Raw genomic sequence first — 144,179 nt, forward strand, 5'->3', positions numbered from 1 at the left:
GTGTGCATGGCATCTCCTGACAATTTGAACTTCCCTTCCCTAATACAGGATCTAGTGGCCCTTGTGTCAACTAGGAAGGAAAATGTTTTGTCACCTATCGCAACCTTTATGCGTGGTTCCTCCGCAGGGTTAGGTGTTACCGACAGGATGGGACACAACAAGGAAGTCTGTGGGCTGTCCTATTGGGGGTACAGTGATTGCTCGTTGCCTGTGTAGGGGTTATGTCCCATTATTGTTACCCCCCATTCGTGTCATTGGTACTGTCGTGTCCATGGGTTGTTGTAAGTTGTCTTGCACTTGTGTTAGTTGCTGCACTCTGTGGACGTGTTGTTGTTGTGTCAATGTCATTTGTTGTTGTGCTTGTTGTTGAGCGGGTTGGTGTTGCATCTATTGTGTAGTGGGCATCACGTTTGGTTGTTGTTGTAGCTGTGGTTATGGTATGCCCCCTTGCTGTTCCATCTGTACCTGACACACTTGTTGCGCTTCTTGTCGGTGCTAGTTGTTTGGTCCCCCTTGGTAGCCCTGTTGTCCTTGCCCGCCCCATCCTGGTTGTGCCAACCATGCCCTGCATGTGCGTGATATGTGTCCTACTAACATACATGTCCAGCACGTTGGTGGCTCCTGAGCTTGCCATGGGTAACCCCATGTGTTGTCCAAATAACCCTGTTGCCCATATTGAGAGTACCCTCGGAACCCACCCCCTGGCTGATGTGCCGATGGCCCAAAGCCTCTCCCCCTGTTGAATCCTCCTCTACCTGTGTAGTTGTTTATGTAACCGTTGCCCATTTGTATGTACCCCCCTCATGGGTTGTGCGTATTGTTGTTGTGCTGTGTATGGGGCGGGGGTGGCATTTGTTGTGTTATTGTGGGTACTTGTTGTTGTTGTTGTATTGTTGGTTGTTGTAATGTGAGAGCTGGTACCAGTGGGGCGGGGCTTGTTATGAGTGCCCCCTCTAGGGCATATTTCGATAGCTTTTTCTGAACCAATTTTGCCTCGTCTGCCTATCTTCCTCTTTCTGTTTCATCTTTTCTTGCCATAGTCTGCTGTGGTGCAGTATTGTTAATTGTATCTCGGGCCATGCTTTTGCTTCCATCCCCACCAATTATTTCAATTGCCTCTGCACGGTTTCTGGGAGTCCCTGTACCAATATGTAATAAAATATAGCAAGTGTTTTGTCCCATGGCTTTCGTGTTTCCAAGCGCCACTTCTCCTGAATTTCTTGGATGTAATTAACGGGTCCTCGTCCTCACGCATCTTGCATGAGTTAATCGCCCCAATGTCTGATGTGTCGGGATACTGTACCCTTAAGGCCTGCCACACTGCGTGTCTGCAGTTTGCAAATGGCGACCCGTCATGTGATGTGTCGCTGATGGGCCCCCCCGGAAATCCCGACCCTCTTCCAAATGTCATCAGCAGCATCACCCAAAATTGATATTAAGAGCCCCTTGACGTCCCCAACCGCTAGCCTGTGCCCCACAGTTCATTTTTACATTTCATATATCCACTTCCCTGCCCCTCCGCTTAGGGAGGGTAGCCTACACTTAATGTTTTCTTTGTCTGCATGTTTCCATGGTACATATTGTGGTCTTGTCCTGCCCCCCTCCAATAGCGGCATCTGTGTATATTGTGTTATTTCCTCTTGTGTGCGTCTATGCTGTGTAGTATGTATGTCTTGAGTTTCTTCCTCCATGTTGGATGAATCGTCAAAAAACTCAATATTATTATATGTGTGCTGTGCATTTCCCGTGTTCTTATTGTCTCTGCGTTGACATGTCTGGGCTTTGTTATGTGCTATTGCTGATCCTTCCTTCCTGCGCCCAGGGAGGTCTCTCAGTCTGTTGACATATGGTGTGTGCATGGGTCATGTTGCTGGTTGTAGTATCCTTTAGTTCTGTGTGCTTCTACCCTCCTGTCCAGCTGTGTCTTCCCCTAGTGTTCTGCATTCCCAAGATGATCCTGTGCCTGTGTGTGTGATGTAAAGTTTACTAAGCCCTTCTCCGCTTTCATCGCTCTGTCCCCCGCATGATTCTTCCTCCTACTCATCACTACAGAACCCTCCCGAAAATGTTAGCTTTGGCCGTGGGTGCGGGTATCGTAATGTCACTGTTTCTAAATCTATGTTTACTAACCTACCCGTATCCCCTGTATCTGCCCCTAATTGAGGTGTTTTGGTTGCTTCGCAACTGCGTGTGTTCAACTTACTCCTTGTTGTTCTGTTACTGTCTCTTAGCTCTTGGTCTCCTGGTCGTTGGCTCTCACTCTCCAATTCCGCTCTAGCTCTGCGTAGTTCTTTCATTATGGCGTCACTTACCTGGCCCAACACCTTTACATCTCTATCCTTGGTACCTGTTTATCCGCCCTCTCTTGCTAGTATACTTTCTATTATCCTTCCCTCCTCGTACTTACGTGTGCTGTCTGACATAATCCTTTTCTTCCAGAGCGTCATTTCCCGGTCACTCTCTTCCCTTTCTTCTTTTCTCCTACTCTCCCGTGGTTCCATATGCGCTGCTCTTTCTGCATTACTCCGTGTGCGAGCCTCCTCTCTTTTCCTTTCTTATTCCCTGCGCTTCACCAACTCCATTCTCATTCCCTTTTCTCTCTCCAGCTCTATCTGTCTCTCCAGCTCTTTTCGCTCAAGTTTTTTAGTGAGTAGGCTTTGCGTCTTCCTTAATTTGGCTATTTTCATCTCCAGCTCTGCTTCTTCTTCTTTAATTGTGTTCCCTTCTTCCCTGTTACTTACCTCACCCCCTCTGCGTTTGTCCTAACTCCGCTCTGTCTATTTCCTGCTTCACCTCCTCCTCCTTTCCTGTCATCGTCCCCTGCAGTTTCAATAGCACCTGCGCTGCTATCCATTCGTCTGGGCCCATACCCACTAAGTCGAGCTGTGCTTTCTTCACACCATCAACGTTCACCTGAGTCCCTTTCGTACCTACCGTGCCCCCTGTATGCAACTCTTTCTGGTAGCGATCCTCTGGAGCGTACGGTGGTGGGTTTATGTAGGGTTTGAGTATCCCTCTGCGGCTGTTAATTCTCGGGGCTTTGTTAGTTCATTTAGTTCATTTATTGGGAATAACCCCTCTGCCTCTTCCTCACTCTCCTTAGCGTTCTTCGCTATATTGCTGAGAGGGGTGAGCTGCACCCTTCCCCTTCTCTCACCTCTTCGTTCTTTACCTCCTGCATGCTCATCATCCCCCGGACATATCCCAGAAACATCCCCCAAAGGTCAAAAACTTCTAAATGGCCTGTCAATTTCTTCCCTTTGTATGTGTTGTGTAAATATGCTAGCAGTGAATGTTGTGCTTCCATTCTAAAGCTACAATTGGGCGGCCACGGTATCCTTATTTTTTCGTCTGTACCTTTAGTCCATTCAATACTGTATTTTACTAATTTGTCTCTGTGCGGTGGCAGTGTTGCACACGTGTTGGAGTGGTGTCGTTAATGAGTGGCACCCATTGTCTGTTACTAACCCATAGTATAATGACATTTTTAAAATTTGTATCACCGTTACCTGGCCCCAAGTTGGGGGCTTCCGACTCTCCGCTGTCACTAGGAGGAAAACATTTGTGTTAAAATATTCTCGAGCTATTCAATGTCAAAATGCCAAATTCTCTATCGTCCTGCACCAGGCTGTCGCCCTTTGACACATCCCCGTGTTTGACTAGGGTACCCTTCGACTGGTGGCGCACGAGGTCCCCTGCGACCTCGCACACAGCGTGCTGTGCGCCTGGGCCGCCCCGCCTTCTCGGGGTAGCCGCTGCTCGGCGTGCCTGTGTTAGTGTCCTGATCCCTCCTCCCCTCTGCTTCCTCACAGCCTGCGCTGCGTATGTCTGTACCTTACCACTCACACAGGTTGCACCTGTGCTCGGCACACCCCCTTCGATCAATGACGTGCTAACGTTTTCCGTGCCGGGCCGCCTGCTCACCTTTACCCTGCCCGAGTCGCTAGCCGCGGCTCCAATTCTTCGTAAAAAGAAATTGCGATGTCCTATGCAAGCCCTATGGGTGACATCACCAACTAACACACCGTATTACTTATACACAGTTTGAACATGCAATGCACACCAATTTCCACAATAGCAATCCCCACAATCCCCAGAGCTGTCTTCCCACTACACCCTTAGTGTAGTAACCATTAATCACCGTAATTATTATAATTGAGCTGCACTCGCTGCGTCGCCTCGCGTGTGATACGTTCCCTCACCAGGGGAACTTAACCAGCCAACTATCTTGCGCAATCTGAGACAAACTCTAGCTACCACCTGCGGGAATACGTCATCTATTCACTGAGCTAAAACACTCAATTTATAGGGATCCTCGTCTATTCATGGAACTATAATGTCGACTCATAGGAATACCACACTCCCATACATGTGTTCGCTATCCAGACCAATCAGCGCGGCACTTCGTTCAACACTTGGGGACTCGTTGCCCCACCCAATACGCTGAATAACACAAGAAGGGAATTCCTCCACTCCGTTCCCTAATACAGTCTCTCGTGCCACTTTAACACTGATATACCAAATTTTGCGACAATGTAAAAACTGCCCGCCACCCTATTTTACAATACCTCCATCCACCCACACAACATAATATTGCTGGTTGTGTGGACCATACTCACATTGGGCTTATGTCTGTTCGGCTGCGGAGTAGCCTCCCAATCAGCTTGCCGCCTCCCCTCGTCTGGACCGCGTCTGGGCACTCGCCAACCGAGGGTGGGATATTTCTGAAGTCGGCTCCCGATGGCCAATCTCTGGATTGCGCAGTCCGGTCGTCTTGCAGTTCCGCAATGGTCCTGCAGTCCTCCAAAGGGGGAAACGGCGGAGGGTGCCACGTTGCTGGGCCACCTTTTCGCAAAACAGTCTTGCTGTGATCTATCTCAGGATCTCAGCAGTGCCTCCAACATGTTAGGGCACTGGTCTTCAAACTTTTTTGGCCTGGGCCCCCCCTGAGCAAAATATGGGCAGGCTGGGCCCTCCCAAAAATGTCAAATGGACAGAATGTACAAATGGCTATGAAATATTGTGCGCCGTTACTGCACCCTACTTCCAGTATAGTTCCTGGGCTCCCCCAAATGCTCCGATCACGGTCGCTGGGCTCCCTCCTCCTACTCCTACCCAGTCCCTGGGCTCTTCCCACCCTGCTCCCACCACTATCCCAGTGCTCCCGCCCATCCTGCTCCCACAACAGTCCCTGAGCTCCCCCCGCCCCATTCCCAACACAGTCCTAGGGCCAGTGGGATCTGGTGAATTTTTTAAGTGGAGTGGCATAAATATTTCCCATAAAAATGCCACAGCTACCGAGAGCAACGAGGGAGCCCGAACCAATCAAGGGAGGTTCGGGGGGTTACCCCCGTGAATTATTTTAAAACAATGGGTTAAAATGTTGCATTTTAGAGCATAGTTTAAAAAAAATGGGTAAAATGCCAAACAGTTTGCAATTGGTGCTGGGGGGCCAAGGGGGAAAGCATGGTATTTTTTACTGGACATCTATGACAGATAGCCAGTAAAATAAATACCATCCCTGTCCCTTGGGCTCCGCAGCGCCTCAGAAAGAGAGCTGATTTTGGCAGGTGGGTAGGGGGATTGTGCAACAAAGGCATTTTTAAAATGCCTTTGTTGTACAACCCTCCTTGCCCCCAATCCCCAAAATCAGCTCAACGGACCAAAACACACACACACACACGCACGCACGCACGCACGCACACACACACACACACACACACACCCCCCCCAATCAATCTATCATTCATAGGCGCACCCATCACCATACACTCACTCATAACACAAGCATACACGCATTCATACGCATATTTAAAAACAACAAAATAAATTAACATAAACATACCATCTGCAGGGCCCTGCGTGTCAGTGCTGAAATGCCCCGCTCCAGGTTGCTATGTCCGTATGTGCGAGGGGGCGTAGGAGCTCCCCCTCGCACATGCAGTGCCCCAGCCATCATTTCCAATGAGCTATGCAAAGCTGGCGAAGCCAAACGCCCTCAGCCTTGCATGGTTCAGTGAGCATGTGCGGCTGGGGAACTGAACTGTCAAAGGGAAACAGAGTTTCCCTTTGAAAGTTTAGCCAGCCCAGGAGCACTCCCACAGCTGGAAAAGGCAGCTGAGGGAGTGCTCAGTGTTTCACTGGCTGGCTTCTCCATAATGGCTGAGGGGGCCACTGGGTGGATGCCCCCTTGGCCATTATGGATGAGCCGCTAGGCTCGGACTGGCCTATAGGACAATAGGACAATGCCCGTACTAAAAATGCAAAATGCTAGAGTAGGCCAGTCAAAATGGGACACTTTTTTGGCCAATGTGGGCCAGTTTGATGAATTACTTCACTATGCAGCTAGTTAGTTTTGACCATTGTTGCTGAATAAATATTCTTTAAATATCACCATTTGCTTACATTTTAACACAAAACACCTTGGTGGGTACTATTCAAACGGTCTGTGACTAAAGGAATGAATATCCATTTACATCTGAGGGCCACTTTTTCATTGGTGTCTGAGTCAGTTTTAAGTCAGTTTTATGTTGCAGCCCGACCATGTGAGATGCCCCTGGCCTTTTCCTCCAACCTAAAAAAAAAAATTATTTTTTTTCATGCTGGGCTCTCGCGCCCCCCCCCCCCTGCGATGTGGCTGCACCCACCTGGGAGGACACGCCCCACAATTTGAAGACCTCTGTGTTAGGGTAATGTTCTGGAGGTCGGCAGGGCCGCACTCGGAGTCCGCGGACCTCCAGCTGTGGGAAGGCCCTAACTCCTTCCGTGCCCCAAAGAAGTAGGAGGCCCACACAAGAGCAATAGGTTACTGCTGTTTATTGCACAAAACAGACAGGGACAAGTTCATGGAGCATAGGCTGCAAAAAAGCATCTCATCGCAAGTGGGCTCGCAGGTCCCTTTTGTAACTGAGTGACGTAACAATATGCATCATCTGCGATAGCTCATCTCCAAACCTACCGTGAATCCCGGTTGGCTCCCCGAGTAGTTGGGTCAGTATAGGACAGTATATTGCAAAGGGTTATGGGTAGAGAAGAGGTCAGGTGGTACACTTGGGTTGTGCCTAAAAATTGCTACTTGGAAATGGTTACAGCAAGAGAGTTAGTGATTGGTTGTGTTGTGGTGCTGTCAGTGGTTAGCCCCCCGTGCCCTAATTGGTCCATCCGCGAGCCCCCAAGCCTGGGACCATCGTCGTTCCCAGCTCGCGATGTACCTGGTGGTGGCAACAATGTGTGACTATGTGTCAGTGGAGGACAATGGACAGGTCCTGTTACTCGCCATTAGAGCGCTCCTTTCCCATTGCTACCGGGGTCTGGGTTGTTAACTTTTGTTGCAAGCTGGGTCCCAGACGTGGGACCCCAGTGCTTCTTTCGTTGTTGGATCTTGGCATCGTATCAGGCCGGCCTAGTCACGTGTTGAGAGACCGTGTTTGAGGCAGAATTACGGGGATTTGATTTGTATTTCTGCTTCTGATAGCTGCAGCAATGGCAGGTGTAGCCTTGGCTGAGGGAGCGTGGAATGTGGATTGCAACGTTGTGACCTTGGCTGCGTTGGCTCCAGTTGCGTGTGCTCAGCATCTTTTTGCTCCATGCAAGCTGATCCGGGCCTGGCGACTCTGGTTTTGAGGCCTACTTTGGCTCTGTCCTATGTAACAGTATAAGGTCCACAAGGGGTGGGGAGTGCGGTGCGGTTCTTTGTGCATTGGTCCATATGGTCTTGTCTTCAGGATTAGTTGCAAGAAGCGTCTGCAAGCATATACACAAACTCTTCTGGCATCTTGCGTTTCTGCGATGCGGTTGCTGCCCTATATGAAAAATAATAACGATGCATGTCTGTGAGTGTGTATGGTCCTCTAAGTCGTACCACTGTGCGTGTTCTTCGTGTGGTTTGGGTGTGTGTCTGATCCATGCGCACGGTTGCAGCCGTAGGTTTGTGACGTTTAGTCGAGCTGGTCCCTGTGATCGGTTTCAGCTCCATTGTGGTTCTCTCCTCGTGTTCTGGGTGGGAAGCGGCCAGGATTTGTAGGTGGAGCAGGGTCACGGTGGATGTTCACGTCCGGGGCAGTGGACAGAGGTGCAAACTCTTCCCGCCATGGGTGCTTGGGTCGTGACTTCATCGGCCATAGTTTGTATGTTGGTTGGGGGAAGGGACCGTCCCATTTTCCCTCTTCACTCTCCTGACTAAGAGGCCTTCCACTCAAATGGCCTGGGCTAAGCAATGCCTCCAAAAGATTGAGAAGGAAAACGTTTTCACAAAAAGCCGCAAAGTACAATACCGTGGGATAAACTGATTTTTCCGTATCACAGCATCGCCAGGTGATGTCACACTGGTTCTACAGACCTAAATGTGTCCACCTAATCACCTCTGCTGATTCATACTCTATGCACTTTATTGTCTCGTCTTCTTCTTCTTGCTGATAGATTTTTATCCATCAGCAGTGATTTTTGGATACCGAGGCTTGAGCCTCGTTACTCCATCTTCTCTGGTTGAGTATGTAGTCGTGGGTTAGGATTCTTCATGGTCTGTGTGGACTTGTCACAGTAGGGCTGGTTTCACTGGGTCTTCGCCGTGATGGGCCGAAGGAAGCGGCACTTCATTGTGGTGTCCGTCCACTTTTAATAACCCTTGTGTGGAGGGACCAAGCTCTAGCTCGGTGTCATACTTGGCGCCATGTTAATTTTTATAACTAGTTCTTTCTGATGCAGGTGTGTTGTTTTGTAGAAAACTAGAAGTTACTAGCACCGAAGTTGACAAACAAAAGTTACCAATCTTGCAGAGAAAAGACTGAGCTGGCCTTGCCATGTTTTGTTACTTGGATCTGGCACGTTAACACGGCTCTCTGCAACAAGTGCTTAACAAACTGAACTATCATGTGAACCATCTTGTCACTTAAACATATCAAGGTGCATTTTAACTTTGGCTATCGCTTGCAATCAATATATACCCCAAAGAAGTAATATTTCCACAGCCAGTGATGATATTGAGGCATAGTACATCCATGTGAGGATTACTTGTTTACAATGTAATAAATAGCGGTCCATTATGTCGGTCTGACAGCACAGCGAGCTAAGTGCTCCCCCCTAATGTTTGTGAGCAGCGTGCTGTGACAGGTTCGAATCCCGCCAGTGTCTTCTGGTATTTCAGCGCTCTGAGACCCATGGGTGTGTAGCGCTATAGAAGACATGCATTATTATTATTAGGGAGACACATGCCACAACAGGGAATAAAGTGTAATAAAAAATATCATAAAGCCCCTTTTGAAGTTTAAGTTATTTCCCATTTATTTTTACCCAGAAAGTTAGTTGTGTTGGGGCAAACATGTATAATGTACAAATGCCATTGGACCTATAAGGAACATAACTTGTCTGTTTGTTTAAGTGATTTATATAGCGCTCCGAACCGGAGGTATCTGGGCGCATTGCATAAGGTTACAAGTTTACATGATCATAAGGTTACAATTTTACATAATCATATTTGCAGACAGTACAGGTACAAATATTCAGCACAGGGCAAGAGTGTAATACAGTATAATACAGAGTCCAGTATGCAGCAGTAAGTCAGATGCCATCCTATAAATGTCATTGGTCCTTTGCAGAAAGCCAACAAATGGTGTTTCTCCTGAAGTTGGGGAAGGAGTGATCTGATCTCAGAGAGAGAGGCAGGGTGTTCCATAGCTGAGACGCCCTAACCGGGAAACTGCTCCAAGCAAGAGTGGTTGAGTTATTGTCCTCTGATATGATATTCACATGTGCAAGAAGTAACAGAGCTTCGGATCTCTTCTTCCCAAACAATGAAAGCCCATGATTGCCCTTGCAGCTTCCACTTTCCTAACACACTGATGGATGCTTTCAACACACTTCAATTACAACACACATTTTCAATATTTAGGAAACTGCAAGTTACCCCCGAAGAAACTGAAATAGATTTACTTGTAGGGCAGCTGCTTTTAAGATCCACCATTCCCCAGTGGCAGCAAACCCACCGCAGCGTTTACTCTTACAACCCAAGTGCACTCTTTAGAAAGAAAACGAGTCTGATTATTTCCATTTGGGATCTGTTAGGGCACATTAGTAGACGATGATTGCGTCATTAATGCTGGGCATGCCGGCACATATAGCTGCACCATGAGGCAGCTTTCCCAACTTAAAAGCTATCTGGGTGTCATCGGTGTAGGTCTGGAGGGAGGCAAAGTATGGGGCCATGGGGGAGCCAACGGTTCAACACAAACATTAAAGAGCCAGGAAGACTCGTGTTTTGGAGGGAGGAGAAACCCCTCTCGAGAGTCATATCTTGGCTGCCCATTTGGTGTTTCAAGTAATTGAGTATGGGTGTGATTAACGGTGTCAAAAGCAGCTGATAAGTCAAGGAGGACAAGAATTGCTGGGGCACCATTGTTCTCCACTGAGAGTAGCAACTCGGTCCTCATTAAGAGCAACGCAGGTTCTGTCCCTGTCCCTGTGATTGGCCAGAAGCCAGATTAACGGCCATGCAGCAGGTTGTTGGCCTCACTATATGTAGCACATCAGTTTTTGGGTGGACATTTTCCCCACAATTTCGGACAGGAAAAGAGTGTTGGCTTCTGGCCTATAGTTGGCCAGGATGGTGGGATCATCAGAGGGCTTATTCAGACGAGGAGTGATGTCAGTTTCTTGCAGGCTGTGGGGAGCGACTAGTAATGAAGGAAATGCGACAAGCAAAGCCAGCCAGGGAGGCAGCTGCGAATGTTTATGAAATTGACTATCCTGTCGACTGGCACAGGCAGCCAAGACAGAATGAGCGGAACGTAACATCTCCATGAATTGCAGGTTCAAATAATGATTCTCCTTTTGTTTTGGGAATAAAGAAAATACATTTGAGGAGAGGGTACTGTAGTCAAGTCTGGCCACCAAGGGGTCAGCTAACAGTTGTCCGCTGTATTGTAACCACAACCGCAGATTAGCAGGAAAGTGGTGAGAGGGGGAGGAAGCAACATCTTTGCTGTGAAATCTAGAAATGCGATCAAATAAAGGTGTCATCTTGAAGTGTGAATTTTGTTTTCAACACCGCAGCATGGGGATAATGACAGCAGTAGGTGCCATTTTGTGTGTTTTACACTGTTTGCGCTTCTGTGGTCAAGGTGTTACCATCACACTGTGGAGGCTCTCCTTAAAAGAAGATGCAGAGTGGAAGGGCGGCCACTCTGGTTTATCAGGAGAGGGCGCCCCGGTCATTCCAGATGCAGCGTGGTCTCTGAAACTTGCTGGAAGGGCAGGACACCCCAACTCCTGCCGAGCGGGACCGGCGCAGAAACATCAACTGGGAAGAAGGGAAAGCAGAGCGAGAAGAGGTATGTCTTAAAATCCATCCTTGCTGCATCTGTCAGTTTGATAAGAACTCTTCAGAGCATTTACCGAACTCTACTACTTTCAGACCCATTGCTAATTCAGTACACTAAATGGAGCTTAGCTTTTCTTCATAAACCGTCGCTGCAACTGTCATCTTCTCCTTTTAGTTTGTTCAGACCATTTTTCAATGAAAGGCCCTTTGCCCATTTCCTTGGTTCAAATTAGACAGTAAGACCCCAGCTAGCCAACACATCCCATGCCTAGAAGAAATAGTAATTGGTGTTTGTCTCGCCCTCTCTTTTCCAACTGGGAACACCTCACGAACTTAGCACTCACGATCCTGCTGTCACCAGGCCGGGATTCAACACGGCACATGCCTTACCCAAGCCACAGATCCTATTGGTATAGTTGTCCTCTGCCTGTAAATTGTCCAAAGCCCTGACTGACAGTGAATACGCATGTGTACGGCTGACCCATCATGCATGGCCAGCATACAGCATAGCTTAATCAAGCAGTTGCAAAGCCAACAGTTTGGACTTTTGTGTAGGTGAGGGATAACCCTTTGTCAGGCACCTCAGTGATTGTACTGCCTAGCCATAAAGCTGCAAAAGCTGGAAAATAGTTTAAGTAGGCGAACCTATAGTAGCAGTACGTGGATAATCCTGTAAACAGCCAAAACCTCTGGCTTTACCGCTGCTTGTTTTTAACAGGATTTCAGATGGAAAGACACAGATGCTGCTTATAAATCCCGTGGCCGAAGGCACACCTCGTTAAGACATTTGTATTACACTAGTAGCCCATTGAGAGCAGCAATTACACCATTACTAACAGAAGACTGCTAGTAGATAGCTCACGATTAATACTATTGAGGGTTTCAAAAAAGCAATACACTGCCACTTCTACCTGCATTGTGATAGTAAAATAGGCCATGTCAGCTGAAAAGCCAGACATTCACAGATCCACCTAGAACTCTTCACTGGAAGTTCACCTCAGATCGGAGCCACACAGGGATGCACCATGGGTATGCAAATTAGCTGAAAAGCTTGCTTTTTGTTTCATATGAGTAAATTGTGATTGTCCTATAGGACAGGAGCTATTTTATACATAACTTTGTGAACCCAGAATTGACAGCTCTCCAGGTTATAACAACCATCACATGTGTTATAACAACCATCTCATGCTAGGTGTCAGCAGGGGAGGCCAGTGGGCAGCCGTCAACCAGCAACGACCAACAAGGCAAGTGTAGCCGAGATGGTCCCCTCCTTACAAAATGTAGATTCCCGTTATACATTAGTCTACGTCAAACCTTAATGAACATTTCAGACCCTACTGTGTTAACATAGTATATATCATAAACTCCTAGACCTTGCCCCTTGCCTGTCCAACATCTAGATTGTGCAATCAAGGAATACTGTGTTGTATTCTTCCCTCTTAGGACTGTTTTACAGCTAGGTTGTGCTTTCAAAGAGTACTGTGTTGTATTACACCACCTTAAGACTGTCCTACATCTAGATTGTGCCTTCAAAGATTTCTGTGTTGTATTCCACCCTCTTAGCCGGTCTCACATCTAGATTGTGCGCTCAAGAGTACTGTATTTTACTCTGCCCTCTTAAGAATGCCACACATCTAGATTGTGCGATCAAAGAGTATTGTGTTGTATTCCGCCCTCTTAGCCTGTCTCACATCTAGATTGTGAACTCAAGGGTACTGTGTTGTGTTCTACCAGGTTTAAGTCTGCCTCATATCTAGATTCTGCCCTCAAAGATTACTATTTTGTATTCTACCCTCTTAGCCTGTCCCACATCTAGATTGTGCACTCAAACATACTGTGTTGTATTCTCCCCTCATAACGACTGCCTAACATCTAGATTGTGCGCTCAAAGAGTACTGTGTTGTATTCCGCCCTCTTAGACTGTAGTGCATCTAGATTGTGCATTCAAGAGTACTGTGTTGTGTTCTGCCAGGCTTAAGACTGCCTCACATCTAGATTCTGCCCTGAAAGATTTCTGTGTTGTATTCCAGTTCCACCCCCTTAGCCAGTCTCATATCTAGATTGAGCGCTCAAAGAGTACTGTGCTGTATTCTGCCCGCTTGAGACTGTCTTACATCTAGATTGTGCACTCAATAGTACTGTGTTGTGTTCTGTCAAGCTTAAGACTGCCTCACATCTAGATTCTGTGCTCAAAGATTACTGTGTTGTATTCTACCCTCTTAAGAATGTCCTGCATCTAGATAGTGCACTCAAGATTACTGTGTTGTATTCCGCTAGTCTACCCCCTTAGCCGGTTCCACACCCAGATAGTAAATCCAAGAGATTACTGTTTTGTTTTCTACCTCTCACTCACACTTAGAACTGTTGCCCCTTAGCTACTACTGTATTATATTCTGCCGGTCGAAAACACTCACAAACTGTTCCTGTAAGTGTTAGGCAGAATTATATGCAGTACTCTTTGGGAACACCACACACAATTAAGACTACAAGTGACAGTACAAATTCACCTTTGGTGCAAACCTGTACTACACAGTAAAGTGGGAGCAAGTGGGCAGTAGCAAATAGTTACAGCAATTACTATGATTCAAACAAACACCGACTCAAGGTTTCTGAGTAAAAGAATATACATTTATTTACACATCAGTTGTATAACATCTCCCTAAAGTAAAGCAGTTTAAAAATCACACTCTTAATACATCACACCACTCCCAATAAGTTCCAGACAAGTTAAGCTCACAAAATGAAGTGGGAGCAAAATGGCACTCCAGAAATTTAAAAGGGAGGGAAAGACAAAGTTAGGCAGAAATTGAACCACACCAACAGGTAAGTACTCAGGGTAATTGAGCAAGAGGAACTACAATTATAGAATCAGGGAAAAAAGGCTTACGGCCAAAGTCAATAGACTAAAAGTCTTTTGCTCAAGATCACACGGTTCAGGGTAGTTTGCGGTAAAGTTCGTGCCACGAGTTCCAGACGAAGTTGGTCGGCAGAAAAGTTAGTTCAAAGAGAAGAGAAGGACAAGCCCTCAGATTGGAGAAAGATTTCACACACTTTCACTGCAGCTGAACGAAATGAACAACCGGATTTGCACAGTACCTTAAAACAGAGAGGGAGCTGTAGCTGAGGCGGACGTTCCTGGTAGTTCCTGCAGGCTCATGGTTCCTGAAGCGACTGTCGGACTGACATGAAGTAGGAAGACTGGAGGGTCCTGCACTACCCAGGGAAGAAACCAGCAGCAGAGCGAAGCAACGCATAAAAGCTGCGCTCCTTAAAACCCAAGCAGGGTCCGACCTTCCTGGCTATCTGGCCCACTGTAGCTCTGTACAGCAAATTCGACCAGAGGAGGGGTCCTGGCTTGAAGTTTGGGCAAACTGGTTGGTCCCACCAGCTCAAGGGAAGAAGGTTCCTGGAGGATCCTCTCTGTCGTTGGAGTTTGGAGATTCGGACCTGCAGCAGGGCTTCACCGGGCAGTTCAGTCGATGTAGAGGTCCTCTTCTGTCAGCTCCTCAGCGGTTCTTTCGTTCCAGTGGCGACTATGCCTTTCCAGCCCCAGAGACCTGCTTTTTATGCAGTTTTCCCCCATTGACACAGCCTGGCTGTCAATCACGCAGCAGGGTGGCTGGCCTGGCAAGGACAGTCACCCAGCCAATCAAACAGGAGTGCGACGTGGGCTACCAAGGAAACCCATGGCAGGGGTCCTAAGACCCCTCCCTCACATCCTGCCTACCTAGACTTGCAGGCGCCTTAAGGAGGGCTTCTGTGCAGAAGCCTGCGAAAAGATGGCGAACAAAGGAACCAAACCTGGTTTGGCATGCAGAGTAAAACACTAAAAAGACTTTTACAAAAAGAAATGGCGCATAAACTAAGCCGGAGCCGAAATAAATTATATTTGGTCAAGCGGGTTTATGTTCGAGGCAAATAAAATAGCCTAAAACAATTCCATGGTTATTTAAGATAACCGCGGTATGAAAAATAGGGTAGTTACCACTGCCACCAGCCAAGTCTTGATGAAAAGGGAGCGAAACAGTGCTCCAAGAGAAACAGACAAAACGGGATACAAATGAACCCTTTCCAATACTCCATGTAAGATGGGGGGTACTGGGTCTGTGATTTAAAGAGACTAAATAAAGTTAATGGCAACTTTACATGTTTCTGGGAGACAGTAGTCAGTCCCAGAAAAATGGAGTCAGTGGGAAGTCTAAAAGACAACCCTGTGTCACTGCACTGAAGGTGCTGTGTAAAACACAACAAAATGATGCCCATGGAGTAGGTGAGGCTCCAGAGCCCAAGATCACACAATTGGTAAAATCACACACAGCAAAACACATATAAGAGTGGGAAAAGGGTTCACACTCTTACCAGGTGAAAAAAATAAACCCTAGAAATCCAGCAAAGCTGCTGAGGGATAAGGGAAATTAGCCATTTTGGAGAATTCTCCCTAACAGTAAGAATCTCCCGAATCTTGACAGCGTCCCCACGAGATCTATGTGTTGTATTTCGCCAGTCCAAAAAACCCTATCCATAAACTGTTCCTATTAGCCTATCACACTTCCTGATTAGTAGATTTAAGGCCCATCTACCACCCCTAGCTCAACAATCCCAGCTTCACAACAACAAATGGAGACTCCTGCTCATAAATGTCCCCCTATAAGACCGGCCCTGATTCCTAGAATCCCCCTCTCCCTCCCTCCCCTCCTCACCCATCCCCCTCAGCCCCAGATCCGCGCTCTAGCACCTACCTTCTCAAACCCCTGCACCATCCCCGCCCTGAGCACAACCCTTGAAACCCGCCCACGAACTTCACTGCAGCCTAATGCCACTGGCCCACTCTCCTACCACCACCCCACATCCAACTCTAAAATCAGAGGTGTTCTCTGGTGCGCCAAGCAACTCCCTCTGCTATTCCCTTCAACCCTTCCCTCCAAATCTCATCGTCCTCCATCCTCCCATTGACTACTATTGAGAACTCCCTAATACCCCTCCCCAAGACACCTTGCTCCCTATCAAACTCGCAAACCAGAGGAGCCCGATGGCACTCCAACCAGTTCAAACCCTCACCCTCTTCCACCCCTTCCTTATACCCCCACTAAACATCCCTCCCTCCCTTTCGCCCCCTTACCCCCAAGTTCATCTCCCCTCGCCCTGCTTCCTCTCCCCCTCTCTCGACTTCTCTCCCTGCACTCTGGACCCCCCAATCCCTTCAAGACTCTCTCCAATCCCTAACCACCGAATTTGCCTCACTCCCACAGACCATCTGTCCACTTGCCCGCCCCATCTCGACTCTACCCTCACCCCTCTCATATCCTCCTTCGCCTGCCTACTATTCCCAGCCTCCACCGATGTAACTGATTTAACCGATCTAACCCCATGGCCCACCACTCAAAATCTTTGGGCACCCCACCCCCTCATTACCCCTCCATTCCCAGTCTCAACAACCCAGAATGTCCCACTGCCCCCTCTCCTCCTCCACCCCCCCCCCAAGCTCCTCCTGTTCACCTCCCGATGACCTCCTCCATGACCACAACCCACGCAGTAGTCAACTGCATCCTTTTTAATGCCCGCTCTGTAGTGAAAAACAGACACAGCATCTTGGACCGCCTCTCCTCTGACAAAGCAGACCTAGTCTTTATAACCGAAACCTGGCTCTCCGATGACTTTGCCCCTGTTGCACATGAAACATCCCCCCCCCGGCTATTCGCTCATCCCGCTCAATAGACCTTCCAGAGGCGGCGGCATGGCAGACCTCTTCAAATCTCACTTCTCTGTCTCACTCGTTGAATCTCAGACATGCAATCCATCATGCAAATATCTTCTGGTTAAACTCTTGCTACCTTCGACTTTCTCCCGCAGCTTCCTACGCATCTACAGACCGCCTGGTTACGACAGACATTTCTCAAACAACCTCTGTGATTCTGTAGCTACCATTCAAGTAAATCACCCCTCTCTGACTCTCTTAGGTGACTTCAATATCTGGTTGGACGTTCCCACCAACCCCATGACCCATCAACTGGTCGATAGTCTTTATGCACTCAACCTCTCCCTTCATATGAACGGTCCAACCCACTCTAGGGGGCACACCGTAGATGCAATCTTCAGCTCCCACTACCTGATTCATCTATTCCCCCATACCCCTCATCTGGTCCGAACACTTTGTTATCCCTTTCTCCATCCTCAGTCCCTTCCCTCCCTCTACACCCCCCAGAGCTCCCCCCAAGACCTCAAATTCTGGAACAAAGTAAAGATCCCCGACCTAGCCGAAGCCCTACTTCTTAGATCCCCTACAACGCCCCGCACCCCAAACAGATCCCTAACCATCGACTCCTCCAACTCCTTGCTCAATGAATAACTAATTCCTCTCACCCCCTCATGCCCCACTTCCTCACGCAATGGACCATTTCCTAAATGGTTCACAACTGAACTGAGGAACACCAAAAAACAAAATAAACTTCTTGAACGCAAATGGCGAGCGTTAAAACAGATCTCAGCAGATCCGCTTTGCCCTTACACCATCGTAACTACAAAGCCAAAATCCGGAATGCCAGAAAAGCCTATTACAACAAACACATTCTCAACTGTGGAAACAGCAGCAAAAACTCCATAAAATAATTTCTGAATTTGTCAAACCCACTTGCACCTCTACGCAATCTGCCCCATTACAATCGCTCTGTGACTCACTACCGCTACACTACTACACCACTGTCCTTGATAGGACGTCCGCCCTTAACAGCAAACTGTCCCTCCTCCCCACCCAATGACCACGCAACCCTACAACCCCCCCTCCACCCCATCCCAGATCCACCCACCTTCAACTCGTTCAGACCCATCTCCAGAGACGAGTTTCTTGACCTACTATCTGCTAGAAAACTGTCTTGCTTCCCCCCTTGAGCACTGCCCCACCTGTGTCCTAAAAGAAATATTCTCGTCCACCTGCGCAGGCGAACACGAGAGATCCATACTGAATGACTCTCTCAGCTCTGGAATCTTCCCATATGCCTTCAAAATTGTGCATGTCAAGCCTCTTTGCAATAAACAATCCCTCGACCCCCTCGACCCCAAAAACTACAGACCCATCTTGAACACCAGATTCCTTGCAAAACTCATCGAACAAACAGCATACTCCCAGCTAAATGAGAACGGCCCATTATATCTGCAAGAAAAGCTAGAACCTTACCGCCCTCACGCGCACCCTAAGATCAAGCACTGCCCTCCTTTTAGTGATCCCTACCACTAACTCTGTAAAGGATCAGAGGGTCTGCTTTCTCAGTCTTGGGGTCGACTCTGTGGAACACGCTTCTCCCACATATTCAACACACCCAAGACTATATGACATTCCACAAAGTACTAAAAACGTGGCTCTTTCCATAACACCAACCTCAACCTTAAGAAGCGACTGAATTCCCAAGAAACAGAAAGACTTAATACCATGCGACCCATCCATGTCAGCAATTAACACAAACATTGATTCAGCCATAGACAACCCTATTGCTGAATACTGAACAATGGATCTCCTTGGATCATCCCTCTTCCCAAGTTGTGTCCCCCAGCCCATTTGGCCCGTATCGTCACTCTGTGCCACCACCCAGGATCCCTGTGATATCGCCCAGGATCACCGCGAGATCGCTGTGTACTCTCTGGCCCAGTTCCGGCACTGTATGCCCCATCGGCTCCATCCCACCATGTATCACTACGTGCCCCATACCCCCTGTTCCCTGTGTCTCACTGTCCCCCTCCCCTCTAGCCCTGTGTTGTCTCTGCGCATCCCACCGTGGCCCTGGTGATATCGCTATGTACCCTCATGCTGTCATAAGTGCTGTCACCATGTGTCTCTGTGTTCCACGGGTTATTTCGCTGTCTGCCTAATCCTCTAGTCCCCGTGATCTCTCGATATACCCTGACCCTTTGTCCCAGTACTGTCCCTGTATCCCCTACCCACTTACTACTCGTATATTCATTGTAACCCCCGACGCTGTGCTATCACTGTACACTCAACCCCTCTAGTCCCTCCGACAACACATCTAGTCCCCTTGATGTCGCTTTGTACTCTTTGTAGCTGTATACCCCTAACCCCACTCCCGTAATGTCGCTATGAATCCGTCTGTATTGCCCTCCCCTCTAGTCCCAGTAGGGTCGCTGTATGCCCACTGCGCCCGTGTGTCGCTGAGCTCCCTGCCCCCTACCCCATGTATCTCTCTAGCCCCTTTGCCCTGTCACTGTAGGTCCAGCCCTCTGTATTTGTGTACCCCTTTGTGCCCGTTTGTCAGTGTGTACCCTGACCTCCTGTTCCCGTGATACCGCTTTACATCCCTCTGCGTCTCCCACCCCTCTAGTCCCCAAAATCCTGCTGTGTGCCCCACTGTGCCTGTGTATTGCTGTGCACCCTACCTTCCTGTTCTGCAGGTTGTCGCTATGCGTCCCTCTGACCACCCGTCCTGTCGCTGTAAGCCCAGTTCTCCGCCGCCGTGTGCCCGTATGTCGCTGTGTTCCCCTGCCCTCCTGCTCCCATGATATCGCTATATTGCTGATGTGCCTGTGGGTCGCTGTGCACCCTGCCTTCCTGTTCCCCATGATCTCACTATGTATCCCTCTGACCCTCTGTCCTGTCGCTGTAAGCCCAGCCCTCTGCCTTTGTGCCCAGCCCTCAGGCCCTGCCCCGAAACCCTCTGCCCCCTGTGACTGTATGCCCAGTCCATGTGTTGCTGTGTTCCCCTGCCCTCCTGCTCCCGTGATATCCCCTGGAGTATCCCTCCGCCTCGAGTCCCTGCAATGTCGCTGTATGCCCCACAGCGCCCATGTGTTGCTTGTACCGTACCTCCTGGGCTCCATCCAGTTGCTGTAAACCCATCCTTCCAGTCGCTTTGTATCCCTCTGGCCACATGTCCTGTCACTAAAAGCCAAGCCCTCTGGTCCCTGCGATGCCCCTGAGCACGCCTACCCCTCCAGCTCCTGTATTTTCACTGTGTACGCCTGCCGCTCTGGCGCCTGTGACTGTATGCCCAGCCCGCTAGTCCCTGTGATGTCCCTTTTGTGCCCTACCACTCCAGCCCCTGTGCTGTCGATGCTCCCCCTAGTCCCGTAATGTTGTTGTCTACCCAGCCCCTCACCTCCGCTCGATGTCACTGTATATCCACTACCCTTAGGTCCCCATGCTCCACTGCTGCCCAGACCATTCTGTCACTGCGCCAAAAATGCCAGTACAATAGGACGCAACTATGTGCACAGCCCTTGCCCCACTGCGGTGATGCAATACGCCCATCCTCCTGGTCCCTTATGATATCTCTGTGTACCCATAACCCCCTCATGTCCCAGGTAGTGACTGCCTGCCCAACCCTCTAAAGTCCGCTTATGTTGCTGTATAGCCAGCCTCTCTGGTCCCGTAATGCCTCGGTAACCAGGCCCCTGCATGCCTGCTGTTTGTCCCTGCCACGGCTCTCCACGATCTGTACCCAGCCCTCCCGGTCCTCATGTACTGTTCCTGGCATGCCCGCACTGTCCGTACCACACCACTTAATTCAAAGCGCATTATCCTTAGGCGCTTCATGCAAGAACCATCATGTCATATCACTACGCTTAATCTCTACTCTACACCATCACTCAATTAGAGTACAGCTATATCCCTCGATAAATTCGGCCTAGCTGCTCACATACGAACACTACCCCACGAACACCCCATCACTCTAATAAAACACAGCTATAGCCCATTACATACCGGCCTAGCTGCTCACATAAGCATCCTACAGGCCTAACGCAGCCAGAACCCTGTCTGGGTGTCCACTCACCAGACTGCACAAATTCAACTGATATCTCCATCACCACACCTAATGCTAGGATGCAGCTACCATCGGGTAATTACACCATCTGCACACATAACTGGTGCACCCACGCACCCTACGTCACCAACTTTCTCTACTTGCTCTAATGACCTGCACTGCGGTCCCCGAGGTTCAACCTACCAGGGCTTTGAGCTCATACCAATGATGTATAGAGCGCTATATAAATGCCAAATAACATAACGTAACATAACACTTGCAGGCCCTTTACCAAACAGTGTCTGATATGACTGGTTTATAGAGCTAACTCAAAGTAATCTCACGTGTTTTGGGTGGGGCGAGGCAGGAAGTGGGAGGGAATGTCCATAAAGACTAGGGCGACCAGGGGCAGTCAATGGATGGGTAAATAACCCAACAGCACCCACAGGCTGTCACTCCCTCCAAACATTGCATCTCCCTATTATCTTCACTTCCTGTGAGAATAGTTTCAGTGCCACCTAATAGCCAAAACAAAAAAAAAGTCCAGTGTGGACTCGCTTCAAATCCCATTCAGAAGCTTCAGAATGGAGGTCCCAGAACCCCATGGATGTGAAAAAGTTCACTGGAAAAACTACACAGACACGCGTGGAATAACGGACACTCCCGACATCAACCAAAGAGGGCCGCTTAGGATCCTATTAATGGACTGCACGCTGCAAAGCAAAACACAAATCGAAATGCGTTTTGGGTTAATGGGAATAACCAATAAATGTGGCTTAATAAAATGATGCTCGTATATGACAAAGACAAGGCAAAACAATGTACCTTTTTTTCTAAACGATACCTCTGTTGGGGGCGGGTCGGAGCCCCCACGCGATCCCGTAAGCCCCCACCACATGAAGGATTCACTCCGGCACCAGTCCTTCGTGTTCGGGCTTCCCGGTCGCTCTAACGCGGCCGGGAACGCCCCCTTTATTTATACACAGCGCGGCGGCGTGACACGTCACGCCGCCGCGTAAGCCCGTCATCGGGCAGCGCCACACTCCTCCTTTTCCGGGAGGAACAACAACATAGATTAACAGTAACTTTATTAACCAGAAAACCACACATCTATCATAAACACTACTGCACACCCAAAAACCCCTTTAATGTCATCCACCCAGATCTTCTCACCCCAGTTCACTAACCAAGCGTCCCACAACATATTCGCTGAGGTAGGCAGGTTTCCCTCGCCCATCCCTCTGGGGGTACCTCCGGCCTACCTCCGGCACGTGACGTCCTTCCGCCGCGTCTCCCCGGACTGGGGATTCGGGTACTTCGTCCCAGAGACCTCCGTCAGCAGGCATGTCTGGTGGATCAGGTTCGGGTGGGGTTTCAGTTCGGGTATCACCCAGCTTCTTAAAGAAACTCACATTTCGGGTGACAGCAGATCGTCCATCCGAGGCCGTCACCATGGACCCTTTCACTGCCACTACATCCAATGGCTCCGGTTCATAGGGGAGCGAGAGCTTGCCGTGGGGGTGTCGGTTGCGGATAAGGACCTCATCTCCCGGTTCAAGTCTTTGAGGTCGGAGACCCCTGTGCAGGTTTTCTTGTTCCGTTCGGACTCGCCTTTCAGCCTCCACCCGCTGACTATCGATGACCCCTGGTTCTTTCTCCCCAACTTCCGCCAGCAGTCCCCTAGGGCACCTCTTGAATAACGCTTCTGCCGGCGCCACTCCCGTGGCGGCATGTGGGGTGGTGCGGTACACCCGCAGAAACTGATAGAGGGCGCGTTGTAAGGATTGCCCCTGCCCCTGAGCAATTCAGAAGGTTTTGTTCAGAGTCCGCATCAGTCTCTCAGCGTCCCCGTTTGCTCGGGGCCACAGTGGGGAGATCTTCCGGTGCTGTATTCCGCAGCTCTCCATCAACTCGGAGAACCGCTCACTTTGGAAGGGCGATCTGTTGTCAGAGCATAGAGTGTGGGGAAAGCCATGGGCCACAAATATTTTCTCCATCGCCACCACCACATGCTCAAAGGCCACAGATTCGACGAACTCAACCTCCGGGTATCTCGAGTGTTCATCGACTATTACCAGGAAGTGAGTGCCCACTGATGTTGAGCCAAAGTTGGCGTGGACGATCTCCCAGGGCCTCGTGCCTCGGGGCATTGCCTCAATTGCAGGTTCTCATTGCAGAGGAGAGGCCGCCTGACACCAAACGCATGCCGCCACGAAGTCGTCCACCCTTTTCTCCAACTCCGGAAACCAGACTTTCGAGCGGAGCCGCGCCTTGCTCTTGGCGGCGCCCTGATGTCCATGGTGGGCGAGACTGATCGCATCGCTCACCTTTGACCGTGGAATAACGATCCGGTCACCCCGGAGTAGCAGCCCTGAGTCGGAGAACGACAACTCCTCCTTCACCTTCCACAACTGTTCCAGAGCTGTTTTGGCTTCCTGCGTGCGCCCGGACACAGCTCCGAGGATGGACTTCCAAGACCCATTATGCATTGCGTCCTTCAAGATTCGAAAACACTCGTCCTCAGCCGCAGCAGCCTCCAACTGCTCTAGGGACATCGCATTTGGCGTTGCCGCCTCCACCACCATTCGTACATAACTGTCCGCTTCTTCTCTGCAGGTGTCATGTCCATCTCCCCCACCTACTCCCGGATGACGAGACAGGTAGTCTGTGGCATTGTTGGCCCCTGGCCTATACACCAGGGTGACGGAATACTCGAGGAGGGCGAGCATCCACCTCTCAATTCTAGCCGGGGTTTTGACGAGGAACCCACCAGTATCGGAAGCAGTGGTTTGTGGTCAGTTACCACCGTCACTGGACGTCCCAAGACATAGAGCCGGAAATGTTTGCAGCCCCACAGCACTGCCAAGGCCTCCCGCTCGATCTGGGAGTACCTCTGTTCTGTTTCGGTGAGCGCTTTGCTCGCATATGCCACAGGTCGAACAGTCCCGTTGTGATCTACTTGAGTCAGCACTGCTCCCAACCCGAAAGGACTTGCATCGACCACAATCTCCGATTCCAAGGCGGGGTCGAAAAACGCCATGGTGTCCCCCGTTGTGAGGGCACCCTTAATGTCCTCAAAGGCGGCCTGTTCGAGAGGGCCCCAGTGCCAAGGGTACTCCTTCTTGGTCAGCGCCCGGAGTGGTTCAGATCTCGAGGCTAAGTTCGGGATGAACCGCCCACAATAGGTTACCATCCCCAGGAAGCTCCTCACGTCCGCCACAGACTCGGCGGCGTTCGCCGCTTTAATGTCCTGAACCTTTTTCGGGTCTGGCGACACCCCCCCTCCTTGAATATGAAGCCAAAGAATTCAATAGAGGGGCGCATGAACTCACACTTCTCCCTGTGAAGGGTGAGGCCCAACGATTGAAGTCGTTTCAGAGTATTATCGAGCCTCTTCATGTGATCCACTTTGGTTTTGGCGAACACCAGAATATCATCGCTGATATTAAGGACGCCCTCCAGATCTGCTAGGGCGCCCCTGATGATGTTTTGGAACACTTCAGCGGCAGACGATACTCCAAAACTCAACCGCTTGTATCGATACAGTCCCCGATGGGTGGTAAACGTTGTTATGTACCGGGACTCTGGATGAAGGACGACCTGGTGATACCTGGCTCGGAGGTCCAGTTTCGAGAACACTCGAGCCCCCTGAACATCAGCAATGATATCATCGATCGTTGTTGTAAGATGGCGCTCCCTTTTGATCGCCTTGTTGGGGAGCCTCATGTCCACGCAAATGCGTACCGAGTCAGGTTGCTTGGGCTTTCTGGCCACCACGATCGGAGACACCCAGGGGGTTGGGCCCTCAAACTTCTCGATGATATCCAGGCTCACCAAGTTGTCCAGCTCCTTATCGACCTGCTCCCTTAAATGGAATGGTACTCGGCGGTGTTTCAATGCGATGGGCTGCACTGACTCATCGATGTGTAATCGAACTGGTTCCCCCGTCATCTTTCCGATCCCACTGAAGAGTGCAGCATATTTGTCAAGGAGATCATTAATGTCCTCCAGGTGGACGGAGTATGCAAAGCTGACGATACCTAAGGCCTCCGCAGCTGCGCAACTGAGCAAGGTATTACTGCTCACCGGGGTCACATAGAATCGAGCCTTGATTTGTGAGCCATCATGCTCCACACCTCCCACAGGTTTTTCCAACCGCCGGGCATTCTGCCATGTGAGGGAGGTCGTACCCGCACTTCTGGCACGACTCCCCGGCTCTTCCTGCCCTGTCTCGGGGTCCTCCTCCCGGGCGTCTCACTCCTCGGCCACCCTGCCACACGACACACACCTCCTCCGACCTCACTGACCGAGACCCTGCTTCCATCTTGTTGGCTCGTGCTTCTGCTACCTCGTGGCACCTGCCCATCTCCAGTATGCGGGGCAGCGTGATGCCCGGCTCTCTCAGGACTTGCCTCCTGAGCTTGCCGGAGGAGCATGCCTGGATTAGCATCGTGCGCATCATGTAGTCTGCATCCCCCCATGCACATCCAAGGGAGAGGCGGCGTAGGCGACCATAAAAAGTGTCCAGTGTCTCCTCTTCCTTCTGCTTAGCCGAGAGCATGACGAACCTCTCATAGTCCACGTTTGCAAGGGGAAGGAAATGTGCAAGGAGTGCCGCCTTGGCCGCATCATAAGAGTTGTTGATTGGTGTAAGCGATTCAAATATCTCCTGGACTGCCGGCCCTGCCGAGTACAGCATGGTGGCAATTCTGCTGTCATCATCCGTCACCTGAGCAGCCCTGAAATACATGTCGAGGCGACTCACCCATCTTCTCCATCGGGGCCCCATGCTCGAGGGTGGGCCCGACGCATCGAACTCCGGGATGGGCTGCAAGGCGGCATGGGCCGCGGGTGCTCGTGCTTGAGCCATGATGGGAAATCCTGGTTGTCCAGGTGGCGGTCCTGCAGGGGCTTGAATCACCGGAGGTAGGACGGCCTGTTGTTGAGCCGCTGCCTGGCCACGATCGCGGGGGAGCGACGCTGCTGCACCACCACTGTCTGAATCCTCAGAGTCACCCATGGGCTTGAGCGCACAGGCACCCCCACCTACTGTCCTGAGGGCCGCAACTCAAACTCCCACCATCAAAGTGCGACTCATCCCTCCTTTCCGGGCACACGAACAGTTCAAACAAGGGGAGGCTTCCGGACAAGGCACCAGTGGATGCACAAAAGACTCAGATACCCAGAGCAGCCAAGCTTGATGATGAAGAAGACAAAGAAAGAAGAAGAAAAAAAAACCCACGGCACTCTGATGATGAAGAGGACAAAGAGAACACCGTGGATCCACCTTGCCGCAATCCAAATGGACCTGGGAGTTCCAAAAATTGAGCCGAGGGGATGGATTGGCCTAGACAGGCCCTGTCATATAAGTCCTTCTCCTGGCTTTCACACGACGTAAGAGTCCCAAAATTGGGTTAAAACCCACAAATCAGACATGGGCGTGCAGGGTAGACTTCCTGCTATAAATGTGTCCAAAAATTAGGCCCGCGTTGACTTCACGCTCCAAACCGGAGTCTCGTGAAGTTTCACGGCCTCCAAGACAAAATGGCCGCCGGCCGCGTGTGCGTCCCGCGACCCGGCATGAAACGAAACGAAGGTCCGTTCCGCTTCGTTCAAAAATTATCTTCCAAAGATTACACCGCCGGGCCCGGGTCTCCCTCACCACTCATCGCCACTGTTGGGGGCGGGTCGGAGCCCCCACGCGATCCCGTAAGCCCCCACCACATGAAGGATTCACTCCGGCACCAGTCCTTCGTGTTCGGGCTTCCCGGTCGCTCTAACGCGGCCGGGAACGCCCCCTTTATTTATACACAGCGTCATCGGGCAGCGCCACAACCCCGTGGCATACGACTAATAAACAAGGGCAGGTGTATGAGCGCTCAGTGTGCCTGCTGTTACTTGAACGGCCCAAAATTAAAAAAGGCCACCTTTCAAGCAGGAAATAAATCACGTGATCGGAACTGAAGCAGGAAGTGGTTACATCGACACTGTGAACCGTTTAAACGAAAGGGGAACACGATACAAATGACTATTCAGTTGTTAAAGAACTCTATTTCATGTTGTTTCATCAAAAACAATTTCCACTATTCAGGCTTCAAATATTGTGCTTCTTTTTTTTGCATTTGGTTGAAAATACAAACCTTTAGCATTTACATGAACTAGTAAAACAACAGTAAAAGAAGATTTCATCAGCTATAGAGCTTTCCTATCACTTAAAGCTTCTAAACAACTGTACCTCTCAAATGGCACATTTAGTTAGGAAGTTAGCTAAACTCGTTAAAGGGCCTGTCCAGTGAAAACAAATGATTGCAGTGGCCTGTGGTGTGATGATTTTGGGATGGCCCTTTGATGGGGACCGATGGCCAGCAGCCACCGGTGCGACAGCCAGCAGGGCGGAGCCAGCTTCCAAGGTCACGATAAAACGAGCGCACGGGTCAGTGTAGCCACCCCAGCAGCGATCGGCATGTGGATGTGGTTCCCCAAAAAGTGCAGAGTCACGCTGGTTGTCTTTTGACTGGGTCTGGGCATGTTCTGTGGAGATCGGAAGACTTAAGGACCTTTTAGATATTGGCAGTTGTCGTTCTGCGTGTATTTTATGGTATTGCTGGCAGCATTCCTCAGCTATGATTTTACTGGCAGCATTCCTCAGCTATGATTTTACTGGCAGCATTTGTCAGCTATGATATTGCTGGCAGTATTCCTCAGCTATGATTTTACTGGCAGCCTTCGTCAGCTATGATATTGCTGGCAGTATTCCTCAGCTATGATATTCCTGGCAGCATTCCTCAGCTATGGTATTTCTGGCATATGATATTGCTGGAAGCATTCCTCAGCTATGGTATTGCTGGCAGCATTCCTCTGCTATGATTTTACTGGCAGCATTCGTCAGCTATGATATTGCTGGCAGTATTCCTCAGCTATGATATTCCTGGCAGCATTCCTCAGCTATGGTATTTCTGACATATGATATTGCTGGAAGCATTGCTCAGCTATGGTATTTCTGGCAGCATTCCTCAGCTATGGTATTTCTGGCATATGGTATTGCTGGAAGCATTCCTCAGCTATGGTATTTCTGGCAGCATTCCTCAGCTATGGTATTTCTGGCATATGATATTGCTGGAAGCATTCCTCAGCTATGGTATTTCTGGCAGTATTCCTCAGCTATGATTTTGCTGGCAGCATTCCTCAGCTATGATATTGCTGGCAGCATTCCTCAGCTATGATTTTGCTGGCAGCATTCCTCAGCTATGATATTTCTGACATATGATATTGCTGGAAGCATTCCTCAGCTATGGTATTTCTGGCAGCATTCCTCAGCTATGGTATTTCTGACATATGATATTGCTGGAAGCATTCCTCAGCTATGGTATTTCTGGCAGCATTCCTCAGCTATGGTATTACTGGCATATGATATTGCTGGAAGCATTCCTCAGCTATGGTATTTCTGGCATATGATATTGCTGGAAGCATTCCTCAGCTATGGTATTGCTGGCATATGATATTGCTGGAAGCATTACTCAGCTATGGTATTTCTGGCATATGATATTGCTGGCAGCATTCCTCAGCTATGGTATTTCTGGCATATGATATTGCTGGAAGCATTCCTCAGCTATGGTATTGCTGGCAGTATTCCTCAGCTATGATTTTGCTGGCAGCATTCCTCGGCTATGATATTGCTGGCAGCATTCCTCAGCTATGAAATTGCTGGCAGTATTCCTCAGCTATGATATTGCTGGTAGCATTCCTCAGCTATGGTATTTCTGGCATATGATATTGCTGGTAGCATTCCTCAGCTATGGTATTTCTGGCATATGATAGTGCTGGAAGCATTCCTCAGCTATGGTATTACTGGCAGCATTCCTCAGCTATGATTTTTCAGACAGTACTTGTCGCTGCTTGTTTGTTGTTCCTAAACTGCATGTCCCGGTCACTGTGATTATTCTTCAGCATTTGATGGTTGTGTCCATTCGAAAAGTTGCTTCAAGACACACAAGCATTGGCACCAAAGGCAAAATGAAAATAAACAATGCTATGTACTGGCAATGAATAAGTCATTTTGCAGAATGCAGATGCAATGAGGCTATCCTGAAAGACCCTCCCAACAGGTATGCCATCAGCCGCTGGGCTTAAGTGTAACCGCACTAATCCGGGAGGATAGCTCAGAGGCAACATGCTTGCCTTGACAGCAAGACGACACGGTTCACCACAGGTTCCATTCCCGGGTTTGCGCTTAGAAACCTCTGGGTACTAAGCGCATTCGCATTATAAATAACCTATCATATCACTACTCAGCGAAGGTCTGTTTTTCCATTTATTCTAAATTAATATCTACAGCAAATAAGCACATTCTGTTTATCTTTCTTTATATATTATATATATGCACATGCATATGCAAGACTTCAGATGCTTGTTAAACAGGACTTCAGCTGTTAAGGACGCACACTTAGGGAAGAAATTTCTATTACACCTGTAGCCATTATCAGTTGCAATTAAGCCAATGACTCCCAGAATGCTGCTTTCAAATAATACTTGTAGTCTGATCACAGAACAAAGATTCATGTTACTGATTGATAACTCAGCTCAAAGAGATCCCAGTGGGATGTGTCTTGGGCAGGGAGGGGTTTGAAATGCCCATGGGGACCAGCATGGACAGAGGCAATCGATGTGCGACTAAATAAACAAACAATACCCACAGGCTATGTGTCCTTCCTCTATGTCCTCTCTCTCCTATCTTCCCTTCCCGTGACAATAGTTTCGCCTCATAGGTGGCGCTCATAAGACTACCTAATAGCCGAAACTAAAAATATACATCTCTCAGCAAAGAGACAATGTTATGTTATGTTAGGGCATGTATAAAGCGCAGCATTCACCAACAAAGGAATCAAATCGCTAGGAAAACAGAGTGATAGGACAACGAAGGAAAGAAGAAAGTGCAGAATTTAATCAGAAGGGAAAAGCAAAGTCTTCAGTTGGCGACGGAAGGAATGATGGTCTTGAACCTGACGCAGTGGAAAAGAGAGCAGGTTCCACAGCTGGGCAGCACGGACCGAAAAAGAGCGTCCACCGAAACAGGCACGCCGGATACGGGGGATGGAGATACAGAGAGAGCAAGCAGAGCAGAGAGAACGAGAAGGAACGTACTGGGCGAATTTCGCATGAAGATAGACTGGGCCACTCCTGTACAAAGCACGGTGAACTATGCACAGGGATTTAAAATTAACCCTGCTAGCAATCGGTAGCCCTTTACACTGTTAGAACGGTTGTTCCTCCTCCTTCCTCCCGAAAACATTGTCAAGTTATTGAAGACACTAGTAACTCACTAGCCTTTTCCGGAAACATCTCAAATGGCTCAGGCCAAGCGTTTCATGAATGGGGCTACCTTCCTCTGTGCCACAGCAGCTACCAGGTGGAACTCGTCTATGCCCTTACTTGCTGCAAACATTCTAGAAAGGTCTCTCAGGATCTGCGAGAGTAAACACTTTGCCACAGCGCCAAATGCTATTCCCATTCAATGTAATTTTTGATTGTAGGTCCCAAACGGCCCCCCAACGTTTGCTAGTTCTTTCATCCATTAGTCCTAAATGAATCGCCCCCTCGGGCTTGGCTGATACGGGTGTAAATCACGCTGTGTGGAGCCATGTGCTGAAGAAGGGCCTATGTGAACTGTTGCATCAGATAGCTGTCATCCTGTTTCCAAACTGCCTTACCTGGAGGAGTTCCTGGGCTTAGATAACCTCTCGCCTTTTCGTTATCTGCAACTCAAAGGAGCTATCACTGTAGATGGGGGGACACCCTGTGGAGGGAACTAACAGACTTTGAAACATTTTTGATTTCACACCAGGGCTCCAAGGGTGTTATATCCAGGCTCTGCAAAATATTGCTCCTAGCGGCCCTGAGGGACCCTCCGACTGCACAATAGGGGAAAGACCTAGGTGAGGATATTGATGATGGGAGATGGACCGCCATGTGTAGACAGACTAATCGCTCAACTGCTTTGCTTCAATATCGCCATCAGGCTTTGAAACTGTTGCACAGATGCCACTATCCCCCACAGAGCATAGCCCAGATGAGGGAGGGTTACGACCCGCATTGCTGGAAGTGTCATGTTGAACAGGGGGACTACGTGCACATGTGGTGGAAATGTCGTGTAGTGCAGATGTACTGGGAAGAGGTCCTGTCCTGGATAAAGAGGGTGGATGGAATAGGGAGAACCGTATCACTGTGGGTTCTTCTTTTTGGGGTTAAAGGACAGGGAGACCACGGTGAGACACATGACCATATGTTTCAGGTCATGTTGGTAGCAGCTAGGTGTTGCCTGGCCCAAATATGGAAAACTCCACGGATGCCGGGGGAAAAGAAGAGGGTCTCCAAAGTTTGTGCAATTTATGACATGGACTTCCTAACTCACCTCATGGATGAATTTAGGTCCAACATTGATGGAATGTGGCTCCCCTTCTTTGAAAAACATGGTCGGTCTGTGTGAGGTGCCCGGGGAGTACCTAAGGAGGGTGGGCTCTGGGTAGTGCATATGGGAGTTTGGGAGGACATGGCGAATGAGGGGAATGTTGCCTGTGATTGCAATGAAAAATGGAGGCCGCCCAAGGTTCTATCGTACAAAGAAGTGCTATCCTGAAAGGGAAGTGAAATGAGGTATAATGCATCCGACTCTTGACCTAACGGCAAGTGAATGGCCATGGCTCAGAGGAAGGGGGCGAGGGGGAATGTGTTATAATTGAAATTAAATGCAATGTTGTAATTGTTAATATATGATGTTATAACCAAATGTTAAAAAAACTTAATTTTCAACAAAGGAAAATCAAACTTGTAAGAGCAGGCAGGGTTCCTGAATGTCAGGTGTGGCTATGCCAACATCGGACAGTGTCTAGCGCTCATGCAAGTAGAGACTAAGTCAATGAACCAACGCTGTTCTGAATCTTAGATGCTCAAAAGGACTTTGATGACCTTGCATGTATGTAATTGCCTGGATGTACTGGAGTTGCATAAGATCAAACATGGTTTCAAGGCACTGTACGCAATATCAATCACACAGAACATAACCAATGGAATATGCTCAGAGTGTTTACCTGGCATATGGCACAAGACAGGGAGCTATGTTCACCTCTGTCATGCCCCATTCCCCAGCATGTCCCTGCTCCCCACTGACCCCATACCCACCCTCACTCCCTCCCAATACAAACCCCATTCCTGGGTTCTGCCTTTCCTCCACTCCATCCCCCAACACTGTGTCTTATAACTTTACTATCAACACTGAAAGAAACACAGTGAAAGAAAATAACCACTATTACTTTCAGCCACTGTGCCCCAGACTCCCCTCCCCTTTAATTCATCCACCATTCGCACCTCATAAGGGACATGCCCAGGACTACAGCAAGCCACCCCCACTGACCATGCATTTCCAGCACACACAGTTGCACCTGCAGCAATTTCAGGTTAATCATGCTTAACTGAAGAAGACAAATGCTGATCAGTGTGGATACCCCCCCTCTACTTCGCCCACAAAACATCTTCTACACTTAACTCTTAACATTTACTTCTTTGCACATTTACTTCTTCTTGCTTTCATTTTGTCTCTGTCTTCACAGCCATTCGTCCAGCGTGACCGGGGACAAAACCTCATAATCCATTGCCACCCATTGCTTCCCCGTGTTAGGTGAAAAATGGTCCACCAAAATTTGTAACTGGGAAGCCGTAATATGCTTCAAGGTATGGGAATCCTACTCCCCCTTCCTCCTTTGGTCTCGTGAGTACCTCATAGGAGATTGAGTGCTTTTTACCCGCCCAGAGGTAGCGTACCAGGGCCCTTCTAACCTCTGCCAAGAATGGCTTTGGCACCTGTGTCGTAAGCATTTGGAACAAAAACACGAACTTGGGGAGGATAACCATTTTCACTGAGTTAAAACGCACAATCGATGAGAGGCCTGACCCTACCCACCTTTCAATATATCGTTTCACAGCAGACCATTAGGGGAGGTAATTACTGGCAAAGAGGTCACCCGCGGCCTGTGTTACTTGGATTCCGAGATAGCAAAACCTGTCTCTCTGTATCCTAAATGGGAGCCCCTCCATATATTTCCCTTCAACTTCCGCTAGGTTTCCTGCCAGGACCGCCACTGATTTCCCCAAATGAACCTTGTAGCCTGAGAGGTTACCATACTGTTCTAGACTACACAGAACCCAGGGCACTGATTGGGACGGGTTGGTCACATAGAGTAACACGTCGTCTGCAAACAGGCTGATCTTGCAGTGCATGTTCCGTTCCATCACCCACTGATCTCCCGCTCCTCCCGAACTGCCACCGCCCATGGTTCCATCACCAATGTGTAAATGAGCGGAGAGAGGGGACAACCCTGTCTCGTGCCCCTCCCCAATGGAAACGACCCTGATTCATTACCATTCACCACTACCCTTGCTGATGGGTCGTAGTACAGAGCCGACACCCAGCCCAACCATCTCAGGCCCATCCCCAGGGATGCCAGAACTTCCCCCATGAAGGCTCAACTCACCCTGTCGAAGGCCTTTTCGGTGTCCAAAGATAAGAAGAGAGCCCTTCCTCCCGAATCGCCTTTGAATTTAGCACATGGATGGTCTTTTGCATGCTGTCTGCTCCCTGTCCATTTGATACAAATCCCGCCTGATCCGGGTGGACCAGTCGGTGAAGATATCTTTCCAGACGCGTTGCCAGGATCCTGGCAAAGATCTTAGCATCCACATTTAGGAGGGAGATAGGCCTGCATGAGCCACATTCCATCGGGTCCTTCTCCGGTTTAGGTATCACAGAGATCAGGGCCTGGAGGAATGTTGGTGGAATTGTGTCCTGCCCCCTGATCTGGTTAGACAATTTAGCCATTGGTTTCACCAAAATTGATTGATATTGTTTAAAAAAGTCAGTCATGTAGCCACCCCCCTCCCCGCTGTGCTTTTTCTGTCCTCAGCCTTTTAGCACACAGAGTGGGGACAGCAGCACCTAACATTATTGAACATAGACAAATATCAAAGCCCAGATGAATAAAAAAACAATGATCCTTCGTTATAACTAAAATATCATATGATCGCCTGTGTGAAAACTGTAAATTCTCCTGTACTTAAACCCTTTAGGGCAAAGGCTGTCTATGTCCATCCTCATTTCCCACAAGGAATCATTGTATTCAAATAATGTTTAAGAATATACCTTTTTGTAGGATATTTTTAGGCGCAATTATCCTTTTGTAAATTTCTCTTAATTATAAACATAATGAAATATGGCATTAACTTCTTCATGCAAGATAATGACAGGTAGTCACTGTCCTTCAGGGATCTCCCTGTGTGAATGTAAATACTAATGTGTAAGATTATTTCAATAGAACTGATGCATTCTGAGAGATGTGAAATATGCGCCTGTTGCCTGGTTTAATGGGAGAGCTTGGAGGATAAAAAGCCCCAAGTAGGTGCAGAATACCCATGTATCGCGTCGAGCAGCAGCACCCTCCAGGATGATATGCCACAGGCTTGCTCTCGTAGGCTCTATACGCAACTCTGCATGCTTCCTGTATTAAAAAGATGTATTATAAGATTGTTATAATCCTATTAACTGCCAAATACATAAATGCTTATGCTGATACACAAACATATAGAAACAAGCATTGGCAAAGCCAATTGTTTTGGCTTTTGTGTGCAGACTGTGTCCCTCCTGATATGTCATTCTTCCCTATCTGTTCTCCAATGCAATAGATTGCAAGCAACACCTAATAGCCCAAACTAAACACAGAGCATGGAGGTGCAGAATGCTCTGACTTCATGACCAACTCTGCTGTGAACTTTTCTCCTCTCTATTCCCTATCGAAATTCATTGAGATTTGAAAGCAAAAATCGACTTTTGGGACATCGCTTCTTATAACCTCGCTCCTCTGTGAGCGATATTCAACACACACTATTTTGGGAAAACTGTATGTCGATTTTGTAAATGTTGTGAACGAAACGCTATCGGCTTTTAAGCTCTGCATATTATAATGCAGTGATTTGAACAGAGTTGCATAGACACAATTCAGGTGTACTATTCTTTGAAAGTTGAGGGATGCCTCAAAATAGAATGCTGTAGCGGCAGCTCTGCAGGGGGAAGTCCTAAGTCAGCAAGCTGTGAAGACAGCTCAGCAGGTTATGGGAATCTTAACGAGATGTTATATTTTGAACTGCCTGTACATCTATGACTTTTTTTCAAATCCCTGATAATAAAGTGCTGTGAAATGTGTTGTTTTGACCAGGGGATGGATACGGCTCACTCCCTTCAATCAGTGTGGCAGCTACAGTTCTCCAGCATGGGCTCTGGCATGGATTCACATGCTCATGAATATTCTGCGTCGTCAGGTTGGGAATCCTTTGTAAAAGAAAAAACAGTTACACCTTCACTTACAAACTGGGACTCATTATGAGTTTGGAGGTAGCCATGCCGTCATTACTGGCATGGCTACCTCCAAACTCGTGTCCGGGTCCCGAAAAAAGGGAATTACCGGGCCATTCCGACTTTTGCGGGCCTGGTAATTCCCATTTTCGGGACCCGGACCTGGTCCGTCCCCATTCCCATTTGAGCCCCCAGAGGGCTCAATGGGAATGGGTAGGATGCTAACAACGGACCCGTTAATGACGGGTCCATTGTTAGCATCCTGGTCTGCTCACGGTTGCCGGACCAGACGTGCATACCGCCACCCGCGAGCAAACTCGTAATTTGCCGGCCCGGTATGAATGGTGCTGGTACCTTACCGGCACTGTTCATACTGCGGCCAGGGTCGTAATGAGGCCCACTGTCTTTCTCCTTTAAACCAATCACTGTCCTGTGGGTCATACTGCCCCATCCAATGACAGTCCTCTCCTTAAGCCCCTCCTCTGGCAGCCATCTTCAGATTTGTACCGCACGCTTCAGTGTTCGGAGTCCTCGAGTTTGCTCTGTGAGCTACTTCTATGTTTTTTCGTGTTTTTGATGGGAAAAGGTTCTATTTTTGTTCCAAAAGAGCTTGTGTGCTCTCCTCTCCAACTGCAGACAGTGGTGACCCGTTATCAGTGAATTTCAGCACCCCTCAAGGGCAAAGATCGTCAAAGATTCTAGAAGGCCATTGGGCCTACATCACGCCATCTGACCCTACGGAGGAGAAGAAGGAAGGAATGTCCCGTTTCAAGCCCTGCACCAAGTGCGGACTACAAAATGTGTTTGTTGAGGGCAAGCACCTGCAATGCCTCTACTGCCTGCACCCGGACCACAAGGAAGTGGAGTGTGAGATATGCCTCAGCTTCTCCAAGAAGACGAAAAAGGATAGGCACAGTAGACTGGCAGTGTGGCTGAACGCCAAGGCCTCTGCCCCGTTCTCCGAGCAGGGTCATGCTTCACCCAGGACCAGTCGGTCAGAGGAACGGTCTTCTAAATCCTTTGAGGGCACCTCATCCGTAGGGGCCCAAGACAAGGCCAAGAACCGCAAGTCCGAGTCCACCGGGTTCGCTGCGGCAGCGGTTTCCAAGGAGGGCAGCGTGCGATCGACATCACGCTCCGCCTCCATTGCAAGCCGACAATCGAGCTCTTCCTCGACAAGGACATCATCAAACGGCTAAACTGTGGGAGAAGACAGAGAAGTCGCAGACAGAGGAGAGGAAGGCCGAACTGCCCTAGAAGGCCCAATCGGCACAGGGTAAGGCTTTGTCGACGATAGAGCTGGTGGCGGCTGCTTCCGCGACGGCTAAGGGGGCTGACCCTGTGAATGCGCAAAGCCACTGCAGTGACTTTTGCTAAGTCTGCTGGCACGCTGGGAAAGGGAAAACCATCTCAGACCCCGATTCCTGCCCCTCAAGGGTGGTAAGGGGCAGGGGCAAGGAGGCCCCGGAACAGCCCTCCCAGGCCGTGGCCCAAGCCCTCGAGGTCTCGTCCATTGACGACGAAGACCTGGAATCCTTGCACAAGGTCCGCAAGGACGTGCAGGAGGAGGACGACGATGGTGTCGGCGATGGCGCAGGGCCTAGTGTTTTCCGATCCTGCCAGCTCAGCCAATGGATGTGTCTCTGGACATCCTATCGACTATCCACAACTTGGTGTCAGAGATATAGAAGAGAATGCTACAGGGCCGGGTTCCAATGGTCCACCATGCCCCTGATCAGCAGCCAGCAGAAAAGAGGAAGAGTAATCTGACGCCACCATTTGAGCCTCCACATCCGCATCAGGCCCCCTCCATCCCAGCGGACCCAGACATGGGTACGGGGATGGATACCATGACGATGATGACGGACGATGATGAGGAAATCATTGCAGCGGGCGGAAGTTATCTGCAACCTAGGGTGTCCCCACCGGATGAGGTGGGGTCGCTCCACTCCATGATCGCCAGAGCCTCCGAGCTATTGAAGCTTGTGCCCGAAGAAACCAGGCTGGAGGGATTCTTGTACCAGAGGCGCGAGGCCAAGAGGAGGACAATTATGGTGGTGCCCCTTCAGGACAACGTGTGGGAGGAGGGCCTGGCCATCATGAAGAACCCTTGCATGGCTCCAGCCAAACGGGATAGTCTTGAGAAGAAGTACTGGGTACCGAAATTCGCACCCAAGTGCCAGAGGTCGCAACCTTCGCCGGATTTGGTGGTGTCGGCGGCCACAAGGAAACGGTCGACTAGCCCATCCTCGTCGTCTTTGGCCCCTCCGTACAGCGAGGGGAAGAAAATGGACGCCATTGGAAGGAAGGTGATTTACACTACGGCTTCCACCATCAAGGCAACCAAATGCTGCCACTCTTAGCCAGGTACAAGCTGGGTCTGATTTTAGAGTTCCTCCTCGACAATAAGAAGATGGAGGCAATCACACTTTTCCAGGAAAGGGAGGTAGCGTCAGATCACGCCATCACAGTGGCGTTGGACGTTGTCGACACAGGGCTCCGATAGATGGGGAACGGTGTCTGCCTTCGTTGCCAAGGCTGGATGATGGACACTAATTTCTGCCAGGATGTCCAAGCGAAGGTACTGGACATGCCCGTTGATGGAGATAACCTATTTGGGAATGTTGTGGATGATTCCCTACAGGCTATCAAAGCGGATATGGAGCCTGTTCCCTTGGCATCCTCCAGCGGTACCGCTCTTCCTTTCCATCCTCCAGAGGAAAGTTGAGTAGGTCTTCCAAAGGTTTCTCCTGATCGTACCATCAGCCTTCCAGATCCACGACTCAGGAAGCCTACAGAGGCCGTTCCCAGGCCTATGGTAGAGGAGGACAGTGTCTCTATCGTCCCCAGGGCAGGACGCCGGGGCCAAAGCAAGCCTGAACTGCCCAGGACGTCAGGTCCCTTCCCATGCACCCCAGTGGGAGGCCGGCTGGCGAAGTTCGTCAGCGAGTGGGAAAAGATCACCACCGACAGGTGGTTGCTGGATGCTCTCGCCCAAGGACATACGCTGGAGTTTCAGCGCAAGTATACACAGATCCCTCTGGTGGCCCGTCAGGAGCAGCACATCCCTTAGCTCCTGGAGGAGGTACCCACCATGCTGCAAAAAGGGCCGATAGAGCTAGTTCGCCAGCGAATCTGAGGCTCCGGAGTCTATTCCAGATACCTCTTTGTCAGAAAGAAGACAGGGGAATGGAGGCCCATTCTGGACCTGCGACATCTGAACAAATACCTCAAATTTCAAAAATTCAGGATGGTCACGTTGCAGCACCTGCTCGGCCAACTGGAAAAAGGAGACTTCTTGACGTTGCTGGACCTGGCGGATGCCTACTTCCATGTCCCCATTCACAGGAAACATTGAAAGTTTCTTTGCTTCGTAGTGCAGGGACAGCACTACCAGTTCAAGGCCCTACCTTTCGGCTTGAAGTCGGCCCCCAGAGTGTTCATGAAGGGCCTGGAACCAGTGGCGGCCCTTCTATACCTACAGGGCATACACGTGTACCTGTACCTGGTGACGGGCTGAATCGCCTGCCCAAAGACACATGGAGACAACCGCCCAGCTGCTAACAAATCTGGAATTCTCTGTCAACCATCCAAAGTCCTGTTTGGTTCCATCGCAGAATGTGCTGTTCCTGGGAACCAGGCTCAATTTTCGGTGTCTTGCCTGGCGTCTCCCTCGGCAGAGAGGATAGGAGCCATTATGGGACAGGTGCAGCGGTTGTCGTCGACGAGAACGGCCACGGTGCGAGCCATCAAGTCATTGCTGGGCATGATGTCGTCCTGCATCTCCCTCATCCGGCTCTGCAGGTTGCAGAGGCAGCCCCTCCAGGAATTACTGGATGCCCGCTGGATACAGGTGTCTGGAAACTTCACGGACAAGCTTTCGCTCGACGACGAGTTCCAGCAGTATGTTATGGTAAGGTAATGTTTATTTGTAAAGCGCCTATACACAAGGCAAGTGTTTCAAGGTGCTCAAGGAGGGAGGGAACAAGGGGAAAAAACAACAGTCATTCAGAGCCCTTGAATTTCTGAACGATACAAGTCTGCACAGGCAGAGTAAGTGCATATAATACAATGAACAGTGAAGATAACAGCAAATATGTCTGACGACTATTCTGCAGTTTTTCCAAGTGCATTGAGGCTCCACCATGCAGGGAGGGGAGACAGGGAAGATAGATAGATGATCTTCAGGCATGGTAGGTTCAAGAGCACAGATGGTGCAGGAGAGGGGGGAGGAGGACAAGTGCAGGGGGAGGTCAAGTGCACCCAGTCAGTCAGAAACTGGGGTAAGTGCTGAGGGATGCCACTCCCATGGGTTATTGACCAAGTGCAGTAGTGATGAGGCAGTGCGAGAGGACTGGCGAGGGTGCCGGGGACCTGTGAGACTCTGAGGTACACCCGGCTGCCATTCAGCAAGCTGTGCTGAAAAGGGGGGTGAGAGGGATAGAAGCAGAGAGAGAGGTTAGCAGGGTAGAGGGAGAGAGAAGGAGGAGAAGAGGAATGTCTTAAGGAGTTGCCAAAACATAAGAAGATCAGGCTCAAGACAGAGTGCGGCAGGGAGGCTATTCCAGAGGGAGGCCCCTGCTGAGGATAAAGATCTCCCTCCAAATCTCTGCTTGGAGAACCGACTCACACGCAAAAGGTTGGAGATAGATGAGCGGAGGGCTCGGAAGGACAGTATTTAGGTAGGCATTGTTGCAGATAGGAAGGTCCCAGGCCCCAGAAAGCCTTGTGGACAATGCAGAGGGTCTTGAACTTGATCCTCACAGCCACGGGGAGCCAGTGTAGGGATTTCAGCACCAGAGAGATGTGGTCCCTGGGTTTGAGGCCAAGGATAAGTCTTGCAGTTCTGTTCTGGATGTGTTTCAGAGGACCCAAAGCAGAGGCAGGGAGGTTGAGAAAGAGGCTGTTGCAGTAGTCCAGCCTTGAGCGAACCAGGGCTCTGGAGACAGTGAGCCACTGGGGGAAGGGGTGAAAAGGAAGGGTACCTCTAAGAAGGTGCAGCTGATAGTCTAAAATTTGAGTGGAGAAGGAAAGAGTGGAGTCGAAAACCCCTGAGGTTTTTTGCATCGCAGCTGGGTGCGGGCGCAGGGCCAAGGGAGGCTGGCCAGAGAGAGCATGGGAAAGCGGGAACTGGAGTCCCAATAAGAACGATCTCAGTCTTACTGGCATTGAGGCAGAGGTCATTTGCAGCACACCATGACTGAATTGAGGACAGACAGTCGGGTAGAGGAGGTGGCTGAGGGTAGCCTGAAGAAGAGTTGCATGTCATCCGCATAACACTGGAAGTTATAGATGAAAGTAGAAATCACACGTGCCAGGGCAGCAATGTAGACATTGAAGAACCAGGGGAATAAGTTAGATCCTAGGGGAACGCCAAAGGTTGAAAGAGTGATAGTACAGAGAAAGGGCCCAAGTTCCACCTGGGATGGCTGGTCAGAAAGGAAGGTGGTTCACCACGCCAGACCTTGACCAGTCATTCCGTGCGATCAGGATGTTGTGGTTTACCGTGTCAAAGGCAGAGGCGAAGTCAAGAAGAATGAAGACACAGTGGCTGTTAGGGTCAAGATGTGAGAGCAGGTCTTCACGGGTGTTCAGAAGAGCAGTTTCTGTGCCTCTGGATGCTGAACAGCCAGACTGAGGGTCGTGGAGGCAATAAACAGATTCATTGTGGAGGGTGAGATGAGAGATAGCCAGATCTTCCTGGAGTTTGCCCAGAAAAGGGGTGATAGAGATGGGATGATAGTTTTCCGGAATGGAGGGGTCGGAAGAGGGTTTCTTAAGAAGAGGGTACACAAGGGAGTGCTTAAGCGAAGTTGGGAAAACTCCATTGGCAAAAGAGAGATTGCAGAGATCAGCCAAGGCTGGAGTGAGCGAGTCAATGTTGTCCTTAATGGTTTTGGAGGGGCAGGGCTCCACCTGTTTGGATGAGGCCTTCATAGACTGGACTTCTCTGGTGTTATGGGAGTGAGAGAAGAGAGGAGAAGTGGTGGAGGGGCCAAGGGAGGCTCAAGAGATTTTGCTGTATGATGTGGTGTGGAAGTGAGAAAGGAAAGGATGTCTTGGGTTTTTGCGGGGAAGTGTGCTGCCAGGGTCGAGCAAAGGTCCTGGGTGGGTGTGACGGAAGAGGAGGCTGCAGCAGGATTGACCAGTTCCTTACAGACTTTGAAAAGTTTGTTTGTGTTGTTTGATACCGCAGAGATGCAGGCTTGAATAAAGACTCTTTTGTTGGTGTGGATGCAGAGTCGATATTGCTTTTTAAAGAGGCAGCAGGCCAGTTTGTCAGAGGGTCCGCCTGACGAATTCCATTACCGCTCAACTGCCCTACACTTGCATTTAAGGGCAGCCAGATCAGAATCGTACCAAGAGTTGCACTTTTTGGAAGGCTTCAGTCGGACCCACATGACAGGGGCAAGAGTATCAAGGGAGTTAGAGATAGGGAGATTGAAGTTAGCGAGGGCTGTTTCAGGGTGGGAGTCAGCCAGAGGAGTAGGAGGCGGAGAGTAGGTGGCGGCAAAGGCTTCTGCTGTCACTCTTTTCATGGGTCTGATGACTTTGAATCAGAGTGGCCACACCGGCTGTGCCGATGCAAGAGGAGAGGAGAGCTTCAAATATGAAAAGAGAAGAGAGTGGTCCGTCCAAGAGAGATAGGAAGTGAGAGGGATAGAGAGAGGGATGTCCGAAGAGATGAGAGCATCCAGAGTATGGGCCGCTGTGTGCATGGAGCCTGAGGGTAAAATGGTGAGGGAGAGAGAATCTGATAGGTTGCAAAAAGGTCCTGAGGTGTCAGGAGAGTCGAGATGGATGTTGAGATCACCCAGCAGGAGGAGTTGAGAGGAGAGTAGAGAGGTCAGCCCATTCTGAGAGGAAGAGAGTGGACTGGCATGGTGGCCGATAGAAGGTGGCCATAAGGGGAGAAGATTTAGGAGAGAGTGAGAGCCTGCAGACTAGGCACTCGAAGGAGGAGTAGCGCTGAGTGGGGATGATGGACACAGGTATCCATTCTGGGAAGATCAACGCCACTCCCCCTCCTGACCTCTTGGGCCTGGGTACAGAGAGGATCTTGTATCGGCCGATAGTATGGTGGGGTGTCTGCTCCAAGATCGCCCAAGGCACGGGATTCCAGATCCCACCATACCAGGAGACGGTCACCACGGACGCCTTCCTAGAGGGATGGGGAGCGCACATCGGACGTCTGCACAACAGAGGCCTGTGGTTGCCAGAGAAGAAGGTTCTTCATATAAACATCCTGGAGGTACGGGCCGTGTTCTGGGGGCTCAAGTCATTCCTCCCATCCCTGAAAGGAAAGGTGGTAAGGATTTTTATGGACAACACCACCACCATGTTTTACATCAGGAAACCAGTGGGCACTCGATCCCGGGCGCTCTCCAAAGAGGCACAAGACTTGTGGAGTTGTGCAGTCGGACAGGGGATGTTCCTCGTCCCTCTTCACCTGGTGGGAGTCAAGAACACCTTTGCAGACTAGTTCAGCAGGGAACTGCGCTCCTGCCACGATTGGGAGCTTCCTCAGGATCAGGTGGAACACCTGTTTGCTGAGTGGGGCAGTCTCCAGATAAATCTGTTTGCGACGTCGACTTTCCACCAGCTGAGGAGCCTGGGGGATGCGTTCTCATTTCCATGGGAAGGACTGTTCCTGTACGCATTCCCTCCGTTCCCTCTCCTGCTACGAGTCATCAACACACTCAGACGGTGTCCGTGCAAGATGATACTCATCGGCCCGGCGTGGCCAAGGTAGATGTGTTATCCGGACCTTCTCAGTCTGTCAGTCTTGCCCCCGATCAAGCTGACGATAGTTCCAGATCTTCTCTACAGGGTAGGAGGCACAATCCTGCATCATGACCCAGGATCACTGAACCTCAGGGCTTGGCTCCTGCAGCCCTAGAGTTTGGTGGATACAAGTTGCCTGCAGACTGCAGAGAGGTCCTTGCTAAGGCCAGGGCATGATTGACTTTGAAGTGCTACAGACACAAGTGGAAGCGTTTCGCTATGAGGTGCCAGTCGCAGAAGATTACCCCGCTGAGGGTCATGGTCCACAATTTCTTCGATACTTGCTCTCCTTGGCCAAAGCCGGCCTGGCACACGCTTCTACCAAGGTGCATCGGGCGGCTATCTCCCGCTACACCAGGTCTCCAGGAAGATCTTCACTGTGGTCTGATTGACTCATCAAGGAGTTCCTCAAAGTACTTTTTCAATCTTTCCCGCCGGTCAAGGCTCCTACCCCGGCGTGGGAACTCAACATGTTTCTGACAAGGCTCATGGGGGCCCCCTTTCAGCCTATGCATCAGGCCCCTATCAATTCCTCTTGTGGAAAACGGCTTTCCTTGTAGCCATCACCTCTGCCAGGAGGGTGGGTGAGATCAAGGCCCTATCCTGCAAGCAAACATACCAGACTTTCAGTGAATCGAGGGTGGTGTTGCGGATGCACCCCTCTTTCATGCCAAAGGTTCCATCGGAATTCCACCTCAACGAGCCTTTGGTGTCACCTGTTTTTTTCCTGAAACCTTTGTCACCGAATGAAAGAGTCTTGCAATCACTGGACGTTGCTCGTGCCTTAAAGTTCTACATGGCATGCACAAAGAGTTTTCGGAAGACTTCACAACTGTACTTGGGTCCTGTGAACCATGGGAAGGCGTTCTCCAAGGCTTCCATCTCAAGGTGGCTCTCCGGCTGCATCATGCATTGCCATCAGCTGCCGAACCGACCGCTGCCTGGCCGTCCAAGAACCCACTCCACCAGAGCCATCACTGCGACAAAGGCGTTCCTGTCTGGTGTGCTCCTGCTGGACATCTGCAGGGCTGCTACGTGAGGTCCATGCACACCTTCACAAAGTTCTACTATGTTGACAGGGATTGCAGAGAGGAGTCCAAAGTCAGCCAATGAGTGCTATGCAACCTGTTTGCTTGAGGTGAGTCTATTCCAGAGGTAAGAGTAAGTGCTTCTGTTCAGCCTTGCCATCTCTGGTGGTTGTGTAATTTTGTACTACTATGTATTCGTTATTCATGAGCATGTGAATCTGTGCCAGGCCTCATGCTGGAGAAAAAACAAGTTACTTACTTGTAACTATTGTTCTCCAGCATGGTCTGGCATGGATTCACATGCAAACCCTCCATCCGCCCCCTCTGCGGCTCTTCTTGGTCATACTACCACTTTACGTGGTTACCAAATCTGAAGATGGCTGCCAGAGGAGGAGTGTAGCGAGAGGACTGTCATTGGATGGGGGTAGTATGCCCAGAGGACAGTGATTGATTTGAAGGAGAAAGACAGTTTGTAAGTGAAAGTGAAACGTTTTTTTTTTCTTTTACCAAGGATTCCCAACCTGACAACGGGGAATGTTCATGAGCATGTGAATCCATGCCAGACCCATGCTGGAGAACAGGGATTACAGGTAAGTAACTTGGTCCTTACACCGAGTTGGGTGCTTGGGACTCCCTACATCCGCTTTCTACACCCTCCTGCTACATACCTGCTTACTTGGGTACAATACACCAGTTCTCTGGCACTCTTTGTAGCAAATCTCCAGTACTTTAAGGTTCGAGGTACTCCACTGTTAGCAATTCTTCCATACCTGATTGCCAGTGTCCCCAGGCAGACCGCCGATCAGCCCCTTCCTCCGATTATAACACTCCTTATGGGTGCGCAGCGGGCGGCTCTGTCGCTCCTGGGAGGCAGGCGATGTCAATCCCTCTTCTCGCCTGACGCTGCTCCAGTTCCAGGGGCTCGTACCTCCATACTCTGCTCAGTCCTTTTACACAACGGATAATAATTAAAATCCGCAAAGAGGGAATACCCACCCTGGTACACCAGACTGATATTAATTAATCTGTTTGTCTGTATCTATTCAAATGTTAGCATCTACAGCCGGGCAGAGAACATTCAATACGCAGAGGGTATTTAACATCGAGTAATGTGTATACACGCGAGGAGATGCGGCTGATGCTGCCAGGTTCTCACAAAGTTCGAGACAGAGTCAGAAAGAGGGATGCCATGCTCTCGCTCATCTCGAGAAAGAGAGAGACAGTGAGAGACGAAGAGAACGAGTAAGAGAGTGTGAATGAGTGTATGTGTGTTGCTCACGCGCGCCGATTGGGGTTTGGGAAATAGGTTATTTTTTTTATTCAGACAGCCTGTACAGATGACTTGAAGTTGTCCGGCAACTAATACAGCCAAGGTTTTTAAAAAACTACCCTATAAACTACAAGAAATGACAATGTGGAAGAAGGGACATTTCTGCAGTTGATACCTTCAGTCAGAGCCGGCCTTAGGGCAGGCAGGCCGTGCGACCGCCCGGGGCGCCATGCACCCCCAGGGCGCCATTAGCCCCCTGCCCCGCCAGCTTGGGGGAGTCTTTTAAGGGCTCTCCTGAGCTGGCATAGTGGGAGAAGGAGCGGAAGGCGCCCTTATGTTATGAAATGCACCCACAATGGCGGGGCGCATTTAATAACTATTCACATGATGATTACCTCCCTGCTCCGACGCGGGAGCGAGGAGGTTTTCATTGGAATAGGGCGCTCATGCATTAACATGCCTGAGCGTCCTATTCCAATGATAAACCTCCTGCGAGGCGCCAGAACAGGGGAGGACAAAACAAATGTTGTGCTCCTGCCCCCCGCCTCTCCCCCTGTTGACCAGGGGCACACAGGGAGGGGGGGCGCCAATTCGCCCAGGGCGCTGCTGCACCTAAGGCCAGCCCTGCCTTCAGTGAGCGCTGTCACAGTTTAAGTCTCCCAGAAAGACTGACTATGCAGTGCCAACCAAGGTCTGCCACATGGGCACATATGAGCACTATCACTTCCAGACACGTCCTACTCATAATATCAGGTTCAGTCTGGGTCGTCGAAGAAACTAGACTTGACATATTTAGTTTGTCTCTGCCTATGGGTGTTTTGTGCATTCTGTCGTTTTTGGAATACATATACAATTAAACAGCGGTCACAGATTAAAACGGTCCCACCTTTTTAGCTGACATGTGTATTGCCTTGGTCAGTGCAGGCAAAATAATAGCACTTTCATATATTTTTTTTTTTGTTAAGTCGCAACTTTCCGTTGGTACCAATAAAACATTACAACCACTGCGCACCAAACCACATTTAAGGAACTCAAAACACTATAGGTGCTTAATCTAAATATGAGGTACATTTACATTGTTTGAATACGCAATCTACATTTTCAGTTATGAAGTAAATGAATAAGGTTTACTTTCAGCTGCTGGCAATGCCGACCCACTCTGCAGAGAGAGCATTCCTTAATGCAGAGTTCATTCAAACTGACGCGCGCACAAAGCAGTATTTCTACGCAGGAAACATCGCATTTCAGAATAACACACAACTCACCTCTTCTAAATAAGACTTCAAGGTTTTTTAGATTGCAACGCGCTCCGCATTACTAACATTATTTGGTGGTAACCTCCAAACCGACATACAGTAGTTATGTGTGGAAAACGTTCGCCTAGAAAAGGTAAAGCACAAACAAGCAACAAAACAAGCTCTCAAAACCCTGTGATTATTGGCTTGCGTCACATCTGGACACAATGTGGCACCTAGGCCTCTCTCTCACTACATAGGACTCTCAAATCTAAGTGTAGCCCCCATCCTCGTCTATTATATGGTGAAACATAATGTATTTTGAAACCTAGGGCTCTATCCCACTATACAGGACTCTCAAATCTAGGTGAAGCCTCCATCTTTGTCAAGTGTATGGTGAAACGTACTGTATGGTGGAACCTAGGCCTTTCTCCCACTATGCAGGACTCTTGAAACCAGGTGTAGCCTACTCCCTCATCATGGTGAAACGTAATGTATTGTGAAGCCTGGGCCTCTCTCCCACTATACAGGGCTCTCAAATCTAGGTTTAGCCTCCATCTTCATCTAAAGTATGGTGAAAACTACTGTACTGTGAAACCTAGGGCTTGCTCCCACTTTCCAGGATTCTCAAATCTAGGTATAGCCTCCATCTTCATCTATTATATGGTGAAACGTAATGTATTGCGAAACCTAGGCATCTCTCCCACTATACAGGACTCTCAAATCTAGGTGTATCTTCCATCTTTGTCTATTACTGTACTGTGAGGCCTGGGCCTCTCTCCCACTATACAGGACTCTCAAACCAATGCATTGAGCCAAATTGAGTTGCGAGACAGATAACCCACTAACTAAAAAGCTCACATTTCCGCATACTTAACTCACACAAAACCCACACACCCACCTCTCGCACTGCACACGGCATGCACTTCACCACATTGCAATAACAAACAAACAACACATACGCCGCACCAACAGCACACAAGGACTGACATTGATCCGATACTCGCACCCAAGCTCAGTGCACAGTGAAAACCGAAATGAAGCTGCCAACAGGACACCACTTCTCTCACTATCCTACTCCCTCTTCACCTTACTTACCCACCACACCTTCTCGTTTGCAGATCCGCCTGAGCGCCTGGGGACCAATTCCATTGGTGACAGGTGCACAGTACAAATACCTTTAACATTTAACAAATGACCAACCAAGAACACGTCAGGCTGGGGCTTTTCCTATATACCTGCGTTGCGGGTGAATGAACCTGCAGTTTTGTTCAATGAACGTAAAAAAGCAGGAAGCAAAGAACCAGCAGAGGTAAAGAGTGAATTGTGAGCTTATGACAAGTGCAACATGCCCATGCTTTCCGTGAAGCCCCTTTTCTTATATGCAGCCCATCATTGGATGCGCATTTTGACAAACGATCACTGCACTGGGTTTAACACTGAAATGAGGACAGAGAGCGAGAAACTCAGCTACATTTATTTATACTTTTAAAACCTCTGCCAATCCTAATTTATCAGGTGGGGTTGTATGAAAATGTGCTTGTTGTTCATTGGTGCCGGCTAGAAGTTACATGGGAAGCATGTTTGGTGATGGTGCCTTTATTCAGGATGGTATAATAGAGATAACAGGTGGCCAAAAGCTCTACAGATGCCTTTTTGTTGCCTTTGTCTCTTTCTATTACTCTATCTGAATCTTCATTTAATTCAATCCAAAAAGCGAGGAAATTGCTTTCACGTATCTCGTATCATCACACAGGCATGCTTATCATGTCAAAATATTTTATGTGGCTGGCACTAGAAGAAGCTTAACATTTGAATAACTGCTGTGCCATCTAGGTTATCCAAACAGCACAAACAGCAACAAGCTTCTTGTTTCTGGGCACACGGGAGAGCAAAGTCAGGAATGCATCACTATCGAGTTCAGTCTGGGTTCTCGACGAAAGAAAGAAAGCAAATAAAAATAAGCGAGGAAAATCCCCACTGTACGTGCCTCTCGCAGGAAATGCTGCGGACTCCTCTCACGAGGAAATACAAGCACTTCCGCAGACAACGGGGGACACCTCCGCCCGCTATCAGCACAAGGCTGGCTGCGGTTAAAGATGCTGTGGTGACAATGAAATACAGTCCCGCGTCAGCCTGAAGAAAAGGCTACATTGCAGTTCTCTAGCACCCTAATAAAACTGCCATTCTTATCCAAGACAAGTCCTAGTGAACATTAGTGGCATTGTGAAATCATATCATAGATCCCCCTAATGCCTAAACTCTCGTTCCTCACAACATTCTAGTACGTCACTTCCAAGTGGTTCAATGGCACTGCTGCCCTACACCTCACGCTGCAAAACAAATTAAGAAATAAGACATCATGACATATTTCTCTTTTTCATAAAAGGAAAGAGGACTATCCCATTGATAGAGATGATGATAAACCTTTTAAGATTAGCAGCTGTATTTATTTTTATGTTATAGCTATTTCATTGCAAATCAAAACAAATCAAAATTAATCAAAACAAGTTCCCAAAATGTAAATTTCATTAGCTATTTTAAAAAAAGATTATACTCACATGATTCAATTTATAATTTTATTTGGAAGATGCATGGTATCTTTCCCATTCAAAGATGGCTGCTGGTTTTGGCTTGTTTCCAGAGAGCTTCCTTAGAGACAGTCATCCAAGATGGATGCCTCCATGGAAGAGCTCAGAACTCAAGAGTTTTCAAGATGGGCAGGAATGGGTGGGATTAGCCATATGAATTAGCATGGCTAGGGGAAGGTAATGGGAGGACATCCATAACCAAACACCAAATACACTGCCTATCCCTCCTCAAATGTCATTCCCATTGAAAGCATTACAGACCCTCATTCAAAGTCCATATTTGAAGCTCTTATTTTAATGACAATAGTTCTGCCTTAAAGGTAGCACTTTCACCGCAACCTAATAGCCCAAACTAAAAATTACAATTTACTTTAAAAAATAAAATAGAAATGTGAAAAAGTGGCAAATAAGATAACTTCAAGAGGCCTAGTCTCATTCATTCCACTGATGAAATGAGGGTGGCTTGAAAATTGAATCAAAGATCCTGCTAAATATATACTTGTATACATATGGATTGTGTTGAAATATGGCAATGTATAGTGGGAAAAAATGTGCTCAAATCCTTTCATATTGAGCTGTTTTGATATGAACAATCCCGAATAAGCGAAAAAAGTATAAATGCGAAACCAGCCAAATACTACTGCGGATACGTGACCAGATAATCAGTCCCTATAGGAACATGTCCTATACATACTGCATACAATCACAAAAAACGCATTTGGCTAAACATAGTAAGAAAGCACAGGCCCCAACAAAATATAGATGGACGGGTTTTCCACACACGTGATATTAAGCCCTGCACATGCTTTTTCAGGATCTGCAAAGAAGTCAAACATGTTTCGTAGTGGAAATGGCAGTCCTGTGGAAAGTGGAAGGAACAAGTTACTTACCTGTAACTGTTGTTCTCCAGCATGGGTCTGGCATGGATTCACATGCTCATGAATATTCCCCGTCGTCAGGCCGGGAATCCTCGGTATAGAAAAAATCAGTATCAGTTTTGTTTCTGATCTGTCTTTCTCAGTAGTAACCAATCACTGGTCTCTGGGTTATACTGCCCCCAGCCAATGACTGCCCTCTCCCTAAGCCCCGCCCCCGGCAGCCATCCTCAGATTTGGTAGCACGTGAAGTGGCAGTATGACCAAGTGAAGAGCCGCAGAGGGGTAGGCGGAAGGGTTCGCATGTGAATCCATGCCAGACCCATGCTGGAGAACAACAGTTACAGGTAAGTAACTTGTTCCTTCTCCACCATGGGGTCTGGCATGGATTCACATGCTCATGAATATAAGAATACATAGCAGTATACACATGCACAACCACGGGAGGTGACAAAAGGCTCAATATCAAGCAATACAACAACTCAACATTAAGCAACTCTTACCTCCTCATCGGGCTCACCTTAGGCGAACAGGTTGCGCAGCACTGCCTGGCCGACTCTGGACTCCTCCCTGGAATCCCGGTCGACGCAGTAGAATCTCGTGAAGGTGTGCGTCGACCTCCACGTAGCAGCCCTGCAGATGTCGAGCAGGGGCACACCAGACAGGAACGCCGTAGTAGCAGCGATCGCTCTGGTCGAATGGGCTCTCTGACGGCCTGGCAACGGTCGGTTTGCCAACCGGTGACAGTGTATGATGCAGCCGGAGAGCCATCTGGAAATGGAAGTCTTTGAGAGAGCCTTCCCTTGATTCACAGGTCCAAAGTTCACAAACAGCTGTGATGTCTTCCGAAAACTCTTCGTGCGGTCCAGGTAGAACTTCAGCGCTCTAGCTACATCCAGCAAGTGCAGAGTCCTCCCTGCCGGCGACGAAGGCGACGGGAAGAAAACTGGCAACACCAAGGGCTCGTTGAGGTGGAAGTCCGACGGCACCTTGGGCATGAAGGAGGGCTGCGTCCTTAGCACCACCCTCGTGTCGTGAAAAGTCAAGTATGGAAGCTTGCAAGACAGGGCCTGGATCTCTCCCACTCGTCGTGCAGAGGAGATGGCCACGAGGAATGCTGTCTTCCACAACAGAAACTTCAACGGCACTGAATGCATAGGCTCGAATGGGGCCCCCATGAGCCTAGTCAGCACCACGTTGAGCTCCCACGCCGGGGCAGGGGCCTTCTCCGGCGGGAATGATTGGAACACTCCTTTCATAAAATCCTTCACCAGTCGATGAGACCACAAGGACGCCCATCCTGTAGTTCTGGTGTAACGTGAGACGGCAGCCAGATGTACCTTGATGGAAGCGTGAGACAGGCCAGCCTTGGCCAAGGACAATAGGTACGGCAATACTTGAGGGGACGTAATCCGCAGAGGGTTAATCTTCTGTGCACGGCACCAGACAGAGAACCTCTTCCATTTGTGTCCTTAGCACTTGAGAGTTGAGGATGCCCTGGCCTTCGCAAGAACCTCTCTGCAGTCGGCCGGGATGTCGTATCCTCCAAACTCTAGTGCTGCAGGAGCCAGGCCTGCAAGTTCAGCGACTCTGGTTTGTGATGAAGAATGGCGCCTCCTTCTCTGAAGAAAAGATCCGCGTCCGTCGGTAGCTTGACTGGTGTGGACGCTGACAAGTCCAGAAGGTCCGGGAACCAGATCTGCCTCGGCCACGCCAGTGCGACGAGGATCATCCTGCACCGGGACCTCTTGAGCTGGTTGACGAGCCGGAGTAGCAACGGCAACGGCAGGAACGCATAAAGGAACAAGCCATCCCAAGGGAACAAGAAAGCATCGCCCATGCTCCTCAGTTGGGGAAACCTGCTGGCGAACCTCTGGCACTTGGAGTTCGCCGCCGTCGTGAAGAGATCGATCCGGGGTTCGCCCCATCGTCGGAAGAGTCGGTCCACTTGATCCTGGCGCAGTTCCCACTCGTGGCACGAGCGCAGCTCACTGCTGAGTGAGTCGGCGATGGTGTTTTATATCCCTGCCAGATGAAAGGGTACCAGAAACATCCCTTGGGCGACGGCCCAATACCACAGATCCTGGGCTTCCTTGGATAGGGCAGGGGATCTGGTTCCGCCCTGCTTCCGAATGTAAAACATCGTGGTGGTGTTGTCGATGAAGATCCTCACCACCTTGCCCTTGTGGGACGGAAGGAAGGACCTGAGGGCCCAGAACACTGCACGGAGCTCCAAGATGTTGATGTGGAGAGTCTTCTCCTCCGGGAGCCAAAGGCTTCTCGCGTGGAGACCCCCGGTGTGCGCTCCCCAACCTTCCAGGGAGGCATCCGTCGTCACCGTCACCTGGTGGGCCGGGGCTAGGAACCCTGTTCCTGCCGTCAGATGAGAGCGGACACCCCACCATCGTATCGCCTGACGGAACGCTTCGTCGAGCGAGATCCTGTCCTCGAAGCTGCCTGTCGTCTGGATCCAGTGGGCGTTGAGGAATTCTTGCAAGGGCCGCATCCGAAGTCTGCAGTGGCGCACCAGATAAATGCAGGAGGACATCATTCCGAGGAGGGACTTGATAGACCTCACTCTGGCCACGTCCATGGCCAGCAGACATTGCACCTTTCCCAGGATGGTCCTTATCCTCTCCTCCGACGGTGAGGCCTGCCGCGCCACTGTGTCGAGCTGTGCTCCCAGAAACAGGGCGACTTGCGACGGGACCAGGTGGGATTTTGGAAAGTTGATGGAGAACCCCAGGTCCGTGAGCAGCTGGACGGTCTTCGCAGTGTGTTCCACGGCGAGCTCCCTTGTCCTTGCCCATATGAGCCAGTCGTCCAGGTAGGGGTAGACGTGGATCCCCTGCAGGCGCAGCCGCGCCGCCACCGGTGCTAGACACTTGGTGAACACCCTGGGCGGTGATTTTCAACCAAACGGGAGGGCCTTGAACTGGTAGTGCCGCCCTTTGACCACGAACCTGAGGAACTTTCGGTGTCTCTTTAGAATAGGGATGTGGAAGTATGCATCGACGATGGGAAATCGCCCTCCTCCAGCTGTCCCAGCACGTGCTGGAGGGTGATCATCCGGAACTTCTGTGCCTTGATGTATTTGTTCAGTCGTCGCAGGTCCAGGATGGGATGCCATCCTCCTGTCTTCTTCTTTACGAGGAAGTATCTTGAGTAAACTCCGGAGCCCCGAAGCCTCTTTGGAACGAGGTTGATGGCACCTTTCCTGAGCATCGCCCTTACTTCCAACAGCAGTTGAGGGACGTGATTTTCCTTCCTGGCCACAAGAGGAATGCGGGGGCACCTCTTGTAGAACTCGAGGGCGTGCCCCCGGGCCAGGGCATCCAGCACCCAACGGTCGATGGAGATGGACTCCCACACACCGATGAACTTCGTCAGCCGGCCTCCTACCGGGGTGCTTCGGAGGGGGCCCGACCCGACGGTCAGTTCAATCTTGCTTGGAGGCCGCTTTGCCTCCTTGACCACCTTGGCGACGACGGCGGGATCCACCTGACTTGCTGCGTCCCCTGTAGGCCTCCTGCGACGAAGATCTTGCCGCTTGACGGTACGTAGAGGAGCTGCTGCCGGCTCCCTTGGAGGCACCCTGTCTGCCTCCGGAGCTCCGAAAGGATGGCCGTCGCTGTTGGAGCACACCCAGTGCACGGGCCGTCTCCGTCTTGATCGCCTGAAGGGACTCATCAAACGCCTTGCCAAAAAGGTTGTTCCCATCGAAGGGCTGGTCCAAAACCTTGGTCTGTACATCCTGGCGGAAATCCGTCGCCTTGAGCTATCCTCGTCGTCTCAGGCAAACGCTGTTGCCCAACTGACGGAAACCGGTGTCAGCGATGTCCGTAGCCACCGTAATGGCGTGGTCCGAGGAAATCTCACCTTCCTGTAAGATTTCCAGGGCCTCAGTCCTCTTGGCGTCCGGAAGAAAGTCCAACAGAGGGGCGATCTTGAACCATAACTCCCTGTCGTAGCGGGCTACGATGGCCAGGGCGTTGGCCGCCTTGATGGTCGTTGCTGCAGATGAGATGACCCGTCGTCCCATCGCATCCAGCTTCCTACCCTCGCCGTCCGGCGGGGAGGTTGGAGTCGAGGCCGATGCCCCCCACCCGCTTTCTTCTTGGCCGCCGCCGAAACGACCGAATCCGGGGTAGGTTGCGCCCTAAGGCACAAGGAGCAGCATCGGGGACCCGGTACTTCTTCTCGTACCGGTCCCTCTTCGCAGGAGCCGTGGCAGGGTTCTTAAGGAGGGCGAGCCCCTCATCCAGATGTCATCAAGAAGCAGTACGGCGAGGACCGTCTTCCTTTTAGCCTCGCGCCGTTGGTAAAGGAACCCTTCCTTCTTCTTTTCTTCGGGGCAGAGCTGGAAGAGCTTTGATGCCCTGGAAATCATAGCATGGAAGGATCCAATCTCGTTGGGCGGGGACGCCCGGGCAAGGGGCGAGGGGGACATGTCCCGTCTTCGCCTCCGTCATCATCCGTACCAGTCGTAGTCGTGTCCATGCCTGTATCATCCCCGTGGGTAGTGGACCGGGGGGAAGGCAGAGAAGGCCGCAGAGGCGGGAGAAGAGGCCTAGGATGCGTCCTCCTCCTCTTAAGTGGTGGGCTCTCCGAAGGTCCTGGCTCCGGTTCCCCCGTCGGGTCTGGCTCAGGTACCTCCGTCGGGGGAAGGGGCAACCTAGTCCTTATCTCCGAGCATAAGGACTGGATGGCTGACAAAGTGGCCGCCGAGGGGTCCTGCGGCGCTGGAAACGACAGGAGCAAGGGCTCTTGAGGATCCTCGTCTGCGTCACCGTCGCCCTCGTCGTCGCCCTCGTCGGGATCCCTCCCGATGGACTGGGACTCCTCCACGACTTGGATGAGCTCCTCTTCAGAGGTCGTGTCCGTATCCACGACGGCCACCAACCCCTCCCCCATCCTTTCCAACGAGGACTTCGTGGGGGTCTTCTCGATGGGCCTGAGAGACGGCTCCCTCCGCGGTGGCAGGGAGACTCTGCTACCTGAGGGCGCCTCCAATGGTGTAGCCTCTACAGGCTGAGCCAGGGCCGCGGCGACATCCTCAATCGAGGTTTTAGCAGGGTGAATTAAGGCCAACGTCATCTTCTGTACGCCTGCGGCCTTCACCTTGGGGGGAGGGTCCGAGCCTCACTCCCCCTCTGCCGGAATCTTCGAGATCGACCGGGGCCTCTCCAGAAGCTTCGCCGGGTTCTCGGACTTCCTCTTACCCGAGCCAGAGCGTTGGCTCGTGGTCGATGGCGCCGGGGAGGATGCGCCCTGCCTGGCAGCCAAGGAGCCCGACCGTTCGGCGCTCCCGGTGCCCGCGGACTCGCGGTGCTTAGCCTTTTGTTGGGCCCCCGTCGCCGGAGCACCCTCACAGGACTTAGAAGACCGCTCAGATTTCTTTTTCTTCTTCTCGCCTGGCGGGCTCTTACCTTCCAACCAGTTGGCGAGACGGAGGTGGCGATCCTTCATGGTCCGCTCCGACATGTTCCCACAAAACACGCAGTCCTTTTCCTTGTGCGTCTTGTCCTCATGGAGACAGTAGAGGCATAACGAATGCTCGTCCTCCTTGAAAACGTTCTGATGCTGGCATCCAGGGCAGGTCCTGAACAGCTTCCCGGGAGTCGAGCTCCCTTTCTCCTGGGCCATGTCCGGGGTAGGCCTCGGAACTTCTGGAATCCTCCAAAAGCGTAACTCAACGAAATCTTCACCCTTGAGGGGCGTAGAAACTCCGAAACAGATCCCCGTTGATCGGAAGTAGAAACGGTGGAGCTTGAGGCTCTATTTAACCGAAAAAATGAGAAAATCTCCTGAAAAAAGCACAAGAAACGCAGCAAAAGCTCGAGAGCTACAGCACGAAGACTCCCAACACTTGAACGTGCAGTAAAAATCTGAGGATGGCTGCCGGGGGCGGGGCTTAGGGAGAGGGCAGTCATTGGCTGGGGACAGTATGACCCAGAGACCAGTGATTGGTTACTACTGAGAAAGACAGATCAGAAACGAAACTGATACTGATTTTTTCTATACCGAGGATTCCCGGCTTGACGACGGGGAATATTCATGAGCATGTGAATCCATGCCAGACCCCATGCTGGAGAATAATGAAATTCAAACTATATGGTAATCATCATTTGCAATGAAGTATTTCTGATTTGGTGCATGTTAAAAAATGAACGTAGACTGGTCGAAGAGTTGCTCTTAATAAACTCCCCTGAATTAGCTGCCAGACATGCAGTGCTTTCATTGGGCCTGCAAAGAACGTCTCCCCACTCCCCAATCATGGGGAATCCATGTGCACTTTACATTTATTTCAGAATGTTGCAATGCGTTCCGTGCATTCTTGTTGGGACTGAGATTTGAACCGTAGTCACTAGGCTGAGAGGCGAAACACTTCTCAAGAAGACCACTTGAGGGTCTAAACAGGAGTGCTCTGAAATTCCATGTCAACGTTACAGAGTACAGGAAAAGCTGATGTGCATTTTTTGGCAGGTTAAAAGGTGTGAACATTTTGTCCTTTGTTGACAACATTATAAGAAATTCAGCTATTTTACAGGTGATCATGATTCATCTTCTGAGGGGCTGAGAGGCAAATGTTTATGGGGTGACTAAAACTCCCTGCCTCGGCCCGTTCTGAACCCTCCCCCCGTCTTATACCCACACTAGGTGGAAGCCCCCAGTAAAAAAAGTCAATTTCCACAACTGCAGAAGCAAATTAACGGTGTGCCCCAGATGAGCATTTACAACATTACGGTAGATGCTCCTCTTTTCCGCCAGTACCCAAAACATGATGATTGCCATACAGGTTGAGTTTGTCTGGGTATCCTCTGTTGTGGTGTATGCTATTTTTAGCACAACATGCATGTTGTGCTTGTATACAGTATGTAGAGGTCATGTACCTACAATGATGGATTATCTGATCACCTAGTACTCACCAGAATTCCGCTGGATTCGCATTTGTATTTTTTTCACTTATTAGCTTAAAGTTTGGTCATATCAAAACACTTCATTTATAAAAAGGACCTCTAATAATGGTATAAGAACTGGAGCAAATTGTCTTCCAATATATATTGCTGTACGTACACCTGAACAGATGCAGGCATCAAAAAACCTTTTGAAATCGTACTCAAATTGCAGGCCAAGCAACTCACTTTAATCTACTAATAAGAGAAATGAACTATTCTTGGTATTGAAAAGACATCGTAATGCATCAAGAATAACTTCCGGCAATGTTAATATGCCTTTTCACTATCTTTCTCTCAGACACCTTGGATCACAATTTTCTATAGACCACTGAGTGTGTGAGATCCCCCACATGTGAAGTACCATTAGGCGAGACATACTGCAGGACCCTCACCAGCCTTTCCTAACTGGAACTCAGTGTGAGGAATTACACCCTCTCCCCAAACCAGGCACCCTAAAAATCCCTCCTGCATCCCTTACCAAAAGCCCTATTTGGAGAAGCCAGTCAGCAAAAAGTAAATTTCCCACATTTCCCCCCTCAGAAAAAACTAGACCGGGACTTCAGGAAGTCGGGGGAAGGGGCAACCTAGGATTTGGGAGGAGATAAACCATGTAAAAGGCCCGGTCAGGTAGCGTAAGTCAGGACGCTGGAAAACATGTTGCCAGGCTGCCAAAATCTTGCGGATAAATCAACCTGAAATGGAGTACATCCCCCAAAATGCCATGCTTTCCCAACTGGAATACTCAGAATGGACCAGGTACATGAAAGTACCCCTTCGCTGACAGAAAGTCCATGGAGGAAAATCTAATCACCCCATAGATGTGCTTTCCACACCCTGAAGAGGTGGGTTCAGAAAAACTTCTGGGCTTTAGCCCATGGAGGGAAGGGGGAACTATAGCTCTTTGTAGCACAGAAACCAGAGACCCCATAAACCCTGAGGATATCATGGACAGAACCTCCATGAACCCAGGAACCCACAAATCTGCAAACTTGCCAGAGTACAGTAAACACTACATTAAACCGGAGAATCGCTCTTACGCCACCCCTAGAGCCCCCAACACACCTACCTGCACAATAATAGTGGAGCAGGATAACTACAGCACAAGAAGCTTGTCCAGCCTCTCCATGCACACAAAAGAGTTCCAAAATGTCCACTAGGGCATTATAGATTTAGCCGGCCCACTCAGCCTCATTCTTACCCTCAGGAAGTGAGAAACCCTAGCCAATCACAAGCCTCACACACCTTAAGCTTTCACTGCAGACACTCTGCCCTAGTCCCAAGAAAGGGAGAGGAGGGAGTTACTGCACAAGCTGGTCAGTCCAGTCCAGGTGCAGGAACCTTTTGTTTGGAGAAAGATGGTGACAGGAGACTGCTGGAAAGGATATACATTGGAAAAGAATAGAGATTGCTGACGGGAGAACTACACAGGTGGAAGTAGGCAGGAGGAGGAACTCAGATATTGTTATTTTGCATTTATATAGCGCCTTATATACCATTGGTATGGTCTGAAGGCGCTTGTAGGTTGAACGCCCTTGGGAACCGAAGTTCGGGTTAGTAGAGAGAGTAGCGAGAGTCCAAAGGTGCGTGTGCGCACCAGGTATGTGTGCAGCTGATGTGGAATTTGTGTGGTAGCTGCTTCTTAGTGGTAGGTGTGGTGGTTGAGAGATCAGGAGTATGTGTTCGCACTGGCAGGATTTATCCAGGTCGAGTGTGGCTGCGTTAAGCCTGAGGAGAACACCTGGCTGGGGGGTGTGAAACCAGCAGTGTTTACTTAGAGTGATGGGGAGTGAGCGGGATATGTTGATATGAGAACAGTTATACCGAATGGTGTCATAGTATCTCTGTGTTCTAGTTGAGTGGTGGTGTAAAGAAGAGCGTAAGCGTGGGGTGTGGTATGATATATGTTCTTTCAAATGTTCTCTGCATTCCAAAGCATATTATGTACGTCACTCAATTCTATGCGATCAGGTCCGTTCAATGCATATTTTTTTTCATTATAGGCAGTCAAGATTGCCCTAAACACTCCTGTCTGCTCGACACACTCATGTACTCTAGCTGACCTTGCGTGCTCTAGTCTACCCTCAATCTCCAGTGTGCCCCACGCATGCATTCATGTATTCCATACGCATGTGCTCACACTCATCCGGTCTACACACTCATCGGCTCAACATACTACTCGTCCTCTTGACATACTACTCGTCCGGATGAGTACTACGTACTCTTCCGTTCCACACACTCATCCGCTCTACGTATTCATCCACTCCACATACTCATCTACTCCACACACTCATCTGCACCACACACTCATCCGCTCGGCAAACTCATCCGCTCCACATATTCATCCGTTCCACACATTCATCCATTCCACACACTCATCCGTTCTATGAATGTATCCGCTCCACATACCCACCCGCTCCACACACTCATCGGCACCACACACTCATCCGCTCCCCACACTCATCTGCTCCACAGACGCATCCTTTCCATACATTCATCCGGTCCACCTATTCATCCGCTCCACACACTCGTCCACTTTACGTACTCGTCCGCTTTACATACTCGTCCGCTCTACGTACTCGTCCGTTCCACACACTCATCCGCTCTACGTATTTATCTGCTCCACACACTCATCTGCTCCACACACTCAGTCCGCCCTACGTACTCGTCCACCCTACGTACTCATCCGCCCCCCACACTCATCCGCCCCCAACACTCATCCGCCCCCCACACTCATCCGCTCCCCACACTCATCCGCCCCCACACTCAACCGCTCCCCACACTCATCCGCTACCCATACTCATCCGCTACCCACAGTCATTACACTATTGCAATTTTCGTAGAGAGGCTATTGTGGTAGCATTCAAAATGTAACTTTCCACAGAAAGGCTATTGGGAACACTTTCTAAGTTCACGGAGAGGCTGATGGGCACATTTTAATGCAACTTTTCACAGACAGGCTATTGGGCGCATTTCTAAATTCAACTTTCCAGACTGGCTATTGGTAACATTTCAAATTTCACAGAGAGTTCATTGGGCACATTTCTAAATGTGACTTTCACAGAGAGGTTGTTGGGCACACTTCTAAATTCAACTATCACCGATAGGATATTGGGCCCACTTTTAAATTTATAGAGAGGCTATTGGGCACACTTCTAAATGCAACTTTCTAAGAGAGGCTATTGGGCACACTTCTAATTCAACTCTGACAGGGAGGCTGTTGAGCGCACTAATAAATTCGCAGAGAGTCTATTAGGCACACTTCTAAATGCAATTTTCACAGAGAGGCTATAGAGTAAACGTAACTTTCCACTGACACGTTATTGGGCACACTTCTAAATGCAACTTTCACAGAGAGGCTAATGGGCACACTTCTAAATGCAACTTTCCACAGAGAGGCTATTGGGCACACTTCTAAATTCAGAGAGAGACTGTTGGGCACACAGGGAGGTTGTTGGGCACACTTCTAAATTCGGAGAGAGGCTATTGGGCACACTTCTAAATGCATCTTTCCACAGACAGGCTATTGGGCACACTTCTAAATGCAACTTTCACAGAGAGGATATTGGCACACTTCTAAATGCAACTTTCTCAGAGAGGCTATTGGTCACATCTTCTAAATGCAATTGGGTACACTTCTAAATGCAATTGGGCACACTTCTGAATGCAGCTTTCTCAGAGAGGCTATTGGTCACCACTTCTAGATGCAGCTTACTCAGAGAGGCTATTGGTCACAGCTTCTAAATGCAATTGGGGACACTTCAAATGCAACTTTTTTCAGAGAGGCTGTTGGTCACAGCTTCTAAATGCAATTGGGCACACTTCTTAATGCAGCTTTTCTCAGAGAGGCTATTAGACACAACTTCTAAATGCAGCTTTGGTCACAACTTCTAAATGTAGCTTTTCTCAGATAGGCTATTGGTCACAGCTTCTAAATGCAATTGGGTACACTTCTAAATGCAATTGGGCACACTTCTAGATGCAGTTTTTCTCAGAGAGTCTATTAGGCACAACTTCTAAATGCAACTTTTCTCAGAGAGGCTATTGGTCACAACTTTTAAATGCACCGGGGGACACTTCTAAATGCAACTTTTCCCAGAGAGGCTATTGGTCACAGCTTTTAAATGCAATTGGGCACACTTCTAAATGCAGCTTTCCTCAGAGAGACTATTGGTCACAACTTCTAAAAGCAATTGGGGACACTTCTAAATGCAAATGGGGACACTTCTAAATGCAACTTTTCTCAGACAGAGTATTGGTCACAACTTCTAAATGCAATCGGGTACACTTCTAAATGCAATTGGGCACACTTCTAGATGCAGCTTTTCTCAGAGAGGCTATTGGTCACAGCTTCTAAATGCAATTGGGGATACTTCTAAATGCAACTTTTCTCAGAGAGACTATTGGTCACAGCTTCTAAATGCAATTGGGTACACTTCTAAATGTAATTGGGTACACTTCTAAATGCAATTGGGCATATTCAGCAGAGAAGGAAGTGGTGAGAATTATGGGGGTCAAAGGGTAATGAGGGAGGAAGTAAAAAAAGAAGTGGAGTGGAAGGAGGGAGCAAGGGCAGAAGGCAGGAGGGGAGAAGTAAACCCTGGAGTGGAATGAAAGGTGGTGTTAGTAAAAGTAAGAAGAGAGGCACTAGGTGATAAGGAGGTGGTTGGGTAGGGTAGGCGGTAAGACCAGAGAGGAAATGAGCAGTAAAGTCAAGAGAGAAGGTAGAGGCAGCAACATCAGGCCAAGGTATAAGAAGAAGGTTAAGGACCAATAGAAGGAGGTGGGCAATAGCAGGTAGGAGAGTGATGGAGGGACTTCTTCAGACAAAGCAGGTTGAAATGAAGAATGAGGTTGAAGTGCCATATGCTGATGAAATTTGGGGAAAGAAAAGAGGCAATTAGAGAAAACTGATCGGCCCTTCATCAAGCTATTCATTCAGGAGGCAGAGGGCAGGAGGTAAATCAGGCAGCCAGAAGCAGAATGTTCTTTAGGGCCAGGTCAGGCGCTAGGCAGCTCTAGAACGCAGGAGGAGGTTCCAATGGAGGTCAGGGAACCTAGTGACAGGTTAGAGAGTGGGTGGGAAGAACAGACTTACAAAGAAAGTGTAGTGAGTGGGGATCGATCCTCCTACCTGATCACCGCAACATTGCTGTTCGGTAGAGTCCCTGTTAACTTCTTGGTTGAATTGACCAGCATAGTGCAGCATAGCCCTTCAAAAGAACTTCTTCCAATCTAACAATTAACACTACTTGCAAATAAACGGGACAGCCATGGGCGCAGCCTTCGCCCCCAGTCTAGCAGTCCTGATATGGCACTTTTTGAAGAAAATAACATCTCCTCCATAAACAATCCATTTCTACATCACATAACCACCTGGAAAAGGTATATTGACAAAGTCATACTTATCTGGCATGGCGATACATCCAGCCTCACGGCCTTCCACACCTGGCTTAATCTGTTCGACCCTCGCATTCAGTTCACCATGGAGGGCAATGGAAGAGAAGTTAACTTCCTGGATCTCACCCTAAAATTCATTGACAATGCCCTCTGTTGTTCACTATTTAGAACACTCAACTTAACTACACAAGCTCAACTCATTCAAGTAGCTTTAGGAATAACCACCCTTTGGTCAGTACCTCAGAATCAGACGGCACTGCACTGACCTATGGGATTTCAAAAACCATGCAAAAATCCTAGATGGTAGACAAAAAAATCGAGGCTACTCAAAGAAACGACTAACACCCTCAAAAAAGCAAGCTAGGTACTCCGCCAGAGAATGCCTATTGGAAAAGCGAGTGCCAGATAACAGTGACAAGAGAATGACTTGTGTTCTGACACACTCAACAATGGCATCCAAGGTCAAAGGCATTATTAAAAAATACTGGCCTATTGTGAATTTGGAATTGCCTTTCAAAATTAAAAGGATAAATTAGTCCACTCTGCTTTCAAGAAGGAACCAGTGAGAAACACCCTGTGGAACCTATGTCCACTTATAGGACACTACCCATGCAGACAATGTTCAGTCTGCCTATCCTTCCACATTGTCCAAAAATAGTGGAAGCTACTTGACTTCACCAATTGTAAAACTAACAGAGTAATCTACTGAATAGAGTGCATCTGCCGCCTATGCTATGTAGGACAGACCTCAAGATGTACCAACACATGACTGTCAGAGCACAGGTCAAGAATCAGGTGTAAGGTACTTAGGGCACCAATGGTACAACACCACATACTGGTCAAACAGTTGGCTGATGACATCAACTGGTGGATAATGGACACCATAAAATCACCTATCAACACTGTAGAGAACCTCCTAATAAAAGAATCCAGATGGATCTAGAGGTTGGACACACATACCAATGGGCTCATTGAACAACTAATGAACTGACTAAGCACACAGATAGGTAGACAGACACCTGCTAGATAACAACACATTGCCTTAGTCTCCTGGTAGACACATATTCTGTTTTCATATTTTACATGGTAGACTACAATGTTATGTCCTTTTAGACCCATGTGATATGCCAGGTAACAACTCACACAACGTACCTAAGTATACCATACCACTGCCATGCCATTTTTGTTAAAAATGACAGATGCCCCCTCCAACACTGGCCACATAAAAATGCTGCCATAAGCCTATATTATCACAACGCTATAACTAAATATGTATAAAAGTGATGCACCACACATGCAACTCCATGTTTTTTCTGTGTGATAATGATGTTGTGTGATTACTGTAACGCCACTAGAGCAATATGCAGGATTAAAGAATTTGAGATACTGATGTTATTAACTGATTATTATTATAATACAATAGAAATGTATTGGCTTTTGTCACTCCACTGATGTGCCTACTTTCACTGACTGTCTCTTCTTCTCCTTCTAGAGCGTGTTTTGGATCTTTCTCAGCATAGAAAGAAACCAAGTTGGAACACACCAAAAGGATGATTTTTGTTGGCGTTTCGATTGGTTGGGCTTTATGCTGGGCTGCCATCCTCCTTCCCACCATTGATTCTGTCAACTTCACTCTGGCCACGAAGGAGGAGTGTGAAGAACTTGCGTTTGTCCCAGGACACAATCTGCTAGGAGAAGGCTTTGATATCACCACCCTGGAGAGGAAGCAGAGCTACGTCATCTCCATGGAGACTTCGGAGACGGAGGATGGGACCTGCACCACTGTCAGGAATGCCCTGCTCGACAATGAACAACAGAAACTCCCGCTGAGTGTTACAGGCTGGCGCGTAGCACCAAAGTGTTCCTCCAGAGTGACTAGCTCGCTCTATGATTCCGCCGAATCCTTCTCCCACGCCATGAGCGATAGAGTTGAGAAAAGCTGGGGTGCTGGCCTGGGGGTGAACTTTGGGAAATTTGGTGCTTCCGTTGCTGTCTCTGGTTCTAAAAACAAGCTCATTGAGACCGCATTTTCCAAATCTAGTTCTGAACAGTACAGCTTTGCTAGCCAGAAAGTAACCTGCACACAGTACAGGTAAGCTAAAAGTACAATTTGCACTCAATGAAAATGTAGAAATGTCGAAATGTAAATGGATCTTGCTTTCCGAATGTGTCCTAGTGTTGGTCTCAAGGCAAGCCTTTGTTTAAAGCAGGGGTGTCCCGCATGCTGCTCTCCAGATGTTTTAGACTACAACTCTCATGATCCCTTACCATTGACTGTGATGGATAAGATGAATGGCAGTTGTAGGCCAAATTATTTGGAGAACCGCAGACCATTGGTTGAAAGCAAATAAAGCACTGCTACCATGCATGGAACGGAGAGAGCTCTTCACTTAAAATGCGGAATAGTGCTCTGTTTCTTGTTGGTGTGAAAAGATGGGTTTGCTAAATCTTTGCATTGTTATTACTATTAGGTAACGTATCGAGCGTGGACCTAGCTTCGAGAAGCAATGGAGTACTTTACAGAGGTATACAACAATAAAGATACACAACGAAGCGCTTTACAGATGTATACAACAGTACCAGTGCATTGCGGAGCGCTTTTCAGGTGTAACAAAAGAACAGATATACAGCAAAGGTAGGATATAGAGGGGCACAGAGGAGGGGCTCAGCTGTAGAGGGTGGCGGTGAGCACAGGGGCAGATGGCGTCTAACGAGTCAGGTGGCACGAGGGGGTGTGTGATGACCTAGGTGTTGAGGAGGAGAGACTCCTTGAAGAGGTGGGTCTTGAGTTCTTTTCTGAACTGTAGGAGCGTGGGGGCGAGTCTGATGCTGACAGGGAGGAAGTTCCATAGTCTTGGGGCATAGGCAAAGAAGGCTTGTTCTCTGGTCCTTTCCTTTTTGCAGCGGCATTGTCTCCATGGTCTTCAACACCACCAGCCACCGGCTACCATCGTTCATGCCATGCAGCGGCTCTGCCAAGGTAGGAGAGGTTTTTAAAGGCACAGTTGTGCTTGAGCATATGTGGGCTCCCCAATCAGTCACTTCTCAATGTGCACCTATATACACCTTTTATTTTCACTGAGTGCTTTCACTTTCAAAACAAAATAAAAGCAGGTGTGGAAATCACATACCACCTGGGACCAAAGCAAACAAGTTATGAGATATATACATCAACAATTGTGGCGGCTCTGCTGTCAAGGTAATTCCCCTCACCTTGTGCATGCACCCTTCCTATAAAAATAGTCTTGAGAAGGCATTGCAGAAACAGCTACAAAAAAGTTGCACTCATGTTGCATCATTGATAGGATACTATGATCATGACATTTTATAGCAAGCAAACAGCATCCAGCACTAACAACACAAGTCAGCAGGACAATGCAGTCCCACTATCACTTGGACAAAGAACCCAGTATCCTCTGTATCCCTGGTAGATATTAGGCTCGAATGCAGCAGCTGGTCCCTTTTCTCTGGGTCGGTCCCACAGTGGATGCCACTCACAGATTAGCTGGCGGCAATAGGCCTGGCTTGACCAACCGCACCGAAAATGTCTATTAAGGCACACTTTTGCTTGTCACCCGGCTGCTGCGATTCTCTTTTTGTCTCTGAGATACGCCTTCTGAAATGCTGTTGTAGAGGTGGAGGGGTTGCATTTTTTTATTTCCTTACCCAAATAGCATTGAACAAAACAGCGGTAATAAAGAGGGACCCCGCCCAGGCATGGGTGTGAATCCCAAGACAAACACTACTGTGTGTGCGTTGTTCATTACTAGGGCTTCAGTGATCCAGAGGACCCTCTAACAACTGGCGATAAAGTGGGCAAGGAGCCTATTCTTACTCCTCAACCTCCCGGCCTACTAACAGCTGATAGCTATGTCGGCGGCAAGACCGTCTATGCTTGAGCAATGCCGGTCTCTCCAGCGCTGCCGGGTGCACCCAATCAGCGCGGGGCATTCAATCTTGCTCAGCCCTGCTGGCAAGACTCAGCTTGTCGGAGCAATCATAGTAAGGCCTATGAAGCATCCAGGGCCCCACCATTAGGTACCCCTGCTGAGGTGGCTTCAGGAGAAGAGCTATGGGATACTTTGGGAAAATCAACACCCTGGCCCTGAATGTGGGTGCACTCTGCGGTCCGTCAGGGGTGCTTGTGCGGCTGGGCCACACACGGGGGAACACTGCAATTCCAACAAGGGGCCACCACAACACCCGTATTACAGAGACAGCTGGCTCTTGGGAAGGGCATGACACACTCCAAGTCCAAGGACGAGAGGTCAGCTTGAGGCCTGGGTGCTCGAGCGGCTGGTTTTGTGACACTGAGTTATGCATGCCACTATGGAGAAATAAGATGTTGACGTGTTGGTTTCATCCTCCCTTCAAACTCCATCAAGCTCTGGCCGAACTAGTGGGAGGTCAGAAGCCCAGAAAGGTGGCCACCATCGTGGGTATGTTGGGAATTCGCCCCTGAATACGACATCACTGGGGCCCCAGCAAATGTTTTTTTACATGGCCCGGGAGACGGATGGGAGGACGATGAAGGCAATGCTGTTATTCTAGGCAGGAAGTGAGGGCCATCAATGTTCAAGACCCTGCAGGCCAGAGACAATTTGTATGAAAAAACCTGGGTGCTCTGCAGGAATACTATCGCCCCTTAGTCAACCGGTACTATGAAAGGTTTCGGCTGCAACAGGCGCACCAGGACCCGGCGTAGTCATTGGACTCGTATCATGACCGCCTTTGACGCTTGGCCATGTCCTGCTGACTCTATGACGAGACAGATGAAATCAGGGCAAATTCAGCACTGTGCATCATCGTCACTAATGCGCAAGATACTGAAAGAACCAGACATTCTGTTAGAACGGATCTTTGAGCTCGGTTGCACACATGAACTTGTGACCTCTCGCACTGCACATATGGAGGAGTCCTCCAAGGCAGGATGCACAGAGACGGTGCACGCTGTCACAGTGAAAGGGCCATCGAAGCAGAGAGGAAGATTCAGCCAAAAGCATAAGCAAACTGTTGCCAAACAAAGTGATGGACGGCAGAAGACCTGCAAATCATGCAGGGGTACGCCACTGCATGACCAGGCCTATCCAGCTGACGGCCTCACCTGTGGGCACTGAGGTCATCCCAATCATTTTAGCAGACTATGTCGAGCAACATGGCCAACTGTGCAGACCAACCGTCCTCCACCAATGCCACAGAGGCCACACCAGAGACGAGTTGGTGCCCTAGATGATGACCAAAACTCAGTGCTCTTTAGGCTGGTCGGGGCGGTAGACTTTGTCCTTTGTCTCCACAATCTGTCCTGTGGCCCTAGGAAAGTGCTGCAAGCCCAGATGCTCAATGGCCATCATGAAGACGGTCATGCCCATTCTTACTGACACAGGGGCATCCAACAATGTTATGCCGTCCTCCCAATTCAACAGGTAACGTCTGACACCTCAGCTGTCCCAACCCAGGATTCCCATCTTCACATACTTATCGTCACTGCCACTTATCGTCACTGCCACTGGATGCCGTGCTCAGAGCCAAGGTGTCCCATTCCAGGTGAATCTCAATGCCACATTCTATGTGACCCCAGTGGCAAAGGGGACTCTATTAAGCTGTTCAACAACAGAGGACTTAAGGCTGGAGCAGTTCACATCTAAGGTCTATCAGATGGATATAGATGGGCTGCTGGAGGAGTTACAGCATCTATTTGAAGGGGTTAGATACTTCAACGGCCAGAAGGTGCGCCTGCACATTGACAGGTCAGTGCAACTGTTGGCACTGTGCCACCGCAGGATCCTTTTTCACTTGCACCAGAAAGTTGAAGGGCTCGTCAAGCTAGAATAAGCTGACATCATTGAGCGGGTGAATGGCCCCACACCCTGGGTGTCCCCTATCGTAGTGGCCAACAAGCCCAAGTGTCTGGAAGATATCAGAATAAATGTTGACATGAGACTTTTGAACCATGCAATTCACATGGAGCACCACCTGAAGCCTTCGCTAGATGATATCCTAGCAAACCTTCAGGGTGCCACAGTGTTCTGAACACTCAACCTCAAGGCTGGCTACCACCAAGTCCATCTGCATGTGGACGCTCGGCTGATTACAACTTTCTCCTCACATGTGGAGCTATTCTGCTTCAAGAGGCTGTGCTTCATGGTGTTTGCTGCAGCTGAGGTTTTTCAGCACACTATCAGGGATGTGTCGGCAGGACACCCCAGGGTTCTCAATGTGAGTGACGATGTGCTAATTTTCTTGGCCTCCCCAAAAGACCACATGTCTAGACTTTTGGCGGTACTGACCAGCATAGCTCAGCGTGGCTTGACTCTCAACATGCAGAAGTAGGGACAACTAGAGCGAGATGCTTTCAAACCAGCAAGTCTGAGCTACTAGCAGATATATCATTGGCATATTTTGACCCCGCCAACAACAGAACTCATGATTGACGCCAGCTCGGTGGGGCTCGGTGCTGTCCTCCTTCAGGTTGATAGCTAAAGGGATAGAAGACCAGTTGCCTAGATGAGCAAGGCCCTCACGAGCACAGCGTGCTGATACTCAAATATTGAGAGGGAGGTGCTGGAAATTCTGTTGGCTGCAAACATTTTCATTTTTACATCTATGGTTACCCGGTGACCTTTTTTACGTACCATAAGCCACTCATCCCTATGATGGTTAGGTGGGCTCCTCATCCGCCCATCAGTCTAGAGCGCTAGCTGCTACAACTCTGAGAGGAGAGCGTCACGCTGCTGTTCAGAGCTGTGGCTGACAACCCACCAGCTACCTGTCCAGACATCAGGTGGGGCAGGAAATTGAAACGTAAGAGGCTGATGAGGACATGGAGGGTTACATTGTCATGGTCACCCGGGCTGCTGACCCAAGGTTCATGTCGCTAGAGGACATTGATGAGGTAACCCGCATGGATGTGGGACTTCAGGAAGTGGTGACAGAGCTACAGTCCGGCCAGTGGAAATAGTTCTTGATGGCGCCGCAACACAGTACTCCCGATGCCCATTTGTCTATCCAGTGCCTTTGGAGGGTGAAGGGAGAGCTCTCGTGGTCCATGGGGGAGTCCTCTTGCATCACACCCAGCTGGTCATCCTTCTCGAACTGCAGTTATGGGTCCTAAATCTTGCTCATGTCAACCACCAAGGGGCCAGCAAAACTAAGGTGCACTTCCACAAGAAGGTATGGTTCCCTGATCTTGATGCCAACGGGAGGGATGCACTAGCATGTTGTGTGTGGTGCTAAGCGGCCTTGATGCAGGTGAAGGAACCCTCCATTTCCTCCTCAGAAAGGGCTACGGTGCTGTGGCAGTCGCTCAGCATGGACTTAGGCACAGTGCTACAGTCGATGCATTTCCTCATCGTCCTGGACAAGTTTTTACTGTACCCAGTGGTGCGATTCATTGAGTCCACAGTGGCCGGAGCTGTAATCCCGATACTCGAGGAACTGTTTGCGGCTCACAGAATCCAGGAGTCTGTCCGGTCAGACAGAAGGCCACCCTTTCAGAGTGACGATTTTGTACGGTTTATGCGGTTCTAAGGGGTCTCACACAGGTGCATTATGCCCTGCTGGACGCAAGTGAATGGAGACGTGGAGAGGTTTAAGAGACACTGAAAAAAGCATTTTGCATCACTGTAGACAAGGAGCAGCCCCTGGAGCAGGCATTAACGCCGGTTCTGATGGCGTACCGGACAACATTGCATTTGTGCACAGGAGTTGCAGCAGCAGGAAGGTAGAAAGGTGTGGTCCCTCATCCGGTAAAACACAAATCCAGTTGTCTTGAAGTGCCAGATCCCGTGAGGAAAAGGGAATCCCAGGAGAGAGCCAACACCCGTGAAAGTGCCAGACGGCAGCTGGAAGGTAATCCGATGTATATGGGGGACACAGTGTTGGTGCGCAAGCAAAACCCATGGCACAAGTTGTTTCTGCCCTATGACACCAGCCCCTGGATGCTAGCCAGAAAGCAGGGGTCCATGATCACTGCAGTGAGAGCACAGGAGTCGCTTACCAGGAACTGCAGCTGGTTTCAATACTTCCAAGGGACGGGCGAGGAAGAGCAATCTGAAATGGAAGGCTGTCCGATACCTGAAGGCCCGCGAGCCTTGATTGTAATCAGAGCACCAGAGAATGCCCAGAGAGGAAAACAAAGAGTTGACAATGCAAGAAGGACCATAGTCCTGATACCCGCGTTGACTGGAGCGGAAGCACCCTGGGAGGTTCAGAAGCTTTGTGCTCGAATAATACAGGGTTGGAAATGTCACTGGATGACATGTGGTTTTTATTTATTGTTGTTTGTTCATGATGGTTGGATGGGATGTTATGATATGGGACGACTCGAGGCGAACACTACTGTTTTCTGTGTTGTTCATTATTGAGGTCTCCAATGGTCAGCAGGACCCCCTAACAGGGTGCACATATCAAGCTAAACCTTACAAGACCCCTCCGACAACCGATAACATCTGACAAAACTATAATCCAAAGACCATAGTCTTTGAAATAGTCATCATCCTGCCAGCAGTACTGTTGCTTTAAGGTGAACAATTTACAACTCTGATGTCATTGGCACTAGGAAACCAGTAGAGAAGGTTCCTCGCCATGCCAAAAGTGGAGTCCTTTGGATTCACCTTGCTAGGAACTTTTAATCACTGCCCCTTTAAGAGATATGCGCTCTGGTATGCTGGGAATGTAAGGAATCACCTAGCAGGGAAAATGACTATTTGCAGCTGTGATAGTGAACACCCATCTAGATGTCAGAAGTACCTCACAGAAGGCTATGGCACACACAAGTCCATTCTGAGAGTGGAGGAAAACAACATTTAATTGGTACTTGTTTGGAAAGTCCTTGTAACCAACACATGCAGTCAGCATTTCCCATTGGCAGTGTGAAGCTGATCCGCACCGGCGGGGAGGCAATTGAGATTCAAAAGTGGTTTTAATCACCTTACAGTCATGTAGACCGCTCACAGAAAGGGACCACTGGCTCCAAAGGTATGATATACAAGAGAAATGCCACACAAGCCCTGGGATGCCACAGGGGGAGGTAGACACATCCAAATCGCTGGATTAATCCCTTAAAGACTTGGTCCAATACCAAGGTACCAGAACTTACAGCTTCTGGAATTTAACACAATCCATCACTGCCGCTCACCCAGTCTTAACCATGAGTGAACAATCTCATTGGTAGCCCAACCACAAGGGAGGGATCACAGGGCTATATAAGTGCAGAGCCTCTGGCAGAGTGTCAAGGTGTTAGAGTTGGAGCAGGCTGCATGTGTTTGGAGAAGGTTGGAGAGCAAGGATCTAGGTTGGAGGAGGCATCAGAGAGAGGAAAGAGTTTGGAAGAGAGCAGAGCTTGCTGAGTGGAGGAGTTTGGGGAATAGAGAGTGATACAATTCATCTTCTGGAAGTTGGTTTAATACAGAGGAATAAGGTTGGGAGTCACATGGTTTAAGACAGAAGAGGGAGGTTAGATTTCATCTTGAGGTGGTTGGTTTAAAGCAGAGGAAGGGGTTTGGAAGACATCTGGAGAAATTTGGGAGAGGCTTGAAAGGGTTTAGTTAGTGGCATCAGGAGGGATTGGTAGAAGGGATCAGGGTGAGGTTGGAGAACAACATCAAATCAAAGTACCGTTGGCTAGCCAGGTAATAACCAGGGAGTACATGAAGGTATGAGAAGGCATATTTGGCCTAAGGCAGTGGGTATGGGTGGGGCCCTTAGCAGAAGGTGTCATGTCCCGAACACAAGGAGGAACACGCATGTGGCAGTGAGGAGGAGTAGGACCAGAGCAGGAAGTGAATGTAGTGAAGAGGGCAGGAGTCGGGACCCTACCCCAGGGAGGTGACAGAGCCTCATAACATCCAAGACTGAGCATCGAGGAGAAAAAGAAGACCCTGTAAAGATCACAAGAAGAGGGTGTGGTAACCTGTGGTAAAACAGAGCAATGACACACACAACACTTTCAAATGTGATTCAACAGGAAATATACCAAAATGTTGCCTCCCCCTATCCAAATGTTGCCATCCATATGTGGGGGGGATTATGGGATATAATACAAGTATGGGGGGGCTGCAGGGAGATTCCCCTACATATGTATGTGGTGTAAAGGGGCTTGAAAAAAAGAAGAAAGGAAAGTCTGCATTTTCATCCGTCGGACTTCTGGGGGTCACAGTAATCACATAGATCTGATTCAACAATACCTATATGAATTCTCTTTTTGGGAAGGGCGTGGCGCAAACACCTACAGGATCTAGGGGATAATCTAAAAATGATATGTGAGTACACCTAAAGTAAACAGCGTCAGGGTGAGACAAAATAATCACACAGATTGCTTCATATGTTCAACACCCTGTAAAATCAAAAGGTAAAAGTTGCAAAATCTATTCTTACAAGTCCTTGCTCCTCCTTAGTAACCCTACACTACAAAGTAATGTAATCTTAACGGTTTCTTAGCGTCCAGGCTACCCTAACCTGCAAACACAAATTATTCTAAAATTCAGCCAACAGATGCGTTGTTCAATCCTAATTTAAAAAATGTCCAACCCTAAACTAATCAAGAAAAACAATTTCCTTCTGGGAAGGCTCTTCCAGGGTTTACTCACAGAATAAACTCTCCACAGTCTTGTTTCTTTGCCCCACTATCTGAAGGCCACTCCAAGGGTCAGGTTCTGCAGGTCAGTGCATCAGGTTCCTTCTGATAGGCTCTCACTCAGTCTCTGGTTTCCTGAGCTTTCACATTTGGTCTCTCCCAGACCTTGGCTTAGCTGCATTCATGATAGGTCTCCTCCAGACCTTCGGTCACACAGCATTTACAATAGGTCTCTCCCAGATCTTGTGCTTCATGGCATTGACTTTAATGACCCATCACCACTTATATAGGAAGGTATTCACCTACTCAGAGACATCTCGCTGAGGGGTGACTAGATGGCTTCCTTGGACTTGAAGAACGCCAACCTGACTCCTCCCATTTTGCCACTGTTAGGACATTTTTTGCAGTTGCAGTGGGGCACACATTTGGTAATTTTCGAGCCTGCCATTCGGCCTCTCCTAAGCACCACGGTGCTTCATGAAAATGAGGAGAACTATAAGCAGTAGCCCTCAGGACTCAAATAATTTGATTGATTATTTAGCTGGATACTCCTGTCCCAGGTCGCAGACTGTCACCAAGCATATGAGGAGAAGACTACAGAGACGAGGCTTTGTAATCATTTGGGTGAAAATTAGCCACCTCCACTCCCCCATTCTGGAGTTACTCAGATTGAAGAGGGATGCACCGGCGGCTACAACCTACAAAGCAGAAAAGGACACGACATGAAAATGGAATTGTGCATTTCAATGGTTCCATGTGTTAATATCCCAGCAAAAATATCTCCATACAAGAATGGTGTTGTTTCTGGTGGAAGTGCATGCAAAAGGTAAGTACAAAAGACAAACCAAAAGCATGAGCCACATACGAAGGCAACAATAGTACCCTACAGAGCTGCCCTATTTGGAGATGCCAATTTTCAGAGAGCTGAAAGCAAACCATACTATGAGACACTACTGTTGTAAGGGAATGAGGACAGAGCCCCTTTAAGAGAAAGAGCTCGAGACTATGGGAGGGAGGCGGGAGGAAAGGGAGGGGCAAGGGAAGAGGGAAGTTTGTTACAGGGAGGAAGAATAAAGTGAAGGTCATGGATAACGCTGGCTCCTGTGTGGTATGTCTTAGGGTGTGTATGAGGCACAACACAGTGCAGAGGGCGGAAAGGGGCCCAGCAGAGTGACGGGCGCAAAACGCCCATGTCATCTTCGAATGATTTATGTCTGCAATGGCGTAAGCTGTCAGCAGTGAACCGACGATCACTCTGTGTACCCTTCTATTCAGTACCCTCTCCAAACCCTTCTCATGCAGATTCCATTATTGCCCCTGAATGACCCCTCTCTACTCCTCTCTCCTTCCCCTTCCTCCTATCCATCCCAGTACTTCACATCTTCCACAAAAAAACACCCCTTATAGTTTTCAGGCTCCAACTTAATTTACCCCTTGTTAGAATGGATTTCTAAACTCTGCCCTGGTGGACAGATGTTTAAGAAACCACCCTTGTTAGATGAACAGGGCACACTTCTGGGAAGTTAGCCAGACCAAATCACGGTAGCTTGGAGAGCAGTCAAGGCTAAGTCTCAGGAGGCGTGAAATCATCGTGGGTCCCCAATGAGCACACATAGTGAAACACCAAGAATTAACATTAGACAGTAGTACACAAAAATATATAGGGCCTCATTATGAGTCCAGGCCAAAATCAGTGGTAAATCCTCCGTAGCGGAATTAGCATTACCGCCATGTAGAACAGCAGAATGAGTGCTGTATTCCAACCTGGTGGGCCCGTGTACAGAACAACAGCAGTAACGGTAATTCCGCTCAACGGAGTTACCGCCTATAACCAAGTACATGGCGGAATTTGCACCAAATATGAGCAGAATTTACCGTGCCGCCATGCCGGTCAGCAAAATGTTACTCTGGTCGGAAATTTGTCATTGCTATATAAGGAAGCACAGTGGTAGCCATGTTGGAAATCACAATCCATCAAATATCTGGACAGAGGAGTGCCATCTAAACACTCAGACAATTTAAAATATGTCACGTGGAAAGGGCAAAGGCAGGGTGCCCGATATGAGGCTGCGTAAGCCAGCATTCTCAGAGCAGGAGCTGACTGTACTAGCAGGGCAGGTTGTGGCCCTCTCCGAGGAGACTTCTGGGGCCCAAAATCGCAAAACCAGCCAACAGCGGAAAAACAAAATATGGGCTGAGATCAAGGACAAGATGATGGCTGAAGGCCAAGTCCAACGCGAGTTTGATGACATGAGGAAGCGACGGAATGACCTTAAGGCCAGGGTCAGTAGCCTAATCTTCCTCCACCGCCAGAAGACAACTGCCACTGGAGGTGGAAAAGTAGAACCACTGCAACTTACACCCTGGGAGAAAATGGTCAGTGGCACCTTGGACATGATCGTGATCGAGGGTGTGGGCATGGCCGAGTTTGGAGTCAGCAGCCAGGGGGAATCTGGTGAGTACCTGAGGGAAATATGGTCCTACACATGGCCTACCCTGCAGGTATTCCCACACACAGACTGCCATACATGCAAGCGAAGTGAACCCCAGCAAGCATACACAATCCATGTGAGGCATCACGCCGCAATGACTTGAGTCAGTGAAGCAATAACCCCCTTACATGACACCCAGGCATGAAGTGGAGGGAATGATGTAGCCAGGAATCACCATTGCAACGCAAAGCGGAAAGGTACAATGCACATCCACGTTGCACATCACAACCACCCTTTGCCCTCACAATGATCACCCATGCACAGGCAATGCAGCCATTATGTAACCATTTGACAAGCCTGTGTCTGTGAATGCACATACATCAGTGGATGATTATGTCAGACCCACAAGCCCACCAACTGCAAAGCTCCATGTAGAGACATTGACAAATCCATGCCCAACATTAAGTATACCTGACTCACACACAACTAAATGCACTGAAATCACCTGACTGCACCACCAGAAATCAAGCATCAACAGTCCAGATGCACATTTGGACGGACACCTTGTCGGTCAACCCATCCCAGGGTTGCACGTCCAAAGCAAGCAGCGCACCCCACACCTGGCACCTGGTCTCCCAGATGCAATGCATGCTATGAACACAGTGGCTGAAACATGATGAATGCCCCCCCAGGAGGCCCATTACACAGTGACGACATAGTGCAAGTGACAGTGAATGTTGAATTTATTTATTTCAGTTTGTAATGCGCCGGAGCCCGCAGGCGTCAGGGCGCAGAGGAAAGTAGAGATTTAAACAGAAGAAAGGGTCAAAATACCAAGACAAATCACTCGAAAAGAAGAGTTTTCCAATGGTTTCTAAAAGTAAACAGATTCGTTTCTGCACGCACCTTAGCACCAAAGTGGTAACACACATTTAAATTTTCCCCAACAGGCACTCTAGACACCCAGGAAACAACTAAGTTGGCTGGACCCTCCACACCACCTGCACCAATTAGTTTCAGCAAGCAGCCAGATCAAGGCAGTTTGGGGAGAAGGCCACTGAAGAAAAAGCACCATGTAAGTGGGCAATTGAAGAGGGAGACCGAAATGTGGACCTTATTGCACCTATCCCACTCTCATCTCGGCAACAAAGAAATGAGAGGTGTACATCGTGCTTGCGCCCCTCCTCTCCATTGTCGATGTATCGCAGGTGTGAGAAATGCTACTCACTTAGACAATCATTCAGACCCTATCCTGATGACGGTGTTGAAGAGATACAGCTGCAATCAATGGATCAAGTAACTGTAACCTCGAAGAAAACCGATGACGTCACAACTGACACCATGACATAGATGCATTAGACATGAAGCACAAAGGCATCCTTGCATGAAGTTACACAGACACTTCAATTTATTGCTGGCACACACGAAGAACATGCTTATGACTCACATAGTTAGAGGACTGACACACGTACACATTCGCAACACGAAACCACAATATGCACAAGAATGCATATGAACTTCCTGCTGACACTTCAACGCAATTAACATGGGCGGCCATGTAAATAAAGATGGAAGCCACAAGTACATTGGAGTGAATGGAAGGAGCAGAGAGGACTCAATGATACAGAGAAAAGCTTACAGGCTGAGCCCGCTGAAGCATGTAGATCAGGCTTCCAGTGTTGCCACTGTGCATAGCCTTGCCAAGGACACTGAGAGAGGGGATAGTTTCAAGTTAACAGAATAGATAGGAGAGCTCAATTTTTTGGTCCCTCCATGCATGATCTGAACCTGCAAGACAGAGCCTATTCATTCGAGCCAAACTGAGGTGGATGTTCCCATCGAACTGAAGTCAGAACATACAATAGTAATATGAGGTTCAAAGCCGAATATTCTGTCTCAAGGCCTAGGAGATTGGAGATGGTAACTTATTGAGAACATGCAGCACCTTCCGGCCATTCTCGCTACCTTGAATAGTTGCACTTCGCCTGGTAACTTTCCAAAGCTCCAAGGCTGAGAAGACCCTTTTTGCCCAATCCCTAACCACCTTCCATGTTAAGCTTACACTTTGTTGCACTGATCAATCACCTCACACTAACCTGTAACATTTGTACTCGCAAATTCAGAGGTGGTTTTAGGGGGAGCCACCAGACATGGTTTACCCAATTACCACACCAACCCCTTATAGAATGTGTAAATAGTTTACCTTACTAACCAAATGTGATGTCATGTACTAACAAAACTGGTTGAGAGGCTCATGACGGATGAGAGCGCGTGTGGAGAATGCAGCATTGTTCTTACTGCAATCCCTGTCATTGAATTTTTAATAAAGACATTGAAACTTTGTTCCATGGCTGGGTCTTCCGTTTTTTGGTGCATGGGATTTCCTTGCCACATTCCTCCTGCGTGTAATTGGGGAGATTGAAAATAGGTCCCCTGCCCAGTAATTCAGGTGGTAGCAGAGGATGGTCGCTAAGACCCCTGGCAATTAAGACCATTTATTCCCTCAGCGTGCCTGAAGGGATGCATTGGAACCTGCAAGGACTGGATTGAAAATCACGTGTGGACACTGAGAGGTCGCCAGTACCGCCGTGGAGAAATTCTTGCCCGCTCCCTGTGGGATGCCAAACAGACCAGATGGCAGAGTGGCAGATTGTGGGAGAGATGGTTCCCGAGGGCTTCAGCGGATCCGCGGAGTGTAAGTATAGACTCTAGGCGCTAGCTTATTTAATCAGATGATGATGTTTCCCTGTTTTCTAGGTGCTAGCTTAGTTTACGGATAAATTATGTAAGGATGCCTGTTTTGTAGGCGGTCAGCTTAGCTTACGGATAAATAATGTATGTATACCTGTTTCTAGGCGCTCAGCTTAGTTTATAGATTAATTATCTAGGCACTAGTTTAGCTCACTTAGGTCGTGGAAGGTGGTTTCTTAGTTTATCATTATAGATCTATTCCTATGCTCCAGTATAGAAGAAGGACAGCATATTTGTTGGAATCCCCTGTGATTTGAAAAGCAGGAAGATGGCCCTATGTCAGTTGTGTTGTTGTGTCTTTGGGTATTGTGGGATTCGGGAGTGCACGCAAAGTATTGGGATTTTTGCCTTAGGCTTGTGATGTCACATTAAAGGTTGTTAATAGGACATGACGTGTTGATGTGGGAGTGAAGGCCCGTATTGGAGCACATACTTAGTGGCGAGAAAATTGAAAAACCTGGGAGAAACAGTGGTTTCTAATGTTATGAAGCGATGTTGAAATTGTAAGAGTGTCATACCATTTGGGTTGGGCTCGAGGAGCACGTGAAAGGATTGTTGCTTGGCCTTTAAGGGCGGAAAAAAGAGTTTGAGTGATACGCAGAGCATGCTCCCGTTGGCATTGGTGTACCAGAGAGGCTGGTGGAACATCTGGAGAACTGTTCTGGTTTTTGAGAATTTGATTAAGAACTGATGATTATTGTGATATATTGACTTGGGTCCTTCCTTTCCTCCATCTCACTCTCTACTTGTGGTGTTCCCCAGGGGTCTAGCCTCTCTCTCTAGCTGTTCAACCAATACCTGGCACCCCTTGCCCACCGCATTGCCGCTCTCTGCTCCAACTTTCAATTCTATGCAGATGATACTCAGCCGTTTTCAGGGTTCCCTCCGCCACCTCTTCTCCCTCTCTCATCTCTGACTGTCTGTCTGCCATCCAGGAGTGGTGTGCCGCCAATGATCTCTGCCTTGATGCCAGTAAAACAGAGATTATCCTCATCGGCACACCTGCACCATCCTTTCCTGTCACTCTCTGGCCGCCCTCCCTTGGCACTCTTCCTGCCTCAGGGTCATCTTCGACTCCACACTCTCCTTTTCTCCCCACATCTCTGAAGTCTGTAAGAAGTCAAACTCCCAACTGCAGCTTCTCAGAGGTATTCTTCCTTTCCTCTCCTTCACCCAGAAGCTTACTGTCTCTAGAGCTCTGGTTCTCTCTAGGCTAGAATACTACAACAGCCTCTTTCTAAATCTGCCTGCTTCTACTCTCCGCCCTCTGCAACTCATCCAGAACAGGACTGTGAGACTTGTCCTTGGCCTCAAGCCCTGGCATTGTATCTCTCCAGCCCTGAAATCTCTTCATTGGCTCCCAGTGGCTGCAAGGGCTAAATTCAAGACCCTCTGCATTGTCCACAATACTTTCTGGGGAATGGGTCTAAAATACCTTTAATTCTCCCTCCGTAAATACCTTCCCTCTCGAGCTCTTCGCTCCTCCACCTCCAACACCCTCAGGGTCAGTCGCTTCTCCAAGCAACCAGTTGGGGAGTAGATCTTTTTCCTCGGCTGGGGCCGCCCTCAGCAACAGCCTCCCTGCCACTCTGAAACTTGAGGAGAACCATCTCCGGTTGTGGAGGCACCTCAACACCTTCCTCTTTGCTTCTGCCTTCGTTCTTCCTCTCCCCTGCTGATCTGTCTACTTCAGCTGCGTGCACCTGGCTACCCTCTGATTTCGGGCACAGGTGCCTGCCCACCCAGCCACACACCTGCACTGCCTCCTGGCAACCCTTGCACTTGGGTCTGTATCTGCAACCCTACAGTTCCCTTACCTGCACTTATCAGACACCCCTTGTCTGCACTTTAAACCCAGCACTTGCCACCTTGCCGGCTGCACTACCAGTTGTTGTTGTTTTTATCCCTTGCTCAGCACTTTCCACCCCTTCCCTCTCCCCTGCACTTGCATGTTCTGAATGTCACTGTGCCTAGTAAGATTGTTGTTTTTGTCCTCCCTTGTTCCCCTCCCTTGCCTCGTTGCGCTCTGAAACACATGTGTATGAGCGCGATACAAATAAAATATCATATCATGTATTATTTGAACAATTGTTGAACGTGTAAAAAATCCTGACTTGAGGTCAAGTAAGTATCGGCAGTCAGAAAGTGACGTGCCACCATGGGGGATACACCCCTGAAGCATTTGTGCAAGTCCCTTCCATGGTATCAGGACAAAATATACAAGTATAGCACAGAATGGACTCGCGATACAGGGGGCAACATGGCAAAGCCATGGCCCCATGAGGGCAGTATTTCCAAATATATGCTGCAACACATGACCACGTATTTAAATGCTGCATATAAAGGGAAAACATTGAGTAAATGATTAGCTATATTGGAGCTATGGAAAATGTTTGAGGACAGGGAAGAGGACCCACCCAAGAAAGAGTGGATGGTGAGATAGCACAATGTGGGGGGCCAAGCGCCCACAGCTCCTCCGCCTCCTCCTCAATCTGGTTCCATGTGATAATATCCCCGCAAAAATATCGCCATACTAAAATTTCGGCATATTTTTGCGGCGATATTACCCCATGGAACCTGCGGGGGACCCCCCCGCAAACCCCATATATTTTTAAAGGGAGCGGGGGACACCCCCGCAACCCCCCACCCATTTACCCCATAAATTATCCCCACCAAAAATATCGCCTATGGCCGTTCCCGACGGCCATATGTACGGCGATATTTTTGGTGGGGATAATATTACCTGATACCCTCAAACTACAGATGCTGTGACAGAAAGCCAGGGATTTTACCCCTTTAAAGAATTAAAAGCAGCAGCAGGATATACCAACCCCGTTTATGCACCACCTGCGTATAGCTGCAAAGACATACTTAGTGACGGGAAGCAAGCAAATAAGAGAATAGGGACTATGGTTGATGAATGCAAGGAGTGCAGCAACCTGCAAGCAAAATTGACTGGGGGCGACAAAGTGACAACAGGACATAATGGGGATTACGAAGTGACAGTCCCATCAAACGAGTGGGTAGGAGGACATATATTGCTCAAATTGGCTGGAAGGGCTGTAGTAGAGCACAGAAGCGCTGAGGTGGAAGCTCAGAAACCCAAAGAGAAAGAGGAAGAGGATGGAGAATGGGCAGAGATAATGGAGGAAGTGAAGAGAAGAGAGAGGGAAAAGAAAGAGGAACAGTTGAGAAGGGAGGCAGAGAGAGCAGAAGAAAAGGAAAGAGAGAAAAGAGAAGAAAACACAGAAGGAAATAGAGCAAAGGGCAATGAGGAATGCAGAGGAAGAGGAAGAAAGGCAGTTGAAAGTGAAGAGGAAACTGGAAATCGAAAGGCTCATTAAAGAGTGTTAATGTAGAGAGGAAGAAGGAAGAGACAGAAGACAGGAGCAGGAAAGAGAGAGAAGTAGAGAAAGACGCCTCAAGGAGGTAGAGGACATCATAAGGGGACCAAAATGCTTAAATGACGATGAGAAAGAGGGGATACAGAGAAGAATAGGGATACTGTATAGGAGAAGGAGGGATAGCGCCTCTGCCTCTATGGCAAGCAGGAATATAGCAGGGTCTCCATTGAGGGGGGTGAGTGACTCACAGGAAAAAGCAATGGGGAACTGAGAGGGGAAACGCATGTTAAGGAGGCTTAATTTTGAAGATGAAGGGGTGAGGACAGCGAAGACAGCATGGGAATCATGGGGTCAGATGAGGACCTAGAGGAAAGTGACGATGAAGAAGGGAGGCCATGCCGCCCCTCCAGGGAAGTAATCCCTGAGTGGGAGACACTGTGGGGTGGAGAGGAAGACATTGAGAAGGGCAAGGTAGAACCCGGAGGCCGCCTTGAGCGTTCCAAAGGCAGATCGCATAGCACAGACACATTTACTCCATATGCACAGAGGCTGAGAGCCTTACCGGGACAGAAAAGAGCAAATAAAATGTGAGTATTCACTACCACGAAGGACGTAGGGAAGCATGACAGATGGGTAGGACTGACTCAGTTTCCATTGCTGGAAAAGGGTGGTAGACAATCACAATATATACTGTGGCAACAGATGGACAAAGATATCTTGAGGTGTAAGTTACAGTCGCTGACTGCAGGAGCAGGGAAATGGACATATGAGTTAGAAAGACTGGGGCAGTTTGCAACATGAAGAACTTACTCTCAGCCATTCTTGAGGAGGTAGCTGACGATGTTTGGAAACAGGCAGGGTACCCCAGAGTGATGGCACACAGCACACTGTTCAATAACTGCAGAACAGTTGTATGGCATGCTCAGCGAGTACAGTACTCAGGCACCTCTGACATAAGCGTGATTATGGCACGCAAAATGCGTGAGAACGAAGACCCACTTCAATACATTCAGGAGATACAAGAGTGTTGGCATCTCGAGACACGGGAACCATGGGATAGAGCAGTAGAGTTATTTGATCACATATTAAGCTAAGGGTTACCAGAACAGATACAGAAGCACTTAAAGAAATTAGTGGGGATAGAGGCAGAGCCATGGTCAGAGATTCAGTTCATTATAGTACATTAGTGTCGACAAATGCAGGAAAATGCGAGAAACAAAGGTGAGGAGAGGAAACAGGAGGAAGCAAAGTTAGTACAGTAAAAGCTATCTAATAATACAATGGAAGGGGCGATGCTGACGAGCGGAAAGGTATTGGCTATCCAGAATGTGCAAAACCGACAACAGGTGGCAGGGAGACGTTTTGTGAGAGGAGGAGATGGTATTGGTATGGTATGGTATTGTTTATTTATAAAGCGCCTATACACATGCAGTGTTTCAAAGCGCTCAAAGAGGGTGGGAACACAGGGAAGAAACAACAGTCACTCAGAGCCCTTGAAATTCTGAGACGATAACTGTCTGCAGAGGCAGAGTAAGTAAAAAAGATGCATTTAACAGTTTGGATACAGCAAATATGCCTGAGAATGATTCTGCAGTTTTTATCAACAGGTGCACATTAAGGGGTGAAGACAAGGAAAACAGACTGACGATCTTCAGGCAGAGATGCATTCAGATCGAGCAAGTGCAAGACGGTCAAGGGAAGGCATCCAAGTGCACCCAGTCAGTAGAAACTGGGATAAGTGCGGAGAGAGAAGCTCTCATGGATTATCCCCCATTGAGGGGGATGGCGTGCAGGGCCCTGAGGCAAGTACGAAGAGGACTGGCGGGGGTGTCCGGGACCTGTGAGACTCTGCGGTAAACCAGGCTGCCAGTCAGCAAAGCTGTATGGAAGAGGAGGGAGAGATGGAAAGAGCTGAGAGCTAGGTTAGCAGGGTAGGGGGAGTGTTACGCTCATCTGGTCTCTGCGGGGATGTTGGGGCACGGTTGGAGCCCTCCCTGGACTTGGCTTCCTTGGATCGGCTCTCTCCACCAGCTGCTGCACAGTCAACTACTCTGGATGCTGGTACTGTCCCTGAGAGAAGATGAGAGGCAATGAGACTGGCATGGTGATGTTGTGATTCCCCTCTACCCTTTCGTGCCAGAATGAAGTAGCAAGCGTTTGCCCATGCAAGCTCACCTGTTTTTTCATAATGATGGGCTCTCCGTCCTGCTTCTTGTAGCAGGGGTGCTTTGGGTGGACCGAGTTGCTTCACTGGCCCTTGGAAGTGGCGACCCAGACCGGCTGTGACTCACCACTTAGAAGGTGAGTGTTCTTAACAATGATTATTGTTCGCATTCTTATTATAATGTCCTTTGCCATGGTTATAGTTTGTAATTCTTGCGACGTCTTTTTTCTCCCCTATAGGTGTGAAGATGGCAGCCCGGAGTCGCAGTGTTTGGAGAGGGTCCAGTGATTCCCCAGAGGATGATGAAACCTTAGAATTAGATGGTAATTGGCTGACAGGGTACAACTCTAGACTCTGGTATGGCACGGCCGAGCGTTAGTTATTTATGCAACTTCTGACCTGTTGTGTTCTTTTCTCTTGCAGGAGAAGTCCGGTGACATCGAGCGGAGGACGACTGCTCGGAGGCCAGTCCGCGGCTGCAGGATAGAGGGTTCTGTGAAGAAGAAGAATGGAAGACAAGCTCCCGCGTAACTGGACGTCCGGAACAGGTGAGAAAGTACTCCAACTCCGATTACTATGGGAATCAGGTAAGATGCGATGCGCTTCAGACTATGGAGTGCAGGAGACAGGTAAGGTGCGCCTTCAGCGATGAAGTAGCTGGAATCAGGTAAGATGCGCCTTCAACGATGGAGCAGCGGGAATCAGGTAAGATGCGCCTTCAGTAATGGAGTAGCTGGAATCAGGTAAGATGCGCTTTCAGCGATGGTGTAGCTGGCGTCTGGAAGATGCGCGACGAGATGATGATCAGGAAAACAGGTAAGGATGGCGGTAAGCGTTACGCTGCAGAAGGACTAACACAAAGCGCTGATATGAGAGCGGGTTGGCCTTAAATAGGCTGGCCCTGGCCCCTCCTTTTGGACCCGCCTTGTGGCTCCACCTTGCCACTCCCAGAAGTTCCTGCACGTGCTCCCCAATGATCTTCTATGGCCACGCCCGGCCCTGAAGCACGTGCCTTAGACACAAAGTGTGCAAAGCACACTTTTTTATGAGCCTGGTGCCAGAGGCGCTAGGAATGGGTCCATTTGGACCCTGTAGGTGAAAAAGACATGGGCCCTTGCCCAGTGGCCATGACAGTGAGAGAGAAGGAGGAAGAGAAGAGAAAGGTATTGAAGAGTTTCCAGAACTTAAGAAGATCAGGCTCAAGATGGAGGGTGGCAGGGAGGCATTTCCAGAGGGAGGTACCTGCTGAGGATAGGATTCTCCCGCCAAATCTCTTTTTGGTGAATTGCCTCACTCGCAGGTCCGTAAAGGGGCAACATACTGCCCTGTCTAACAATATCAAGGTGGGACTGTCAACTGATAATATTCTGCCTCTGTGTTCTGGATCATATCACAGACAAACAGAGCTTCACTCTCATTGCCCATCAGATGTGTCTCAGTGACCCTCGGGGAATTTTTTCCCTGTAGTCGAAAGTCACCCATAAAGTCTTTGCCGTGCACCATGGACATGCAAGGACTAACCTAATTGATAGATGGGTGAAGGAAAGAAATATGCGTTATTTTTATTGTATTTATATGTATTGATTCGAGGAAGAGGGGTGCTAAGCACAAACATAAGAGCAAGTGGTGGAACCTTTATAAGGGTGCGAACCAGGGCCAAAAGAAAACAATAAATATATATGAAGCATGGTTGTTATGTGTTAGGAGTTGATAAATATAGCAAAGTATCCATGATTCACAGTATTGATATGTATAATAAAGAAAGCGCAAAAAACTCATTAAAAAGATACCGTCCATTACACTTAGCTTGCTTGTCACTTACCTTCTGTGTGATGCCGACAATAAACCTTGTTGCATGAGGCTTGGATCTCAGTGTCTTCTTAACCCACAAAGTCACTTCAACTTGGCCATACCTGAAATTTGAATTTTTGCTTTTGGAGATACTCTTTTCTCTTCTTTGGGGAAGTGAAGATCAGAGAACTAGAAGCTCAGGTGAAACAGGCAAATTCTGGGAATAATATCAGTCAGCTGAACCATCACAAATGGGTCCTTGCAAACCATCAGCCATTGGTCTGAGATCGATCGAGCAGGCAAAGTTGCCCATGGTACCTCATGTAGCAGCAAGACTGAACATCATCATCATTAGTGAGGAGATCCAGAAGTTACAGACCCCTGTACTTGAGCAACCCAAGCTGGGTTGCTTGATGATTCACTCATATGGCAGACCAAGGCCTAGTTGTAGAGGAGTCTTAAGAGAGCAATTCTTCCTGCAGGCCAAATGCCTGTCAAGTTTGGAGCTCATTTGTTCAGGATAGAGGCAGCTGATGGTGTCAGGGACTATGGGGGTAGAGGGCTTTGATGATGTCAGCAAGTGGGGCCAACAGTACTGCGGATGTTTTTATTGGTAGATGAGACCAAATGGCTATCCTGTGAACAGTTAGCAGTAACTGGGGAGATTCATCCTTCTCAGGGTGCTTAGAGTCCCGCGATAAGAGCTTGGCTGAATTGCAGACACTTGGCAGACCATTTGCTTAACCAGAAGCTTGTGAGTTAGTGGGAAGTGTCTTTTTCCAGTTTAAAAAGTTGTTGAAGTTGCATCCATGTAAATGAGATCCAGATAAAGCTTTTGCTGTCGATATGAGTGTCTATGTTAGTTAGGAGAGGTCTAAGGCCTACTTAAAAGGGTGTCCTTGTGGGCCCTGGTGTGCAGTTAATGGCCCTTGGCACTTATTGGACTGGGTTCAACGTAGTCACCAAGGCTAGAGTCATAAGCCTTTGTAGCGGCAGAAGACCAGAGCCACATCTAGGCGTCAGCAGCAAGAGGCTGTGTGGGGCATTTAGCATTCTGACTGGGGAGGCGCTACAAACTAGAGAAGTTAGATTGTATTTCAGCTGATCCAGTGGTATGGGGGTCTAAGTATTTGATAGTGATGTGTAATGTTTCTTGTTATGGTTTTCTTGATCTTGTATATTTGACACAACATTACCAAAATATGCTGCAATAGGGGTCAAGCCCCTCCTGTCAGACATGTCTTCCACTACAAATCCCTCTTGTTCTAGCTGACATATGAGCTTAGGACTAGATGTTAATTGCAATCCCTTTGCCTTTGGAGAAAAAGTTTCAATGATTGTTTGATCTTAGTATTATTCGACTCAGCACTATTCCCATTGAATGTGATATGTCATTATTTGTGTCACAGTCGGCTGACTGCCCACAAAAGACCAGGATTCATTTTGCGTCAATAACAATTATTTGGCTTTGCCCTCTAAACTGGAAGGCTAATGAATACTGCGGTTGTTAGAATCAGGAATAGCCTCACGCTCCCTTATCCCGTATACTGTGGACATAAAAGTGAAGCGCTATAGCATACTTTGGTGGACACCATGGCCCCCTTAAACATGAAAATATATTTTCCAAATTAGATTGCGGCACGTATATTGATTGGTTTATGCTCCTTATTATCCAGCTCCTTCTGCATGAATCAAAATCACACAAAAACAAATGTAGGGAGGTGTGACCTGGACAATGATGCTTAATTCTCAGCTGCGCCAGACCCATACGTCTTGACCTGTCTCCCAGGGCAGCATCCAGCCTGAAGGCGTGCGTGTAGAAATGACTCAGTGAACTGTGGATATGGCAGAGTCATTGGACTGCAAAATCAGGAATCTTTCAGTACATGGCAGGGGAGCGTCACTGCTGTCATGGCGTCCCATGCTGTTGGCCTTGCGACTCCCTGAAGGTGATTAACACTGTGGACTCCTATATTTGAGCAGGGAGGAGGCGAGTGCTTCCAGACTCCACCTCACGGCCTGAAGGCAGAGTGAAGCTCTTTGGCAGAAATCTGCACATGAATAGTGCTGTTGGTGGCACACAAGGCCTTGAGGGGGTGCTCCTGGCCACAGCTGGGTGCTATTGGATGGTGCTCCGGAGATACCCCATGGAATAACTTTCAGAGGTGCTCCTGGGTTAATGAATGCTCTTCGCCCCATTGGTAGCTTTGAACAGTAGAACCGCTGATGTATTGTGCTCTCAAGTTTGGGTGGTTCACATGAAGGATAGCCCTTTGGCTCTCATTCATGTTCTGGCCATGTTCCGGTATGAAAATAAATCAGCAGTGGCTCTTGAAAATTAGCCTGTAGAATTTGGAATTGCTTCTCCCTGTGGGACAGTGGAGTAAGTGCTGACTACACATATGTTGCCCATGTGCTCCTGCAGCAAACAAAATTCATACCCATCTTTCTGGGACTCCACAGCACCACCCTGGGCCTAATCAGATGCAGTCTTGGTTCTCTTGTCCTTCCTCTATCATCTGTGATACTATATGCACTGAAGGGAGAGGTTGGATGTAGGGATGCAGTTTGGTGGACCGACGATCACTCTGCAAACTTTGCTCAAGATTTCATGGGATCCTGAGAATGCAATTTCCAAATGCAACAATAGTGCGAGTAGAGGGGATGTCCTGGCCATGATGGCAGCCCATGACAAAATTAAGGCAATAGACAGAAAAACAATCATATGAATACATAAGCCACCAGTTGATAACATGGATCGTGAGATGCCTGCGACAAAATTAGATTTGCAGCATCTTCCTCAGCAAAAATGTCATCAAGGATAGGACTGGCCCCGGATTGAACAAGAGCATGTAAGGCTAGCAGGGCGAAAATGTCCCACAATGGGGAATTGAGCTGTAGCAAGATGGGGTCTCTTATTACTTGAATGGGCCCCAGTTGTGATGGTTTCGAAAATTGTATGAGCTTCAACATGGCAGTCCGCCATCACTGTTATCACATTGGGAGCTGGTTTAAGGTTTATTCTGAAGGCCATGTCGCCACAATTTCTTATGGTAAAGTATGCTCCTTGGTGGCTTTTCCCATCTTAAGGATTGTGTAGAGCTCTTGTCTCATTCTATTCTTGCTCACACATTTTTTTTGTCACCAGCCGACAAACACTAAAGTTATTAATTCTATAAATTGGCCATATGCTAGATTGTTGTTACATTCAGGTACCACGTCTTCGAGAGGTCGGGTTGGGGGCTTGGTCTGATTGGATTGCCCAAACAAGCTTTAGGTGGTATGCTCATGAAATGTCCTGTTGTGTTTTGGGAGGGTAGTTTGCACTGTTCAGTTTTTTCTGTATCCCTATGTGGCAGGTGCAGAGGCTGCAACAGCTCGGAACTCAGGGATCAGCTTTTGGAATTTCTTTTTCATAAGGCATACTGTTTTGGAATTGTGTTCCACTCTCACATTAGATTATGGCCGAGTTAACGATATTATCTGTAAATGGACTGGGTTTGAACTCCCCAGTGAAACATAAATGTATCCTATGTCGTTTGCAGGGGCCAGAATTGCCGTGCTGCGGAAGGTTCGCCTATGCTCTCAGGATTAACATTGCCTGCATTGTAGACACTTCCACTTACAATGTCTTGCTGGCTGCGGCAAGAAGAAATGTGACTTTGCATTCTTGTGTCCATGGACGTTGCCTTCATCAAGCGACGGATCCTCATAGACTTGGGGGGGAGGGGATCGACTCCTGATGGTTAAGTGTCTCTTTTTTGGACACTTGGTTACCCTGATTTCCTTTTACACTCCCGAGGGGTATCAGGAAGACTACTTTTTAGAGCTCCTTCCCATAATCGCTGCATTGACCTCTGTTCATTTCATGATAGGGGAGGACTTTAGTATGGCCTCCGCTTCATTGATTGTTAGTTCCCTGGCCCCTTCAGACAGTGACTTCAGAAAGGTGATTATCCTGGCAAGCCACTTGAGAAGCATGGATTAGTTGAGAAATGGCAATTTTGGCACCCATGGGAATCAGATTACACTTTCTACTCACATGTCCATAGGGCCCATTCAAGAATTAACTTGAATTTGTTGTCACCAAGCCTTATTGCAGGCCTGTTAGAAGCTTTTATTGAGCTCAAGGTCCTTTCATATAATTCCCCCATTTTAGCGTCCCAGACGGTTGATCATTTGGATCCTCCTCCTAATCCACTGTGGCACCTAAAAGATTCCCTACTCAGGGATCTGATGATCCAGAAAGAGATTTCTGAAAGAGTTGTTTCCTACTTGGCTGAGAAATGGACTCCAAGTGTGCCTTCAAATATTATATGGGACACTTTCAAAGCAGTGATGAGGAGGGAGCACATTAGTCACGCTACCGCATTTTTCATGGCAACGTGAAATAAAAGAGTTCAATTGGAAAGGGGTGGTTATTTATGGCAGGAGGACCATAAGCGCAGGGGTTCTCTTTTGCCTATTAGAGAACTGTGGGTAACAAGGACTAAGTTTGGCTGATCGAATGGTTCATGCCCTTCCCCACACTAAACAATATTATACACTTTTGGGGAAAACTCTACAAACAAATTGTAAGCCAATAAACTTAAGAATGCCCAGACTCAAAACGTTATTCTATGCATAGTTGACAATATGGGGACAATGCATTACGCTGTAAAGGATAAAGTTGCCATCCTTACACAATTGTTTGAGCCGCTGTTGTCCACAGACACCCTGTCCTCTGATTCTCACAAGAAATACATTGATTCAGCCAATTTATCTAGTATAACAAAGGAAGAATGCACACTGCTAGATTATCCCATTACTTGGGAGGAGGTAGATGGAGAGATTTCTTCCCTAGAAAACAACAAGTGGCCCAGTCCTGATGGGGTTCCCTCCTAGTTTTTCAAAATGTTCAAGTGCCAATTGCTAGACCAGTTGTTAGAGTGTTTTAAATATTTGTGGGAAAAACGGTGGGTCTCCCAGACTGATTTTGGTGCATATCATTCAATTGCTCTGCTCAACGTGGATGCCAACAGTTTGCTAAAATACATGCATCTTGGCTGATGCACGTCCTTCTTGCGTGCGTGGGTGGGAACTGGCCAATCAGGCTTCATTGTTAACCATTGTACCCATAACAGTATATGATGTACCATTGATTACAACAAACTGGGTCAACATATTGGAGATACATGTTCAGTGCTTATCCTAGATACTAATAAAGCATTTGATAGAGTAGATTAGGGCTACTAAAAGGGGATGCTTGACAAGTTTGGATTCTCTTGCTGGGTTTTAGCATTATTTTATTAACATTTCACTAGGATTGAGATTAGTGGAGCCCTTACGGCACCCATTCAGATCTCCGGACGTACACGACAAGGGTGTTCCCTGTCACCATTGGTTCTTGGCTGCTCTATGATAGCATTCGCTCAGAAAATCAGAGAGAGTGCAGAGGTCCAGGGCTTTGAAGTTGGTGGCTGACACATAACATAGCACTGTAAACAGAAAAGATGCTGCTTTATCTAAAAATGTGTCTTTTCTCTTCCCGCCCTGGAGAAGATCATGATGGATTTTGAAGGGATTCCAGGGTTCTCTATCAATTATAGTAAATTCAAAGGGCCAAACAATACAGAATCGCCAGCAACACAATCCCTCCTAAAAGGGAATGCCCTTTTTCAGTGGGACGATTCATCTATGGAATGCTTACACCCTTTCCTGCAGATCTTTTCCAGTCTAATGTGCCCCCCTATTTTCATGTATTCAAAGATGATCTCAGCAAAAGTGTGACCCAGGAGATTACATTGCTAACAAGATTTACAGCTGTGAACATTTAAATAATGACTATGGTGTTGTATGCATTTTGTAACCATGCAATCAAGATATGCTTTTCCATCTACAAACACCGCAGCAGTGGATAATTAACTTTTTCCTGGCCTGGTAGTTCACCTACAATCTCAAGGAGGATCCGTCTCAGATCTCTTATGTTGGGTGGGCTGGACATTCCGAGTATTAAGCACAAACCTCCAACATCCACAATTGGGTACATTTACGGGAGAAGTTGAGCTGGGTTATTGTCGCGCAACATGTTGTTAATATTCATCTCTCTGGTCTCCTGCTCATGAGCAGGCAATATTGATTTAAGGGTGTGATTACATTGCTCTACACGCAAGCCTCTCTATTCTACTGGGACAAGGCACATGGCTGTATTTTGTGGGGTGGGCAAGGTTGTTTGTCCCCTCAACATTCGTGGCACACCATGTTGTCCCCTCATTTGGAAGTGGCTCCTTTCATTTAGCTGTTGTGTCTCCACCAACATTTTCCGCGAGGTTACTCCACTGACAAGGCAGCAAGGATATGGGGGAGCAAACCCAGTATGGGCCCCTTCTCCTCGGCTATTCACAACTCTGACTTAACGCCAGGCCCGGAGGTGGATTTGTTTAGAGCTTGGGCACGGGGTAGTCATAAGAATCTGTTGTGATTTTGTAGATTGGGCTCTCCGGCACACTGTGAAGAATCAAAGCTTAAGTGAAATATCAGGGAGACAGACATATTCCGAAATGCACAACTATGGCACTGACCGTGTAATCCCATGGTGCGGGTGGAAGGGCCTAGACTGTCCACACCTTTGAAGCAGACGTTTATGCAGGCTATGGTAAGAGACCAGGTCTCCAAGCTCTATCGCCTCCGAGACAGAGGTGATCTGAACGAGAAATTGCCATATACGTTGGGCTAGGAAAAGGATCTGAATTATGACATCACTTTAGAAAGTTAGTCTCAGATGTGAGCCAGGGCACAGAAGTCATCTGGTTTGGTTGTGCTTAAGGAATGTGTCCAGGAGTTGTACCTTAGATGGCAAGTGTTTCCCCTCCTTCATCGAATTTATTTTTCATACACTCGCTTATGCCGGAAGGGTTGTGCAGAGGTGGGGACTATGGGGCATATCTGGTGGACCTGCTGTAACACGTACGCATATTGGAAGGAAATTGTATCTACATTTCAGGAAATATGTGATTTGAAGCTGCCGTTGAACCCCCTGGTGCTACTTTTGGGAGACAAGGGGGAGGGAAATTTATACCTGTTATCAGTCCCTATTGCATCCCTTATCACACACCTCCTTAATGACGCAATACTAATTCTTGGCCAACATTGGGGGGGGGTCCAGATGGTCCTGAAATTGCAATCTGGTGGTGAAAATATTGGGGAATGTGGGTCTTGGAAAGAATGTCTGCCTTGGTTTCTGACTCATTACCCATGTTCCTTAAGATATGGGCAGCTTTTATGGAATATTATTATGCAAACAAATTCTGTATGCCAAAACTCCCCTTGCTAAAACCTATTGTTATAAACTGAAAGCTTTATTGTGGTCGATTACTGCTGTACTTAAAGGGGGGAGATGTCTGGCATTGTTATGTTAACTTCATAGGGGATACAGTCTATCGGTACATGCACATGTTTTACATTATTTGAACATGCCTGTTCTTCTCACCATGCAACTTGGTGGGCTCAATGCACCTTTCACTTTTCCTAGCAATTATCTCTCACTGAATTAAAATAAAATAAAGTTGCTGAAAAATAACAAAAGGAATCAAAACAACATTTCAGTTTCTGTTAGGTGGTAGTTTTCTTCTTCACAAGAAGAATTGAAAGACACTTTACAAACTCAAAATGCAAACTTTATTTGCATGCCGTCAATGGATGTTTTTGGCCCTGAACTCATAACCCATATCACTTTTTTTCTTATGGCAATAGTTTTTTTGTTTTGTTAGCAATACTTCAACCAAGCTATTGACAAATCAATCTCTTACACACTGCTTCTAGGAAACATCATTTGTACTGTTCCTTGTTTTGGTTCCATTTCTAAAGTTGGGCTGCTTTTCCAGAGCTCACACACAGCATTTCAAATTGTGCTCAAATGTTACCCTGTGATTAAACCAAATGAGTAAATGTTCTTTGTCCTTTTGCAGTTATGGAATACGAGACAATCCTCCAATCTCCAGTGTTTTCTTAGGGGAGCTGAACTCCCTTCCGAAATTCTACAACTTTCACACCGCGCCTGCCTACAGGAAGCTCATTGATGAGTATGGAACCCACTACATCAAGAAGGCAAAGCTGGGGGGCGAGATCAGGGAGGTCACGGCACTGAAAACCTGCGAGGTGGAGATGGACGGCCTATCAAACAAAGAAGTGTCTGACTGCTTGGCAGTCGAAGCTTCTGTGAACATATTTTTTGTGCAGGCCAGTTCTCAATATAAAAAGTGCACAGAGCTGAGACAACAACGAAAGTTCTCCCAAAGGTTCTCTGAGAAATACAGCGACAGGGAAAAGGATGTCGTTGGGGGGGACCCCGATCACTTCGGTGACATATTGTTCCCCAGCGGTAGCTCAAGCAGTCCCTACAAAGAGTGGATACGGTCTTTGAAGACGGTCCCAGATATCATCTCTTATTCACTGGTGTCGCTTCACGAGCTGGTGGCGGACAAATACAAAAAAAAGAACCTCAAGAACGCCATCATCGATTACATCAAACAAAGGACACTCGTCAAGCCATGCAAACCCTGCTCGGCAGGATCATGGGCAGACAGTCACGCAAAATGCAAATGCAAGTGCAGAGCTGCCCGCCACATCACCACCGAATGCTGCCCCAAGCGCAGAGGGCTGGCCACTGTGGTTGTCAATATCATAAGGGGGCAGGATCTATGGGGTGACAATAGCACTGCAACTGATGGGTATGTGAAGGTCTCTTTAGGTACAATAGAGAGAAGATCACCAACCATTAATGATAATGATAACCCAGTTTGGAATTGGGAAGTAGACTTTGGGAACGTGAATCTTGCGAGTGATAAAGAGGTGAAAATTGAGGTGTGGGATGAGGACCGTGACGGGGAGCAGGATAGAATGAGGGGCGATGACCTCTTAGGGGCCTGTAAGAATCTGGCCACCACAGGGAACAGAAGCGAGGAATGCATCCTCACAAATGGCCACATTTTTTATTCTGTCAAAATAGCCTGTGGTCCTTACCTGGCAGGGCCGAGCTGCCTCTCATATCAACCTTCAGTAAATTGAGAACGTTTTTATCCGCAAGAAGGCAAAACATTATTTTCTAATTTAAAGCAGGCAAACACATATCAACGTTTTTGACTAATCTAAAAAAGCGTACTCCCAGAAGGATCCCGATTCATAGGAAATAAGACCATTTTCATTGTGGATTGTTGTTTTCGGATCCACATGAAAATGCTGAATCCAAGGTCGAAAATCTTGCATGCAAAAAAAATAATTTTCAGTATTTTTTAATTTGGGGGCGAACCCCCTGCAGCCCCTTCCCCTCTTTATTAAATGCCCCTACCCAACCCCCCATATATTTTTGGGGGGGAAATCGTTGTTTTGCATGCAAGATTTTCAGTAATGGGATTCAGTATTTTGTAGTGATACCGTTGTTTTCCTATCTCTTCCCTGGCAGAGTTATCTCCATTCACTGGAATCAGGCGGGCACTTTTGCAAATACATTTGGGAAGAGTAGAAATGTTTCCCTTATTTGAACTAGTCTTGCATCAAGGGGCCTGGATAAATAATCACAGAAATCCCTAATTCCAATGTGAAATAAATAAAGGAGCTTTTTTGAACTGAATCCAAATAAGCATTGGCCTAGCCAATAGATGTGGCTGTTGCCTGGGTACAATATGAAAATTTGCCACACGTTTGCCTTTTGCCATGATATGCCCAAGTACTACAATTATTTCACTAGCATTGCCATGACACATACAGGTACTCGCTTCCCAGGGACAATATTGTTATCATATGCCAGCTATTGCCACAAACGTGGAGCTACACACTCGATTTACAGGTTTTCCCATCAAAAGTCCATGCATTCAGATACAAATGTTCGGGCAGGTACTCAAATCTTGGCCAAGGATTTACATCATACTCCCAGGTACTCACATTATTTGCCCCGTACTGTTAGGAAATGTTCACTGCTTTTTAACACTTGTATAACCATGCCCTGTCCACCATTTATAGGAGCAAGTCAGATTTTACTGTTTTGCATGAACAGCCATTTTATGATCACAATAAGTGCCTCTCATTTTGTCACCCCCTCCTCTTCCCACTTCCCTGTCTGTTTCCATTTCCTTCCCGCTCTCCCCCTCCCTTCCTTATCCACCCCCCCACACCTCCATCACTATCTGAAATGTCGTCAGGCATAGTACGATAGTCGCTTGTTTTGTTCCTCCCCTCCCTTTCTGCACCCCTGTCCCTCACCTTTTGTTTTCTCTGGCTCTACAAGAAATGTCATCATACCTAGTATGGTAGTCGCCTGTCTGTTTCCATTTCCTTCCCACTATCCCCCTCCTTCCTTATCTATGTCTTAGCTCTTGCACTATCTGAAATGTCGTCAGGCAGAGTACGATAGTTAATTTCACATCCTTAATGTTCATGGCATGTAAGAATGCCATTGTAATTTCCCTTGTTCCCTCCCTTGCCTTGAAGCGCTTTGAAACACATTGTATATAGGCGCTATATAAATAAACTATCACATCGTATATTATTAATCTTATCAGCCACCCGAATAGATGAATTAGACAGGAATGAAAACATTTACCCTTTTGCAGGCCCATGTACATCTCCTCCTCATCATCTCTCACCTGTATTTCAATCAATGACCCCAGCAGGGCTGGACACCTGCTGCATCCCAATACACCATGATCGTTCTAAAGTGCCCCGGTACCTCATGTCTTGAATCCCCATGATACCTGTCCTCCACTTGAATCCCTCCAGGAGGTATATTTAGAGGTTGACAGCTGGCTAGTCTAATGACTTTTTGACTAAAATACTGAGAATTGGATATTTACCCAGGGTGCTCCTCCTTTTTTAACTATGCTAGTTTGGCACCACTGTACCGTAGCACTCGGAGTAATTTATTGTTCCCAAGAACTCTGGGTTCGACAAGCACGAATCGGCTCTCTCTGATGGAAGATCATTCACCCAATCTTATTTGACTGTTTTATGTGTATAGGAAATGCTGCGGTGTATAAGTTCAAGCCTCGGAAACTGGATAGAGTGGTTAAGCGGAAGCAGATCCTCTATGCATTTTAGACCTGGTCTTCAGGAGTTGTCATTGATGGGGATATGGACAGGCCAAGCCCACCTCCTTTCGTATTCAAGTCTCTAGGCATTCAGTATGAGACTGTCACACCATCCGAGATGCAGTTTACCACCACGTTTCATCAGCTCAAGGGAAGGGGCCTGTGAGAGCCTTGTATCCTCCCAAGAAGGGGGTTGGGGTCCGGGATTCCTAATATAGCTGCAATGCTTTGCTACCAGGTAAATGCCACTGAGCCACAGTTCTAGAATAATCTACCCCTTTGTGAAGAGCTGAGGAGATGCAGATCATTCGGTGCTTCACTATTCATGGAGATTGGTGCACCTATTCACGCTTGGTGAGGAGAAGGAGGAGGTCATGCAGCAGCTACAAATGGCGAGGGCAGGTGTGGGTGTGTTGGTTGTGTTTCAGCTTCTCATGAACAAGTGCGATTGCAACACTCTTCTTTGACTAGTTATCCAAGCAGAAATTAGGTGGCTACCAATTTGACACAGTGCGCATACCAGGATGTCCTCAGATGAGGGCCTTACCAAGTGTTAAACCTGGCTATGATAGTTAAAGCATTGGCCTCCAGTTGCGTGCATGCTCCTCACCTTTAGGGTCCCATCATCCAGCCCTACCGGCGTTGCTGCCTTGGCTAACTTTTTTGGATTCTCGCAATGGTCTTTGGGGTCTTCCTGGCAGGCACATTGGGATCAAGTCAGAAGATGCGTGGGAGGGAGGTAAGGGGGTGCACATTAATCTAGTAGAGCAGACATAGCTCTCTCACACACTGTATGCCTTGCTCCACTTTATGGCTCTAAAACGAAAGAGCCGACCTAGATAGCAAACGATCAAAGAATTTGCTCGTCAAGTAAAACATTAATATTTAACAAAAAACTAAACACTTGACGCTATTCTGTCCGGAATTTCGATCTTTGCGAACTAAGCTATTTGGACCGTTATTTATGACACGAAGCACCTATACTGCTGATGATTGGTGGAAAGCTATGTTTGAGGGTGTTGATCGTAAAATCATGTTTAGTCTAGTTCAATTGTTGAAAGAACTGAAAATACGGCTAAAAGAACCGATCGAGACAGTAGGAGGAGTGGTCCGTGAAAGTGTTTAGAACAACACATTGTTGACGAAAGAAGTGGAAAGAAATGTCTCTCGTGATTTGTTTTAAAGGTTTTTCTTTTTAAACCATATAAAACCAATAAAAAAAAAAAAAAAAAAACATTAATATTTAATGAAGATAAATGTATCAATATAACAAATCATCTGCAAAATAAGCACATAAAGCAAGTGTATCTGGATGACTTCACAATTCACCACTGACCCACATCTTCAAGTAGATGCAATTCCACACATTTGAGGATCTAGGTACTAGTACATTTGCAAAAGGTAAAACGTTCGGATAGAGTCTTTTTTCACTATCTATTCATTTGGTGGCTACATAGACTATTCGTACATATACCGGGGATTCTTCTGTAGCACGTGGTAGTGCACCTGGGTCCGCATTGTTGATATAATGTCATTTGTGTTGGAGCCACCACACCTGCTCTATCCACCTCGTGTGTAGTACTGAGGCAACTTTATGCGCTCGTTTGTCCAATGGTTGCTGAAGCCCACAAACTCTTCTTTTTAGCCAGGTCTAATGCTTCCTCTTGCCTCAGATTTTGGTGTATGCCTTCTGACTTTTTGCCTAAAATACTGAGAGCTGGATATTTACCCTGCATCGACTGCGCAAGTTGATAATAATCCCTATGGCCATTCCAACCCACAACCTACCCCTTCCCTGTCCCAAACACATCCCCTTTGAATCTCTTTCAGCTGCCTTTATCAAGCATTAACACCAGCCTTTGAGCTGCCAGTGCTATTTTAAGCAGTCTGCTGTGAGTTAAGACCTTAATCGCAGCTGTAAATGAGCTACGGACGCAACAAAAATGCTTCACCAAGCGTGCTTTCAGCGACTGCATTATAATTGTTCCTTGCACTGACATCCTTGATAAAAAGGTCAGGTTCTCAATTTATGTGAGGAACTTCAGATGCAAAAGCAAGAGCAACTCCACAGGGCCCAACACGTTTACAACTGCACTTTGAAGCAGCTTGCTTGCAGTCCAAAACTCCAAAAAATGCCTCCCAGTCAAGTTTCCCAGTTCCATGCGTGACACCTGGAGCCAGTCCTGATGTTTGCTTCCAATTGCATGCTGGAACTTGTAGTTTCCGTTTCCCCAAAGGTGGGCCTACAAGTCATAGCATGCAGTGTGAAAAAAAAGGACTGGCTTATCTTTTATTATTGGACTGGGGTAGACACAAGTGCGAAATGGAGACTGCTAATGGCCGCTTTCCCTGACAAGTCACAGCTCACTGGGAAAGGGCCATTAGCCTTCCAACGCCCCTCATTCTGGGTATTCTCACCAGTAAATGCCTGCAGCACATACGCCTGCAACAGTGTAATGCATGCACACTAGCCCAGTGTATTCAGAAGATGCTTGTGTGAAACAATTCTGTGAGGTGAAGACAAGCAGGGCAATACACAGAGATGTCCTGTTGTCTTGTGCTGGTAAGACATTTTCAAGCATCAGGGTGTCGTAAATGTTTACAGGTTCCTTGATTTTGGGAACAAGGGGTGTTTCAAATAAATGTTGACAACAGGGAAAGGGGGTGACTTTAAACTCAGAGTGCCACCACCGGCAGTACTGGCTATTTGTGCTGTTGCACTGGTTTCCCAAACCAGGTGTGACCTTCAAAACAAGGTTGTATTCGAGCAGACACCAAAGGGAGGGTGAGAGGAATTAAAACAACAAATCTTGCCAGGCTAATCGCTTTATGAGTTTAAGTCATATTGTTGCTGTTAGCTTTCTGGGATGTGGCGACCATCTGCTTTGGGTCCCCTACTTGTAAATAGATCTGCAAGAGGAACAACGACCTGTGTTGCCTTGGAGGTGGTATGTTTTACTAACAGGAATTCACAGGTACCTGAGATGAGCCACAACGACACCCTTTGGCATAATTCACCAATCGGGTCAGGCGATACATATTCAGCCTTTTTGTGGTTCTTGTAGCCTATTGGCTGCCTTTCAAAAGTCTTGATGAGTTTTTTTAGTTATGCCTCATTAATACATTTCTATACACTTGTGCAAACTGTACACGTATAATCATCATATAATCATTTTCTGTTTCTGATTTTGCGCTAATAAAGTATATATTCCTGTGTACCAGATTCTTGTGTTGTGTGTTTGTGCTTGGTAATTTCTCCAGGTGGGGCAAGCATGGTAGCAATGACCTATAAGTGCAGTCTGAGGAAGGCCCGCCTGCTCCAGATTAAGCCCATCTGCCAGCAGATGCCACCAACTCATGGAATGGATTCCGCTTCAATTTCTGCCTCTCTGACCATGGCCTTTACCCCTCAACCCCTTCCCCATACATCATCTCTGCATCAGAGCTCTGGTTCACAATAGTAGTGGGGCAGAGTAGGGGTCTCCCAAAAATGTAAACTAGAGCTGCACCCCCTTCCAAAGGGCTTAGCAGCTGAGGAATTGGAAAAAACGGAAAACACGTAGATAATAAGATAATTAGCAAGTGATTTTCAAATGTAACCCAATCTCTCAACCAATGTGCAGGTACATCTTGTGGCTCAGAAGATCAGAGCAACGACTTCCAATGATTCTTTTTTCTACTCGCCTAGAAAACAATCTAACAGCAGCAGTTCCTCTCTGTCCAACGTACCCAAGAGCAGACCCAGAAGACGGAGGAAGCGGCGTCCGCACTGGTCAAGGAATGAACGGCCCAAGCGAGGTGTTCAAAAAGAAAAGAAGATTGCCGGCGTGAAAGCTTCCATTTTCACCAAGGAACCTGCTTGACAGGTTCCGACCCTCATAAACATTCTGCCTCTTCCAACAGGGCCATGGCCAAGTTCCTCCTAGCAGCTTTGAGGAAGCAGACACTAGGCTGGTTGAGGCTTGGCCACAGGACCAGCCACCACCACCCAATTACTCTGTTGATCTCCTACCCGAAGTCCCAAAATGGCGGCTCTGCTACGGCTGCAGTATTACCATGGCAGACATTTATCAAACACCAGTCTGGCTAATTACATTATTGGGCTTTTCCTCCCCGCCAGTGCAGCTCCATGGCAGGAACTGCAGCTTGGGGATGCTATTTTGCTACTGTATTTCTGTTGTCTACACAATACAATGTTATTGTTGCAGATTTGCGCTCCTCCACTCTAGGACCAGCATTGCCACTGAAGTAACTGCATTATGGTCACTGGGGGTCTTTTTTTAAAAAGTGTTTTTATTGCATTTCAAACGTACACAACTTTCCTCCCCATCCCCCATCCCCTTAACTCCCAGTGGCAGCTGCTTTCCCCATCGACATACAACATTTCCTGATCTCACACCAGCTCTTGCACCCCTATCTTCTAGGGCAGAAAACAACTCTTGAGTCACTGTGAAGGAAAGATGACACCACATCCCACTGGGCCCCAAATCTCTGTAAGGCCACCTGCAAGGAATAAGTCACACGCTCCAAGGTGACAAAGTGTCAGAGCTCGGACAACTAGTCTTGTTTATTAGGGACAACTGCAGTCTTCCACTTTTGGGCCACCAGTAGCAATGCTGTTATGCTGAAGATCACGTAGGCTTTCTTCTGAGCCCTGGTTGGCAACGTCTCTAAAATACCCCTCATGCCCAGCACGGCTTCTTTTATGTATTTGTGGGCCTGAATACCAAACGTTTCTGACATTGCCTCTCGTACATATTCCCTGAATGACACTGGCTTCCCACATGACCACCATGTGTTGTCCCGGGAGGATAGCTCAGTGACAACGTGCTCTCCTTGGAAACAAGATGACAGGAAGCAACACAGGTATCCCCGGCGGCCGCGCTTAGAAACCTCTGGCTTTTTAAGCGCGTTATAAATGCGCAACTTAATTTTTAAAAAAGCACAATTCCTGCAACAGCGCCTCGATGCCAGTGCTTTAAAATGCAAAATAGAAAATATGTGCTGGGCACTCGCATTTTCACCAACTATCTGATATGCTGTTTGATGTTTTTCCGGGGTAAAATGCCACTGGACCATGACCTTGATCCGCTTTTCCCTAATTTGTACGCACCGCACCGCCCTGGTTAATCGGGGAATATCCTCCAGCAGGTGCTCCCATTGCTCCGCCTTTATTTCCTGCCCCAATATGTCCCCCCATTGTTTCATATGGGTCCATTTCCCTGTTTCCTCACTGGTCGAAAATATCCTGTAGAGGTCCGCTATTATGTGAGCCTCCGCATTGTTACATGTTACATACATCTGGTAGCGGGTGAGGTCCCTTGATGCCGCCCCGGAGACCCTGGGATTCTTTACCCAATGCCTAATTTGGGAGTATCTAAACCTATCTTCTCGCCCCAATTGAAAGTCTTGTTTACATTGTTCATATGACTCAACTTCTTTTCCTTCCATCATATCCCTTAACACCCGGCACCCCGTCTTTTCCCACCTCCCAAAGACTGCCTCTTCCTGGCCAGGGGTAAATTGTGCGTTTAGAAATATTGGCGTGAACGGGGGTGGAAAGGTCTTCAATCCCACTTTCCTCACCAAGGTATCCCATACCTCCCCCGCTAGGGCCGTAATCTGACTCATATACATATTTTTGGGCCTGTCTGCCTTGGGGCACCACAGTACGTCATCAAATGGCGTTCCCACAACTGTCCTGTACATGTTTTTCCATACCTTATCTCAGTCTCCCACACCACTCTCGTCTGAGCCACCAAGTAGTAGAAATTGGAATTTGGGACGCCCAGGCCTCCACTTTGGGTGAGTGCCATTAACAGCCCGTACGCACGCAAGGTTTTCTATTGTTCCAAATGAACCTGCTCACGTGCCCTTGGAGTTCTTTGAAAAAGAGATTTGGGACCTTCACGGATAGAGATTGAAAATAATAGAGGATCTTAGGGAGAATCACCATCTTCAAAACCTTTATTCACCCTAAACATGATACCGATACCCATTCCCTCAACAACTACTTGACCCTCTCCAAGAGAGGCGGATAGTTGGCCCTGCACAAAAACCCCATTGACCCCGCAAGCTGAATCCCCAAATAACGAATGCAACCAGTGGACCATGCATAGGGGCATACCTCCTTCAACCCCCTCACCCTTACGGTACCCCTGACATAGTTTGGTTAAGCATCTCCGATTTGTGGCCATTCATTTACAAGCCAGCCACCCTGCCAAAGTCCTCCAGTTCTCTGCTGATCCCCGGCAGTGTAGTCTCCGGGGCCGTAATCGCTAGTAGCATATCATCTGCAAAGGAGATCAACCTTGTGGTTCCCTCTGCCAGAGTTAATCCCCATAACCTCTGGTGCCTCCCTAATAGGAGATAGTAGGGGTTTTAAATAAATTGTGTACAGAATCGGGGAGAAACGTCCACTCCAAACGGTCGAAGGTCTTTTCCGCATCTAAATCCAGGATGGCTGCAGGTGATTTGTCAAGGTAGCTTTCTCTATAAGGTGGCATACCCTATGCATATTATCAGAGGTCTGTCTATTTTTTTATGAATCCTGATTGATCCTCCCTGATCAGCTTCGAGAGTAACCTCTCTAGGTGCGCTGCCAGGAACTTAGTACATCATTTTGCATCTAAATTGATTGGGGCTAGGGGGCAGTATGACCCGCACAGTTCCGGATCTTTATTGTGCTTCGGTAGCAGGACTACTTTGGCCTCCTCCATAGATTGTGCGAATCGTCCAGTCCTTCCAAAGGAGTTAAACAAGGGCACCAAAATTGGGGTCAGGGCTTCCTGGAATGTTTTGTAAAAACTGCCCAAGTAGCTGTCTGGCCCTGGGGGCTTTCCCCTCCGGGAGCAACGAGATAGCTTTCCTCACCTCCTCAGGGGTAATAACACCCTCCAATTCTTCCCTTTCCTCCCAAGAAATCTTATGTAAGGGGGATCATGCCAGGTAATCTCGTTAGGCCCTTTCCTCTGGTGAATCTGTTGCATACAGGCACAAATAAAAAATCCCTGAAGGTGTCCAGGATGTCTTAGTTTGAGGTACGCTCACCTTTCTGTCCGGCCCTAATCCTTGTTATGGTCCTGGATGCTTCCTTCTGCCTAAACTGCCTAGCCAGTAGTCTATCTGCCTTATTGGCTTTAATGTAACATTTTTGCTGAAGGTACAGGAGGGATTGGTCTGCCTTCCTAGTTTGGAGGACATCCAGCTGAGCCATAATCTACCTATATTCCTTCCTTATTGCATTGTCTCCATCATTTTCCATTCTGGACACTACCCCCTTAAGCCGAGCTTCAAGATCCTTCTGCAATTGGTGTGTTTGTCTGTCTCTCTGCACCTTTCTAGGTATCAGCTCCCCGCTCATGGTGGTCTTATACACGTCCCAAACAGTATGTGCTACAGTCCCCTGCGAGGCATTTGTATCAAAGACGTCTTTAATCCAACCCCTCAGTTTATTGCAAACCACAGGGTCATTTAGGAGATGTTCAAGGAACATCCACTTCCATAGACCCAGACCCCTCCCTTCCCGTGCAGTGAGAGGCAATAGATGCATGGTCCAAAATTGCTATTGCCCCGAGCTCTATCTCACTCACCTGTCCCAAGAGAGTATGGGACACCCACACATAGTCAATCCTCGAAAAAGACCTATGGACGTGAGAGTAGAACGAGTAACCTCTATCCCCCCTTCACTTCACTCCAAGAGTCGGCCAGGCCCGCCCTCCCCATCCCCTCCTTTTATTTCCTGGTTGGGCCCTCTGACTATGGTTTATCCTTGCATGCCTGTCTTTGTCCGGATCCCATGCCAGGTTGAAGTCCTCAGTGAGAATTATCCTACCTTTCGCAAACTGTTCAAGTTCGGCCAATACGGTCCTTAGGAACCCGCCTTGACCAGCATTGGGGGGATATACTGTCGCCAGGGTGTACCTTGCTCCTTCCCAAATGATTTGTTAAGAAAAAGTGAGGGGTCAGGCCGGGGTACAACTTATTCTGCCTGCGACCTAATATTATTTCCGTTGGTACATGTTGCGTTGATGTGGGGTAATACTGAGGAACCAACACCCCTACCTCCGTGGTTAAAAAAGTAAGATAATAGGTTTCCCCACACAATAACTGTGCCACACTGTTTGTTAGATTCTTTTTCCAGAAAATCTGTATTGTATTGTTTTAAAAAAATAAGGAGAAAATATTGTGGTGCCCTTCAATATTCAAAACCTATTCCCTTCTCAAATGATATTTGCCATGACATGCCTGTCCTCTGGATGCCCCTGTGTCCTGGTAACCTGCATACCTGGCTGTGCGCAGAGGGCCAGGAGGACCCCACCACATTTACCCTTGTCGTTAGCCTGAAACAGATGGTTGTAAACTTTCAACCGAAGTTTATGCCTATCAGTTTTCTGAATGTGTGCTTCCTGAAGTGCTAAGCAGTCTGTGCTTTCTATGCCCAAGAATAGCTTCACTTTCTTCCATTTTACCAGTGAATTAAGCTATCTAACATTAAGAGTGATCAACTTAAAGCTAGGCATTTTATCTGTAAGATTCTGGGTTCTAGATCCCTTTTCCAAACAGCTGCCACCCCCCGTTGTCCCTCTTCCCACAACCTCTCTTCCCTCCCTCAACTCCCACCCCACTCTGGTTGGCTCAGCCAGCCTCTAACCCCCACCCCCCAGGTCTTCCCTGCCTGGAGCTGAACCCTCTTGTAATCCCAGAGTGAAATTGTGCGGGTCCCCCTAAACCCATTGTTGAACGAAGATGTAACCCCCGCACCCTCTGTCCCCACACATATCATCCTCACCTGGGCGGTAGATAATCGCATCCTTATCCCCCATATTGTCTCAGCGTGGAGCAGGCTCCTTAGTCTCTAGCTGAGGGTTCTCTCCTCCTTCTCCTTCCTTGGGTGGTGGCCTGTCCTGGTCTCTCGGACCCCATTGTTTGGCCCTTTCCTTGAAAATGTTGCCCACTCCCAGCTTTTCCTTTTGAGCGGGTCTGAGCTCGACCTGCGGGGACCCCTCTTCCTCTATCCGTAGGATCTTCATGCCTTCTTCCCATGTGGTGATTCGATGTTGCTTCCCCTACCATTCAAATAGTAGGCTAAAGGGAAAGGTTAATTTATGCTGCACTCCCGCTCGTGTAAGATCTCGCACCACTGGCCCCATTAGTCTCTGCTTCACCAGGGTGACTTGGGCTAGATCTTGGAACAGTTGAATCTCCAATCCATTATATTTGATCACTTTAGCCTTTCTGGCAGCTGCCAGGACCTTCTCCTTCTGCCCATACTGATGCAATGCGACCACCACATCCCTGGGTCTGGCCCTAGGATCTCTTCTCTTAGGCCCCACTCTTTGTATGCGGTTCGGCTCTATAGTAGACAAATCCTCCTCCTCTAGACAATCTGTGCGCAATTGTTGTCTTTATCTGCCACTGCCTCACTTAGTCCTTTAATTCTGATATTGGCCCTCATCGATCTGTTCTCTAGATCCTCACTCGGGGTCTCCAGGTTTTGCGTGGCCCTTGTAAACTGTTCCACCAGCTCATCTATTTTGTATGTAGCCTCCTCCACCTCTAGTAACCTCCGCTACATCCGCCCATTCTTCCAACTTCGTTATATCCCCATTCTCTTCCTGCAGGGATTTGATGGCTTCGGAGATCTTTTTGCCAAAGCCCTCAAGGTTCTGCTGGCGAACCTCTTGTGCTACCACCATATCTTAATCTTTCTGCTAGACCCCTGTTCACTGGGGACATAGCTTAAACTGTTCTACTCTGCTCTAACACCTGTCTTCTTCTCCACTTAAAAGGCACTACGGCTGGACCTCAGCCGCATCTTCTCCTGAACCTCTGCCCCTGTTTTTTGGCTTCTCTGGTGATACTGGCAGAGGGGAAGAGCGCCCTCCAATTACCCCTCGCCCACGTGTTCCCAGACGGCGCTCCGGGGTCTCTGTAGCTCTCCTGAGGGAGTCCAATTGTCTCAGCTGGCCGCCGTCCCTCATTCCTCCCCTTCGGCACCTTCCCAACTCTACGCCTCTGCCTCCATCCCCCACTCGAGGCTTCTTCTCTGAAGGGGGCATCCGCTGAGTGACCCCCACTCTTGGTTGCTTGGGGGGATTGGGTGTGTTCCTTTGCTCTTGACCCCCCGCCTCACTTCAATTTCAGCTCTCCTCCTGTGATGCGGTGGGGGTAAAGGGCCGGGGACCGGGCCCTTCTATCTTGGAGGCCTTTGCTTCTATACTGGAGGCTTGAACCCCCGCACTCGCATGCCCTGCTCTGTGCACACTGAGGCCCCCCCACAAACCAGCTGCAAAACCCAAGCTCAGCTTGCTTCCAGTCCTGCATGTCGCGAGGCTGCAGAGCCCTCCTCCTCCTTTTCTTGAGCTCCATGCTCCATTCACGGGTCCTCTACGAGGCTCCAAATCCACTGGAGGGCCGACAGCACCCCCAGCGCACTCTGCCACTGGACCTCGTCACAGGGGTCTACCGATGTCACCCGACCCCCTTGTCCATTCCCCGAAGGGTCTTCCCCCACTGAGCTCCCCGGATTCATCACTCCAGGCCAGGGGGATGACGCGCCCGCCCCTCACCTGCTGTTTGCTATGCGGTTGGGTTCTCCTGCTATGCCAGACCCTGGCGCCATTCAATGTACACTGAAGTCCTCTCATGGTCCCGCCTGCTCCCCACTTCCTCCCCTGCTCTCGCCATCGTATCACCCGCCCAGGGATAGATCCTCTGTTGTTTCTTTATTATGTTAGGCCCCTGGGGGCGAGAGCGCATTCAACACGCAACTCTGCCCTTGGCGGCCATCGGCCATCTCCACTGAGGGTCTTTTAACTGCATTTTGGTTGGTATTTGCATAAAACACACCTTATCCTCCTTCCTGATACCTACACTACTCTCCAGCAATTCTTGTCCTGCACATCTGCATCCTACTCCTACTCACTCTCTCCCTACCTACAACCTCGGTATTCTTAGCATTCACCTGCATGGCTCCCCGACCCGCCAATCACTGGAGTTCAACCCAATCCCTATACGTCTCCTTCTCTTAAATGATATTCAAGTCACTCTGCCCATACCTAATTCAACCTCATCTAGCCCTTTTCTCTCCCTACATCTAGACCTTTAGTCTCGGCACACTCGTCGTTCCCGCCTACCCCACTCCACTACTGCATTAAATTCGGCACTGTGTAATGCCCTTTCCCATTACAATAAGACTTATTTTCTAACAAACTACTTCTCCACATTGCAATGATGTCCTGAACCAATATCTGGAACACCCACCAAGACATGGCCACACTGGCGGCACTTAACACTGATGCAGTTACCTTCCTCTAGTCTCAAGTTTAATCAAAGTAGGGACTGGGGTAGGTCTCTTGATCATTAAAGAGACCCCATACATCCCGCTCTGGAGCTTGGCTATCCAAATGAGGTTTGTTAAAACTTGCTGCCCACCTCCAGTGAAAAGCATAGTTCTGTAGACGGGACAGGTGATAAGGTAGCCATATTAGGGACAATGGAGACCAAGTGTCAATGCCTATATATCACGACTTTGCCACCTGATGATACTGTGATCCTGGACAGATAATCCTATCTCACAGTATAGTAATATGCTGTCTTTAGTGAAAGTGTTTCCTTTCTCAAATTCCCATGGCATTGTTCAGTCCATTGTTTAGCCCATTTCTTGCTCTTTCTTTTCCTGTAGACCGATGGAGTGGAAAAACAGGTGATAGCTGACTTAATATTACAGGCATATATTAAGTATATTTTATGGTCTGCTTATTTGGCTCAAAAATGGTTTCCTTTTCCCTCCACAACTTAAGTTGTTCTTCACATCATGAATAACAACCTGCAAGTCATTGTCAGACAATGACTATACATATCCAAGCCTGTGTCACTGTGGTATCTAACAACTCAGCCAAACTCTTCAAAATATGCAAGGAGCTGGCCAACCCTGCTGCAGTCTTTACCTCTCCTGTCGCCTCCCGGGCCCTTTGCACAGCCCTTGCCTCTCACTTCATCTAAAAATTCCAGAACTTCCTGTCCACCGTCTCGTCCCCTCCCCCTCTTCTCCCTCCTCTTTCTGCGAACTCTGGCCCTCCTGCAGCTGCCACCCAACCCTCTTTCTCGTCCTTTCCTCTTTTTGTCCCCTGGCGAGGTCTCTAGACAAGTCTGATCTATGAAAGTCTCGTCAAAACAGGTTCTTCACTATTCCTCCAAAACGATCAAGGACCACATTGACACCATTGCTCCTGCCCTGGCTGATTTCTGCAACCTCTTCATCATCTCTGGAGCCTCCCCCTCCCCTCTGAAGCACTCTCTTGTGCACCCTCTTCTCAAGAAACCCACAGCTGACCCCTCTTGCCCAGTAAATTACTGCCCGATCTCCATCACTCCTTTCCTGGGCAAACTCCTGGAAAAGCTGCCCATCTCGCAGCTTAACCTTCACTCCAATTCTGTTGGTTGTCTCCACGACCATCAGTCTGGCTTCAGAGCTGCCGAAGCACAGAAACTGCTCTCCTGAACATCCGTGAAGATCTGCTCTCCAACCCTGATTCTAACATCCCCTCTGTCCTCATCCTACTCGATCTCTCTTCTGCCTTCGACACTATCAACCATACCATCCTGCTCAACCGTCTCCGTGACAACCTGGGTATCACTGATCAGGCTCTGGCCTGGCTGACTTGTTTCCTCTCTGATCGACCCTCTCAGGTCCAACATGGGCCCTTCCTTTCCTCTATCTCCCTCTCTACCTGTGGTGTTCCCCAGGGGTCTGACCCCTCACCCTGGTTTTTCAACCAATACCTGGCAACTCTCGCCCATCGCATTGCCGTTTTCTGCTCCAATTTTCAGTGCTATGCTGATGACACTCTACTCATTTTCAGGCTTCCCACTGCCACCTCTTCCCCTTCTCTCATCTCTGATTGCCTGTCTGCCATTTAGGAGTGGTGTGCCGCCAACGATCTCTGCCTGAATGCCAGCAAGACAGAGATTCTCCTCATCGGCACATGTCAGGTTCTCGATCCACCTGACTGGCGCAGAGGCAGCACAAACACCTACCTCCCCATTGGGTCTTGGCACCTGGGATGTTAGAACCACAGGCCACCTCAACCCTCTGGGGAAAGAGGGTTAGCGTCCGTTGAGTGGATAGGTAGAGGGAGTTCAGGGTGACCGCAAAGAGGTTTAGGGAAAAGTGATGGATGGGTAGGGGGATTTAGGGAAAGATGCTCCTCGACTCCTGCTCCGGCACCAGTGGTAGTGACTCCGCCCTTGCACACTCACTGCACAATCACTCTATGTGTTCACTTTAGTTGGAGGCCTTTGTACTGGAGCCTCTAACCAGTACCTGCCTCAGCAGTTACGTTATTACACCAGCACTTGGCTAAACACTGCCACCTTTTAGACATGGGCAGCAACAACTGTAACAATTTAATCAAAGGCAACATAATCACTCATCCCCACAAGGGATATAAGATAAATCTTCAACATTCGGCCATATGCGACTCGAAAAATGTAATATACGGCATAAGATGCCCGGGTGGGATATATTATGTCAGGATGACAACGAGAAAAGCTAAAACAAGATGGGCTGAACATAAGTCGAACATAAGAACAGGGGCCATCAAATCGCCAGTTATGCAACATTTTAAAGAAGAGAGACACAACATCGCTCAGATGAGGTTCATCATCCTGGAACAGGTGAAAACCCCAAGAAGGGGAGGCAACCTTAATAAAATGTTGCTGCAAAGGGAAACTTACTGGATTGAAAAATTGAATTCTATGCAACCCAACGGCATGAATGCTGATTGGGATTTAAGCTGTTTTTTATAACAACTGAACAAATGAAGAAAGATTGAAGATCTCAATAGGATCACACAACCAGCAAGGAAATGTTAAAATGGTGCCCATGGAATACGAGTAATAAGTCACCTCATCTAGTTCCCCAACAAAACTGTTACCATAACAACCAAAGGGAACAGGAACGCGGAGTCACAGTGGAACGCTCCACACATACGGAAACATCAAGCGGCGGACGCCGGAGTAGGAGAGAAGTAAAACGAGACGAGCGAAAGATTGGTGAGCGGTCTGATTCAACACAGACGGTGACACTGGAACTCTTGAACGAAGGTGAGCACATGATTTAAATGCGCATTAACATCTACTCTTCCAGAAAATGTTATCAATCAGGGTTATGACACTGGGACCCAGCGCTTCTTCTCAAGCGACTGATCCCGGTGCATAACCCGCATCAAAACGCCCCAGAAAAAAAGACTGTATGGAGTGAAAACAAACTCCTATTGTTTTCTCAACAGATCTAACAAAGAGACTGTTCGTTGCACGCCAAAGAAAAACAAATCATTAAAAATCTACCGGCCAAGTGTGGAAGGTGTTTGAAAGAACAATGGATTTTGGTATCAGTGAAACTGAAGGTCAGAGGTACTTTCAATCTACATTTTTGAGAAACACGTAATGAGTATTATGAAACACTGAGTGAACAATGATACTTACTAGAACTTTTTTCTACTTAAATTTCAGAAATTGATTTATTGGAACTTGTGAACAAGTCGCACCTGATGAAGGGCTAGAAGAGCCCGAAACGCATTGTGTATTAAAAATCATCACAAAGGCAATCAAATTGAAAGAAACAAAGCCACACATTTGGACTACCCCATCTGTAAAAGACAGGGAATAGAAAATTGTGGACTAATTATGTTAATTTGAGTGGCTAACCTTACCGTCACATTTTGTATGCATGTGTAAAGAATCACACTGGGAAAATGTGATCCCTTGAAAGTATATTTTGTGTTTATGTAAGCAATGAATTTATGTACACAACAATCTGTAATGCTACATTAATTGCGAGTAAGATATAAATTCCGTTTTTGGTAATTCACTTTATTTTGAAATATTAAAAAAACTAATACAACAAGTCCTGACTATTGTAGAGTACATCACAATTGAAAAGTAAGTTTTGATTTGCATGGTTACATGCACAAGAGTGTGCACGGAGAATAGGTCAGTCTGGTGTAGAGTGACCCTGTTTATTTTTCCTGTTCAGATTGGATTCTGTAGCCCAGAATCAGTCTCTGTTAGCACCTGAGTTTGTATTCAGTAATTGTATAACTTCCTTGAGCATTTAACGCAAACTAGATTGAAACAGGAGTGCTCCTCTACACCCATATTTCCACAGCTCTAGCACCCTTCCCACATTGCTTCATGCAGGCAAGACCCCTCATTAGCACAGCAACAGATTCCCCACATTACTTAATGTAGGCAAGCCCCAAATTAGCAAGGCAATAGATCCTCCACATTACCCCGTGCAAGGATAGCAACAAACAATGTGCACATAGTGTGCAAATACACTGATCTTTGGCTTCTGTATGAGTTCAAGGTCTTCTGGCCTTTCCGTGTTGATGGGCCGCTGCGCCGTCACACTGGTTCGTTTAGTTTTTCGGCTGAAATGAGCAAGGTAAAGTCAGTACACGTGCATGTGAAATGCCGTTCCAAAGAACGTTCCCTGAGGGGTTAAAAACTGGTTACAGGTGCGGTTACTTCACCGCCTGTCTAAAACTGTAATCTGGGAATAATTAGTTATGCATATGATGCAACGGTTAATATGCTTGTTCGGTCGCGCCTCCTTTGGTTTTCATGGCTCTGGGCAGTAAACAGTTAACATTCCACAGTGGCGTGCAGCACGTCTACCTTCAAATGAAGAATCAGCTGTTCTCAAATAGATATAGACTTCTACTTAGCTTTATTTTGTACGCGGGGCCTGGGGTGAGGATGCAGGCGGGCGGGTGCCCCGCGTAGGCGTGCCTCCTGGAGCTCGCGGGAAACACGTCTTCTCTCGCTGGTAGCCAGGATTGCGAGCAGCTCTTCTAGGGCGCGGCTCGTGCATGCGCCTCAGTGCGGGCGTGATTCTTCTTCCCCCAGTAGGCTTGTGTAGCACACGGCCTGCTGGGAATTGTAGTTTCCGGGCGATTCTCCATCCCTGGGCCTTGCCCCTGCAGAAAGGGTGGAGAACACGCCTGGAAAACCTACCAGGGCATCTTTAGCCTTCACCAACTCTCCCAAAGGCCCCAATAGGGGCTGCTACTTGCCCCATTGTCCCCTTAACTCCCCCAAGTGCCCCTGCCCTGACAGTACTCCCCCTCCCTCCTGCAGGTCCAGGTTTAGAGGGGTGTCTAAGGTGAAATTGGCAGAGGAGTCGAGGAGCAAGGATGTTGTGTGCTGGCTCCCAGGATCGATTTTCCGGGCCATAACCCTTCCAATCCACTAAATACCATAAATTGCACTGTCTAAGGCGCGAATCCAGAATGGCTTTGACTTCGTATTCTGGACACCCGTCTACCTTGACAGGTGGGGCTCTTTTTGTTTTAACCGAGGCCGGGGCTGGTTTCAGTAAAGCGATGTGGAACACAGGATGCACTTTCATATGCAGAGGTAAAGTCAATTTTACTGCCACAGGGCCGACCAGTGCTTTAATAGGAAACGAGCCGATGAAACGGGGACAGAATTTACGGGAACCTTGAAGATGGAGGTTACGGGTAGAAAGCCATACTCGATCTCCTACTTGGTACTGTGGACTAGGTCTTCTTTTCTTGTCTGCGTGATATTTGTAGGCTGCTTTAGCGAGGTCTAAATTGCGTTGAGCAGTTTGCCAGATGCCTTCTAATTGTTTCCTTTTCTGTTCTGCTGCTGGGACTTCCAGTATTGTTCCTTGAGGTACTGGCTAGAACCACGGGTGATAGCCGTAGGTGCTATAAAACGGCCTAGTCTTGGTTGATGCATGGATTGCATTGTTGTATGCCAATTCCGCCAGCCAGATAACCTCTGCCCAATCGTTCTCTTTATCCTGGGTTAGGCATTGTAGGTACTGTTCCAAAGTCTGGTTCAGTTGCTCAGTCTGACCATCGGTCTCAGGATGATAACTGGTTGATAACCGGATCTCGATCCTCACTGATTTGCAGAATGCATGCCAAAACCGTGAAGTAAATTGAGGACCTCGATCAGAGATTATTCCATAAGGTAAGCCATGTAGCCGGACCACCTGTTGTAAAAACAAATTCACTAATGTGCTGGCTTTAGGAGTGCTCTTGCAAGGTATGAAGTGAGCCATCTTGGTGAGATAGTCAACTACCACCAGAACGGCGGAGAACCCTTGACTCTGGGGTAGTTCGACAATCAAATCCAGGGAAACGGTGTGCCATGGTTTTGGAGGAGTTGGAAGAGGTTTTAGAGGACCCCCTGGCTTTTTGTGTTTGGTTTTGTTCCTTAAACAGATTACACAATTGGATATGTTGAATGTATTTTCGTAAACAAGGCCACCAGAAATGGCACTGGAGTAGCTCTCCCATCTTAATCATTCCAGGATGACCCACGAATGGTGAATCATGGCACCATTTGATTGCTTGCTGCCGAAGCGGTACGGTGGGTAAGTATAATGCTGACTTGTAAAACGGCAACCCATCCTTGTTAGTTTGGTCCTTGTTTTTACTTGCCCATTGGACTAAGTCTTGTGCCGACATTGCCTTCTGAATGTTTTCAAAGATGGCGTCTACCGCCACGCTCCCTACAATGCCTGCTGGGTCCACTATGGGGGCAACCAGACGTGGTCTCCCTCTAACTGTGCTTAGAGAGGCATCAGCTTCACCTCACTGATGATCCCCAACAAGGGTGAAACACGTGTATGGGGTTGCTGGTGGTACTCTCGTTCAGGTTGGAATTGCCATTGCATTTCGGTGCTGGACTGCCCCTGGGCAGGACAAAGACTGATATGCAAATGGATATTTCCCATCTGTGAAAGGCACAGTGAGTAAAAGCAGTGGCTGCGAACTCTCAAGTGGTTAATAACCACTGAACAGGTTATCAAGTCTGTTCTTTCGAGAGAGGGGCGCCCGCTACCTTTGCAAAACTATGGGTCCACTATGGGCTTGGGTTCTTCTGCTGTTTTCGACGGAATAGAACTTATCTCAGGATACTGAGAAAGTATGTTCGCTTTCCGATTTTCCACACCTGGGCGATATGTTACCACAAAATCATATTCAGAAAATTGAATGGCCCATCTGAGCTGTCTAGGACTAAGCGCCTTAGCTGACTTCAAAAATTGTAGGTTACGGTGGTCGGTATATATCGTAACAGGATGGCGGGCTCCCATGAGGTAGTGACGCCACTCGTCAAAAGCTACTTTAATGGCTAACAATTCTTTGTCTGCTATGACAGAGTTTTGCTCGGCGAGTAACAGCATTCGGGAGTAGTAGGCGACCGGGTGTAGCTGCCCGTTGTTGTCTCGCTGGGACAGGATAGCTCCAACAGCATAGCTAGAAGCATCGGTTTCAATGATGTAAGGTTTGGCTGGGTCCGGGTGTTGCAGGACGGGTGCAGTTACGAAAGCTTCTTTAAGTGCTTGGAAACTAGCTTCAGTCTTGTCATTCCATTGGAACGGAACTCCTTTTCGCAATAATTGCGTGATGGGTTGCACTTTTTTGTCAAAGCCGTCTATAAAACGGCGGTAGAAATTGGCAAACCCTAACACGGTTTGGACATCCTTCACTGAACCTGGAGAGGGCCAGTCCGAAATAGCTTGTACTTTTTCTTGTCCATTGTAATTCCCTGGGGTGACAGGATAAACCCCAAAAACTCCACTGTGGTTTGATGGAACTGACACTTCTCGAGCTTTGCATACAGTTTGTGCTCGTGTAGTCTCTGTAATACACCCTTTACATGGCCCGGTGTTCTTCAGCATTGTGCGAGTAAATTAAGATATCATCGATGTATACGATGGTAAATACATCTAAGTAGCTGCGCAACACCTCGTCTAGTAAGTGCTGGAATGCTGCTGGGGCATTACACAGCCCGAAGGGCATGACCTGGTATTCGTACAGGCCGAATTTTGTCTGAAGGTTGTCTTCCATTCGTCACCCTGTCTCATGCGTACCAGATGATACACTCCACGTAGATCTAATTTCATGTAGACGGTGGACCCCCACACCTGGTCCAATAACACAGGAATCAAAGACAGCGGATAACGATTCTTAATAGTGATGCGGTTGATTGCCCTATAATCGATACAGGTCCTTATGTCCCCCGTTTTCTTGGGTATGAAAAATAAGGGGGAGGAGACAGGAGATGTGGAATGCCGGATAAAACCATTTGCCAGGTTGGTTTCGATATATTCCTTTAGATGCTTGTTCTCTGCTTCCGTGAGCGCGTATATCCTAATACAAGGTAGTACTGCGCAAGCCTCCAAGTATATGCAGCAATCAAAGGTTCTATGCTGGGGTAGGGACTCAGCAGCCACTTTACTGAAAACATCCCGATACTCCTCATATTCCCTAGGCAGTTCTACTTCCATACTTCCTCCAATGAAATGAGGACTACACCTAGACATTCTGCAGTTTGCCTGGCAGTAAGTCGAGTCGAACTGCAGTGCGCCTGTAGCCCAATCCACAGTTGGATTATGGAGTCTCAGCCATGTTAAATCCAAGATAAATCTGAATTGTGGTGCAGCTATTACATCGAAATCAATGGTTTCCTGATGCTTTTTCCCTCATTCCAAGTGCATGGGCTGTGTTTGCTGGGTGATGGGCGCTGAAACCAATGGTGAACCATCCACCGACTTAACTTCCTCCGGCTCCCCTTTTTCTTTCAATGGAAGCCCAAGTCTTCGCGCTACTTGTTCGTCAACAAAATTACCAGTGGCCCCCGAGTCTACCATAAGTGACACCGGTATGCGTCTTCCTTGCCAGTTCAGATGGCCTGCAAGCATTACGTGGACTGCCTGGGCATGGTGTATATTTGCTAGCATCTTTGGGGTATCCTCAGTTTCTCTCGCCCTCAACCCCCTCATGGACGAGCTGGCGCGTTTCCTGACAGCGTTCCCTTTACTGGTTTATTAGTGCATTCTCGCACAAAGTGGCCTGATTTACCACAATAGAGGCACAACTTATCCCTCCTTCTCCTTTCCTTCTCATCTCTGGTCAATGGCCCTCGAATGGTTCCGATCTGCATTGGCTCTTCGGTTCCCTTTTCGGGCATTTTGGTAGCCCTCTGCTGGTCTAGCCGTACCACTAGCTTATTATCCCATTTGCGTCAATCCTGACGACGCTCATTCTGCCGCTGGTCTAGCCGAAGTGCTAGGTCTATCATAGTAGAAAGTTATCTGGCTGCGGGTCGACCAAATCTTTCAGATCCTCCCTTAAACCTTGCTAGAATAGGGCCATTCTCTTTTCTTGGGGCCAATCAGTCTCCATGGCTAGCCGGTTGAAGGCAGTCACGTAAGATACCAAGTCTCTGCTCCCTTGCCTGAGTGTCAATAATTCCCGGTCTTTGATTAATGTTGCTGCTCTGCGATTAAATATTTTACTGAACTCTTCTAGGAATGTGTCCCAACTGTACAACAAGGCATCATTTTTGTGGACCAAAGACGTAGCCCATGAAGCAGCATCCCCAGTAAGATAGGATATGACGAATGCCGTACGGGCTTGAGCAGTCCGGAAAACTGCGGGTTTAGTCAAGAAATGCAACTGACACTGATTGAAATTCTGTGGGTCCCCATGATACCTCTCCAGGGCTGCAAGGGGCAGAGGTGGTTCTGTAGATACTTGTACTTGCACAGGCGTGGGTGGGGGTGGTCTGGGCAAAGGAGTTGCCTGGGCCTGATTCTGGATGGTCAGTGTGTGGACTTGGCCTGCCAGGTTCTGATAGTCCTGCCTGGTTGCTGCCAATTCTGCCTTTAGTTCCTGGAGGAGGGTTACTACATGTGCCATGATTGTGCTGCCTGGGCGCCTGGAGAATACGTGGGCTTGCAATTCTGTCAGGTTCTTAATCCTCTTGACTGGCGCAGAGGCAGCACAAACACCTACCTCCCCATTGGGTCTTGGCACCTGGGTTGTTAGAACCACAGGCCACTGCAACCCTCTGGGGAAATAGGGTTAGGGTCCGTTGGGTGGATAGGTAGAGGGAGTTCAGGGTGACCGGAAAGAGGTTCAGGGGATTGTGATGGATGGGTAGGGGGACTTAGGGAAACATGCTCCTCGACTCCTGCTCCGGCTCCAGTGGTAGTGACACCGCCCTTGCACACTCACTCCACAATCACTCTATGTGTTCACTATAGTTGGAGGCCTTTGTACTGGAGCCTCTAACCAGTACCCGCTTCAGCAGTTACGTTATTACACCAGCACTTGGCTAAACACTGCCACCTTTTAGACACGGGCAGCTCTAGCACCCTTCCCACATTACTTCATGTAGGCAAACCCCAAATTAGCAAGGCAAAAGATCCCCCACATTACCCCATGCAAGGATAGCAACAAACAATGTGCACATAGTGTGCAAATACACTTAGCTTTGGCTTCTGTATGAGTTCAAGTTCCTCTGGCCTTTTCGTGTTGATGGGCCGCTGCACCGTCACACTGGTTCGTTTCGTTTTTCAGCTGAAATGAGCAAGGTAAAGTCAGTACACGTGTGTGTGAAATGCCGTTCCTAAGAACGTTCCCTGAGGGGTTAAAAACTGGTTACAGGTGCGGTTACTTCACCGCCTGTCTAAAACTGTAATCTGGGAATAATTAGTCATGCATATCATGCAAGGGTTAATATGCTTGTTCGGTCACGCCTCCTATGGTTTTCGTGGCTCTGGGCAGTAAACAGTCAAGATTCCCCAGAGGCGCGTAGCGCGTCTCCCTTCCGACGAAGAATCAGCTGTTCTCAGATAGATATAGACTTCTACTTAGCTTTATTTTGTACGCGGGGCCTTGGGTGAGGATGCAAGTGGAGGGGCGCCACGCGTAGGCATGCCTCCTGGAGCTCGCGGGAAACACGTCTTCTCTCGCTGGTAGCCAGGATTGCGAGCAGCGCTACCAGGGCGTGGCTCGTGCATGCGCACAAGTGCAGGCGTGGTTCTTCTTCCCCCAGCAGGCTCGTGTAGCACACGGCCTGCTGGGAATTGTAGTTTCCGGGCGGTTCTCCATCCCTGGGCCTTGCACCTGCAGAAAGGGTGGAGAACATGCCTGGAAAACCTGGCAGGGCATCTTAGGGCTTCACCAACTCTCCCAAAGGCCCCAATAGGGGCTGCTACTTGCCCCATTGTCCCCTTAACTCCCCCAAGTGCCCCAGCCCTGACAGCACACATTCACCCTCCTTTCATGCCACTCTCTGGCGGGCCTCCCTTGGCCCTCCACCTACTCCCACCTGCAAGGCTAAGAACATCGGGTCATCTTCGACTCCACGCTTTCCTTTTCTGCCCTCATCTCTGATGTCTCTAAAAAGTCAAACTTCCAATTGCACCTCCTCAGAGGTATTCTGCCTTTCCTCTCCTTCCACCAGAAGCTCACTGTCTCTCGAGCCCTGGTTCTCTCTAGGTTGGACTTTTGCAACAGCCTCCTTCTAAATCTACCTGCTCCTACTCTACACCCTTTGCAACTCATCCAGAATAGGACTGCAAGACTTGTCCTTTGCCTGAAGCCCTGGGATCGTATCTTTCCAGCCCTAAAATCGCTTCATTCGCTCCCAGTGGCTGCAATGATTAAATTCAAGACCCTTTGCATTGTCCACAAGGCTTACTGGGGCCTGGGTCCAAAATACCATCAACTCTCCCTCCGAAAATACCTTCCCTCTCAAACTCTTCGCTCATCCACCTCCAACTCCCTTAGGGTCAGTTGTTTCTCTAAGAAACAAGCTGGGGGTAGATATCTGTCTTCGCCTGGGGCCTCACTCTGGAACAGCCTCCCCTCCACTCTGAAATTTGAGGAGAACCATCTCTGGTTCTGGAAACACCTCAAGACCTTCCTCTTTGCTTCTGCCTTTGCTCCTCCTCTCCCATGCTGATCTGTTCTGCTTCGGCATCCTGCACCTGGTTACCCTCTGATTTTGGGCCCAGGTACTTGCTCACCCTGCCACGCACCTGCACTGTGTGGTGTCCCCTGCTGGGGTTGGGGGAGCGAGCGCGGGGCTCAGCAATAACAGGCCGACACGGAGCTGTGCTGCAAACGTGTATCTTTATTCGTGCTCCAACATGAACTGCCTAACCCCGCCCCTCCCGTGTCACTTCCCTTCTCTTCCCGCCCGAGTCCCTCCCGCCCCCGTTGTCCAGGATACATCAACATGACATCTCCCCCTTTTTAGATGGTTACCACACTCTTTGCAACAGGCGATGGTCTGGCGAGTCTCTAGTCCATTTCCTCGATCCACCAGCGAGGTCTGTTCTGGACTCGCTGTGGTCGTGTCAGCTCGGCCCTTGGTGACGGTCTACTCTCGGCCGTCTCGGCTTCTGGATCTTGATCCGATTCGTCAGCTTCCCACGGATCCTCTCCTTGTTGATCACTGTATTCCTCATCTGGTGGGGCTTGTACCCTGCCGCTCAGGCGTCTTGTTCCGGGCGGTGGGAGTTCCTTGAAGTGGAACGAGTTCCGGGTTACTGCTCTCGTGGAGCCTTGTGCGGTGATCATCAACCCCTTCCTCTGGGTAACAAGAAGGGGCTCTTCCCGAAATGCAGGCGTGTGTTTATGGGTCGAGGGATGTCGAACCGCCACTTCATCGCCTACTGTTATTTGGGATGTCTGGGCTTTTCTGCGGGCGTCGGTGTATTCCTTCATTCTGTTCTTGGCTGCTTCATCCCGCTCTCGGACCTCCACATCCATCGCCGGGCGTGGTGCACTTGCCTCTGCTTGGGGAATTCGGGTTTGAGGGTTACGCCCAAACATGAGTTCGGCAGGGGTCTTCCCTGTGGTGCTATGGGGCGTTCCCCGGTAGTCCCGTAGTAGTTGATTGAGCACCTGTTCGTATGGTTGTTCCGTGAGGCGTGCAATCTGTAGGGCCCGCTTGAGATTGGCCATAAACCGTTCGATCATCCCATTGGCTTGCGGCCATAGCGGTGTCACCTTCCGATGTCGGAACCCCAAGTACTCCGCAAACCGGGCAAATTGATGTCCACAGAACGGGGCCCCGTTGTCTGTCTTGAGCACCTTGGGCACTCCATAGGCAGAGAAAATGTGGTCCAGTGCTGGAACGACGTGATGCGCAGCCGTGGACGAGATCAGCTGTACTTCTGGATATCGGGAGTACTCATCCATCACTGCGAGGACATATCTTCCCCCCTCAATAGGCCCAAAGAAATCAGCGGCCACCGCTTCCCATATGTTCTGCGGAAGTTCTGATATTTGTAGGGGCTCAGGATGTCGATTAGGTGTAATGAGGCAGCAGGTGGGGCATGCTCTCTGGGCGGCCTCTACTCGGGCATCCATTCGTGGAAACCAAACCTTTTGGCGCAGCATGCGCTGTGTGGAGACAATGCCTCGGTGGGTCTCATGTGCCAGGTTGATGACTTTCTGCCGCATGGTTGCTGGGATCACTAGCTTGCAGTCCTTGAGTAGGAGATGGTCCTCTGATACGGCTAGCTCTGCTTTCACGAGAAGAAGTCGTTCCACATCTTCCCATGTTTGGCCTACTGCCGCTTTTCCTCTCTCCTTAGCCCTCCTCCTCTCTCCTTAGCACTTTCACCATTCCCTCTCCCCTGCACTTGAGCGTTCTCAATGTCACTGGGCCTAGTAAGATTGTTGTTTTTGTTCTCCCTTGTTCCCCTCCCTTGCCTCATCGTGCTCTGAAGCACTTGTGTATGAGCGCGATACAAATACAATATCAATATCAATCAATATCAATGTGAATTTACCAGCTTTTGCTGGGTGACTTTAAATCTTTACAATTCACTAGGTAACCCAGATGAGATATTTTAGGTTTACATCAATTAGTATTCTAATTATTCTGATACTTGTAGACATCCATGTATGATGAAAATGAAGTTATAACCATTCTCCTTTGGTATTGCATATTTATACACAGATTTATTTTTTAAAAGAATATTGACATTTTGGTTTATCATGTGGTTTGTGTACTTTTCACATTCACAAATAATTGCACCTTGCAGAATGACAAAAATTGTGAAGCAATAAGGTCATGCGATAAAATTGCAGACTGGGCAAAAAGTGTATGCTTCTGGGGAATTAATTTAATCTCACACTGTCGAACCTGTGAAAATTGCCAGCCACTAAAGGCAATCTAGATTCAAGAGCATGTTCATCAAAAAATCCACACCCATGGTTTAATTAGTTAGAGTGTTGCTTAATATACAGTGACTATTGGCCACAATCTGGTTTTCCCAAGATTTTCTCTCGATTGCACATGCAGTCTTCAGACTTGGATACAAACTAATCATCCAAAACTAGGCGAGCAGGGCAAGTGGCATTGCCATACTCGACCAAGTCTCTCTCTCTGCTTCGGATATTGACAACTCACCCCCTAACCTAGACTGTGAATCCCTTCTAGTGAATCCCTCCCAGTGAAATCCTTGCTATCCCCACTTCCACAAACTCCTTCATGCTTATATACCGACCCCTGGGATATATTCAAACCTTTGCTGAATCCCTAAGCGACTCCATCGCAGCCATCATGGTCTTCCACCCCATCTAACAGTATTAGGGGACTTCAACATTACATAATCCATCCATCAGCCATCTTATTTAATCAATTCAGATCTGGGCGCTGTGACAATAGCCAGTGAATGACATTGAATCGAATCAGGCTTTCGTAAGCTAAAGCTATTCTAGCCCCTCTCAGAGCCCACCTCCTTCTTGATTTGCAATGAATGTAGGCTCTCTTAACTTAATCCGTTCTAGCACCTCCCCTAGCACCTCCCCTAGCCCACTTGTTTCTGAATTACATGAAATTAGGCTCTCCTAACAAAAACTTCTGTAGCCCCTCCCATTGGTCAGCTGATACTGAAGCCTTCTGCGACTTTTAAGTCCCTAATTACCCACCCGTAGGAATTCAGCCTCTCCCTTACCACGCTAAGCAGAAACCTTCCAGAACTTACCAATCTAAAAGGGCTTCTCATCTAGAAAAATGGTCTGGCGTTATCCTGATCAAGTTTTCGGACTGACTCCTCTACTGGATCCTAGACGGCCCTCTGATAAACCTAGTAATAGACAGAGAAAGTTGCCCCATAACATAGGCCCCTGAGGCATCCCCCCTCCATCTCACAAGCCGTGACATCCTGCCACTCCTTGGGTTATTCGCTCTGGGCAAACAATAGCCTCAACTGCAGATAAGTCCTCGCAGACTATAGCCTCCTTTGGACCTAAAACATTTCCGCACAAGCTCCTTACTTGACAGGACTGGGAGCATCATTCGGTAACTTGCGCACATTTCTCAACCCAAAAATCAAATCTCTCAACCTCCACCAACATTCCACACCCATCCACACTCACTATCAGATCTGACCCACTGCCAATTCCTAGGTTGGGTATAATGGCACCTCGCATTGAAGGCAGATATGCGCTGCAGGAGTGATGACTTAGAACAGATACCCCTTCATAGGAAGGCACAATCCCACCTCATCCTCCAAACACATAGCCACAAGAGATCCCACTCAGCTACGGCACTGCTGGAATTACCAAATTATTAGGAGAATATCCCAATGGATCCCTAGCAAGCGGTCAGACTCAATCCTCCTCCTGGACGCTTCTCAGTGAATCCTACTGAAGATTGTAATTACTACGGATCGAGAAGGGAGGACCAAGACAATACTCCTTACACTGCAATGATTGATTGCTATAATCAGTTGCTTACCTACTCTCTGCTCAGAGATCTGCATACCCTAAACTATCCATCGCCATGCACTACACCTAATAGTCAGATGGGAAGGAAAATAATGTAAGAAACTCGAGGCTTCCTTCCACATGATACTCTGCGGTTCACCAAGGTCACTCACTAGACCACACATGTCACTCACTGACACAGTCTTTCTCCCGCCTGACTGTCCTGCAGGCCTTGCACTACCAGAACCAACACTCCCATCAATCTGTCACCCAACATCCATCACCACCAGGAATCTACTTGACCCTGGGTGTATCCATATTATCATTTACGCAAACATAAACCCCCACTGAACCAATGTTTTGTCAATTGAGCACGCCTTAGGTTCTGGTTGAGCTGCCTGGCATTTGGCTCTTGGTGTTACAGGGTGCATAGGGGAGCATAATACCTCATTGGAATTTCCCAAGGATCAGGCAGTCAGATCTCATCCAGGCAGGGAAATGGACACTCAGAGGACTGGGTCAACAAGCAAGTAGTTTTTCTCTAATTAACGGGTGTCCTGGAGACTGGCAAACAAGTTTGGTATTTTTTCTATAGGTGACTATGATTTTCCACAACCACATTTGAATTCAATATTTTTCATTTTTACTGCAACAACGAGATGGTATGCTGGTATCTGACCATTGATGCATGCGGTCTGCATGTAAAGTATAGCAGAGACCTCAACTGTAGACAGTTCCCCTAGAGATTGATACCCTTACCCCCTGCCCCCTCCTGCAACCCATAGATTAATTAATGACTCCTTTATAACACACTTGTTACTGGAGATCAGTCTCCAAGAACAGGGCTTGGTTTCAAACCTGTGTTGCTCTTCGTTGCCTGGCTTCCAAGACAAGCGCATTGCCCTGGAGCTATCCTCCCGGCCCACAGCTCCCTGAATGCAGCAGAGTCCCACAAACAATTAGGTCCAGCTGTCACATAGTCACTGTTATACCAGTCTTCCTTATGCCTTTGCCATATACGCTGCATGATTTAAAATGCTTTAACCTAGTATCTCTGTTTATCACTGAATGCCAATTACTGTATGCATGCATTGTATTGCTCCTTTTATATACATCTTTGCACAGACTACGGTCATCCAAAAGGCGTTCATCCACCACAGTGCTTAGAAGCCATAACAATGGCAGTAGGTGCTATACAAATATCAAATAACATAAAATAACATCTATGCTCTTGTATGCGTACATTACGCGTACATAACTCGTTGCATCCAATCATCCATCCGTTAGCAGTTGTACATTCAATGTCCTGCTAATGTGAGTTCTGTTGCTATACAGGGTTATGTGTACATTTGTCATACGGCTATGATCTGTATCTCACATCTATACTACAGCCTGTATACCTTCCTTGTTGCTGCTATTGTTAAAAAGCATCCTGCACTATCATGTATACTAGACAATAAATACCCTCATCGTGGACAGTTAATGTGGCCCTTGAATTGCCACCTGTTTATTATTCTAATTCCAGCAAAGATGAAGGGCGAAGGGGACTTAAAAGGAGTTCCCATGCTTATTTTAATTGCTATCCGGGCAAAATTATCAAACTATAGGTTGTGACTGCGGCCAAAGTGTGGGGGTGGGTGGGACCAGAGAGTCTTAGGATCTCTTAATTTCTTTGGTTCAGGCAACAAAGTTGTGTGTGCTCCAGACACGAAATTAAGTAAAATAAAAACATTTCACCAATTTCTGTGCCTTCCAGGGATGACAATGGACCCTGGGAACAAGACTGAAACAACTTGTTGAGAAGTATTTCCCTTCTCTAATTGAAGGATATTTAGTTTAGTTTTGTTTATTGATCATTTGGTAAGGTGCATTATACAACATAATTGTGCCTCAGAGCGCCACAAGGCTAAATGGGAAGGGAACAGGGGAAACAATAACAGTGGCAAAAAACAAAAAGCAACAATAATATATATACAGTCGTGGTCCTACTAGGCCTTGTGGCATTCAGCCGTGCAAGTGCATTGAAGAGAAGCGCAGGGGAGATGGATAGAAAGGGGAAGAAGAGGAGTGGTTAAGTGCTGGAGCAGGGCCCAAGAGGGAAGTGCTAAGGGGAGCCAGGAGGAGCACCTCAGGCTAAGTGCTAGTACAGGCAGCTCTCAAGGGTGGTATGTGGAGACACCAGACAGGGGCCCGCAGGGCAATGCAGTGGTGGCGGGGGCTGCTGGTAATGACTGGGAGGAAGGGCCTGTGATCCTGTGAGGTTCATGCTAATATGTACAATATGTACAAGCGTGCACAGGAGCTGGACATTCATATTAAGTGCTCTTTACCGCATGGGACCGTCTATAATAAAGGAAAACACTGGGAGCCTGTGCAAAATTACTCTATACTAAATCAAACCCAAGTACAGACCAGTCAAAGCTGTGATATTTCCAGCTCTGGCCCAAAACAGGCGGCATTGATTGGCCACCTGTTTCAAGTAATTTAATAAATGTTTGCATATAATGCATCCAGGGTACTTGTAATGTGCCTGAAAATGACTACAAGCAGTTGACTGTCACATAGACTCTTTTGGGTTGTGTTTAAGTCTGAAAGAAGTACAGCAATATGTATGGTAGTTTGTGGAAATACAGCTTGACTGTCTCCCCAAAGGAGCTGTTAGTCGGATTGGCCTGCTGGGCATAGCCATGATGCACACCAGGTCAGGGGAGCATTAGATGAGGTGAAACCACCAGAAGTGACAACAAAGGTGTGCACCATCTGTTAGGCTCACAGGAGGAGGTGACTGCAGATACCAAACAGTTAGGGGGAGGCAGGCAGCTTAGTGAGATCCAAAATGGCTTCCCCACTTCATATTGCTTCTGTTTCATTAAACTCACCCCAGGCGAGTCACAGAATGGAACTGGTTTCAACCAATCATGGACTAACCCTCAACACAGGACACAGGTGCAAGCCATCGGTCTGGAAGCCAGCCTAGGGTAGGAGCAAATACAGTATATGAAGTGCAGAAATTCAATCAAGCTTTATTTTGGCTAGCCGCCTTAAAAGCAATTACAAACACACAAATTCAATAATAAAATACTAAAATCATCAGATGCAAATTCATCAATGTACAAAAAAAGTAAAAACATCCAATAGGGATAACCATGCTGTATACAAAATAGTTCTTAATTATATACATAGCATAGCACTCCTTCTTTGCCAGGCTCTCAGTAGATAGTTTGAAACAGGGGTGCACCACATAAGGGCGAGAGGAGTCCCTGCACAGGGCTTCTCCAGTATGTAAAGAATGGACCCCGTGATTTTTCAAGCATGTCCTGAGATTCCCCCCCCTTATTAGGTAGTAACCTGGACAAATACACAAGAAATGCTGAACAGATTCAATTATATCTGGGTAAAACGTGTTTTGTACCAAACGTCTGTGAAGGGAGCTAGCAGGAGCATATTAAATGTCAGCATCATATATATAAAGCATGCAATGTGGTTGCTCGATGTCAGCTAAATAGTTCTCACAACCCCAAAGGCTTTTATGCAGCAAGAAGCTCCAGCTCGACACTAACATTAGACACTCAGTCAGGCGTGAAGAGGGGGGTATGCTCTTTTGATACGATCGTGGGTGTTTGCATGTACATTGCATGGTTATACCATACGTCACCTAAATTCATAGAACATAGTGAAGATGTAATGTAAGTGAGCCAAGGCAAGGAAGAAGCTCCTTCACAGTTCATTTGATCCCTAAGAGCCTCACGATTGCAAACAAAACCATCCGTCCTCCAGATTTTAGCCCTGAACAATAACGGTTTGATCTTAACAATGTCATGAATATATCTTAGATCTAGTTGCAGATAGATCAGTGTTTTGGGGGTACTCTTCGGGAGCATAAGGAGCCTTTTCAGAAATTTATTTTCAGCGATGATCAGGTGACCAAACTTGATGTGTCCCCACAATCCCAAAACATAACTGGCAGCACCAACCGCTTGAGATCTATGCAACTCAAACGCTGGATACACAACATTGTTCCCAAATGTCCTTGTAAAATTGTCAATTGCTGTGACTTTGCGAACTAGGGAGAGGTGCGACTTCTCCACATGGTCATCCCATGTCCCACTGCAAGCTATACAAAATCCAAGATAGTCAAACATCTTGACCGCCTCCATCTCATTTCCTTTAATTCCACTGGTCAGTTTAGTGGATTTTTGCACTTTCCTCCCACAACGCATTAACTTTGTTTCGGTATTTACCATTAGCCTCCTCCAATCACAGGAGGTCACAAACAGTTCAACAAGTTAAATTAAACCACTGGGGTGTGGGAGATCAATACAGCATCATCGTCATAGATCAAGATGCAAACTTTATCACCCAGTAATTTAGGAGCATCTATATTTTCAGTTAGCAAAAATGTGACTACAATATTAAAAATGATTGAGATGAGGCTAGGGGCCAGGACACAGGCCTGGCTAACCCCCTTCTCAGTCCGAAATTGCTTAGTGCGTTTTGCATCCATACCTGTTCTAACCACGGCAGAATTTTCAGTGTAAAGAAACTGGATAGCGCTCAACAAGGGCTCAGGTATCAGTTTGCCCCTTAGGGATTTCCAGAGTTCAATACATGAGATGCAACCGAATGCCGTTTTTAAATCGAAAACTTCAAAGTACAAGATTCCTTTCCTCAAAGAAACATATTTTACAATCAGAGTGTAACGTCTCAATGTCTCTTCTACAGTGCCCATATTTCGGTATAATCCCCGTCTGGGAACTCTGAATGCTATTTGTCTAGTCTGCCCATTGCTCCAACTTACCAAATCCACTTTGCCAAACATCTTGCCCGTGGCATCAAGGAAGTAGATAGGGCAATAAATGTCTGGGTCAGCCCTAGCTCCTTTCTTGAGTATCGGTATAATCTCTGCCTGTCACCAGGTGGGGGCAACCTATGGACTCTACTGAACGGATTAAATATCAATAGCAGGTAGGGTACCCAACAGCTCAACTCATACTTGAATACCTTCACAGGCACACTATCCGGACCTAGGGCTTTACCACCGTGTTGGGCAAGGACAGCATCCCTTACTTCCTCTAGAGTAAAGGTTAAATAATCCATATTCAATACTAGAGGACGTGAGAGAGTATTTTAAATGCTCCGTCATTTCTTCCTTATGCCAGGTGGAAAAATGGTCAAACCAGCTATCTGGTGTAACTCCAAATTCAAAAGCCGAGCCTTCGTTATTTCTACCCAGAAAAGCCAGTTTCGAAAAAGCATGCTGATTCTTGTTTTTGATAGCAGCATTAATGCATTCACATTTGGAAATTGTATAGGCTTTTTTCTTTAGAATTAAGAGTTTGTCATACTCCTTCCTCAACAAGGGTCGCTGTTGGCATGCCAATGAATCAGTAGATTTTTTATTCTTTAGGTTATCAGCTTTCTTCGCCCGACATTCAGAGTCAAACCAGCCAAACAAAGGTTTACTTTTGTGCTTGACTCTGCTCTCCCTATGGGATATGGTTAGCTGATGCTTAAGTACGAGCATAATCTAATTGTGTAGATTCCAAAGAGCTTCATCATTGGATCAATTAAAGGAGAAGAATCCCTCCATCAATGGTAGTGCTTCTAAACAAATATTGGCCCTGGTTAAATTGTGCACAACAACAACAAGAAGGTTTGGGTCCTTCAATAGTCACTGAATGAAACTATGCTTAAAAAATTGAGAAGGCCATTTGGACAGAGATTGTACAAATTTAAGGTATGGAAAATAAATCAACAGATGCTAATACAAACAAGCAATCTGCGACAAATGCTAAAATGTTAAAAGCAGGCAAGCATAAATATTCAGAGAGCCTAGTGCAAAGGGCAAATAGAATTAGTTCAAAAGTCAGTGAAAACACCAGTGTGCCCGAAAGTAGGAGCAAAAGATGCCCCAGAAATGCTCGCACAGGTACCAAAGGAAAGAACATAAACTGTGCAGACATCAGAAATAGGACCTTAGGTAGTCATATTAGAATGTACACCTAGAGCCACACTTGCTGTGTTGGCCCTGCAAAAAACGTACTTTACATGCGCTGATGGTTCAATAAGGGGTAAATGGCGTGAGGGCCACTGCTATCCCTGTAGGACATGACTCAAGCCATGCAAAATAAACATGAAAATCCAGAGTGTGCCAACTCGAGTTTCCACTATTGTGGGCCGAGTGTTTTCAAATGGCCCAGTCTTCCTCAGGGACGAAATGTAGGTCAATGCAGTAGAAAGGGGCTGAGGTCTGTACATTATTTCTGGAGGAGTACCCAGTCAGTGGGTGTAGCAAATAATTTGAGGATTTATAGTTGAAAACCCATTGCAAGTCCAATTTCCTGCATAAACACAGAGAGGAGCCTGGTATAATGGCACATGGAAAGGCAATCCTGAGAAAGAGTAGTCTTAATCCAGGTTCAATCTACATGACCAAACTTCAATATGATACGTGATACAGCCATTAGAAATGCTTAAGTAGCCGTAAAAACCGTGATCAAGGGTATCCAAGCCTTGTCCTGCCATCAGAGCACTTGGGCATGGTAGAGTCGGGTAGAGGACTTTGCTTCGACTTAAGACTAGTTTGCCCGAGGACAAGAATCAGTGGGAAATGATCACACTCAGATTGGAGCAATATAGTAATTGATTTCACAGCCTCCCAATGTGGGAGAACCCAAAAGATGTAATCGATATAACTCTTTATTGTACCCCTACTGAAGGTAGGTACCGGGGGTACATCACCTACCACTTAGCCATTGCATGCTCTAACCCCCAATCTTAACATAACTGAGGCTGAGAACAATATATATTTATATTGCCATGTTGTCTTGGGTGTATGTTCCAAACCTCATCTTACTCTTCCGTAAACTCAAGCAAATCTAGCTGTGGATCTAGCTGCAAGTCAAAATCCCCCATAATTAGAACCCTTTCAACACTCAGATGGTGTTGTGTCTTGACTGTCGTGTAATCAGAAGAGTCCTCTGTCCACAAGTGCCGCACAGAGAGAATCTAAATCCCTCTCTGTACAACCTTTGAGGCCACAGGTGGGAGATGATCTTCTGGAACCGTGGACCTCTGGGAACCCCGAACCACTGTAAAGAAAGCACAGGTTAAGTAACAAGCCTAAGACAGCAATAACAAACCAGACAACAAGGAAGTGGAACGGTCTGACCAATAAGTGGCCGTGGAGTATCTGCTGCACCTATAGAGGAGGTTCCGGGACCCAGCAAGGCTGTTTCCTTTGCAGGGCAGTAGATGTCACTGAGCTGCGTGTGCCGGGCCCACCTGCTGCCAGAATTCGGACAAGGAAGCTGAGCGGAACGTAGTACCAAAGGATTAAGGAAGTAGAATGTTCAGAAGGCAGTCCGTGAATCGTAACAAGGAATCCAATGAAGCAAGAGCCAGAAGCCAGGGGAAATCCGATAGCCGTCCGTAGAGTAATCCAAGGTCAATGTCCAAGTAATCGAAGGAATAAGTGTAGCGCCGAACAGGTGTCCAAATAAACAGCTGTGAAGCACCGAAGTGTTGTGATGCAGCTGTTTAAATACCGGCGCTGCCTATTACCTTCCGGTCACATGAGTCGCAACCGCATCACGTGAGCGTAACTTAGAAACACGTGAGCGGGAGATGTTGGTCATATGACGTGGAAGAAGCCGGTCCCGCAATCGCCAAGGGACACGCCAATGGAACGGGCGTCTCCGCGAGTAGGCAGCATGTCGAACCATGCACAGTGGCACATGGGGACCCGGGGAAAGCACAAGTGAGTCCCAGAACCGGGCAAGAGGACGGGATGGGGTGGAGGTGCGAGAACGGGCAGGGGGAACACTAGGAACACTGAGGGGTGAGTGTGTGACAGAGTGTGTGACAGATGGCTTCCAACCTTGCAGTGTTAATTTAAGATGAAACAAGGTCTGCATGGTGAGTTTGCCATAAGGGCGATTATACAAATCCGCTAGGAACAGATAATATTGCTCTGAAAGTTGAATTTTAAAATATAATAAATCCACATTAGAATGAGCAACTACTTACACCTTAGCATTGAGTCCAATTTTGAGACATCCATTCAAACCCCCCTGGGCTGTCCCATTAAACCCTCTGCCCTAACAGCTTGGATAACAAAATTAGCATATCCTTCCATGGTCACGGACCCAAGATCGCAAGTCTCCTGGAAACAGATGATATCATACATACAAATACATTCGGCCCAATTGGAATTGTCTTTTAACTGCCCAAGGACAGAAATATTCCAGAAGAACACTGTGAGCTCATTGAGTTCCCTGCCAGAGCTCGGGAAGGCAGAGGACAGTAAGCCTGTCGGGTAATTCCCTGATGGAGTCGATCCAGAGGGAAAAGGGGGGGCAAGGTACCAATCATTAGTCACTTGGCTCTCTCTAAGAAGTGAACCCACACAGCTCAGTTTGTACGATACTGGAGTGGTAGAAGGATATAGCTTGGCAAACAGGAGGAAGGTGTTTGGAGTACGAACAAGGAGGTGGCTGTAGAGTGGAGCAGAGCATACCAGAGGTGGTGGAGAAGTGGAGTGGAGGAGGGATACGACTAGGAGGGGAGAAGGAGTATAAGCATATAGTAGTAATATCAAAGGCGGTTGGTGGTGGTAAAATTAATCGAAGAGGGTTCATTGGCGGGGGTTAGTGGAGGGAGAGTTCCACGAATAAAAACAATGGAGGAGATTGGAGAAAGGTATGGAGAAGTTATAACACCAGAGGAGGAGGAGTGCAATAATCAGTAGTGGGAGGAAGGTTTGAATTATCTGGAGTTGGGGGTTGGTATCAAAGGGAGCTAGAAGGAGGATGTGACAATGTGCCAGGAGAGGTCTGCTATTGGGACCATGAGAATTAGTACAGGAGAATTGACTGAGGTGAGCAGATCACTCATTCCCTAGGTGAGCAGGGCAACATATATCAGTGTGTGGACATTGTGCCATATCCCTTTATGTGAGCATATCAGCCTATCCCTTAGACATGGGGTGGGCAGGGGGCAGAGATTGGTCTTAAGTGGGGGAGACTGGGAAGCTGAAGAAGTGGTGGTTGAATAGCAGGAGGAGGTCAGAAGTAGAAGTGGCCAGAGTAAAGAGTCAGGGCCCAAACAGAAGAATGAAGGGGGGCTCAGAGGAGCAAAGAGAAAGGTGGAAGAAGTTAGGAGGGACTCAAAGGGATAAAGTAAGGGCCTATCTCAGAGACAATTACTCTCTGAGATAGGGGACACCAGATACTATAAACTCTGGTGAAACCTAGTTAGATTCAAAATAGAAAAAAAAGGGGTCGGGGGCAGAGTAGAAGTGCATCTGTATAGGAAATGCAAGTAAACATAAGTCTCATCCACTGTGACAAAATTCAATCCACACTGGTATACAAAACTAGGAAAACTACTTCTTGGAAGCGAAAGAATTCAATTTGCATCCAGTTCTTCACATTATCATAATTTTATTAAGTTAGAAAAAATCTATCAATAGAATGTTACAAGACCAATATAACTATGAAATATTGATACAATAGTGCTGTTAATAAATATATAACAACCATCGAATTACAGAAAGAATACAAAAACTTTTCTTGAGAATTCACCACAATTCATAAGTGATGAACATAACAAACAAGATTACCTTCACCTAAATTAAACATTCAATCAGTACAAACTAGACACACCTAAAACAAGTGTATCACAAACATAGACACAAATGAAACAAGAAAAATAACAAAATTGAATGTAGCAATTCCCACTATGAAAAAAGGCAAAGACAATCATTAGTAGTATCTTAAAAAAAACTGTTAAATGAACTGACTACCTAACTAGCACTGTCTAGCTGGTATAAACAATTTAGGTCATATTCAATCAAACCCATAAGATCCCAACATGTTTCTTTCCATTGAAACCAAACTCTTCAGTTATATGGAAATTCTTGGGGGGTTTAATGGTGTCGGTGGTCTCGTTGGTGTGACTCTTCATAATAGTAATTCAGTGGTAAAGGCGTGTTTCTTGAATTTGCCTACACACAAAGATGCACAAAATTACTCAGCTTGTGTTAATCAAGGTTCAAGCTACTAGACGTGTCAAGATGAACAAGTCACGTACAGGTCAAGATAAGTAGGACCTAGTAAGAAAGAAGGGGAACTCACACTTACCCTGATACTCAAATAATCAATCAGGGCAATTTTGCAGGAATATCATTTCCCTCAATGGGCTGAAACTGTGTCACAACAACCAAGAGACAAGAGGGACCCTACGGGCCAAAACAGGACAAAATAGGAGAAAAGGCAAGAGCAGGAAATTATTAGAAAGTGAACAAGAGTGAATAGATTTAATAAAGCCTCAGGTCAACTAGACATGCAAAATTCATGTCTTCCATGTCGGTAGTCACATTAAGAGTGCACCAAAAATGCATCCTTTGGTTCGTAACCCATGGAATATAGACAACGCGCACCGAAACAGGTCATCAACCAGCACGGATGTGTATCTGTTGTTCAACCAGTGTTAATGTTAAGTCTGCTCGGATGCAAAACAATGCCTTGGCAGTTCCCATTTCTCTCAGGGAAGACAAAACATATCCTTATCTAGATTCAGTTCCACTACAGAATCATCAACACTGCAAGAGTAAATAGAAACACAACCTATCACTATCAAACATGGAAACCATCCCGTTAAGTTCATTCAACATGTTCCTGTCAATAATGAACTTTGAACCTCTAGGATTGTTGGTCTGCTAGCATTCATATACTCGCCACTCCTCAGTAAAGTGCACCCCGAACTACAAACCCATTCTATTCTGGGCGCCTGTACGGATGTCGCATAAAATTCAGTCTACATCCGTCCCCCCTTTTTTATGCTATTTTTTTGCTACTTGAGGACTCCCCTAAAGGGTGAAAATCTTGTCCAGTGCCTTTCTGAACCGTGGTTAATTTCTTTCCTGAACAGGACGAGCAAACCCACACAACCCTGCAACCCACACAACCCCTCCTTGTTGAGTTAGATCTGTGACGAGTCGCCATGTGCTGCCTTGATGCAGGTCCTCCTCACTGCAGCCATCCCCCCGCTATCAGTGGAGGGCCATCCAGACCCCAACTACCTGTCTCATTCATACCCCCAAACTACAGCCTTCATTTGTGACCTGCCCCAAGTACTCCCATTTCCACCACCCTGAATCCTAAATCACAGCTTACCTGTTCCCGGGCCTGTATCGAAACATTTAACCTATACATGTTGCTGGTGCGGTGAACTGGCATGTGGTGTCCCGATGAAAACACCTGTTGAGTAAGTGCATGACTACTGTTTTGTCCATCAAGATTGCCATTGCACTGAATAGAAGGAACCAAGGCAACCTGAGATAGATCACTGTTTGAGCAGATGACACCACTTGGCAAAAAGGCAGCCACCGGAGTGATCTTATACACAAGCAGTCTTCAGACACTATGGAAATGCCATGAGGTTCGCAGCCAGGACTTGACTTTGGCTATGAAAACCCGGCACCATCTGAGCAATGTTTTCCACCATCACATTGCAAGTGTAAGTCTGCCTGAATGAGTGTACAGAATCACCTTGATGAACAAGACCGACTGGTGGGGGATAGGTAGGCTGTTGCCACAACTGGGATGTATGCTTCAATGAGAAATTTGTCCAGGTAGGGAAAGACATAAATCGTGTCCCTCCTGAAAAGTGTCCCCACCACTGCCAACAGCTTGGAGAAAACCCTTGGGGCGGAGGTAAGGACATGACCCTCAACTGGTACTGGGTGTTCCCAATCATAAATCATAAACACCATCATGTATGTCATGTGCTTTTTGTGGATTGGAACATGGAAGTAGGTGGACTGAAGGTCCAGTGACATATTTGATCGGGGTCCGAAGACCAGAAACAAATGATCGATTTTGTGGAATCCAGCCTGTGAAAGTAGGCCCTGCAAGGTTGGTCTTTTGTTTGTGCCCCTGTCTCCCAGCCACTCTCTCCCTCCACTATGTGGATCCACAGCCACACTATCCCGCCCCTCACCACTACCTGAAGCAGCCAAGCTGCCTCCTCAGACCGTCTGCAGGTGTGTGAAGTGTTCGACTTCTTCTCTGCTTTTCCTGTGTGAGGCCTGCTGTGCATAAGAAGTAAAACTATGGATACCCTGTGAGGAGTAGAGCAGTGCTCAGTCAGCAGAGCTTGCATAGGGATGTTAAGCTTTTCATATATGTGACAAACAGTGACTGAGATCACGAAGTACACCAAGGCAAAAGCTTACTTTAAAGTGTTCAAAGGGCACAAGATTAACCAAATTATTCTAGCACAACTTCAACAACATCATGTGTCATGATGGTTTAGTCCCATACTCATGGTAGGCCTCCCCACCCTCTGTATGTCTTTAACACAAGAGTACATTTAAAAAAATTTAAAAAAATAGCCCCAGTCCTGCATAGGCCTTCTTGGCCTCTGTGGGATATTTATGGGGTTTATCCCTAACTTTGTGTTATTTTACTATGGTGGTAAAGAGTGGTATTTTATGGTGGTAGTATCTCTTGTGGTGATTTCATTGGTATATTCACATTATAGTGATGAGACAAACTTTGGAGTATTGCCTAACAACTGTTTTTTACCAGGGTAATTCCTCAAACAAAATACTGGACTTGGTACAGTCCGGAGAGTAATTAATACTTTCTCACCTCAAAGCATTTTATTTACAATGCTGCAGTATGCCCTTGTTGCGGACTTGCAAAATCATAAACAACAAACTGAAACATCACGTATTCATTCACTCTCTAACTATATAGTTCACAGCAGTTATCTCACTTGGAACCATTTATTATCTTGCACTTGTCTGTGTGTGCAGAACAAATAAAATGTCCAACTGCCACAAAAATGTACCAGACTACTACGTGATTTTAAGATATTTTGTTTTATCGTAATAGATGAAATGACCAATTACACATGGGAACAATTATACATGGGACATATTTTTCAGGGCAAGTGTATTACAATGAGCAATTGCACATCTCAAAAATAGAATGAGCTGTGACCAGATCTTACCACTTGTCCTTGGAAGCACAGACTTTGGCAAAAGTTACACTTTAAAAAATAAGAGAACATAGCAATGGCAACAGTTAATTTCAAAATTGCATGCACTTTTAACCTTGATAGCAGCTAAAGTGAAATTAACTATTTTCTTGACTAACTGGCTGTCAGGAAAACCAACCCCCTCACTTTACTTATATTTACCTAGAAGTGGCAATATTTCTGGCTCAGCTGAATGTGGGTCGGCCACAGATAAGAACTGCTACGGCACCAGGAAGCCGGCCAGCACTGGACTCTGTCCTGCAATTCACCGTCCGTCTCAGCACTGTGTCCGAGGATGTCTACCTGCCAGCTCGTCCCAGCCCAGCATTTGAGGATGTCTGACCCAGCTACACCCACTCAAGTCCTTTTAATACTCCTTCCTGCCACTCAAAGAAAATAGCTCCCATCTAGATCCACCCACATCATCCGATCTGCTCGGTGCATTTTCCCCATTCAAATCTGCATTGCTGAACAACAAATGTTACATCTCTTCCTTTCGCTTCCTTTGATTCCGGACTCTAAAATAGTTCTTTTCAGCAGAGCAGAATTTCATATTTTCATCACCCGGCATTAATCTAGCTTGCACGTTTATTTTTCCATTGAAACAGAGCCTCATGCATTTCAAATTTGGATTCAAGTTATTTCCATGTACACTAATTTGCACTTAATGTTAAGGACATGGGACATGTTACTGCGATTGGATTAAGTTAGTATCTTAATGTATATTAGTTATTAAGTTAGTGCAAATCAATCAATTGAAATGTGCTCCTGAAATAATGCAATTTTAAGCCTCTACGTTGCATTTCTGAAATCTGTGCAATTCCATCATGCGCGCGCCGGTTGCATTGGCAACATATGCCTTGCATATATTTGCATTTCTGTCTTTCTGTATTTCTGTATAAAGCCCACACTAAAACTCACACTAAAACTACATTTAACACTACATGTGCATGCTAAATTAATAAGCCCCTGTTTTTTTAACCCATCAACTCCTACAGAGGAAGAGGTGGATGAGGTGTTGTTACTCAATCATCCCCCATCACTTCTGCTGTGAACAGGGCATCCATGGAACAAAAGTATTCAATATTTAAACTGCACACATCATAGTTACAATAACATGAAAGGAGAGTATAAAAATCGAGCTTTCAGGTGGTACCGCTTTAATGTGTTCAGGCTAGACGGTATGGTCTGGGCAGCTACTAGGCTTTAAGGCATCCTCCTTTCTAACATACATCCCTTCCCAAATGTTGCTCTTAAAAGGATTTCCAGGTGTGCAAATTCTGGTCTGGCCTATTTAAATATTTGTCTCCATTTCACGGTTGGGTAAAGTGGGGGGAGGAGGAGTTGGAATTGCAAAGCTCTGTAAAGAGGTGGATGAGGTGTTGTTACTCAAACATCTCCCATCACTTCCGCAGTGAACAGGGAATCGATGGAACAAAAGTAAGTGCGGACAACTCAGTGCTTAGACAGGTTCCGTTAGAAGAAACACTGTGGCCTTGTTAGGTACAGTTTTGAAAAACATGATATCCTGTGTCTTTGTGAGAGGCAAATCACTGGTGACTGTAAATGCGTGTCCCTTCAGTCACATGTCTCCACCAGAACCATTTCAAGCAAATGTCCTGCTATGAGTTGTCTTTTTCATTTGCATTCGGGGGCTTGCTGTCCTGCGTTTATAATGGGAAAAGGCAGAACTATGACTAGTAGAAAGCCAAGCACAAAAACAAGACTGAATGGCTACAAATAATATACATGGCTCCAGTTGGGAGCTTTGCATTCAGCAGAAAACAGAAAGTCTTGATACTACTTTGAAACAAAACACCACTATATTGCTGACTGTAAATCATGGAGGTAGCTGGCACAGCATAGATTGCTGTGTCTGAGTAGCTCGCCGTGGTTAATACTCTGCGTTGTGGCCGCACCAACCTCGGTTCAAATCCGAATCATGGCATTGTGGAAAAACAATACCATGGCACAGGGGCATGTTTTAAAAAAACTTTAAATCAACTTTCTGTTCATGCCTCTTATTCTTTTGCGTAGAAGTGTGTAGACATACTCACTCATTAATGTTATTGAACCATCTTTTATAATTGTATGGAATGAATGTGGTGCTGTTTTTTCTTGGTTGAATCATCATTTGTTTGGAATGCTTAGCCCTGGCATGTTTCGTTATGTTTCTGCACTGGGCTATACTGTCTAAGCTCTTTTCTGCTTTGAAGTACTGTGCTCGGTGAGGTTTAATATGCTACACTGTGGTATGCTATGCTACGCCATGTCATGTTGTTAAACTTTAGAAACATGTTGGGTTATTATTTGTCTGATGGAATCTCGTCACTTTGTTCCCAAAGCTAAATGCCTTGTTACTGGAATCCACCTGATTGTTTTGCTTGTTTTTCACTTGCATTTTTAGCTACTTATACACCCCTTTTATTGTATTATTTTTTGGGGACATGATGCTGGTTTCCATTATACGTACTGGTTAGGTCATCTTTTGGTAGGTTATATTTTGTGACGTTTCATTTTGTTTGTTTTCCTTTAACGTATAATGTTAAGCGCCTTGAAGCAGCCATAAGGCGGTGGGTAGCACTTCCCTGAACACGCAAATACATTTAAAAACAACAGGAATGGAATGCAGGCCTGTAAATGTTATTTGGTAACCTGACTACAACCTGTTTTCACCTAGAGTTTCATGCTGCCCTCTTTTAACAGGACATCGTAGCTACAGCCCATGTTGAGAAGACTATTCAAATTCTGGATTATGAAGATTAACTCACATAAACACCCACCTTCAGCCTAAAATTATTCCTGCCTCATACCCCACTATAACCATTCCCTTGAAGGCCCTAGCACGCCTCAGGAATCTCCAGGCAGGCCAGTCCAGGGCTTTTGCCCCTAGTGCAGCTGTGGATGAAAAGCTACCCTCCTTTAAATGTGCTTATACTTCCTGTCAGCTTTCCCATCATTAGAATCCGGTGGTTCATGGCCGTGGCCCTATAAGAGTGAATTGAAGGGCTTTGTGCCTCGTCTTTTCTGGTCCATGGCACTGTGGAAAGTTGCCTCTGGTGATTGCTGCCTTCTGTGAAAGACAGTGCCAGTGTCATTAAACACTATAGAAGCCAAGCCTAGGTGGTCCAGAAAGAGACTACTTTGTTGGTGACATGCTTCTATATCTACTTTTTGTTGTTACCATGACATAAACAGAGTAACCGAAAAAAGTGGTTGTTTTTGCTCACTTTACTGGAAGGTGCAAACCTGGGAAATTTGCATTTCTGACATGCAACCTCTCCCAGATGTTGTTATTATAGGAATTTCCTGGTGTATAAGTTCAAGTCAGGCCTTTCAAATGTTTGACTCCATTTGGAGGTTAGTGGAAGAGTAAGTTGGAATTGCAATGCTCTGTGAAGAGACGCGGGAGGTTTTGTTACTCAAAAATCACCTCCCATCCCTTGTGCGATAAAGGGGCATTCATGGAACACAATTAAGTGCAGGAAGAACCGAAAGCATAGACAAGTCCTGCGAGAAGAAACACTGTGGTCTGCAAAGGAGCAGTTTTGTGATATGTGAGCTCCTGCTTCTTTGTGAAATACAAATAACTGGTGACCATGAATGCTTGTCCCTTCAGCCAGAGCTCCCCAAAAGAACCATGTCAAGTGAATGTTGCCCATTCAGGTGCATTCTTTCTTTGCATTTGGCGGCTTGTAGTCCTCCATTTGTAATGGATAAAAGGCAGAACTACAATTAGGAGACAGCAAATCTTGTCAACAAGAACCAAGGGCTGCAACCAATTTGTATGGATACAGTTGAGAGCTTTATTCATCAGAAAACATAAAGCCTTTGATTCTAGCTTAAAACTAACATCGCTAGATTGCCACCTGTGTCTCATGGGGGTAGCTGGAAGTTCTTTAACCAGCATTGTCCAAATAACTTGCCGTGATTGTAAAGAGGTAAGTATTCTGCGTTGTGGCCGCAGCAGCCCTGTTTCAAATCCGAGTCATGGCATTGTAGAAAAGCAGTGTCATGGCACTTGGGCATGTATTTCAAACGTGTTCATGCATCCTACTTTTTTGAGGATGACGTTTGTAGGGCATACTTGCTCATCAATGTTACTGAACCACCTTTTATAATTGTAAGTAATGAACAGAGCCTTCCAGTGGGGGTGATATTAAATGTGAAATTTGAAGCTCTGATCCTTGATTGAGAGAACACCTGATCAATATTTAAACTGCACTTGTCATAGTTACACTAACATAAAAGGAGAGTATGAAAATCGTGCATTCGGGTGGTACAGCTTGTAGGTGTGCAGGCTAGACGTTATGGTCTGGGCAGCTGCTAGGCTTTAAGGAATCCTCCTTTCTAACGTACATCCCTTCCCAAATGTTGCTCTTAAAAGCATTTCTAGGCGTGCAAATTCTGGTCTGGCCTATTTAAATATTTGTCTCCATTTCGAGGTTGGGTAAAGTGGGGGAGGAGGAGTTGGAATTGCAAAGCTCTGTAAAGAGGTGGATGAGGTGTTTTTACTCAAACATCTCCCATCACTTCCGCGGTGAACAGGGAATCGATGGAACAAAAGTAAGTGCGGACAAGTCAGAGCTTAGACAAGTTCCGTTAGAAGAAACACTGTGGCCTTGTTAAGTGCAGTTTTGAAAAACATGATATCCTGTGTCTTTGTGAGAATCAAATCACTGGTGACTGTAAATGCGTGTCCCTTCAGTCACAGCTCTCCACCAGAACCATTTCAAGTGAATGTCCTGCAATGAATTGTCTTTTTCATTTGCATTCGGGGGCTTGCTGTCCTGCGTTTATAAAGAGAAAAAGCAGAACTATGACTAGTAGAAAGCCAAGCACAAAAACAAGACTGAATGGCTACAAATAATTTAAATGGCTCCAGTTGGGACCTTTGCATTCAGCAGAAAGCCTTGACACAACTTTGAAACAAAACACCACTAGATCGCCGAATGCAAATCATGGAGGTAGCCTGCGCGGCATAGCTTGCTGTGTCTGAGTAGCTTGCCATGATCGTATAGTGGTTAGTACTATGCATTGTGGCTGCAGCAAACTCGGTTCTAATCCAAGTCAAGGCATTGTGGAAAAACAATATCATGGCACATGGGCATGTTTTACAAAAACTTTAAATTAACTTTCTGTTCATGTCTCTTATTTTTTTGCGTAGAGGTGTGTAGACATACTCACTCATTAATGTTATTGAACCATCTTTTATAATTGTATGGAATGAATGTGGTGCTGTTTTTTCTTGCTTGAATCATCATTTGTTTTGAATGCTTAGCTATGGCATGTTTTGTTATATTTCTGCACTGGGCTATACTGTGTAAGTTCTATTCTGCTTTGAAGTACTGTGCTCAGTGAGGTTTAATATGCTACACTGTGGTATGCTATGCTACTCCATGTCATGTTGGTAAACTGTAGAAACATGTTGGGTCATTGTTTGTCTGATTTAATCTCGTCATGTTGTTCCCAAAGCTAAATGCCTTGTTACTGGAATCCACCTGATTTTTTTGCTTGTTTTTCACTTGCATTTTGTTGCTACTTATACACCCCTTTTATTGTATTATTTTTTGGGGACATGATGCTGGTTTCCATTATACGTACTGGTTAGTACATCTTTTGGTATGTTATCTTTTGTGACGTTTCATTTTGTTTGTTTTCCTTCAACGTTTAATGTTCAAGCACCTTGAAGCAGCCATAAGGCGGTGGGTAGCACTTCCCTGAACACGCAAATACATTTAAAAACAACAGGAATGGATTGCAGGGCTGTAAATGTTATTTGGTAACCTGACTACAACCTGTTTTCACCTAGACTTTCATGCTGCCCTCTTTTAACAGGACATCGTAACTACAGCCCATGTTGAGAAGACTATTCAAATTCTGGATTATGAAGATTAACTCCCATAAGCACTCACCTTCAGCCTAAAAGTATTCCTGCCTCATACCGCACTATAACCATTCCCTTGAAGGCTCTAGCACGCCTCAGGAATCTCCAGGGAGGCCAGTCCGGGGTTTTTGCCCCTAGTTCAGCTGTGGATGAAAAGCTACCCTCCTTTAAATGTGCTTATACTTCCTGTCAGCTTTCCCATCATTAGAATCTGGTGGTCTGTTGCCGTGGCCCTAGAAGAGTGAATGGAAGGGCTTTGTGCTTCATTTTTTCTGGGCCATGGCACTGTTGAAAGTTGCCTCTGCTGATTGCTGCCTTCTGTGTCAAAGACAGTGCCAGTGTCTTTAAACACTATAGAAGCCAAGCCTTGGTTGTTCCGGAAAGAGACTACTTTGTTGGTGACATGCTTCTATATCTACTTTTTGTTGTTACCATGACATAAACAGAGTAACTGAAAAAAGTGGTTGTTTTTGCTCACTTTACTGGAAGGTGCAAACCTGGCAAATTTTCATTTCTGACTTGCAACCTCTCCCAGATGTTATTATAGGAATTTCCTGGTGTATAAGTTCAAGTCAGGCCTTTGAAATGTTTGACTCCATTTGGAGGTAAGCGGAAGAGCAAATTGGAATTGTCATGGTCTGTGAAGAGATGCGGGAGGTTTAGTTACTCAAATATCACCTCCCATCCCTTGTGCGATAAAGGGGCATTCATGGAACACAATTAAGTGCAGGAAGAAACGAAAGCATAGACAAGTCCTGCTAGAAGAAAAACTGTGGTCTGCATAGGAGCAGTTATGTGATATGTGAGCTCCTGCTTCTTTGTGAAATACAAATAACTGGTGACCATGAATGCTTGTACCTTCAGCCACAGCTCCCCAATAGAACCATGTCAAGTGAATTTTGCACATTCAGTTGCATTCTTTCTTTGCATTTGGCGGCTTGTAGTCCTCCATTTGTAATGGATAAAAGGCAGAACTACACCTAGGAGAGAGCAAATCTTGTCAACAAGAACCAAGGGCTGCAACCAATTTGTATGGATACAGTTGAGAGCTCTACATTCATCAGAAAACATAAAGGGCCTCATTACTAGGTATGCCGGTAGCCATGCCGCTATTGGCGGCATGGCTGCCGGCAAAACCGCATCCGTGTCCGTGTCCTCGGAATGAGGACTTACCGGACCATTCCGAGTTCGGATGGCCCGGTAATTCCTCTCTCGAGGACACGGACACGGTTCATCCCCATTCCCATTTCAGCCCCCATAGGGCTGAATGGGAATGGGAGAGGGAGTAAACAACGGGCCATTACGAGATGGCCCGTTGTTTGCTCCCTCTTCCCCTTGCGGGACCCGGTATGCACGCCTGGTTTTCCCAGGCGTGCTTAACGTGTCCAGCGAGGGGACCTCGTAATGTGGTGGAACGGGTTGAACGGCACCGCAGCCTTTTACGGCGTCGTTTAACCCGTTCCGCCAGGGTCGTAATGAGGCCCAAAGCCTTGATTCTAGCTTAAAACAAACATCGCTAGATTGCCACCTGTGTCTCATGCGGGTAGCTGGAAGTTCTTTAGCCACCATTGTCCAGATAACTTGCCGTGATCGTATAGTGGTTAGTACTCTGCGTTGTGGCCGCAGCAACACTGGTTGGAATCCGAGTCATGGCATTGTAGAAAAGCAGTGTCGTGGTACTTGGGAATGTATTTTAAACATGTTCATGCATCCTACTTTTTGAGGATGACGTTTGTAGGGTATACTTGCTCATCAATGCTACTGAACCACCTTTTATAATTGTATGTAATGAACAGAGCCTTCCAGTGGGGGTGATATTAAATGTGAAATTTGAAGCTCTGATCCTTGATTGAGAGAACACCTGATCAATATTTAAACTGTACGTCATAGTTACAATAACATAAAAGGAGAGTATGAAAATCGTGCATTAAGCCGGTACCGCTTGTAGGTGTGCAGGCTAGACTTTAT

The 144,179-nt window shown here is 47.7% G+C and overlaps 1 protein-coding gene across 2 annotated transcripts; it reads left to right on the forward strand.

The window, feature by feature from the left end:
• Positions 1-11,190: 11,190 nt before the first annotated feature.
• Positions 11,191-111,621, forward strand: LOC138580959 (perforin-1-like). Of its 2 annotated transcripts, XR_011304380.1 has the most exons (4): positions 11,191-11,324; positions 64,088-64,687; positions 93,597-96,684; positions 104,001-111,621. XR_011304380.1 is itself a non-coding variant. In XM_069651918.1 (3 exons), the coding sequence occupies exons 2-3, from the start codon at positions 64,146-64,148 to the stop codon at positions 94,693-94,695; spliced, it is 1,641 nt and encodes a 546-aa protein (XP_069508019.1). In that variant the 5' UTR covers positions 11,191-11,324; positions 64,088-64,145; the 3' UTR covers positions 94,696-99,933. The 2 variants fall into 2 exon arrangements, 1 of the variants encoding a protein (XP_069508019.1); XM_069651918.1 differs by lacking the exon at positions 104,001-111,621 and having other exon boundaries at positions 93,597-99,933.
• The last annotated feature ends 32,558 nt before the right edge of the window (positions 111,622-144,179 follow it).

The sequence above is a fragment of the Ambystoma mexicanum genome, chromosome 3p (genome assembly GCF_040938575.1).
Source record: "Ambystoma mexicanum isolate Mex_15411 chromosome 3p, UKY_AmexF1_1, whole genome shotgun sequence".
NCBI lineage: Eukaryota > Metazoa > Chordata > Amphibia > Caudata > Ambystomatidae > Ambystoma > Ambystoma mexicanum.

Coding starts and splice junctions, on each gene's coding strand:
- LOC138580959 (XM_069651918.1), top strand. CDS start 64,146: ATGATTTTTGTTGGCGTTTCGATTGGTTGGGCTTTATGCTGGGCTGCC. Junction 64,688..93,596: donor GTAACCTGCACACAGTACAG/GTAAGCTAAAAG, acceptor GTCCTTTTGCAG/TTATGGAATACGAGACAATC.